This window comes from Nyctereutes procyonoides, unplaced genomic scaffold, assembly GCF_905146905.1.
Source record: "Nyctereutes procyonoides isolate TBG_1078 unplaced genomic scaffold, NYPRO_anot_genome, whole genome shotgun sequence".
NCBI classification, from domain to species: Eukaryota; Metazoa; Chordata; class Mammalia; order Carnivora; family Canidae; genus Nyctereutes; species Nyctereutes procyonoides.
In genome coordinates, this window is record NW_026575126.1 from 61,049,974 (window position 1) to 61,173,474 (window position 123,501).

At 43.0% G+C, this 123,501-nt stretch overlaps 5 protein-coding genes and 1 pseudogene across 6 annotated transcripts; 2 read left to right on the forward strand and 4 right to left on the reverse strand.

The window, feature by feature from the left end:
• Positions 1–8,156: 8,156 nt before the first annotated feature.
• LOC129519951 (apoptosis-associated speck-like protein containing a CARD) lies at positions 8,157–9,841 on the reverse strand. Its single transcript, XM_055340798.1, has 3 exons — positions 9,515–9,841; positions 9,176–9,229; positions 8,157–8,654 (listed from the first exon to the last, which is right to left on the reverse strand). The coding sequence occupies exons 1-3, from the start codon at positions 9,786–9,788 to the stop codon at positions 8,395–8,397; spliced, it is 588 nt and encodes a 195-aa protein (XP_055196773.1). The 5' UTR covers positions 9,789–9,841; the 3' UTR covers positions 8,157–8,394.
• A 1,660-nt stretch (positions 9,842–11,501) lies between these two features.
• Positions 11,502–12,091, reverse strand: LOC129520127 (ORM1-like protein 2). Its single transcript, XM_055341127.1, has one exon. It carries the CDS (start codon positions 12,031–12,033, stop codon positions 11,575–11,577), a length of 459 nt encoding a protein of 152 aa, XP_055197102.1. The 5' UTR covers positions 12,034–12,091; the 3' UTR covers positions 11,502–11,574.
• A 7,898-nt stretch (positions 12,092–19,989) lies between these two features.
• On the forward strand, positions 19,990–28,180 carry TRIM72 (tripartite motif containing 72). Of its 2 annotated transcripts, none has more exons than XM_055339314.1 (7): positions 19,990–20,040; positions 20,580–20,976; positions 23,949–24,044; positions 24,135–24,365; positions 24,840–24,862; positions 25,799–25,917; positions 26,875–28,180. In XM_055339314.1, the coding sequence occupies exons 2-7, from the start codon at positions 20,587–20,589 to the stop codon at positions 27,447–27,449; spliced, it is 1,434 nt and encodes a 477-aa protein (XP_055195289.1). In that variant the 5' UTR covers positions 19,990–20,040; positions 20,580–20,586; the 3' UTR covers positions 27,450–28,180. The 2 variants fall into 2 exon arrangements, with proteins under 2 accessions (XP_055195289.1, XP_055195288.1); XM_055339313.1 differs by having other exon boundaries at positions 19,993–20,163.
• A 32,820-nt stretch (positions 28,181–61,000) lies between these two features.
• Positions 61,001–117,884, forward strand: ITGAM (integrin subunit alpha M). Its single transcript, XM_055341314.1, has 31 exons — positions 61,001–61,011; positions 61,705–61,778; positions 63,168–63,276; positions 76,456–76,559; positions 76,871–76,941; positions 77,088–77,205; positions 82,266–82,396; positions 82,846–82,991; positions 83,714–83,867; positions 84,898–85,048; positions 85,913–85,986; positions 96,529–96,658; positions 96,944–97,086; positions 103,257–103,397; positions 103,491–103,700; positions 108,102–108,232; positions 108,327–108,490; positions 110,403–110,557; positions 110,654–110,785; positions 110,960–111,033; positions 111,260–111,401; positions 111,493–111,615; positions 113,490–113,569; positions 113,858–113,941; positions 114,269–114,344; positions 115,025–115,132; positions 115,325–115,408; positions 115,538–115,651; positions 115,738–115,839; positions 116,073–116,183; positions 116,846–117,884. The coding sequence occupies exons 2-31, from the start codon at positions 61,751–61,753 to the stop codon at positions 116,915–116,917; spliced, it is 3,462 nt and encodes a 1,153-aa protein (XP_055197289.1). The 5' UTR covers positions 61,001–61,011; positions 61,705–61,750; the 3' UTR covers positions 116,918–117,884.
• LOC129520250 (ubiquitin-fold modifier 1-like) lies at positions 75,737–76,172 on the reverse strand. The gene has a single exon (XM_055341316.1). It carries the CDS (start codon positions 76,170–76,172, stop codon positions 75,915–75,917), a length of 258 nt encoding a protein of 85 aa, XP_055197291.1. The 3' UTR covers positions 75,737–75,914.
• LOC129519282 (prefoldin subunit 4-like) lies at positions 81,704–82,150 on the reverse strand (annotated as a pseudogene).
• Positions 117,885–123,501: the final 5,617 nt, after the last annotated feature.

A 123,501-nucleotide genomic window follows, 5' to 3' on the forward strand; every position in this document is an offset into this window, starting at 1 on the left:
CTCAGGCGTCCCTGGGGCAGTATTGAGATTGGCTGGCACATACCTAGCGAAATTGGGTCTTTGGTAGGAAGGAGTGTATACCTACGTCATGGCAGATGATGGAGTTGCATGGGTTAGTTATATGGCTCTCAGAATCAGAAAATGGTAGAACCAAAATTGAGCCTTAGGAATTAATTTTCATTTCTTAGCATTTTCATTCTGAAATCAGTGTTCTCCAGGGGACAAACTCCTGTCAAAAAACCTTTGTTTGCTTAGGTCTTTCTTAAGAGGTTGCTAAATTTGAGGGAAGAGGGACAGGAATCAATTGGTGGTAAGGAGAGGGAAGGTTAGATGGTGAATGTGTCGTGTCGCCCCCCCCCCCCCCCCCCGTTTTCTTGAGGTGGAGCTTGGGTAGGTAGGTGCTGTAAGAGGACAGTGTGTCATCACTTTCATATCCTGCCTAGACTCAGGGCTGTGATCATGGTATTTTTTTTCCCTCTAAATTCTATTTGACAGCACAAGCAGGGGGAGGGGCAGGAAGAGGGAGAGGTAGCAGGAGGCTCCCTGCAGAGCAGGAAGTTTCTTGGGACCAAATCTCAGGACTCCCTGGGATGACCTGAGCCAAAGGCAGACACCTCACCATCAGAGCCACCCAGATGCCCTGATGGTATTTGGAGATTTTTAGGCTTGAGCCGTGATGGTGGATAGCTTTTCAGTGAAGGGTTTTGGAGATAAAGGGTAGGACCAATGAGTTAAAACCTTAGACATTTCCCCTAAACTTTACCATATGCCTTTCCTCACCCCCCCTCCAATTTTTGATTTTCAGTTCTCAAGTATGAATTTAAAGGACTTAACTTTACCTGCCAGTGAGTTATTGAGCATGAATATTTTAGTCAATACAGAACTGAAAATTACAGCCAGTAGCAAAATATTTTGCTGTCAGAAGCATAGCTTGTGGAGTCGCTGGGACTCTTCTTTGGGAAGTGCTTTCCTCTCTTGAAAGTTGTCAAGTATGTTGAAGGTGTTCTCTGGGGAAGGTTGCTACATCAAACTGGGTGATGAGACAGGGAAGCGATTGCTTTGTCGAAAGAAATAGTTGCTTTACTGTCTCTGAGTAGGGGTGCTCAGTAATCCAAGAGTAGTTTGTGAATGGCTAAGGTTCTCCCAGGCAGTCCTTTGGTTTGGCTGTTGAATTTGGTACATGTGAGAAGCCTTCATTTAGAGCCAAGGATGTGCCTTTACTATTTATTATTTGATCTGCTATTTCTTTGCTCTGCTTGCTTAAGTGATTGGTTTGAGTAACCTTATCCATGTTAAGTTTCTTTCTGCTGCACCTGCTAGAGTTCTGCTGTCTAGGGTTCAGTTATGGTTTCTTGATCCCTGTTGAAAGGGATGAAGGAGGTTGGAGCTCCTTGTGAACTTGATTACTGACTTGAGACTTACCATTATAGTCCTACCTTTAAAAGGGTTTAGTGATCTTTTTTATTTAAAGATTTATTTTTATTTATTTGAAAGAGGGATAACGAGCATGAGCCCCATGGGGAAGGGCAAAGGGAGGGAGACCGGCAGATTCCCCCGGAGTGAGGAGCCAGATGTAGGGCTCAATCCCAGAACCCTGAGACCGTGACCTGAGCTGAATTCAAGAGCTGGACATTCAACTGTGACTGAGCCACCCAGGTGGCCCATGAGTGGCCTTGTTTTTAAAGGAAATAGGGTCCCAGGTTTCTGGTGAGTTGGTAGATCCAGTTTGGGGGCTTTTCCAGGACAATGGATGGAGATGGAAATACCAGCAGAGGGAATTGGTTCGGTTCCGAGCAGCTTGTTCTGGTTGCAGGTGCGTTGGGTCAAAATATGAGACCCATGGGGTTTTGGAATTTGGACCCTCTTTCTTTTTTTGCATAGCCTGGCCAGCAGCAGCTAGTCTTGTTTCTCTGGTGAGGGTTAGGTTTTTTAGTCCTTTATTTTCTAAAGAATACATTAATCTTACTGAAGTATGGAAAACCATTTGCTTTTTTGTTTTTATTTTTTTAAAGATTTTATTTATGACAGGCAGAGGGAGAAGCAGGTTCTGTGCAGGGAGCCTGACATGGGACTCAATCCCGGCTCTCCAGGATCCCACCCTAGGCTGAGGGTGGTGCTAAACCGCTGGGCCACCGGGGCTGCCCACAGTTTGCTTTTTAAAATTTTATTTATTTATTCTTAAAATATTTATTTATTTATTCATGAGAGGCACAGAGAGGCAGACCGGCAGAGGGAGAAGCAGGCTCCCTCTAGGGAGCCCAAATTGGGACTTGAACCTGGAACTCCGGGATCATGCCCTGAGCCAAAGGCAGACGCTGAACCACTGAGCCACCCAGGTGTCCCTTTTTAAAATTTTGAGAAAAAGCATGAGCAGGGTTAGAGGGAGAGGGAGAAGCAGACTCCCTGCTAATAAGCAGGGAAGGCTGATACTCGAGGCCTAATCCCACGACCCTGGGATCTTGAGCTGAAGGCAGACACTTAACTGAGCCATCCAGGCGCCCCACACAGTCTGCTGTCCTGCAGCATCATCTGACAATTTTGGGATCAGGGCTGGCTGGCTAAAAAGAGGGGAGGTGAAGGTAGATGGTGGGTGAGGAGAGGTGTGTTTGCTGCCTGCTTTGATGTAGTCTTTAGTTTGGGTCCAGCCCCTACTAGTAAACACATTGCATCTTTGTTTCTGCATGTTTCTTCCCACTCCACTGCATCCTCTTGGCCCTTGATCATTTGCTTTGGGTTTTGTCACTAGATCTCACTTTGACGCTAGTCTGCAAGAGAACCTAACCTTGACTGTTAGCTAGGGTTGGGGGGGGGGGTGTCTCATCTGCAACCATTTCTATGCAGTTTTTACAGAACTCAGATTGTTTCCTTCCTTTGAGCCCTCAGTACTTAGCCTCCTTCCTCCTATCTTTATTATTTTAAAATTTTACACACAATGTGGGGCTTGAGAGTCCCCAGGCATCAAGAGTCACATGCTCTTCTGACTGAGCCAGTCAGGTGCCCCCTTCTTATCTTTAGCATTTTATTTAGGAGTAATTTTAGACATCTAAGGTATTAAAAATAATCTCTTTCATCTCTCTGTGAACTTAAAATCTTAAATGGTGCATGCCTAAGAGCTGAAGAAGTAACGTCAAGTGGATCTTGCCAGCACATTGACTTTAGGGCTTGTAGAAATAATTGGGCCCTTGATCCATAGTGTTAATAGTTAGAAAAACTTTTTTTTGGGGGGGGGGGCATGTTGGTGGCTCCGTCAGTTAAGCATCTGCCTTTAAGCTCAGATCATGATCTCTAGGTTCTGGGATTGAGCCCTGCATTGGCCTCTGCTCAGCGAGGGAACTGCTGCTCCCCTTAACTCTCCTCTGCTCCTGTGAGCACTCTTTTTCAAATAAATCCTATTAAAAAAAGCTTTTGGAGGCTGTCCAGTCTAACCCTCATTGAGGCAGGAATAGATGAGGGGAAAAGTACTTAATGAGCAGGAGTTTGGGTCTGGGAATAGTGCTCTCTCAGCTCTTTGGACAGTGGTGTATTTGGGGCTGTAGTGCCGGGGAGAAGGGCTTTTTTTTTTTTTTTTCTCAAAGATGATTCTTAGAGTGAGGGCATGTGTGCTTTTGAGTGCAAGGTGGGAGGGAGGGGCAGAGGGAGAGAATGGCATGCAGACTATGCTTATAACTCAGAGGCTTCAACCCTGAGATCATGACCGAGATGGAGTTTGATGTCCAACCGACAGCCATCAAGGGGCCCCAGAAGGAAGGTCTTTTTTTCCCTCAAAGATTTTATTCATGAGACCTAGGCAGAGACCTAGGCAGAGGGAGAAGCAGGCTCCCTGTGGAGAACCTGATGGGGGACTTGATTCCAGGACCGTAGTATCATGACCTGAACCAAAGGCAGATACTCAACCACTGAGCCACCCAGGTTCCCTCAGAAGGGCTCCTTTAACAGAACACTTCAGAGCCACTAGTGTGAGGAGAGGAGCTGGAAGTATTGGGTTAAGGATTTGGGATTCTCTGCTGCAGTGGGAACCAAAAATTAGGTGGCTTTAAGTGTAGAGCTCTGGAGGAACCTCAGTGGGATGAGTATGGGAAGAATAAACATTGAGGGGAACAGGAGCCAAGCATTCCAGGTAGCATCCTGCACACACCTCGGTGGCAGTGTTGCACAATTGTACCAGTGCCCTGTAGCTGATTCCATTGTAACTTGTTCACTTTTGTGTCCTTAGAGTTTAACTGTAGCGCCTTCAGGGAGTGAGAACTTCTGATAGAGATTGTGAGGACTTTTTAAAGGTTTTTAGTTTTTATTTGAGTTTCAGAGAAGGACAGCCTATTTACTGTCTCCCCGAGTAAAAAAGTACATGTACATCCTGATAAGGGATGGCCTCTGCAAACCTCAAACTGAGATGGAGCCACATCCTCTCTAGCAATGTGTCTAAGTTGAACACATGAATTATTTGGGGATTTTGTTAGCATGTGGATTCTAATTCACTGTGTAGGTCCAGGTGGGACATGAATTCTGTGGCAGTGTTGAAGTTGCTTGTTCAACTGCACGTTTAGTTTATAAATTTTAGAGATTCTTTTTCTATTTCCCTCTACCTTACCCCTGTGAAGGGGGGAACTTTGTAAAGCTTTCTGTATAAATAGTGCTAGCTAGGAGCTAAGCTAAATGTCACCCTATGGAAGGTTGAGTTCTGCTTAAAGATTTTGCTAAATAGCACAGGTTTTCCCTTTTTTCAGAATTCTTTGTTCTGGGCTTAGTATCAGGCATGGTACTGGGTAGGGGCATATTCAAGTTTGCAAGGAGACCAGTAATAACTTTCTTTAAAGACCATTTTTAAGTAATTTCTACACCTAGCATGGGGCTCAGACCTAAAACCCTGAGATCAAGGATGGCGTGCTCCACCAACTGAGCCAGCCAGATGCCCGTTATTTTTTCAGTCTTCTGTTGATTGGTGGTTAGTGCAAATGTTGATTAAGGTGTTTTTTATGTTAAGTCACTGGGGAGCTTAGGAACAAAAACATCTTAGAGGAGGTATTAACAGTAACGTGTACTGGCTATGGACCAGTTGTTGCTGGTGATGAGTTATATCCTATTATCTCTATAAGATGGGAATGCTGAGGGACAGACTGGCCATAGGCTCATAACTGATGTGAAGTGGAGCAGGGATTTGAGTTTATATCCTTTGGCTGTAGAACTTGTGTCTTTGACCATGATGATGTGCTGTAGTTAAAGACTTAAGCAGAAATAAGTTCTTCAGAGCATGGGTGGCATAGTAAAATGTCTGACTCTTGCTTTGGGATCAGGTTATGATCTTAGGATTGTGAGCCCCTGTGTGGGGTTTGCTTGAGGTTCTCTTTCTCTCCCTCTGCCCCACCCCCTGCTCTTGCTCTCTAAAAAATAGTCTTAAAAAAGTTTAGTTGTCCTGTGCCTCCTCCCACCCCAGTATCCCCAAGGAAAAAAGCTCCCAAGAAGTACTAAAGGAAGTTTCTTAGAACTATTTCTTTTGCTTCAGGTCTGCATTTTTTTTTTTTAAGATTTTATTTATTTGGGACGTCTGGCTCAGTGGTTTATCGTCTGCCTTCAGCCCAGGGCATGATCCCGGGGTCCTGGGATCGAGTCCCACATTGGGCTCCCTGCATGGAGCCTGCTCCCCCCTCTGCCTACGTCTCTGCCCCCTTCTCTGTCTCTCATGAATAAATACAGAGAAGGGCAGGCTCCTGGTGGTGAACCTGATGTGGGACTCCCATCTCAGGACCCTGGGACCACAGCGTTGAGCCAAAGGCAGACAGTCAACTGCTGAGCCACCCAGGTGTCCCTGTAACTGCTCTTAGGATATCTGTTGTGTAAGAAAAGTGTTAGCTTGGCCCTATCATCTGAGAAAATTTCATGTGTTTTTTTTCTTCCCCTAAGAATTTTATTGAAAGTGAGAGCCCTAGCAGGGGAGAGGGGCGGAGGGAGGAGAAGCAGACTCCTGGCTGAGCAGGGAGCCCAACTTGGGACTCAGTCCCTGGACCCCAGGATCATGACTTGAGCTGAAGGGAGACTCAGTCACCCAGGAGCATCTTCATGTGGAGTTTTTTTTTTTTTTTAATTGTTAGATGCTAGAGATACACAGTAGCTATCAATTGATTACTTTTTGCATGCAAAACACTTGTACAAATCTTGAAAAGCTTGCCTTTTTATGAGGGCTCAGTCCTGATAGACCCAACATGGTTTGCTTTACTACAACGGTCCTGGGAAGTACCACTGGAGTCCAGACAAAGATCAGCCTGTGGGCATGCTAGGACATGTATGTTTCAAGGTGTCCAGAGTTAGGGGACAGCGTGTCCTAGGAAATAGGATATGAGCAAATATTGCTGGAATCCTGGGATATGTGAAAGGAAGATAGAGGTTGGAATCCTTAAAGATCAGGCTGAAAGGACTGTTTGGATGTCCTAATGTTAGAAATGAGTGTTCTTCCGTGATCAATTTTGATCACACCAGCCTTTTAAGGTAGATTACAGATAGAAAGCTTGTTGCAGGTAAGACATTAGGGATAAGCCAGGTGGCAGCAGTGAGCTTGAGAAAAGGTGGTGAGATGTAAGTTGGATGAGCTAGCTAGCACAAACATTAGTCTTGGATATTAGTCGTTCTTTTTTTTTTTTTTTTTTTAAAGTAGGATCCATGCCCAACATGGGGCTTGAACTCAAAACCCCGAGATCAAGAATCACATGCTCCACTGACTGAGCCAGCCAGACACCTCTGGATGATAGTCTTGGAAGTTGGAAGAGCTAGTATCCGCAAGACTGATTAAATCATGGCTTTGTGGGATGTGTTAGGATTTATTATTTGTTTTCCAGTTAAGATGATACTGCCTTATGTCAAGATACAGAGATGATGAAGGGTGACCTCTTTTGGACATGGCAAAGTCTTTGCAGAATATATAAGTGAACACATTTCAGCATTTTATGGGGAGGCTGGCTAAAGAACAAGCGTACAGGAAACAGTGGTTTGACCGATTGCTCTTTTTGGAAAGCTCTGCTTTTCCAAATAGCATTAGGAGTAGTTAGTCCCATGTGATGGCAGGGTGGCCTTCATGGTGGCCACATCTTACCTTAGTAGCTTCCTCTTGTAGCAAACTCCCTGTTTTCTCATGTTGCGCTGGTGACCCAGTAGATCAGGATAGGGATGTGTTACACTGACTTAGAAGGGCGTGTATGTGGGGCATAACACTGCATTTGCTAGTTCTTGTGTCCTCTAGGTGAGAGATTCAAAGTGAAGTCTGCACAGTTCATTGTGAGCTGGTGTATCATTGTGAGTGGTGCAGAACCACTCATGGTGCACTTGTATGCCTGGATCCCCTGTATCTGATGATCTAACCCCTAAGAATAGAATACTGGTCTGGTGTACCTGCTTGTTGCTTTCCCTACCTACCTCCATCCTGCTTCAAAGCCAGAAAGAATCTGGGTGCAAAGGTACGTAGAATGGGATCCTGGGATCCTGGTTCCCCAACAGCTTTTGCAAGCCTCCTTAAGTGCTGTTTCTTGGAGAAAAATACTATTTCCCTTTAGGCAAAAATTAAATCGAGAAGAAACTGCTCCTAGACTCATTCCCAAAGTTTTAGTTTTGTGGTTGGCTTGTTTTCTGGGCAAAGTATAACCTGTAACTCCTCTAGGGGGTGGCAGGGAGCAGAAGGAACAATTAAGCCAGCTGAAGTCAGTGCCACAAGGAATCCTAGAATTATGATTGATTTCTTGTGCTCTTCTATGTTTAGAGGATACTCTGTCTCTCCTTGAAAATTTCAGTGCTCTAATTTTACTTTTTTTTTCCCTAAAGGAAAAAGTGAAAGAAGATATGTAGACTTCGTTTGTTGTCAAATGTCTCTGACATAGCTGGCCTGTTACAGTTCCAGACCCTTTGTACATACCTCTTCATTTTGGCTAACTATGGTCTCAAAGGCAGACTCTGGGGTAGCACTGGAGGAGCTTCCAAATGGTAAATGAGGGGATAATCCATGGTGACTGAGGCAGAAAGGATGAAGTGTTTGGGGGCCTGCTGCCTAGGAACAGGCAGTGAAGTACAGCTTCACTTGGCCTCGGCAGCATTTACATACATAGCTTAGCTCTGCATGTGCTTCCAGGCTAGAATTGGGAAAAATACACAAATATGAGTGGGCTTTTTTTTTTTTTTAAGATGATTTATTTACTTAGAGAGAGGAGTGCATAAGCAGGGGGGTAGGAGAGGGAGAAGCAGGCTCCCTGCTGAGACCCTGGGATCGTGACCCAAGTGGAAGGCAGTCAACCGACTGAGGCACCCAGGTGCTCCCCAAGTTGGATTTTCATGTACTGTGTATGTATAAAGACATTCGGGGTGAGTCGGCTGGAACTGCCAGGGATTGTATGCAGGGCTGCTGCTGGGGAAAACACCTCAGCTTTTCTCCAGGTCGGCCACCAGGTAGGGCTGGGTGTTCCTCAGGGCCGTAAGGAGAAGATCTTTGCAGGTTGTGTCCCAGGCTGGAGCAAAGCTGAAGAGCTTCCTCATTTTCCCTGGGTTGGTAGACTCTGCCCGCACTGCCTGGTACTGCTGCTCTGACAGGACTTTCCCATACAGGGCATCCAGCACCTCATCCACCTCTGTGACACGTGTGATGAGGGCGGCCCGGTGCAGGTCCACAAAGTGTGATGCTCCTGGTAGAATGGAAGAGGGCAGCTGAGCCAGTTCCAGGGTGGATACTGGGACCCAGTCCTGCTGAGCGCTGCTTTCTTCGGAAATTGGCTCTGTAACTCTAAAGGGTGGGGCTCAAGGTGGGCAGCCCATAGGTGCTACAGATACAGTGGGTTGAATATAACTTTCTCTTTCCCTTTCACCCCCCCCCAGGTGTGGCCCAAGTGTGTAGGTGGGTAGGAAGGGTATGCCCAACCTTGCTCTCCCAGTGTTCCTGTCTGTGTGTGTGTGTGGGTGTGTGTATGTGATGGGGTGTGGCTGGAGAGATTGGGAGTGAAGGTCTCATCTGGTTTTCCTACCATCTGTTAAGCCTGGAGCTCAGCAGGTACCCCCCCCCCCCAGGTGTGGCCCAACAGGTGTGTAGGTGGGTAGGAAGATTAGGCCCAGCTTTGCTCTTCCAGTGTTACTGGCTGTGGGACACAGCTCCAGGTAGTGCTGGGGTGTGGTGGGGTGTGGCTGGAGAGGCTGGGAGTGAAGGCCTCACCTGGCTTGGCTGCTGTCCGGTAATCCTGGATCCCAGCAGGCCCTGGAGTGTGGCCTGTAAGGAAATTAGTCAAGTGATCCCTTGCCCTTACTGCTGTGTCTCCAGTCTCTCTGGGGTCAGGGGCCCCTTGGTCCGGAAGCCAAGGTCTGGGCAGAGCAGGGGAAACTTCCCTTCCTAGCAGGAGGAGCTTTTTTAATTTTGGAGGGTAAGAGGAACAGAAAGTGAAAGAGCCCTAGGGACAAACGTTGAGGTGGGGGCATGGGGGCTAGTATAGTGAGAGGGTATAGGAGGAGGCACAGGGATCTGGGCCCCTGCAGGGTGTGGAGGGGTTGTGCTTACCTTTGCACGAGATCTCCTGCAGCCGCTCTGCTGTCTCCTGCATGCCAATGTTCCGCAGCACGACCGCAGTGAGCTCTGCACTGTACTCTTCCAGATAGAAAGAGACGAGCTTGTCTGTGAGATCCATGGCGTCCATAGGCAGCAGCGTCCCCCGAGGGATGCGCCCGTAGCCTTCACGCAGGGGCACTGAAAGTAGCTTCATCTTGAATTTCTTGAACTCCTCTGCAGTTAGGTTCTCCAGTGCATCCAGGATGGCGTCGCGAGTGCGCCCCATGGCTCTGGGGTCCCCTGCTGCTGTCGTTCACCTGGGATGTCTGTGGAGCAGGAAGTCTGCTCCGGGGCGGGACCTGGAACTCCCCGCCTTCCCCCGATTCCCGCCTTTGCCCCAGCCCATTGCCCGGTGGCAAAGGGGCCCCAACTACCCCATTGGTTTCCACCTACCAAGGTCTCCAGACTGAATAGTCCAGCCATTGGGGGGCGCCAGGATTGCATCCTCAGCTGATGTGTGAGGTGGGACCTGGGAGACTGGGCAGAGAGGGGCTTGTGGGGCAGCACCTGCATTTCCAGGCTTCTAGTAACTGGCACAGACCAGGAACCTGGTTTATTGAAGTACCAAGGTTTAGAACCTTAGAATTCTAGAATGTTAACACACATTTTCCCTGAACCTTAGCATCCTCTCTCACACATCATAGAATCTTAGAATCCTAGAATCCTAACACCTAGAACCTTGTAGCTTACCAAATTCCACATAGTGGAGAGAAAAGGTGTAAAAAAAGGATGGAGAGTAACTGCTTTTTCTCTGTTCCTCAGTTTCCTTATCTGTAAAATGGGATCATTACCAGTCACTCATTCTTCTTAGTAAATATTCCAGCATGGCATTGGCTACCTGATGGCCTCTGAAACCTTGCCAGATATTTGGCAGCACCTGGGACAGCCAGGATTGGGTCCCAGGAGCTGAATTTCTAGGGAAGTGATGATGAGACACTTGTAATGAATGGTTGAGAAACTTCTTGAGGGAAAGTCATGAGTGGAGAGCCACTCTGGGCCCAAGAGATTTGATCTAGAATAGCAAGTGAAAGGTGGCACGAGTAGGTATTGGAGCCCAAGCTGTGCCTGAAATCCTTAACTTGCCTTTGAAATGGCTGGGAAGGCCCTGTTGGTCTGGTCTTTGTGGGCCTCGCTGGGCTTGTCTGGTGCCACACCCTGTTCTCCCTCTATCTGAGGGAGTTCCAACCACACTGGTCTCTCATTTCCTCAAATGTGCCATACTCCTTTGCTTCTCTAAGCCTTTCAACATGCTGTCCCCTTGATCTGGAAATCTCTTCTCTCCCTCTTTGCCTGATACATTCTTGAGACTTTAGGTCTCCAGTTAAATGTCACTTCCGGGCATCCCCTATTAGAATGTGAGGTTGGTGAGGGCAGTGACCTTGTCTGTCTTGTTCATTGCTGAATCCCCAGCATCAAGAGAATACTTGATACCCAGGAGGTACTCAGTGAAGATTTGCTGAATGAAGGAATAAATAAGGCCGTGTTACCCGCAGCATGTTATATTGGGAAGCTTCCAGCAGGGTAGCAGGACCTAGTCCCCATCCTTGTGCATGTTGCCGCACATGGTCCGGGTGTATTACGTGCCAACATCCTCACCATGGGTGGCACCTGTGGTCCAACAGCCAGTGTTCCTTGGCTTATGGCTGTTTATTCTTTTTTTTTTTTTTGGGAGATAAAAGTATTATAAGGAAAATACACAGCAAAACAAAGCTGGAAAGTGGTATGGGTAGAAAGAAAAAAATCACAAAACAAGCTGCTCAGTTACCAAATGAGCTGTTTAAACATGGCTTCCTGCTGTGAAGGAGAGTGATTTAACCCTTATCTTTCCCACCTTTCCTGATTCAAAGAAATCTCTTAGGGCTGGGCCCCGGGAGCCCCATTTTCCAATCTGTTCTCTTCCTGGAGTTTGGGAAAGGTTATATGGTTCTCAGGCTTTCAAGATACAGAAGACAATACGGAGAAGGAAAGGATGTTCTAGCCCTTTGGTCCAGTGTTATCCCCAGCCCTATCCCTCAGTATTTGTTGATGCCAAAGAGACGAACCCCATGGAATTGGGGTAACTTAGGCAGCAGTACGCTAAGCAATGAGGCTGTGTTGATGAAGTGAGCAGCATCATACTTGGTGTAGAAGCTGGCCAGGAGGTAGAGTATAATAGGAGAGCTGCTGAGGAATTGGTGGGAAGAGGTAAATTGGAGCCCGTAGTCCATCTGTTCCCAGTGTGTCAGTAGCTGAGCCTTCCCTTGGTCAGGGGTCTCAAGGGGTGGCCCTTTCACTGTATGTAAGAAGACATACATAGCCAAGCTATGGATGACGTTGGTCAGGGTCCAGACAACAGGTATGCTGAAGAAGGGGATGCTGAGTAGAACCACATGCAGCAGTCCTACCAAGATGATGTAGGCCAGCCAGATACCCCGGCTATTCATCACGCGAGTGTTGGGGTTTACTTTGCTGTGTGACACCCCCACATTCATCGTGCGGCTTCCCCAGTTATGGCTGTTTATTCTTGTGCCTCTTCACTGGTCTTTATCCTTTTAGAATCTCCAGCTCATTTTGTACACAGTGGCCAAAAGGCTACATCTTTCTAGCCCACATATTGATCTCATCCCACCCCTGCTCAGAAACCTTTGGCTCCCCAGTGCCCTCAGAATCAAGTCCAAGCTCCTTGGTACACCTTTAAGCTCATTGGCCTCTGGACTTCTTTGCACACGTGCCACCTGTTCTCTGCTCGGTCTCTTTTCCTTTCTGGACTACTTGATGAGATACTGCTTGTCCCAACATCAGGAGTCACTTCGTTGAAGAAATAATAAAAATTTGAGCTCCCTCTTTAGACTGTGATCTTTTACATGCATTATTTTGAAGCCTGGCAACAGTCCTTTTTGTAACTAGTAACCCCATTTTACCAGTCAGAAGACAGGCTCAGAGAGATTAAAGGACTTGCCCAAGGTCATATAGCCAAGAGGGTCATATAGGTTGTTTGTCTAGCTTTTGAATTTGTCCTCTGTCTACTCCTTGTTGACTTTTCTGTCCTCTATGCAAAATGAATTATTCCTTCACATGTCTGGAGGATGCCTTTATGAGGCCTTTATCTTACAGTGTCTGTTCACTCTGTTTTCCCACCAGACTGAGAGCTTCTTGAGCACCCACTGTGGTCCATAGCGACTACCACAGGGCTTGGCATAGATCCAGCCTTTATGGAATGACAAAAGAATCCTAGCATCTAGAATCATAGAAACCTGCTCTTTTCACATTGGTAGAATATTAAATGCTTTTTAAAAAAAGATTTTATTTTTTTTTAAGATTTATTTATTTATTCATGAGAGACAGAGAGAGGCAGAGACATAGGCAGAGGGAGAAGCAGGCTCCCTGTGGAGAGCCCGATGATGTGGGACTTGATTCCCAGACTTGGGATCACATCCTGAGCGGAAGGCAGATGCTCAACCACTGAGCCACCCAGGTGCCCCTTCTTAATTTTAGAGCGAGTGTGCACCAGCAGGGGGTTGGGGGGAGGTGCAGAGGGAGAGGGAGGGGAAAGAATCTCAAGTAGACTCAAGACCATGTGGAGCTCTCTCTCCCGGCCCTGAGGTAATGACGTGAGCCGAAACCAAGACTTAGATGCTTAACTGACTGACCTGCCAGAGCACCCCAGTGCTTTGGATTTTTGAACCATGGAATTTTAAAAACGACTGCCTGACTTAATCCCCGTATCGAGCAGGCACCCCTTAGCTACATGGCCATTTTTCTGTAACTCTTGAATCCATGTTTGGATGAGATGGCTGTGGCCTTGAGGATGGGCTTCTTACAGCTGGTGTTCTGGGGGTGATGGCACTGAGAATGTGTGCCATGGTGGTGTGACACTGTATCTTCCCTCGTCCTTGCATATCATCACCCAGGACCCTTCTGGGCCTAGCTTGTCCCTGGCATCCAACTCCAGTCACATTTTTGCTCACACATTCAGACTGGGACACGGACGATCAGGCTGTGATTTTTGTCTGACATCTCAGAGCAAGAGCTATCCCTTTGGTGGGATGTCATAGGGAGCCAAGGGACAAGGGGCTGGAAGGACAGCTATTCCTTTCATGGAAACAGAAGCTTCACTAGCCAGTGGACCCCAGTGAGAACAAGTGACACTTTTTGGCAGGTGGATGTGCTCTATGAGCATATTGTAGACTCTGAACTCAGAAGGGAAGAAAGGCTTTCGAGAATCTATTCTGTTTAAAAAATAAATTACCTTTTTTTTTTTTTTTTTTTTAGAGAGAGTGTATGAGTGGGTTGGGGAGATCAGAGTGAGAGGGAGAGAGTCTGAAGCAGGCTTTGTGCCCAGCACAGAGCCCAATCTCATGACTCCCGAGATCATGATCTGAGCTGAAATCAAGAGTCAGAGGCTTAACCAACTGAGCCACCCAGGTGCCCCTATTTTGTTCTAAATAGATGTATTAAGGATCTTCTAGACACCTGTCTGCATGATAAGTGCTGGTGGGAGACAGTAATAATAGCTTTCATTCTTTAGAATTTACTGTTCTAGGCACTGTACTATAAGCACTTAACATGTATAATCTCATTTAAACCTCCCAACATTGGGATGCCTGGATGGCTCAGTAGTTGAGCGCCTCCCTTCAGCCCAGGGTATGATCCTGGAGTCTCAGGATCAAGTCTCACGTCAGGCTCCCTACATGGAGGCTGCTTCTCTCTCTGCCTGTGTCTCTGCCTCTCTCTCTTTTTCTGTCTCATGAATAAATAAATAAAATCTTAAAAAAAAAAAAAACCTCCCAACATCCCTGTGAGGTGTGTGTATTTATCCCACCTTACAAAGGAGAAAACTGAGGTTTTCAGAAATTGCTTTGGAAGCCAACAGTGGTAGTAAATGAGGAAACACAGATTGAACCATCTGACTCCTAGGCCCAAATTCCAACCACCATCTTAAATGTTCCTGCTCTCCTCAAAAATTGACAAATGGCTTGGAGAGATTATGTATATGGAAATTCATGCCTCCTCCAGACTGTCCACAAACATCTTAGAAAGGTTGATGTTACAATAATAGTAATGATAATATTGCCTCCTCTTTGCAGAAAGCTCTAGAACTTACAAAGTACATTCAGAAGATTGTGGAATAGTGGGAAAAGCAGGAAATGAGTGTGTCAGACCCAGCCAGATTTGATTCCCAGATCCTCTTGGTTGTGTGACTTAGGTCACAGCCCCTTTCTGGGGTCCACATTCTATAACATTAATTCATTCACCTCATCAGCCCAGAGAGAAGCAGGACCCCAAGAAGTGCAATGATTTGGCCAAGATCCCCTAGGGAGGTAGGGGCAGAGCCTACTTGTTCCTGGACACTGCCAGTGTGATTTCCATTTGGGGAGGTGGGGACTAGGAACTTTGGGCAGCTCTTTGGGAAACCATGATAATCCCTTCTCCATCAACACCTCCATTTCTGGGGGGAGTACTAAGAGATTTAAACTTTGATCCCTGGCAAGGAAAGAACTTTCAGGTGGTACTTTAGGCCCACCTTTGCCCCCTGGACTAGAGCCAGAGCTGTTGGTGGTGGTAAGATGCTTCCTGGGTGTAATTCTCCCCACCCAACAAAAGTAACCCTTGATAGCTGGAACCAGATTGCTTCTTCTGTGGCCAGGACCACAGACTGCCAGAGGATTGGGCAAGCCACTTAATCTCACGCCTTATGGCCTCCATGTAAAATAGGAACAATGCTGGGTTATTACATGAGGTTATAAATGAGATTATGAGGTTATAAATGGATTAAGAACGTTTAAATGCTTGGAATAGGCCTGGCATATGGTAAGTGATTTGGTCATTTTAAAGTTTTTGAGTTTCAGTTTCCCAGTCCCTAAAGTAGCGATGATGTTATTGACCTTACAGAGTTGTAGGGAAATTCCTTGGAATACTTATTAATAAAAATTGTAATAATATTAATAGCCAATATTTATTGAATTTTTCTATGGGCTTGGCATTGTTCTAAGAGCTTTATATGAATTAGCTTGTTGAATCTGCATAACAATCCAAGAGACTTTTTTTAAGATTTATTTATTTGAGGGATGCCTGGGTGGCTCAGCAGTTGGGCGTCTGTCTTTGGCTCAGGGCGTGATCCTGGAGTCCCACATCGGGCTCCTTTCATGGAGCCTGCTTCTCCCTCTGCCTGTGTTTCTGCCTCTCTGTGATTCTCATGGATGAATAAATTCAAAAGATTTATTTGAGAGAGCACACTCGCCAGTGGGCAGGGTGGGGAGGGGATGGGGGAGGTAGAAGGAGATGGAGAATCTCTAGCAGACTCCCTACTGAATGCACAGCCTGACATAGGGCTTGATTTCATGACCCTGATGAGATAAAACCTTGAGTTGGATACTCAGCTGATTGAGCCACCCAGGTACCCCAATCTAAGTCTTTTTTTTAAAAGATTTTATTTATTAGTTCATGAGAGAGAGAGAGAGAGAGAGAGAGAGAGAGAGAGAGGCAGAGGCACAGACAGAGGGAGAAGCAGGCTTCCTGCAGGGAGCCTGATGCAGAACTTGATCCCAGGACCCTGGGATCAGGATCTGAGCCAAAGGCAGATGCTCAAACACTGAACCATCCAGGTACCCTGCCTCTAAGAGTCTTTTTTTTTTTTATTTTTATTTTTTGCCTCTAAGAGTCTTAATAAAAATCCTTACATGATTCCCATTTTACAAATGAGAAAATCAGGTTAAGTGACTTGCCCAAAGTCACATGAGGAAAGAGTGGAGTCAGGATTTGAGCCTGGTGGTGGCAGTCACTGCCTTATAGGCCCTTGGGTGCCAGCACACTGTCTCTGGTATTTATTTATTTATTTATTTATTTATTTATTTATTTATTTATTTATTTATTTATTTATTTTTTTAAGGATTTAATTTATTTATTCATGAGAGACACAGGCAGAGAGAGAAACAGGCTCCGTGCAGGGAGCTCAGTGCGGGACTTGATCCCAGGTCTCCAGGATCACACCCTGGGCTGAAGGTGGCGCTTAACCGCTGAGCCACCCGGGCTGCCCTCTGGTATTTATTTAATATAATATTTAGTTTAATCCTCATAACAACCCTACAGGGATGGTATTATTATCCTATTTATCTTCATATTGTAGCTGAAGATATTGGAATTCAGAAAGGTAGGTGATCTTCCTGAGAGTAGCCAGCATGAGTTTGTGACATCAGCATTCAGGACCTGCTTTTGCTCTGGTCCTGATTGGGGGATTTCCACCTTCTTTCAGCATTTATCCAATACAAGGAGCTTTCACCTTCTATGGCATTTCTGACTTCAGTCATTGGGAAGCTCTCCCTTAGGACAAGCTGCCCCCTTTGAGCCTCTGGGCCCCAGGGACTTCATACAGTTCCATCTTACAGTTAGCAACACAAGTCTTTATTTCCCCCTCCCCCAGATATGGTTCCTCCAACTGGCTGTAGACATGCAATGTCCCTCCCATGGGTCAGAGATCAGATCTGGCCCATCTACAGTGAGAGATGTCATCTTCTGTCCTGGGCACCCACATCCTATTCACCATAACCCTCAGCCTCAGCCTGGCAGTGATGGAAACTCCAGGTGAGATCGACATTCAGGATGTTGACTTTTTGAGTGGAAGTAAAGTGGTTTGTGGTTTCAGAGATGAGCTCCAGATACACTCTAATCCCTACCCTCTCCTGTTTGGGGAAATCAAACTCCCCTGGGTTTCTCAGGGTTCTGGTAAAAAGCTCTAGTAGCTTCCTGAGACTTTCAATATCCTGAGGGTAAAATCTGTAGTCATTTGTGTTGTCAGTTGCTCTGATCCAAAAGAATAATAATACTTATCTCTTCCTCAGGGGCCTAAATGATTATAGCCTGTACAAGGTTCCTGGGTTAAGCCCAAAGGTGCCAGGAAGCCTGGGGTAGCTTCCTAAATGGGCCAACAGGCAACATGTAAGAGCCTTGTGTTTAAGAAGAAATGAGCTTCAGAACCTGGAGACAAGCCCAAAGACTTGTCATATTTAGAGTTTACTCATGCTTTTGAAATGCAATTCATTGTTTATCTAGACACTGCTTTGGGATTTAACATTATTAGAAGGAATGGGAGGTTCAGTTCATAAATACAACTTTTGTATGTAAGTACAAGAATGCTCTGCTTTTTCTCCTCAAAGTCTGCATTTTCCTAGGATTTTGATCAAGCACATGAGAGTTAATATATATTTCATCAACGAGACTTAATAAGACCATCTTTCATATTAATCAATTATAAGATCATCAAGATGATAGAGCTGTGCTGTCCTATGTTTTTTTTTTTTAAAGACTTATTTATTTATTTATTCATGAGAGATACAGACTGAGAGAGGCAGAGACACAGGCAGAGGGAGAAGCAGACTCCATGCAGGGAGCCTGATGGGGGACTTGATCCTGGATCCCAGGATCGCGACCTGAGGCAAAGGCAGGCGCCCAACCGCTGAGCCACCCAGGAGTCCCCGCTGTCCTATTTGATAGCTACTATAAATATGCAGCTCTTGAGCACGTGCAATGAGGCTAGTCTAAAATGAGATGTACTCTAAGTATAATATACATACCTGATTTCAAAGACTTAGTATGAAAGAATGTAAAATATTTCATTAATAATTTTTTAAAAGTAAGCTCTATGCCCAACATGGCGCTTGAATTTATGACTCTGAGATCCAGAGTCATATGGTTTACCCACTGAGCCAGCCAGGCACCCCACATTAATAATTTTCATATTGGTTACATGTCAAATGATAATATTTTGGATACATTGGGTTAAATGAAATATATTCTTGAAATAAAAAACAAAACAAAAGCAAAAACCCAAAGATTTGAGCTGAGGTGTGTAGGGAGCTACCTGGCTCCTGCAGAGATTTAGTTACTTGCCAAAGAGTTGGAGTGAGAAGATCTTTAAGCAGGGGAGTGGAACAGGTGCTTTCTTCTCTTGATAAGCAGGGAAAGGAAGTCTCCCTTGTTTTTTTATTTATTTATTTTTATTTTATTTTATTTATTTTATTTTTATTTTTTGGAAGTCTCCCTTGTTGCTCACCTCTAGGGTGTCTGGCTACCCTCATGGGGCAGTTAACTTGGCTCTCATCCTATCATCCTAGGGCACAGGGAGCCAGATGTTTACTATTTGCTAGGAGAGATTGAATAAGTCTGTCTTTGATCCAGAACACCTCGTGTGCACATTTGGGATAAAATTAATAAAAATGAACATTAAAACCCAAGAGAGGCAAAAAAAGAGTCCAAAGAGGGAGATTATGACTGAAACCTAAGCAGAACCTCAGAATGTGATGGAGGGAGGGAGAAATGGACAAATCCAGGGAAAGGCTAAGAAAGTGTGTCTGAGAGGCCAAAAGAGAAGAACCCAGTGAGCTTGTGTGTTTATTCATTCACTGAGTATTTTTTGAGCACCTGCAGTGTGCGCATGCTTTATTCTAAATTGGAGACAAGCAGTGTACAAAATTTATATTCTGGTAGGAGAGATCAGTAAAAAAAAAAGCAATAAGTAAAATATTGCTTGTCAGATGTTAATAAATGTTATAGGGAAAATAGAGCAGGGAAAGGAGATGTGAGAGTTAAAATCAGGTAGTTAGGAAAAGCCTCACTGAAAAGGTGACCTCGGGTAAAGATTGGAGGGAGAATAGGATGGGAACCATGTTTGAAGGAGTGTTCCAGGTGCGGGGGGCGGGTGGGGGGAGGGCAAGTCTGAAGGCCAAGGCTGGAGTTGGGCTGAGAGGAGAATGAGCTCAGCTTCAGTAGGGTCTCGTAGGCCACAGTGAGGACTTTGGTTTTCATCCTGAATACAGTTCAAACTGAGATTTGAAGGCTAAGCGTGTAAAAGCCCAAAGCTCTCAGGGCAGAATCAGCTTCTGGGCTACAGGCTATGGGTTCAGTCCCTTCATTTATTCATCTGTCCCTCTATCACTGATTTCCCAAGCACTTAGGGAGGCCCACTTTGCCCCAGGGCCTGGGCTGGGCACTGGAGAGACCTTCCCCTCAACTTTGGGAGGCAGAAAACCTTTCAGAGTGGGCTGAGGTCCTGTCCGCCTGCAGGTGGAGCTGGTACTGTCAGTGTGACCTGGGAGAGCCATAAACTTGGGGAATAAGTGGGTGACAAGCTGGGGAAGGGCCACAGGCAGGGAAGGGGGAGGCTGGGGAATGTGGAGGTGGGGGTGAGGGAGAAAGGAGAGACTCCTCCTAAACGTTTCTGTCTTTTCTGTGGTATGGGAGGCCCTGTCTTCCCGCTTGTTGTGATTTCTGGCTCCAGGCTGAGCAAGGGAGGGGACAGTGCGATGGGCCAGGACAGGTGGCCTTGACATGTGATGCTTGCCCGCTGACCACTCAGTCTTCACTTTTAGAACGGTTTCCAGAAGTGATGGCAAAGTGTGGGCAGGACAACTAAATATAGTCCTGGGGCCAGGGCTCAGTCTGGGAGGGTCTATCTATTATTCACTCTGTGCTTCCACCTGTGGCATCCACTGCTGGCTTTGCCTGTGAGTCCCCTGCCCTTGCTCTGAGCTTGCTGCTTGTCCTTTGCCTGTCTTCCCTAAGGCTAGGCTTGACCTTGAGTGGGCCTCCTGGGAGTCTCTTTTTGCCCAAGATCTCCAAACAGCTCTGTGAGTCCTGTGGGTCCTGTGGCCCTGGAGATGTGGGGGAGGGGAGGCCTGGGGATCCTGGAGAGGTAGGAGGGTAGCTGGCGGGGCTCTGGGGAATTTGAGGCAGGGGCTGTGGCCTGAGGCTGAGCCAGGGGAAAGTCAGTGGTTAAGACCACACCCTGGACTCGTGTTTAGGAACTGGGTTTGAGACAAGGTCCCCGTTAGCCGCTATTTTGGGGGCTGGGGCTGAGAAATGCAGCTGATACTTCTTTGGGGATGGAAACCGAGTCCCCCTTTCCTCTTGGCCAGAACCAGAGCCCCTTTCTGTCTGAGACGTGACGTCTTTATAGGCTGGGGATCCTCCCAATCTGGTCCGGCGGCCCGGGGCTAGTTCGTGGCTCCGCTGAGCGTCCCTGACGGGCCTCTCCTCCACCCAGGTCCATCATGTCGGCCGCGCCGGGCCTCCTGCACCAGGAGCTGTCCTGCCCGCTCTGCCTGCAGCTGTTTGACGCGCCGGTGACCGCCGAGTGCGGCCACAGTTTCTGCCGCGCCTGCCTGAGCCGCGTGGCTGGGGAGCCGGCGGCGGACGGCACCGTGCCCTGCCCGTGCTGCCAGGCACTCACGCGGCCACAGGCGCTCAGCACCAACCAGCAGCTGGCGCGCCTGGTGGAGGGGCTGGCGCAGGTGCCGCAGGGCCACTGCGAGGAGCACCTAGACCCGCTCAGCATCTACTGCGAGCAGGATCGAGCGCTCGTGTGCGGCGTGTGCGCCTCGCTCGGCTCGCACCGCGGCCACCGCCTGCTGCCCGCCGCCGAAGCCCATGCGCGCCTCAAGGTGCGGGGTTCGCGGCCTCCGGCGGAGGGGGGGCGGTGGGACGGGATTGTTGGCCGCAGCGGGGTCGGGCCGCTCTTGGGGTCGCCGCGTTGACCTGGATTCGGAGCTTCTGGGCCCGGGGCGCCTGGAGGTGCGGGGAACTCCAGGGGGCGGGGCGAGGCCGCTCGGGAATGGGGACTGGCCAGCGGAAGGCGGAGTCTGGCGGAGAGGCGAGCCTGGAACAGGGACTCAGGGGCGGGCGCTGGGGAACCCGAGCGGCCGGAGATGCGGGGGCCGCGGCCTCCCGGCAGAGCGCCCTGAACCGGGAGGAGAACACGTGCCTGCGGCCGGGGCGCGGGCGGGCAGCTGGGCGGAGGCTCCGGAGGCTGGGACTAGAGGGGCGGTTTTGGGGTCGGGCGGCCGCCAGGCTGCTTCGCTCAGGTCCACGTACTGCTCCGAGCCGCAGAACTTGCTAGTGTAGGCCCGAGGGGCACAACGTCCAACGGGGAGGGCAAGGCCGGCCTGGCGACGCACCTCCGTGAGCATGCCCAGGTTGGCACCGCGACCCAGAGCCAGGCTGCTTTTCTGGATGGGGCTTGAAGTCTGGAACGCTTCCAGAGCCCACACACAGTTGTGCGCACCCCAAGGTTCGTGGTTCCCACGGGGGCCCAGAAGAGACACCCAGGCATTAGCAAATAGAGACGCAGACACACGCCGGCTTGCCCAGGTCAGACGTGTGGCAAATCACAGGCAGTTGCTGCAGGAGAGTATGAGTCTAACACAGGCCCAGGAAGGTCCATCAGGGAGCATTTGTTGGGCTTCGGAACAATAAACGACAGGTGTGGGGGCGGGAGGAGGCGGGGGGGGGGTGTCTAAGGACTAGCCCCCGAGGTGGAGCTGCCCTCCTCTTCTCCGAATAGGTGGGTTGTGCTTCAGCGGGTTATCTTTACCCAGGAACATCAGCGTTGCCCTGCTCTTCTGCTTGCCCCCCCCCAAAAAAAGGGCATGTCACTGTCCTCAAGCTGGTATTTGAGGCCCCCGGACTCCCCCCACGGGGACCCAGCCTCAGCGACCCTCCCCCTCCTGCCTTGCCCAGTCCTGCCTAGGCCAGTTGGTGGTCTCCTAGACCCGTGTAGGAGCTTCCTCTTCCCAGGAGCTTTCCCAACCCAGGCTCACCTATGCTGGTAACCCCAGAACTCCCAATCTGGTCGAGAGAGAGAGAGAGAGAGAGAGAGAGAGAGATCTGCGAAGAGGGAATAGAGTCTATGACATGGAACAGAGCACCAGGTGACCCAGGAGCCTTGAGGGGGCAGGTGGGGCGGGATACTTTCTGCCAGGATCTGCATTAGTCCATTCCTAAACCGCAGGGAGGCGCCGGCAGGAATTCTGAAGAAGGGACCCAAGGAAGGATCTGAAGGAGGAGACAGGAAGGCTGGGGCGCGGCTGAATGCCTGGGTCCTTGGCCACGAAGAGGGGGGCTGGGTCCAGAGACTGTGCACCAGGACTCAAGCAAGAGTGGTCGAACGGGATCTGCCGGGGGGGTGGGGCGGGGGACGGACGTGACCGCCTGAAACCTGCATGCCAATGACGCGCAGCAGACTGCTTTGGGGTCGCAGCATAGTGGGTCGGGGGCTGCCGGAGCGGCCCCCGCGCAACATTCTGAGAGCCTTTGTGCAGCGGCTCCGCCCCCAGCTTCAGTTTGAACTTCTGGAGCTCATCTGTGGTCAAGTCGATCCCCGCCGCGCCCCCTTCCCCAGCCCCCGCGCAGCCAGGAAGGCGTCACGCTTCTTCCTCATGGCTTAGCCCTGTCGCCCCAGAACCTCTGACGGCTCCATGCTGAGAACCACCAGGTCTGCCTTGTTCTGCAGCAGGCCGGGCGTGGCCCCAGAGGACGTCCCAGGAAGGAGCGTGACCTGGGGGCTGGCCAGGGGGCCATGAGCCCAGTGGTGCAATCCTGGGGCTTCCGCTAAAACCGGGAATCATCCCCAGAGCCTAGAGGGTCTCTCAGTTTCCCTTAGGGGAGTGGGGGAAGGCCGCGGATTTGTCACACCACCAATGAAGTGAGGCAGACTGCTCCCATTCTGCAAAAGATGAAGCTGAGGTTGGAAGGCACAGGGTGGGACTGGAACCGTCTGATCCCTTTCCCCTGCAAAGGGATGGCTTTGTCAAGAGCTCTTAGGAGTTTCCCTACACCTGCATTTCAGGATTCACAAACTGACAGGCCCAGGGTAGGATCCAGCCCACAAGTGTGTTTGGTGACATAGCAGTCTTTTCTTTTCTTTTCTTTTCTTTTCTTTTCTTTTCTTTTCTTTTCTTTTCTTTTCTTTTCTTTTCTTTCTCTTCTCTTCTCTTTTTTTCTTTTCTTTTCTTCTTTTCTTTGTAAGCTTTACCTCCAACCTGGGCTGTAATGTAACTCACCACCCAGAGTTCAAGAATCGCGTGCTCTATGGACTTGGCCAGCCAGGTGTCCCAACACAGCAGACGTTATTAAATGGCCTGCTCCCACAGCCCTTGGGTGTGCAGGAAGGTTGACTGGGGTGTTTTGCTATGGTTCTGCTTTTAAGGATGGGGTAAAGCCCAGGGAGAGGAGGAGGTTGCATTTCTTCTTCATACATTCTACACTCACCCAGAGAGGCCTGCTGTGTGCCAGTGCTGTACCTCTCTGCTGGAGGACACCAAAGCACATTTGTGTTCGTCACTGTCACAAAGACCTGTGCCAGGGGTGCTAACTGCTGAAGGCATGGGACTGGGAAGGGAAGCCAGGGAGGACTTCCCTAAATAGACAAAGGGAGGGTAAGGCATGCTAGACATTAGGACTAGTGCGAGCAAGGGCCTGGAGATCTGCACATGAGTTTGGGGAATGCCGAGATGCTCACCTGGCTGTAGGGGGAGCTAGCATTGAGGCTGAGCCAGAGAGGGTAAGTTTGGGGTGGGAGGTGTGGGGAGGGATCAGCCCCATCACCTCTTTGTACCTTACCCCCCCTCCCCCCCAGACACAGCTGCCACAGCAGAAACTGCAGCTGCAGGAGGCATGTATGCGCAAGGAGAAGAGTGTGGCTCTGCTGGAGCATCAGCTCATGGAAGTGGAGGTGAGGGGCTCAGCACAGCAGGGCCTGGGGACTGGGCATGGGGCTGCGGGGCTCGCTCAGCCCAGTGCTTTTGCCTGTCTGCTCCCACAGGAGACGGTGCGTCAGTTCCGGGGGGCTGTGGGGGAGCAGCTGGGCAAGATGCGGGTGTTCCTGGCTGCACTGGAGGGCTCCTTGGACCGTGAGGCAGAACGTGTGCGGGGAGAGGCAGGGGTTGCCCTGCGGCGGGAGCTGGGGAGCCTGAACTCTTACCTGGAGCAGTTGCGGCAGATGGAGAAGGTGCTGGAGGAGGTGGCCGACAAGCCACAGACTGAGTTCCTCATGGTGAGCACTTGGATGACCTTCCCTCTCTGCTTCTCAGCCAGGGTTCAGGACCCCATCCCATTGTCAGACATGGACTTTGATATCCAGAGAGGGACAGGGACTAGGCCAGGTTGCACATCGAGGGAGACTGGGCCCCATGACTGCTGTTATGGTTGTTTAGGTTGTGCAGTTTAGGACAGTGCACAAGGACACTGAATCTAAGTGGCACCATTCATGTCACAGACGTTGTAGTTTTGTATGTTTATTCGGACAGTCCTTCTACCGGGTGGAATTGGTCTCTTGAGGAAAGGGGGTACGTTTATATAGTTCACACAGAGATAAAGGGCAAGGGTTGGCTTTACATTCTGGGTTTATTTTTGCTTTTCTGATTCATTCTGGCCCCACACTTAGCATCCCCTGTGGTCCACCCATCCTCAGAAGTTCTCAGTGTCTCCCCTCCCTGCCTCACCTCCATTTCTTTCTCTCTCTTTCCAGAAATACTGCCTGGTGACCAGCAGGTGAGATCAACGTGGTCTACCCCTTTTCCCAACTTGCTGTAGTCTTCAGGGACACTGGCTGGCTCACCCTCTAATCCCAGACAGCCTGTACACCCCCATTCTGTCCACCGCAATCCCCCTGCATTTGTGTTGAGCACAGAAATGAACCTGAGCTGGTCCTCCTCCTCAGGGATCTTCCAGACTGGTGCTGGGGATGGATGTGGGTGGGGACACAGGCATGAGTATGTGCTCTGTGCGAGTGCAGTCATGTGCTCTGTGCGAGGGCAGGGTGTACTGGGCAGGCTTCCTAGAGGAGTGAACATTTGTGTGGGGTGCTGGAGGAATGATGGGAATTGGTGAGGTGAAAAGTTGGGAGAAGAGGCCCTGTAGGCAGAGGAAAGAACCAATGCCAAGATTGGCAAGAGGGAGGGAAGATGAAGCCGGTGTGGTGGGTGAGGGCAGACAGAGGGCTATGGAGCTTGAATCTTATCCCCACAGAATGTTCTTCTTAAAAAAAAAAAAAGTTAGGGCACCTGGCTGGCTCAGTTGGTGGAGTGAGCGACTCTTGGTCTTGGGGTTGTGAGTTTGAGCCTCATGTTGGATGTAGAGATGACTTAATAAGTAAATACATTAAAAAAATTGTGGTAAAACGTCCATGATGTAAAATTTGCCTTTTTAACCATTTTTTAAGTGTACATGTTAAATTCGATGGTATTAAGTACATTCATGCTGGTGTGCCACCATCATTGCCATCTCCCTCCAGAACATTTTCATCTTTCTGAACTGAAACTCCAACAGAGTTGTAAGCCAGGTTGTGATGCAGGAGAGAGCCTGGAACCCTACCATGACCCCTGTCCTCCTCTCTTTGGGGTAACACCTCCTGCCCTGCCCCTACCCTATGCCTCCTCCAGGAAGTCCATCCACAGACAGCTCCCACTCTCCACCCCCTGCCTCCAGGCTACAGAAGATCCTGGCAGAATCACCACCGCCTGCCCGTTTGGACATCCAGCTGCCTGTCATCTCAGATGATTTCAAATTCCAGGTGTGGAGGAAGATGTTCCGGGCTCTGATGCCAGGTACTGGGAGAGGCCACCTCTGGGTTCATGTTTGTAACTGTGTGGTTGAGGGCAGGTCCCAGAGACGTAATGGGGCCTCTCAGTCCCAGAAGTCATCAGAGAAGGTGCCCATTGCCCCTTTACCCTTGTCATCAGAGAAGGTGCCCGTTGCCCCTTTACCCTTGTCATCTGGGCTCAGAGAAGGACCTTGGAGGGCATGGGGCTTACGGGTGGGTGACTGATGTGGTGATGACTCTGCTTCCTGAAAGGAAAGCTGCTGCTGCTGCTGGCAAGCAGGGGAGGCTGGGGTCTGGGGTTGAGCCTTGTGTGATCCTTGGTCAGTTCCTGCCCCATCTGGACAGCAGAGATGATAATGGAATCGGAGGCCGAGGATCTGCAGAGCTGGCACCTTGGGGACGGGCCGAGGCCAGGCACTGACTCTGGTGGCCCGGCTCTGGGGAGGCCCCTGAGAGCTCTGCCTCTGCTCCCTGAGAGCTAGGTCACAGTGAGGAGCCACAGGTTACAGAACTCTAGGACTCGGGCACATGGCTGGTATAGCCCTGCCTGGGGGGAGGTGTGGGGGGAGTGGGCTCTGTTTTCCAAGGCAGAACTAACCCCAGCGAGAGATGGGCTCGAGACTGCTGAAGTCATACAGCAGAGTGAGGCAGGGGCCCGCCTAGGACTGGGCTTCCTATCTCTCCTGCTTTGTGACGGGGGCCTCAGCTACGGACTTAAATGCTCATATGGCCCTAATCCTCCCGACTTGGAAGGAGGCAGTTATGGCCTCGTTTTCCAGCTGAGCCGGCTGAAGCTCGAGAGGTACAGGCTTTGGGCCAAGCCAGTAAGCAGAGAGGGATACACCTCCTAGGGCTGTGTGTGTGTGGGGTGGTTAGAGCAGACCCGCAGGCCCCTCAGTTCGTTGGGAGAAGCTTGCAAGGGTGTAGCCACGCAGGGCCTGACCACTTCCCCTCCTGGCAGTTACGAAGGAGCTGACCTTTGACCCGAGCTCTGCGCACCCGAGCCTGGTGCTGTCTCCCTCCGGCCGCCGCGTGGAGTGCTCGGACCAGAAGGCGCCGCCGGCCGGGGAGGATCCGTGCCAGTTCGACAAGGCCGTGGCGGTGGTGGCGCAGCAGGTGCTGTCCGACGGCGAGCACTACTGGGAGGTGCAGGTGGGCGAGAAGCCGCGCTGGGCCCTCGGCGTGATCGCGGCCCAGGCCAGCCGCCGCGGCCGGCTGCACGCGGTCCCCTCGCAGGGCCTCTGGCTGCTCGGGCTGCGGGACGGCAAGATCCTGGAGGCGCACGTCGAAGCCAAGGAGCCGCGCGCCCTGCGCACCCCGGAGAGGCGGCCCACGCGCATCGGGATCTACCTAAGCTTCGGCGACGGAGTCCTCTCCTTTTATGATGCCAGTGACCCCGACGCCCTCGAGCTGCTCTTTGCCTTCCACGAGCGCCTGCCCGGGCCCGTGTACCCCTTCTTCGACGTATGCTGGCACGACAAGGGCAAAAATGCTCAGCCGCTGCTGCTCGTGGGGCCTGATGGCGAGGAGGCTTGAGCCGCAGGCTGGGCTGGGGAGGGGTGCAGGGTCCTGCAGGCCTGGAAGGAGATGGGGGCAGGCATGGGTTGCCAGGGCTGAAGACAGGGCCAAGGGGTTGGGGACTGGAGACTCCCAAGAGTTCTGAGAAGTTGGGGGTGGAGTTTGTGGGGAACAGAGCTCTAAGGTCAGGTCAGTGAGATAGCCCCAGTTTGGGAACCTGGAGGCCCAAGGGTTCCAGGAAGAAATTGAAGTTGAGGGAAGGAGTGAAAAGGGTCAGGGGTCTAGGGGGGAAGAACTCTGTCGAGCAAGGAGCCCCTTCAGCCTCACATCCCCTCCTTCTTGGCGGCCTTGGAACAGGGGGTCCAGACTCAACCATATGGAAAGATCTTTCCCTTAGCGGTTCTCCAACCTGGGCGTGCATCAACACAGCTTTTTCAAAGCATGTCGTGGTGACTTGTTAAAGCACTAATTTCTGGTTCACTGGGTCTGGGGGCAGACCAAAATTTTTGCTTTCCTAGCAAGTTCCTGGGGACATGCTGTTGCTGCGGGTTACAAGTGAGATCACCTGGAGAACCATGGCCTTAAGGCACCACAGTCTGCTCTGGGGGCTCTCTGTTACATAGACTCACTTATCAGATAGCTACCAGCTCTCAGGAGTAGAAAACCCATACTATTCTTCCTCTGGAGATTCAACACCCATTTAAAAACTGCCAGAGCCCATGCTGAGTGAATAAACTGACCTCCAACTACTTCCCTTTGCCTCTGGAGTATATGTTTACTGAGTGTCTTGGACATCGAAGAAATCCCCCAAGTTGCCAACCAAGAGAAAGAGCCTGATGCTAATCCCAGGATGGGCCCTGGTGCTTGTGGAGAATAGAAGGCTCCCCCCCTGCCCAACCAGCTCCTCTTGCTCTCTGGGGATGGCCCCTCACTGCCTACTCACTGGTTCACACCTTCTTTGGTTTTAGCTCAAAGATGCATTTCTTGGGCTCTGGAGTAACCACTGAGGCCCAGAGTGAGAGTCCCTCTTCATTAGCAGGAGAGGCCTTTGGGAACTCAGGGAGGTGGGACTGGAGGCTGTTGCCCCTCCTATCCTGGGAGAAGATGATGGTGTGGGGCCATTAGCTCTCCCTTGTAGGGGATGCAGCTGCTGATGTGTGCAAGGGCCTGGAGACTCCTGGAAACAGATGCCTATATGGGAATCTTCTTGGGAGATAGAATGAAAAGAAGGCATGGGTGGGGTAGAAAGGCCTCAAGATCTGGCTGGGGGACATTCCTTGCTGTGTTTCCTGAAGAATAGCTCTGGGACACCCAAAAGAGGATTAATTTGAGAAGCTGTTTCATGCTAGAAAGTAAAGTAAAAGGGTTGATTGGATGTAAAATCCAGCAGCATTGATAGAGACAATTATATATAGAGATTATTCTATTAAATCCGTGTGAAGGGACAAATCACCTATCTGTGGGCCTCGTAACCTCCTTCTTGTCCACCTGGTTTTCAGTCTTGACTCATCCCATCTTTCCAAAAACATGAATGTGCTCATGGGATCCAGTTGCTCAAAACTTGCAACAACTCCTGGTTGCCTGCAGGAGAAAGCCCTAGATCTTTGGTTCAGCATTTGAGGTCCCTTCTCTTCCCCAGCCCCTTCCTGTGGCCCTGCCCTGCATCCATGTACACTCTGGACCCACTTAACTCTTGGGCTCCCTGCATCGCTGCCACATAAGTCTGTCACAGAGGTTTTTTTTTTTTTTTTTTTTTTTTTGCCTCCGGCTCATCCCACAGGAGTTTCCCTAAGCACCGCTGTCTCCTGTCCTCTCTAGATCCCAGGGCATCCTTACAAGGGGCATCCCAATGCACTCCTTGTAAGGGCCTGGCGGTGTCCGAGGGCCCAGCACCCCTTCCTGAGGAACTGCATACTCTGAGAAACAGTTGCCAAGGCAGTGCTATGTGTGCGAGGGTTTTGTGACAGAAGATGCCCATGTGGGAGCAAATGGGGCTGTCACATTGTGATGCCAGTCTGACCCCAAGTGAGGAGGTTGGGGGCAAGTGATCCTGACAGCGGTGGGGATATTTATTTATTTATTTATTTATTTATTTATTTATTTATTTCATTTATTTTTATTGGTGTTCAATTTGCCAACATACAGAATAACACCCAGTGCTCATCCCTTCAAATGCCCCACTCAGTGCCCATCACCCAGTCACCCCCACCCCCTGCCCACCTCCCCTTCCACCACCCCTAGTTCGTTTCCCAGAGTTAGGAGTCTCTCATGTCCTGTCTCCCTTTCTGATATTTCCCACTCATTTTTTTCTCCTTTCCACTTTATTTGTGGTGGGGACTTTTTTTTTACCAGCTGCCCCAGTGTGGGCCTACCTTTGTGTCCCCATCCACCCACGGCAGCTTGCTTGCACTGACGTGGGGGTAGATCTCACGGTTCTTCAGCTGCTGCCCTGTCTTTGCCCCCCTTTGTTGGAGTTCTATCAGGAAGATTTCTTTCCAGGGCTACCGCTGCAGTTTCTTTCAACAGAAGGTTACCTTGGCTTGAGCTGTGTGCCCTGAGGGAAACATCTCTGTGAGCTGACCTCTGGCTACAGAGTGAGAGGGGAGTCCCTGAGGCAAAGGCTGTCATGATGGGGCAACTTTTTCTAGTCAGAGTGTTCCTTGTTGGATGGTGGCCGCCTGACCCTTCCGAGGCTTATGAGGCCCACGGATAGGCCCATCTGAATCTCCCTGGTGATGTAGGAAGCTGAAATGGGAACACAGAACTGGGTCCCTCCATCACTTGTGTCTCCAAAGACCACAATCTTCTCCTTTAGTACTTTCCCCTCATGGAGACTCTGGGAACCCAGAGCAACTGGCTGCTGAGAGGTTTCCTATGCCTTCTGACTTTCTTGTATACAAGAACATACTGGCACCTGTCAGGGTTGTGCTACACTGCCAGCAAAATTCTTTGTTAAGAGCTTGTTATTTGATATCTCATTTACTAATGCCACTATGAGGCTGTGTTGCCTATTTAAAAAAATTATTTATTTCTTTATTTGAGGGAGAGAGAGAGAGAGAGAGAGAGGGAGAGGGAGAGAAAGAGAGAGAGAGGAACAGAAAGAGAGAGAGTGCTTGAGCACATGAGCAGGGTATGGGGGTGGGCAGAGGGAGAGAGAGAAGCAGACTCCCCTCTGAGCAGGGAGCCCCAAAGTGGGGTGATCCTAGGACCCTGAGATCATAACCTGAGCTGAAGGCAGACCCTTAACCAACTGAGCTACCCAGGTGTCCTGGCTCTGTTGCCTCTTTCCCTGAGGTTCAAGGAATCCCTGGGAACATGATGGTATGGCTGTGAATCACCTGAATCCACAGGTGCATGATGCATCTTGGAGTATCAGCTTTACACCAAGATTATTATTATTCTTGGTGGTGAGAAAGTTGTATAATTTAACCAATAAGTAAACATTGCAAACACTCATATTAAAACAAACATATTATGGAGTATAGAATTTGCATGGATTTTTGAGTTTAAACCAGAGATGTCCACAAACTTTTGCATTTGTGCTAGCTGTTTGGATCTAGACTTCTAGACCCTCAGAGATATGGATTCCTAAAATTATTTTAAAAAATTAAAAAAAATGCACAAATACACTTAATAATATCTTACAGATAAGGGGAAGTTCTCTGACCAGGTTTCCCTCCCCTCCCCATTCCTAATTTCTTCTCTTTCTCCTTCATCAGAAATAATGTCTGTTGTCAGTTTGGTGAGTAGTTTTCCAAAGCTTCCTATATATAAGAAATAGAAAATACCCAGAAAATATGTAGTATTATATTTTACTTCCTATATAAATGATGTCATACTCTACATGAATATGACATATTCTACAACATACCTTTTTTCATTTATTCATATAGTTAGGCGATCTATCTGTGTTACTTTGTAGTATGTACCTTCTCCTTTTATTTTTTTTTAAAGATTTTTTTAAAGTTCTTTTTTTTAAAGATTTTATTTATTTATTCATGAGAGAGAGAAGAGACAGAGACACAGGCGAGAGGGAGAAGCAGGCTCCATGCAGCTAGCCCGACGTGGGACTCAATCCTGGGTCCTCAAGATCAGGCCCTGGGCTGAAGGCGGTGCTAAACCGCTGAGCCACCAGGGCTGCCCCTACCTTCTCCTTTTAAAACTGCTGTGCTGTATTCCACTATATGAATGTGCCATTTCTTACTTAATCATTCTCTCTCTTTTTTTTTAAAGATTTTATTTATTTATTCATGTGAGACAGAGAGAGAGAGAGGCAAAGACAGGCAGAGGGAGAAGCAGGCTTCCCAAGAGGAGCCCGATGCAGGAATCAATTCTGGGACCCTGGGATCATGACCTAAGCCAAAGGCAGATGCTCAACCACTGAGCCACTCAGGTGCCCCTAAAAGTGTATTAATTAAATACTACAGGCAGTAATGTGGGTATGACAAATATAAAAAGGACATGTGGCTGTGGCAAAAACTGTGAAGGTGGTATGTGAATAAATGAAGTCTGGAAACACTTTTTAAGGTATTTGAAATATTTTGGGAGGTTCTCTTTCAAGTAGAAGTGGCAATGTGGGTGGAGGGGGTCTATGGGGATGACCAGGTGTTGGGGGAACGGGTCATCTTTCTTCTCCAGGTCTCAGTGTCATCTGTGGTGGGAAGGAGCTGGCCTAGAGTTTTCTGAGATCCAACTGTTCTTTGCTTGGGTTTCCCTGAAGCAAATCTTAAGATCCCAGGGAAAGCAGACTTACTCATGAAGTGCAAGAAACACCCACAGGCTGTGGGGAAGCAAGTCAGGGAGCCAGGGAAGGTGCCTTATGAAGTAGGTTAGTAGTGTGGGGAGCGGCACTGAGAACATCTGAAAAACAGTGGAAAGCGCTCCTGCATCCCACATGAGGTTAAAGAATCTGGGCATTCAGACCCTGACTTCTGTCTGCCCCTGGTAGAGGGTGACCCTAAGGGGGGACAATTCCCCTGCAGTTGTTGCCTGCTTTTCGCAAGGGTAGGTCACCTTCTGAGACTTGGGAGAAAGGCAATCAGGGAGAAGCCGCTATGGTGGTGATAAATCCTGGCGCACCAAAATGTGAGGCCTCTGGGACCAGCCAACATCAGTCACACCCTCCAGCTCTGACTAGCTTAAAGATTTACTTATTGACTTGAGTGGGGAGGGGCAGTTGGAGAGGGAGGGAATCTCAAGCAGACTCCCTGCTGAGCTTGATCTTACCACCCTGAGATCATGACTTGAGTTGAAATCAACAGTTGGAAGCTTAACTGACTGAGCCACCTGGTGCCCCCAACTCTGACTGGCTTAGAGTCTCTGTGGTTGGAGGTTCCTGAGAAAATGGAGGCAGTGAGAGGGCTGGATGTGGGCTTAGTTCCTGGATGTGAGCAAGACAGAAGAGGAGAGGCAGGAGGACATGTGGAGCTGGCCTGGGAGGAACACTAGCAAAGCAGGTCCCTGGGTGCTTCCCGTTGCAGCTGAGCTACCCCTGTTGTAAAAGCCAAGTTACACTCTCTGGCCCTGCCTGCCCCTGGGTGTTGGGGAGTAAACATTCTGAGCCTGGAGAAGGGAGTGTTTAGGTGACTTATTTTGTCACCAGGCTTCACGCTATTTCTTCAGGTATTGAAGGCAGAATGGTTTTCCCAAGAATAATTAGGGGCTAGGCCAGAATGTCTGAGTTTCTGGGTCAGGGGCACACATGGGGGAGGAAGAAGGGAGGTTGGAGGGGCAGATTTTGGGTTTAGGGATATCAGGAAATGGGCTCAGCACTGGTTCTATAAGAGAGAGGAACTGGAGAAGAATGAAAGCCAGACCCAGGGTCCTGGAAGCAGAAGTGGGTGGGGAATTAGGAAGTGAGGCCCTGGAGGATGTCGTGAGGGGTGAGGTTTACTCTGTTGTTGGGAAAGTCTGGAAGCCTTTTGCCTGAGATGCTTGTTGTGCTTCGCCTCTCGATCTGTATCTATTTTTTTTAATTTTTTTTTATTTATTTATGATAGAGAGAGAGAGAGAGAGAGAGAGAGGCAGAGACACAGGCAGAGGGAGAAGCAGGCTCCATGCACCGGGAGCCCGATGTGGGATTCGATCCCGGGTCTCCAGGATCGCGCCCTGGGCCAAAGGCAGGCGCCAAACCGCTGCGCCACCCAGGGATCCCTCTCGATCTGTATCTAATCATTATTCCTGTCTTTTATGTTTTTAAAAATTTTGCTTTTAAAATATTTTATTCGTTTGAGAGGCACTTGCGAGAAAGAGAATGAATAGGTGGAGAGGCACAGGGAGAGGGAGAAGAAGACTCCCCACTGAGCAGGGAGCCCCCGTTGCAGGGCTTGATCCCCAGACCCCGAGATCATGACCTAAGACCATTAACTGACGGAGCTACCCAGGTGCCCCTCATTCTTCCTGTCTTAATAGGAACTTCAGCAATGATTTGGCCAGATTGCTCATTTTACTGATGAGGAAACTGAGCTAGCCACAGGAATTAGTTTCCAAAGCAATGTGGCAAGTTAGTGGCAGAACAAAGGCCAGGAGCTCTCTTTCCCAACTCTTGGAGGTATTACTCCCATGTTGGAAGTATAAGATCCCTGGTACAGAAACCATGTACCGTACTTTGTTGTTAAACTTCAGGTGCACAGATTTAAATTACGTGCAATGCTTCATTTGTACAGTATCATCATTTAGCCTTTAAATGCCCCTCTTGTGTTCTGTTACCTATTTATTATAAAATCTGAGCAACCATGAATTCGATATCTGACCCAACAAGTAGATTATTTCAAAGAACTCACTCCTGGATAGATTCCTCCCCTCTCTCCAGAGGTGACCATTCACTGGATTTGAGTTTTTCATTTTTCCTGCTCCTTCTTTTAATTATTGCATGTTGTAGTTTCATTTTACTTGTTTTACTGTGTGAATGTGGCATGAAAATATTCCATCTTCTGGGAACTGGCTTATTTATTAAAACTTTCCTTATTGTGAAAACCTGCAAAACAGAGAGAAGAGGAATATCATGAACCTTAATATGCCCATTACCCAGCTTCAACAATTATCGATTTTGTCACTCTTTCTTCATCTAGCATGTTTTTCTTTCTGTTTTCCTGGAATACTTTATTTATTTATTTAAAAGACTTAATTAATTAGTAGATTTTCTTTATTTACTTGAGAGAGGGAGAGAGAGGCAAAGTCATATGAGTGGGGGGTGAAGGAGGGGCAGAGAGAGAGAGAGAGAGAGAAGCAGGCTCTCTGCTGAGCAGGGAGCCCGATGTGGGGCTCCATTCCAGGACCCTCAGATCATAACCTGAGCTGAAGGCAGACGCTTAACCAACTGAGCCACCCAGGTGCCCCTAAATATTTTATTTTTAAGTACACCCAATGTGGGCTATAACTCACAATCCCAAGGTCAAGAATTACATGCTCTATCAACTGAGCCAACCAGGCACCCCTCCCTGGAATACTTTAAAACAAATCTTAGACATCTTATCATTTCACCAAAGCCCTTCTTACTGGGGATGTAAGTTTGCAAAGCATGTGTTAAAGTAAACAGCAACCTTCCCATATTAAGAGATAGAAATTTGTAAAAATAATGTCAATAAAGGCTATAATTCAGTTGTCAAAAAAATGTCCTTGTTGTGGTAGGGGGATAGGTAAAATAGGTGAAGAGGATTAAGAGTACACTTATTGTTGTGATAAACACTGAGTATAGAATTTTTTTTTAAAGATTTTATTTATTAGAGACACAGAAACAAACAGAGAGAAAGGCAGAGGGAGAAGCAGGATCCATGCAGGGAGCCTGACATGGGACTTGATACCCAGTCCCCAGGATCACACCCTGGGCCGAAGGTGGCGCTAAACCGCTAAGCCACCGGGGCTACCCTAGAATTGTTGAATCATCATGTTGTACACCTGAAACTAATATAAGTGTATGTTAATTATACTTGAATTTGAAAAATAAATTAAAAGATTGTACTTGTACATGCAGTCACTTATACATACTTCAGTACTCATTTCTAACCTGTTGACTTTTTTTTTTTTTTTTTACATAATCATATTACTATCATCAAACCTAACAAAATCAACAATTAGTTTTTGGCATACAATAGCAGGGACATGCTAATTTGTCCTAACACTATGTTACTAGAATTCATCCATGGTATTCCATTTGGCTGCATGAATATTCTATTTATGCATTGTATCAGTTCCTTCTCTTATCACAGACATCATTTCCAGTTTTTAGCCATTATGGATAGTGTGAACATGAATATTTTTGTATATGTCTCCTGCTGTATATGTGCTAAATTTACCTTGACAAATACCTAAAAGTAGAATTGCTGGGCAGGTTATGCAGCGTTTGAACCTATGTTTCGAAAATAGGTCTTTCAGTTTTCACACTAACCAGCAGTGTATTAGAGATCCTATTGGTTCACAAACCCCTTAATACTTTATGTATGGACTGGGTTGTAAAGTAAAATTCAGTTTTTTTTTTAAGATTTTATTTACTTATTCATGACACACACACACACACACACACACACAGGCAGAGACTTAGGCAGAGGGAGAAGCAGGCTCCATGCAGGGAGCCCAATGTGGGACTCGATCCCGGGACCCCAGGATCACATCCCCGGCAGAAGGCGGCACTAAACCGCTGAGCCACCCGGGCTCCCCTGTTGTTGTTGTTGTTTTTTTTTTTTAACCATGGTTACATTCAGAAATGTTTGAAGAGCCTTGGTTTAAGAGCCAAATGATTATGCAAGTTTTGTTACAAAAACCTATGGTCCCCTGTCCCCTTACCCCAGGCTATCATTTTTGCTAGTTTTGGCATTTATTTTCATGAGTGTAAGCAACACACATATAATGCAACTTCTCAACTTTTAGGCATGATCTATTCGGTTTTTCTGCTATGGAAGGTGGGATTTCTCTAGTTTTACCACTCCTTTCTTCTTTCATCCTCCCAATACAGTTAACATTTTATTTTTGATTAAATTGATGTTCTGGGTTTATAGTATTATGACTATGTAAATGCTATTCATGGTCAAGCAATGTAGTATATTCTGATTTGTTTTTCTTTCTTGTATAACTTTTTGTTTTCTCTATAGTTAATAATTGTCTTTTTTTTCTTAGCTTATCTTGGTGGTTACCACGAATTCAGTTGCCATACTCTTTTCCTTGGCAACTGGAAAGGATTGTCTAAATCTCCTGGGTATGTCCAGACACATTAGGCGTTCCATACAGTGGGGTGTCTGTGCATCTTATCCATCTGTCTTCTGTGGCCATGGCCCCCAAGGCCATCACCCCTTCCTTTTCTTGGTGTGGAGACTGAACTTATTCTTCAAGCCACAGCAGTCTGGTTTCCACTAGCCCCACCCCTCTTCAATGACTTTTTTCAAGTCAGATTTATGTTGCTAAATCTGATGGACACTTTTCTCTTTCATCTTTACCTCTTCAGCTGCATTTCACATCCCAGGCACTGGACTTCCTTGAAACAGTTTCCTCTCTCTTTCTGTATCTTGTGCTGTGTCCTACCAGAAGTAGACTTTGAGACAAAGATATATGTATAAGGACTTTGTTTGAGAGGTGTAGGGATCATGGGCAGAGGGGCAGAGAGGAAAGGCAGCCAATAAAAGGTACATTTAAATTTTTTTTCTCTAGCTTTATTGAGGTATAAAATTTTTTTTTCTCTAACTTTATTGAGGTATAATTTCTCTAGCTTCACTGAGGTATATATTTATAATAAATAAAAATTGTATTTATTTATAGTATACAGATGCTTTTATATATGTATAAGTTGTGAAATGATTACCACATCAAGCTAATATACCTATCCATCATCTCAAATAGTCATTTTTTTAAGTTTATTTATTTAAGTAACCTTTACACCCAACTCAGGACTCAAACCCACGACCCTAGGGCTGCATACTATTCTGAGTGAGCCAGCCAGCACCTTCACATAGTCTTTTTTTTTTTTGTGGTGAGAACATTAAAGATTTACTCTTTGAGCAGGTTTCAAGTATACAATATAGTATTATTAACTATAGTCATTATGCTGTACATTAAATCTCCAGAATTTATTCATTCCGTATAACTGAAACTTTGCACAAAGGGTGCATTGTTAAGTCAACTATCTCAGTGGGTGACTGGACCCTAATCCTGAGGGGAAATGCTGGGAAACAGTGAAAAATATATCTCAGAATTATCCCACCTAATGTGCGAGGGATCTGGGGCATTTATTTATTTTATTTATTTTTTATTTTCATTTTTTAAAAGATTATTTATTCATGAGAGACACAGAGAGAGGCAGAGACACAGGCAGAGGGAGAAGCAGGCTCCATGCAGGGAGCCCGATGTGGGGCTCATCCCAGATCCCGTAATCACACCCTGAGCATAAGGCAGACGCTCAACTGCTAAGCCACCCAGGCGTCCCGTATCTGGGGCATTTATATACCAACTTCTGAAACTTATTGTTTGAGAGCTGCTTTGGGGCTGAGATGGGCATTAATTTCTCTGTACTTCCAGCTTTTCCTTTTCAGTTCATTTATTCATCCATGAGAGACACACAGAGAGAGGCAGAGACATAGGCAGAGGGAGAAGCAGGATCCCTGCGGGGAGCCTGATGGAGGACTCAATTCCAGGATCCTTCTACACTTCCAGCCTAATGGGTTGCAGGCCTAGCAGCTTTCTTGGAAATTGTTCAGCAGATTCTGAGGATGCTAAGATCTGGAGGATTTGAGGGCAGGGTGCTGACAGTATCTGCACATACAAAAAATATGTTATTTGACTATTTATACTGTCAGTAAGTATTCTGGTCAACAGTAGGAAAGTTTCTCAGAAATGGAAAGTTACATGGGACGCCTGGGTGGCTCAGCGGTTGAGTGTCTGCTTTCATCTCAGGGTGTGATCCTGGGGACCTGGAATTGAGTCCATCAGGCTCCCTGCATGGAGCCTGCTTCTCCTCCTGCCTGTGTCTCTGTCTCTCTTTCTTTTTGTGTCTTTCATGATAAATAAATACAATCTTAAAAAAAAAAAACAAAAAAAGAAAAGTTATATGTAGATTTTTGGGTGTGTGGCAGCCAGTGTCCCTAATCTATGTATTGTTGAAGGGTCAATTGTAAAATGTAAGGTTCAGGGCAGCCCCGGTGGTGCAGCGGTTTAGCGCCGCCTGCAGCCCAGGGCGTGATCCTGGAGACACTGGATCGAGTCCCACGTCAGGCTCTGTATGATGCCTGCTTCTCCCTCTGCCTGTGTCTCTGCCTCTCTCTCTCTCCCTCTCTGTCTCTATGAATAAATAAATAAAATCTTAAAAAAAAATAAAATGTAAGGTTCAGGAGGGCAGAGACTTTTTATGCTTTGCTTACCTCTAGATCTCCAATGCCTGGCATGTAATAGTTGCTTAATCTTAATACATAATACTGATTTTTTTTTAAATTTTTATTTATTTATGATAGTCACAGAGAGAGAGAGAGGCAGAGACACAGGCAGAGGGAGAAGCAGGCTCCATGCACCGGAAGCCCGATGTGGGATTCGATCCCGGGTCTCCAGGATCGTGCCCTGGGCCAAAGGCAGGCACCAAACCGCTGCGCCACCCAGGGATCCCCATAATACTGAATTTTAATGCACAAATGAATGAGTGAGGGATTCATAAATTCAGTTGTAAGGGTCTAGCAAGAGGCTAAATAAACTGCAGAGCTAGATATTATGGAAGCTAAACACTTTAGGCAAATGAGCCTCATTTTCATATGGAAGCGAGAAAGCAAGGAGAGCCCTTGTAAAAAGGAACTGAAGAACAATTCAGTTTAAAACAATCATGGAATTCAAATAAAATGACATGAAATCACTGGGTTCTTGTTTTTATAACTTTTTTTATAACTTAATTTTTAAATAAGGTCGAGGAATATTTTACATGTTATTATTATTTTTTAGGTAATCTCTATATCAACATGGGGCTTTAACTCATGATCCTAAGATCAAGAGTCATACGCTCTCTTGACTGAGCCAGCCAGCCAGGCACCCTGAAATCACTGAGTTTTTAATAATGCCACTGATTTGCTGAGTACCCAGCTCTGGATCCACTTTTGGTCTTGTTCTGGGATATGATACTACTGGCTCTTGTTTGAACTGGGATACATATTATTTGTAATCCAAAGCATACCAACAGATATAAACTCTACTGTAAAAACTTGGTATATAATTATATAACTTTTTTGTGCCTCAGTTTCTTCATCTGAAAATGAGAGTAATAATATCTTCTTCATAGGATTTATATGACAATTAGAATAGTTAACACACTTAGAATTGGCACAGAATAAATGCTCAATATTGGTTATAATTAGTATTTTGTTACTATTATTTTATCTTTTAAAGATTTATTTATATTGAGAAAGAGAGAGTGGGGGAAGAGGCAGAGGGAGAGGGAGAATCTTTTTAAAAAACTAAATTCAGGGATCCCTGGGTGGCACAGCAGTTTAGCTCCTGCCTTTGGCCCAGGGTGCGATCCTGGAGACCCGGGATCGAATCCCACGTCGGGCTCCCAGTGCATGGAGCCTGCTTCTCCCTCTGCCTATGTCTCTGCCTCTCTCTCTCTGTGACTACCATAAATAAATAAAAAATTAAAAAAAAACTAAATTCAATTTAGTTAACATATACTGTATTATTAGTTTCAGGAGTAGAATTTAGTGGTTCCTCAGTTGCATATAACACTCAATGCTCATTACATCAAGTGACCTCCTTAATATCCATCATGCAATTACCACTGCCCCCGCAATTTCCCCTCCAGCAACCCTCAGTTTGTTTCCTAGAGTTCAGTGTCTCTTATGCTTTGTCTCCCTCTCAGTTTTCTTCTTATTTTGCTTAGAATAATACCCTCTAGTTCCATCCATGTCATTGCAAATGGCAAGATTTCATTCTTTTTGATGGCTGAATAATATTCCATGGTATATATTTACACATACCACATCTTTATCCATTCATCTGTTGCTAGACATCTGGGATATTTCCATATTTTGGCTATTGTGGATATTGCTGGTATAAACACTGGGGTGCATGTGCCTCTTCAAATCACTGTGTTTGTATTCTTTGGATAAATACCCAGTAGAACATTTGCTGGGTTGTCGGGTAGCTCTATTTTTAACTTTTTATTTTTTTATTTTTTTAATTTATGATAGTCACAGAGAGAGAGAGAGTCAGAGACACAGGCAGAGGGAGAAGCAGGCTCCATGCACTGGGAGCCCGACGTGGGATTCGATCCCGGGTCTCCAGGATCGTGCCCTGGGCCAAAGGCAGGCGCCAAACCGCTGCACCACCCAGGGATCCCTATTTTTAACTTTTTGAGGAATCTCTACACTGTTTTCCAGAGTGGCTGGCCCAGTTTGTATTCCCACCAACAAAGTAAGAGAGTTTGAAGGAGAGAGAATCTTTTTAAAAATATTTTATTTATTTATTCATGAGAATACACAGAGAGGAGAGAGAGAGAGAGGCAGAGACACAGGCAGAGAGAGAAGCAGGCTCCATGCAGGGAGCCCGACGTGGGACTCGATCCCGGTCTCCAGGATCACGCCCTGGGCTGCAGGCGGCGCTAAACCGCTGAGTCACCGGGGCTGCCCAAGGAGAGAGAATCTTAAGTAGACTCTGCCCTGAGCATGGAGCCAGATGTGGGGCTCTGTCCCATGACCCTGAGATCACAACCTGAGCTGAAACCAAGAGGCAGCTGCTTAACCGACTGTGCCACCCAGATTCTCCTATTGTTATTATTTTAAAATATATTATCATACTATGTGTTTGGTATTTGTTCTATGTTCTTAAAATGTTCAATTTTCAAAGTTTGGCATTTTTAGTTCTATTTTTTGATATTTTCTGATTTTTACCTTAATGTATCATGATCAGAGAATATGGCATTGCTGGTCTTTTGTGGCATAAAATTGGAATGGTTCTTGTAAAATGTGCTTCAGTGCTTAAAAAACTATATTCTATTTCTGAAGGTTAATCTTCACCTATGTCTATCTTTCTAGTTGTATTGTTCAGATCAATCAGTTCATTCCCAAATCTATAACTAAATCTGAACTTGTCCTCCCTTTTCTACTTTCTAAATCTTTTCAAGATCTACTTCTCCCTTCCAGGTTCTTTTTTTTTTTTTTTTGTTAAAGATTTTATTTATTTATTCATGAGAGACACAGAGAGGGAGGCAGAGACACAGGCAGAAGGAGAAGCAGGCTCCATGCAGGGAGCCCGATATGGGACTTGATCCTGGATCCTGGGCCCACGCCCTGAGCCAAAGGCAGATGCTCAACTGCTAAACCACCCAGGCATCCCTCCCTTCCAGGTTCTAATTGGACATCATTCCAAACTCTTCTTAAATTTCAGTTTGTTTCTAGTCTCAGTGCCTTACCTCTAAGATCTTCTTGTCATCTATTCTCAAAATAATTTTCATTGTCAAGATTCTGGAAAAAGACTCCAAGCTATGGCTTTTCTAGCATCACTGGTGGATCCTTTATTTATTTGTTTGTTTATTTATTTATTTATTTAAATTTTTAAACTTAAATTCAGTTTAGGTAACATATAGTGTATCATTAGTTTCAAGGGGTAGAATTTAGTGGCTTACCATTTGCATATAGCACCCAGTGCTCATTATATCAAATGCCTCAATTGCCCCTTTCCCCCACCCACCTCCTCCAGCAACCCTACAGGTGGATCCCTTAAACCACATTTCTTTTGGGGCACCTGGGTGGCTCAGTCAGTTAAGCATTCAATTCTTGATTTCAGCTTAGGTCGTGATCTCAGGGTCATAAGATCAAGCCTCCTGTCAGGCTCCACATTTAATGTGGAGTTTCTTGAGATTATCTCTTTCCCTCTGCCTTTGCCGCTGCCCCTACTTGCTCTCTCCCTCTAAAAATAAACAAACAAACAAATAAGTAAAACTTTAAGAAATAAACTACACTTCTTGTTCTGTGAGCAGGAAGTGTCTGAAACCACATGTTCCTCCTTTCTAAATGCTGTCAAAATTTAGCCTCTTTTCCTCCTCCTACCATGTTCCGGACACTCAGTTTTTGGCCACACTATTGCTTCAGTTCTCTGTTGCAATGGTTCTTACACTTTTTAAATCTGCAGACTAGTTCTTTATAGAGCACAAGACACTATAGGACCACCTATTACAGTTTACCAAGGCTTCACTGGCATTTTTATGACCCAGGAAAGGAGTTTTCAATGTGAGCTAAAAGGCTAGGAGCTAGACCAGTCCTGCAATAATATCTTTGGTCCTTCTCACTATTTCCTTCTTTCTTACTCCTTCTTTGCTTCTCAGACTGATGGAGGATATTCTTTGTCTTGCCCTGAACTGAAGGATAAGTTATTATTTATTCAATCAACATTTGCTAAGCTTGCTTGCTTTATTTATGTATTTTAAAAAAGATTTTTAGTTATTCTTGAGAGACACACAGAGAGAGAGGCAGAGATACAGACAGAGGGAGAAGCAGGCTCCATACAGGGAGCCCAATGCAGGACCTGATCCTGGAAATCCGGGATCATGCCCTGAGTCAAAGGCAGACGCCCAACTGCTGAGCCACCCAGGCATCCTGCTAAGCTCTATTTAATGTGTCATGAATCATGCTAAGTCCTGAGGATATACATTTGGATAATTAAAAATTGTTGCCTTCAATAAGCTATAGTGGGAGAAATAATCTCGTAAACACTTAATGAGAATAGAGTTTGAGAACTGCTAATAGAGCTGTAAACAAGAGATCTTGGGTCTGAGTAGGGAAATCAGGGCAGGCTTCTCAGAAGAGGTGACAGTTTGGCCTTTGGGGAGCAAGTAGGAGTTTCTAGAGCTAACAAAAAGAAGCAGAAGGAAGGCATTCTACATGTGGTCAGTGGTAGGTTGTATTAGTTATCTAAAGCTTCCTAACAAATGACCCCAAACTGAATGGCTTAAAACAATAGTAAATTAGTGCGGTGGAAATACAAAATGGTCTGTAATACTTTGGAAGACAGTTTGGTGATTTCTTATAAAATTAAAACTACTTTAACCATAAAATGTAGCACTTATGTTCCTTGATATTTACGCAAATGAACTGAAAACGTATGTCACAAGAAACCTTGCACATGGATATTTATAGCAGCTTTATTCATAGCTGTAAAAACTTGGAAACAACCAAGATATCCTTCAGTAGGTGAATGGATAAATAAATTGGCATGCCAGGATAATGGAATATGATTCAGTGCTAAAAAGAAATGAATGTTCACATCATGAAAAGACATAGAATATTACTCAGCCGTCAGAAAGGATGAATACCCACCATTTACTTCAATGTGGATGGAACTGGAGGGTATTAGGCTGAGTAAAGTAAGTTAATCGGAGGACAGTCATCATATGGTTTCACTCATACGTGGAATATAAGAAATAGTGAAAAGGACTATAAGGGAAAGGAGGGGAGCTGAGTGGGAAAAATTGGAGAGGGAGACAAACCATGAGAAAGAGAAATGAACTCTGGGAAACAAACAAAGGATTGCAGAAGGAGAGGTGGGCGGGGGGTTGGGGTAACTGGGTGACAGGCAATGAGGAGGGCACTTGATGGGATGAGCACTGGGTGTTATACTATATGTTGGCAAATCAAACTTCAATACAAACAAAATAGTAAAGACATGAAGGATCTTAAATGCCTATTTTTATTTTATTTTTAAAATTTTTTATAATAAATTTATTTTTTATTGATGTTCAATTTGCCAACATACAGAATAACATCCAGTGCTCATCCCATCAAGTGCCTCCCTCAGTGCCCGTCACCCATTCACCCCCACCTCCCGCCCTCATCCCCTTCCACCACCCCTAGTTCATTTCCCAGAGTTATGAGTCTTTATGTTCTGCCTCCCTTTCTGACATTAAATGCCTATTTTTATTTTTATTTATTTATTCATGAGAGACAGAGAGAGAAAGAGGGCAGAGACACAGGCAGAGGGAGAAGTAGGCTCCATGCAGGGAGCCCGATGTGGGACTCGATCCTGGAACTCCAGGATCAGGCCCTGGGCTGAAGGCAGCGCTACACCACTGAGCCACCCGGGCTGTCCCTAAATGCCTATTTTTAAATGAAAGAAGCCAATCTGAAAATGTTACATGCTATCTAATTCCAGCTATATGATATTTTGGAAAAAAGAAATGTATGGAGGCATTAAATATATCACTCTGGTGGAGGATGCTGATAATAGAGGAAGCCATACTCATATGGGGACAGGAGGTGGATGGGAAATCTATCTTCCTCTCAGTTTTGTTGTAAACTTAAAACTGCTCTAAAAAAATAAAGTCTTTATTGAAAAAAAAACAACAATAATGATTTCTTCCTTGACTTATGTGGGTCAGGAAATTGGGGATGGTGTGGCTGAGGAGTTCTGATTCAGTATCTCTAATGAGCTTGTGGTCAGATGTCAGCCAGGGATGCAGTCATCTGAAGGCTTGACTGGTGTTGAAGGATTTATTTCCAAAGTAGCTCACCAACACACAGGGTGAGTTGGTATTGGCTGTTGGTGGGAGGCCTCAGTTCTTCTCCATCAGAGCCTCTTTACAGGCTTAAATGTCCTTACAGCATGATGGGTGGCTTCCTCCAGACTCCAGAGAGAGCAATTTGTAGGATCAAGGCAGAAGCTGAAATGCCTTAGAAGTCACACACTTTCACTTCTGTCATATTCTATTGGTCGCACAGGTCAGCCGTGAATCAATGTGGAAGGGGTATGAATGAATATTAAGAAAGGAAGATTGTAGGGACCTTCTTGATTGCATAGGGTCAGGGTTAGCAGCATGCGAAGTGTAACTGTTGTAATGTGCTTGGACTATAAATGATTAGTAGTGAGGCTGAAAGTTATTTAGGGACTAAATTATCAGGGGCTAAAGAGTTTGGCGTTTAATTGTTGGTTATAGGGAAGTACTGAAAGATTTTAAAGAAGGCACCTAGAGGGTTGAACTGTTTGTTCTTATCTAAATTTGGCAGCAAGCTAATACATTTAAATAAGCTCCCAACGTTCTCTGCTTTTTCTTTGGCTGTTTGAAAATTCAAGTATGTTTACATACATCCCATTGTTTCATTTGTGTTGGACTGACTTTTGGAAACCTTTAGTCTGTATCATATGTCAGCTTGGATATTCTTCCAGGGCCTAAAATTTAATATCTCTGTATCAGTTGGAATACTTTCAGTTGCAAATAAAAAATTCCACTCACAATGACTTAAGCAGTGAAAAGAATTTATTGACTCATGCAACTGTAAAGTTCAGAGGTAGAGAGGACCATTTTCAGGTGTGGTTTGATCCAGAGCTTCACATTTGCAAGAGGGATCTGGCTCTATTTTTATGCTGTGTTGGTTTATCCTCAGGTGGGCTTTCTTCACAGTAGTAAAAATGTCTGTAGTGGTTCCAGCTTTTATGTTACATTAGAAAGAGAAAAAGCATCTTTGTCCTCAGATCCACTTTGATGGGTCTGGCTTAGGTCACATGCTCACACTTAAACCAATTGCTGAAGTCAGGGGTATGGAATATATGGATTGGCTTAACTTGGTTCACTGCTCTACACTTGGCGGAGGGGTCAAATTTAAACTACATAGTTCTCCAACTGGAAATTAAGAGTTGCTGGGAAGAGGGAATTGGATGCTGGGAAGGTTAAATAGATGATGGGAATTAAGGAGTGCACTTGTGATGACACTGGGTGATGTTGGAATTGTTGGATTATTATATTGTACACCTGAAACTAATATTACACTGCTAACTAACTGGAATTTATTTTTTTTATAAATTAATTTTTATTGGTGTTCAATTTACCAACATACAGAATAACACCCAGTGCTCATCCAGTCAAGTGTCCCCCTCAGTGCCCGTCATCCATTCACCCCCACCCCCCGCCCTCCTCCCCTTCCACCACCCCTAGTTCGTTTCCCAGAATTAGGAGTCTTCATGTTCTGTCTCCCTTTCTGATATTTCCCACACATTTCTTCTCCCTTCCCTTTCACTATTATTCATATTCCCCAAATGAATGAGAACATATAATGTTTGTCCTTCTCCAATTGACTTACTTCACTCAGCATAATACCCTCCAGTTCCATCCACGTTGAAGCAAATGGTGGGTATTTGTCGTTTCTAATGGCTGAGGAATATTCCATTGTATACATAAACCACATCTTCTTTATCCATTCATCTTTCGATGGACACCGAGGCTGCTTCCACAGTTTGGCTACTGTGGACATTGCTGCTATAAACATTGGGGTGCAGGTGTCCCAGCGTTTCATTGCATCTGAATCTTTGGGGTAAATCCCTAACAGTGCAATTGCTGGGTCGTAGGGCAGGTCTATTTTTAACTCTTTGAGGAACCTCCACACAGTTTTCCAGAGTGGCTGCACCAGTTCACATTCCCACCAACAGTGCAAGAGGGTTCCCTTTTCTCCGCATCCTCTCCAACATTTGTGGTTTCCTGTCTTGTTAATTTTCCCCATTCCCACTGGTGTGAGGTGGTATCTCATTGTGGTTTTGATTTGTATTTCCCTGATGGCAAGTGATGCAGAGCATTTTCTCATGTGCATGTTGGCCATGTCTATGTCTTCCTCTGTGAGATTTCTCTTCATATCTTTTGCCCATTTCATGATTGGATTGTTTGTTTCTTTGGTGTTGAGTTTAATAAGCTCTTTATAGATTTTGGAAACTAGCCCTTTATCTGATATGTTATTTGCAAATATCTTCTCCCATTCTGTAGGTTGTCTTTTAGTTTTGTTGACTGTATCCTTTGCTGTGCAAAAGCTTCTTATCTTGATGAAGTCCCAATAGTTCATTTTTGCTTTTGTTTCTTTTGCCTTCGTGGATGTATCTTGCAAGAAGTTACTGTGGCCGAGTTCAAAAAGGGTGTTGCCTGTGTTCTCCTCTAGGATTTTGATGGAATCTTGTCTCACATTTAGATCTTTCATCCATTTTGAGTTTATCTTTGTGTATGGTGCAAGAGAGTGGTCTAGTTTCATTCTTCTGCATGTGGATGTCCAATTTTCCCAGCACCATTTATTGAAGAGACTGTGTTTCTTCCACTAACTGGAATTTAAATAAAAACTTAAAAGAGTTCCTGGAAAGATAGAAATTGGATGCTATGGAGGCAACCAAAAGTGTCCAACACAAAATCAAAATTATGATGTGGTTCATCTAAACAACATTTCCTGGGCACCTGGGTGGCTCAGTCAGTTAAGCATCTGACTCTTGGTTTAAGGTCAGGTATCATGATCTCAGGGTCCTGAGATCAAGCCCTGGTGTCAGGCTTCACGTGGAGTCTGCTTGAGATTCTCTCCCTTTCCCCCTGCTCATGTTCTCACTCTCAAATAAATAAATAAAATCTTTAAACAACATATCCTGAGCTCCAGCCAAATATAGTGTTGGGTCCTGGAATAGAGCCATGAACAAGACACAATCCTTGATCTCAAGTGAGACATAGTAAATATTTGTTAAATGAACAGTATACACACACACACACACACACACACACACACACACACATATATATACTTAAATATATATATATATAAAATTCACCATATCATGTAAGCTCTATTTCTGGCTCTTGGGACTTTGAGGTGACAGGGCATATTCCTCTTTCTTCTTTTTTTCCTCCCTCTTTCCTCTTCTTTGTAAGATTTTATTTATTTATTTATTTAACAGAGAGAGCACAAGCAGGGGGAGCGGCAGTCAGAATCAGAGGGAGAAGCAGACTCCCCATTGAGCAGAGAGCTCGACTGGGGTTTAATCCCAGAACCCTGGGATCATGACCCAAGCTGAAAGCAGATGCCTTCCAATGGACCACAGTAAGACCAAAAAGTTGTATGCAGAAAATTATTTATTACAGCACTGCTCATCAGGAAGTGTGTTTCTCCTTCTCCCTCGGACCCTCCTCCCCACTTGTGCTCTCTCTCTGTTTCAAATAAATAGATAAAATCTTAAAAAAACAGAGTCATATATCTTAGGACATATTTGATCTACTCCGCAGAAATGATCTGTCCTTTGGAACTGGGGAGAAGTTATTGCCCTTTGACGTTTGTGTCCATCCTTCGCTTCTAGAAGCAAAAATATTAGATAAAAGAGTTTGTGGTTCTTTTCCTTCCATTCTTTTCATGTGAAGAAAGCACAGCTTCGTTTCTTTCCTATTGCAGGAATTAGCAATTTTCTCCTTGGTCCTGCCCAGGTCAAGTCCTGAGCTACTTCTTCTTTCAAGGATTGGAAACAGGAAGTGTATTTCAGGGACAGTGGCAATGCATGGTTGTCTCTGCCCGGCAAGTGACTTGTGGCCAACTATATTCTTAGTGTGATCTTGGGGAGAATGCCCAAGCCTCCCACTAAGGATGTGGTATGACTATTTCTCTCATCTGCCTAAAGTTTGACTCTTTGCTTGGACAATTGAGGGAGCATGTGGAACCATCTAGAATGCTTCGGAGTGAGCAATAGGCAATTTTGAGGTCAATATAACCTTAGTGTATCATTGGGGATGTGCTAGGCATATCATTGGTCAGCCCAAGACACAGTGGATAGAAAAATTATAGCTAATGTTGACTGAATATTCACTACATGCATTTTGACATTTATTCATAACTCCAAGAGGTAAGTACTATTATTATCAACATTTTCCAGATAAGGACAAGGAGGGTCAGAGAATAACTTGCTTAATTAAGGTCAAACACATATGGAGATAGGATTTTAACTTCCTTAGTCTGGCTCCAGACCTCAAAGGTTTTACCAGATTGTTAAGAATGGTTTTCAGGGGGAACTTTTCTCAGCAATAAGTGTAATGAAAAACAATATTTTATTATTTGTACCTCCTAGAACCTTCTCAGAAGGGTAGATCCTGTGTGGCCAGTTTCTTTGAATGTGGTAGGTCAAACAGATTGGAGAGGTTAAGACAAGGTAACTTGGCTGTGTAGGCAGGGGGTGGGGGAAAGATTTGGAGAGATGGATCTGGGAGATTGTGTTGGGAAGAGAGGAGCCAGCCACAATCCTGGGTGCCATATGGGGCATAGGAGATTAAAAACATTAAAAAATATATTTATTTATTTATTCATGAGAAACAGAGAGAGAGGCAGAGACATAGGCAGAGGGAGAAGCAGCCTCCCGGCAGGGAGTCCAATGTGGGACTCCATCCCAGGACCCCAGGATCACGACCTGAGCCAAAGACAGATGCTTAACCACTGTGGCACCCAGGTGCTTTGGGGGCATGGGAGATTAAAGAGACCCTGCTACCTTCCTCATTCTCTTGAGGGCAAAGGCAGAAAATTAGGGAGAAGAAACATAGTAAAGAGGATTTCTGAAGTTGAGTATAAAGACTCATGTGATACAAACATCACTTATCTGAAGGAGGGAGGTGAGAGAATGAGTCTTGCAAATGTCTGGAGGAAGGAAAGCCCAGTTAGAGGGAACAGCCAATGTGATGGCCTTAAGATGGAAGTGTGCCTGGTATCTCTGAGGACCAGCAAGGAGGCCAGGATAGCTGGAGCGGAAGGAGTGAGGGGTCAAAGAGAAGGATGGGCTTAAAGAGGTAAGGGTGGGAGAATGGCACAATATGTCGCATGTCAACAGATCACACAGGGCACTTGCTATTGACGGAATGTGAGTGAACATCTACACTGCCCTGGCCACCTGGCACTGCCACATAGACCACACAGGCAAAGGCTTGAACCTCAGCTTGTCTGAACTTTGGCAGATTGCCTGTGATCTTCCCAGAACAGAGAATATGGGAGGCCTGTGAGGAGTTGCCCTGGGGCTATTTTCTGCTTGCTTTCCTTCTTGGCTTAGGAGGCCATCATGAGCCAATTTCTGTGGTCTCCCAGGTTCTGATATAAAATTCTCTTGTCCTCCCCCCAAGAGCTACAGACTAAAACTGTTTTGTCTATTAGTCTAGAATATTGCCTCTGCCTTTTCAATTCATCCTTTGTGATTTGCAGGACAGGAACCATGTGGAAATTTAGTTTTGCCCTCTAGCTAAGTAATAAACTGTCTGAACATGAAAGTGGCTCATTGTATCTCTACGGATCCAATCAGTCAGGCCTTGGTCTGGCCTAGCTTTGTCTATCTGCTTGAGGCTGAGCTGGGACAGGCAAGCTGAGGGAAACAAGATTCAGAGCCACCAGGCATTCTCTTTTAGACATACTTGGTTTGAGGTGCTTGTTAGACAGTGAGCAGGCAGTTGGATATCTGAGTCTGGAGCTTGAGAGAGGGTCTGGGATGGAGTTATAAACTTTGTCATTGTCAGCATATGATGGTCTTTATGGCCCTGAGGCCACCTAAGAACAGAGTAGATAAAAATAAAGAGGCCCAAAGATTGAGCTCTGGGACCCTCCTTAGGGGGAGAAAAGAAGGGATTAACAAAAGAAACTAGGGGGAGGGACTCAGAAGAAGGAGAACCAGGAGAGTGGGGAATCCCCAAGGCCAATGTACAAAACAGTTCCAGGAAGGAGTGGTCAAATGTCAAAAGCTGCTGCTGAATCACTTAAGATGAAGACTGAGAACCAAATTTTGGATTTAACCATGTATATCCTTGGTGACCTTGATGAAAACAGTTTTGGTGGAGATGGGGTGGGGATGGGGCAAATGCTTCATGGGAATGGGTTTAAGTGGTTGATCGTCCAGGGTCCTGGGATCAAGTTCTGCATGAGGCTCCCCACGGGGAGCCTGCTTCTCCCTCTGCCTATGTCTCCGCCTCTATCTCTGTGTCTCTCATGAATAAATAAATAAAATCTTAAAAAAAAAGAAGGAATGGGTTTAAGGGAGAGTGGGAGGAGCAGAATTGAGCAAAGCAAATGCAGACGACTGTTTTAGAAACTGTTTTTTTTTAAGATTTTATTTATTTATTCATGAGAGACAGAGAGAGAGACAGAGACAGAGACAGAGACACAGAGGGAGAATCAAGCTCCATGCAGGGAGCCCGATGCGGGACTTGATCCCGAGGCTCTAGGATCACACCCTGGGCCAAAGGCAGGTGCTAAACCGCTGAGCCACCCAGGGATCCCTTAGAAACTGTTATGCAAAAGGTTTCATAATTTTCTAAGCTATTTATTTCTTTTTTAAAAAATATTTTATTTATTTATTTGAGAGAGAGAGAGATAGAGATAGCAAGAGAGAGCACAAGCAGGGAGGAGAGGAAGAGACAGTCTCCTCTGCTGAGCAGGGAGCCTGATGCTGGGCTCCATCCCAGGACCCTGGGATCATGACCTGAGCTGAAGGCAGATGCTTAACTGACTGAGCCACCCAGGTACCCCTCATAGTTTTTTTTTTCCCCTCATAGTTTTCTAAGCTATTTCCATGTGTTTTGTCTTCCTGATGAATTTTAGAATCAGCTTGTCAAATTCAATAATAATTCTGTTGGGTGAGATTACACTGTACTGAGTACTCTGATGGAGAACTAATGTATTTATAGTGTTAAGCCTTGTTATCCATGAATATGGCATGTCTCTATTCTCTGATGTCCTTTTTTTTACATTTTTTAAAAATTGGAGTTCAATTTGCCAACATATAGCATAACACCCAGTGCTCATCCCATCAAGTGCCCCCCTAAGTGCCCGTCACTCAGTCACCCCCACCTTCCTTTCCACCCTCCCACCTTCTTTTCCACCACCCCTTGTTTGTTTCCCAGAGTTGGGGGTCTCTCATGTTCTGTCTTCCTTTCTGATATTTCCCACTCATTTTTTTCTCCTTTCCCCCTTATTCCCCTTCACTATTTTTTAAAAAATAAATTTATTTCTTATTGGTATTCAATTGGCCAACATACAGAATAACACCCAGTGCTCATCCCGTCAAGTGCCCACCTCAGTGCCCGCCACCCAGTCACCCCCACCCCCCTGCCCTCCTCCCCTTCCACCACCCCTAGTTCCTTTCCCAGGGTTCGGAGTCTTCCATGTTCTGTCTCCCTTTCTGATATTTCCCACTTATGTTTTCTCCTTTCCCCTTTATTCCCCCTCTCTATTTTTTATATTCCCCAAATTAATTAGACCATATAATGTTTGTCTTTCTCCGATTGACTTACTTCATTCAGCCTGATACCCTCCAGTTCCATCCACGTCGAAACAAATGGTGGGTATTTGTCGTTTCTAATGGCTGAGGAATATTCCGTTGTATACATAGACCACATCTTCTTTATCCATTCATCTTCCTTTTTTTTTTTTTAAAGATTTTATTTATTTATTCATGATAGTCACACAGAGAGAGACAGAGAGGCAGAGACACAGGCAGAGGGAGAAGCAGGCTCCATGCACCGGGAGCCCGACGTGGGATTCGATCCCGGGTCTCCAGGATCGCGCCCTGGGCCAAAGGCAGGCGCCAAACCGCTGCGCCACCCAGGGATCCCTCCATTCATCTTTCGATGGACACCGGGGCTCCTTCCACAGTTTGGCTATTGTGGACTTGATAAAAGCCTGATAGTTAAAAAAAGTTAAAAAATATAGGCTTTACATATTTCATGTTAGATTTATGCTTAAGTGAGTAACAACTTTTTGGTGTTATAGGGCATTTTCTTATTATATACTCTAGTTAGAAAATTAATTTTGGGGATCCTTGGGTGCCTGCCTTTGACCCAGAGCGCGATCCTGGAGTCCTGGGATGGAGTCCCGGGATGGAGTCCCAGGATGGAGCCCCACATCGGGCTCCCTGCATGGAGCCTGCTTCTCCCTCTGCCTGTGTCTCTGCCCTCTCTCTCTCTCTCTCTCTCTCTCTCTCTCTCTCTCAGTCTATCATGAATAAATAAATAAAATCTTAAAAAAAGAAAATTAGTCTTAAGTGAATAAGGAATAGATTAGAGTTTTATATGTTGATCTTGCCGAATAAGATTAGTTTTAACAAGGTATCAGTTAATAGCCTTGGATTTTCGTACTTTCTGCAAATGATAACTTTTTTTTGTCCATTGGATATGTCTTGTGCAGGAAAAAAAGTTTTGATTGGATGTTACTGCTGCCCATAGTTTTTGTTCTTGAGGAGGCAACAAAATGATTAGAACAGTTCTTTGAAGTGGATTCCTAGCTGTACCAGATTTATTCAGACTCAAAGAGAAAATAATTGCACTGGTCGTGACATGTAATACTAGAATCTTGATTTTATAGTGACTTGGGCAGAGAATAGATGAGGGGTTAAAAAAAGAAAGAAACCCAGACAAATATAGAGAAGTAAAATTTCCTTCTAAAACCTTATTTTAGGGACAACTGGGTAGCTCAGTGGTTGAGCGTCTGCCTTCAGCTCAGGATGTGATCCCAGGGCCCCCGGATTGAGTCCTGAGTGGGGCTCTCTGCAGGAAACCTGCTTTTCTTCTTTCTTTCTTCTTTCTTTCTTCTTTCTTTCTTTCTTCTTTCTTTCTTTCTTCTTCTTTTTCTTTCTTTCTTTCTTTCTTCTTCTTCTTCTTTCTTCTTCTTTCTTTCTTCTTCTTTCTATAGTCATAGCGAGAGAGAGAGAGAGGCAGAGACACAGGCAGAGGGAGAAGCAAGCTCCATGCACCGGGAGCCCGACGTGGGACTCGATCCCGGGTCGCCAGGATCGCGCCCTGGGTCAAAGGCAGGCGCCAAACCGCTGCGCCACCCAGGGATCCCGGAAACCTGCTTTTCCCTCTGCCTGTGTCTCTGCCTCTCAGAGTGTCTTTCATGAATAAATAAATAAATCTTAAAAAACAAAAGCTTATTTAAAAATCTTTTCAATAAATGGAACTGGAAAATTATTGTTCATATGGACAAAATGAAATTGTCCCTATTTCACACCATGTACACACAAAATAAAAAATAATTAAAACAATTTTACACAAAGTCAGCAACTAAATAATGCAGATAAAACAAATATTTGAGAACACATCAGTGAAAAAGTTTTTCTAACTTTGGAGATTTCTAAAGTCACAGGAAAGGCTAGTAATAATAATCCATATTAAACATAAAAACATCTTCCCAAGAGAAATGACAATTATAATTGATAATGGCATCTCACTTGTAGTTTGAGTATGAGTATCAGGAGGGATTATGTCTGTGGTAGGCAAATGATGGTTATTTTTACTTTTGAATTCCCTAGCAATATGCTTTATTTTTTATTAGGGTTTATTGGTGTTAAGAACACTGGTTCACTCAAATTATTTCAAGTTTTGAAGATTTCATAGTTAGGATTTTATGATAGCCATCACTACTGATCACTAGTATTTTCTTCTATTTCCAGGTATAGGAGACAATTCCACTTTCCTGCCTGGATTTCTGAGATAACACATGAAAGATAGCTTCTCAAGAGAGTTTCTCTTTCCTGTAGTGAATTTTGGATGAAAGAAATAAGCTGTTATGTTAGGCACAGAGATTTTGGTATTGTTTGTTATTGCAGCAGAACCTAGCCTATCCTTGTTGATACAGAAATCCATAGTCTGGAAGTCTGGATGGAAAATCCATCTGCATTTCTAGTTCCTTAAATTGTAAAGTTAGGTGTTGATTTGAGATTTTCCTTTTATTTTAATGTGTTTATGACTATAAATTTTCTCTTAGCACTGCTTTCACTGCATCTCATTTTGAATTTTGATATGTTGTGTTTTTTGCTTTATTCATCTCTAGTATTTTAAAATATCCCTTGTTATTTCTCTTGTCCCATTGGTTGTTTAAGAATATGTTGCTTAATTTTCACAAATTTGTGAATTTTCCAGTTTTCCTTCTATTTTTTTTAATTTTTATTTATTTATGATAGTCACACACACACACACAGAGAGAGGCAGAGACATAGACAGGAAGAAGCAGGCTCCATGCACCTGGAGCCTGACGTGGGATTCGATCCGGGGTCTCCAGGATCGCGCCCTGGGCCAAAGGCAGGCGCCAAACCGCTGTGCCACCCAGGGATCCCCTCCTTCTATTGTTGATTCTAACTGTATCCTGCTGTGGTTGGAAAAGATACTTTGTTTAATATCTATCTTTTAAAATATTTTGAGACTTGGGGCACCTGGCTGGCTCAGTCAGTAAAGCATATAACTCTTGATCTCAAGGTCATGAGTTCAAGCCCCATATTGGATGTAGAGCTTACTTTTATTTATTTATTTATTTATTTATTTATTTATTTATTTATTTATTTATTTTAGAGCCTACTTTTAAAAAAAATCTTTTGAGTCTTAATTTGTCACCTGACATAAGGTCTGTCTTAGAGAACATTCCATAGGGACTTGAGAAGAATGTGTATTGTTATTGTGAGGTAAAGTGTTCTGTACAGTTCTCTTAGATCTAGTTGGTTTACTGTGTTGTTCAATAACAATATCTTTGTGTTGTTCAATAACAATTATCTTTTGTCTGGTTATTCTATCCATTATTGAGAATAGAGTATTGAAGTCTCCAACTGTTATTATCGGATGGTCTATTCCTTCCTTAAGTTCTGTCAACTTTTGCTTCATATATTCTGATGGTCTATTAGGTGTAAATGTTTAAAATTGCTATATTTTCTTGTTGTATTGAAACCCCTATTAATATATAATGCGTTTCTTTGTCCCTTATGTAAACTTTTTGATATAAAATGTATTTTGGGGCAGCCTGGGTGGCTCAGAGGTTTAGCGCTGCCTTCAGCCCAGGGCATGATCTTGGAGACCCAGGATCGAGTCCCATGTTGGGCTCCATGCATGGAGCCTGCTTCTCCTTCTGCCTGTGTCTCTGCCTTTCTATCTCTCTTTCTCTCTCTCTGTTTCTTGTGAATGAATAAATAAAATCTTAAAAAAATAAAATAAAATGTATTTTGTCTGGGGGTGCCTAGGTGGGTCAGTTGGGGTCAGTGTCCAACTCTTGATTTCAGCTCAGGTCATGATCTTGGGGTTGTGAGATCAAGTTCTCCATTGGGTTCTGTGCTTATTGAAGAGTCTGCTTAAGATTCTCTCCCTCTCCTCCTGACCCATCCTCCCACCCCGGCTCATGCATGTGTGTGCATTCTCTCTCTCTCTCTCTCTCTCTCTCTCTCTCTCTCTCAAAAATTAAAAAAAAATTTGTATGATGGTAATATAGCTACCTGTGCTCTTTTCTGGTTACTATTTACAAGTATCTTTTTCCATCTTCTTACTTTCAATTTGTTTATGTCTTTGTATCAAAGTGAGTCTCTTATGGAGAGCACACAGCATGTAGTTGGATTATGTTTTTTAAATCCATTCTGCCAATCCTTGTCTTTTGTAAAGGGGTAATCCATTTACATTCGAAGTAATTACTGATAAAGGATTTACTTCTGTCATGTTGCTGTTTGTTTTCTTTATGTCTTGAAACTTTTATATCCTTCACTTCCTGCATTACTTTTCTTGTGTTTCGTTGATTTTTTTTGCAGTGAAACATTTTAATTCCATTCTCATTTCCATTTGTGTATATTGTATAGTTATTTTCTTTTGGTTACCATGGGGATTGCATTTAACATCCTTAAGTTATAACTTTTTAGTGCCCGTCACTGAGGGGGACACTTGATGGGATGAGCACTGGGTGTTATTCTGTATGTTGGTAAATTGAACACCAATAAAAAATTAATTTATATTAATTTATTAAAAAAAGTTATAACTTTTTAATTTGAATTTATAGCTTTACTTCAATAATATACTCTGTTCCCATACAGCTCCACCCACATGACATTTTGCTTACTTATGTCACAAAATTACATCTTTATACATTGTGTGACCCAAAACATAGACTAATAATTGTTTAAAAATATGCATTAGTTTCTTATATTATGCAGGAAACAAAATGTGGCACACATACCAAAGCTATAATGCTAGTTTAGATTAATAGTTTACCAAGTGTATTAATCCCTTAAATCATGTAGAAAAAAAATGAGTTACACATCATTCATTGTTACAATAACACCAGTGATTATAATTGCATGTATTTACATTTACTGAAATCTTTATTTCTTCATATGACTTCAGGTAGTTGTCTAGTGTCCTTTGATTTCAAACTGCAGGAGTCCCTTTAGTATTTCTTTCAGGGTAGATTTAGTGGTAATGAGCTCCTTCAGCTTTTGTTTACCTGGGAGTGTTTGATTTCTCCTTCACTTTTGAAGGACAATTTTGCAGGATAAATGGATTTATCCATTCTTGGCTTACAGTTTTTTTTCTTTCAGTCCATTGCCTTCTGCCCTCCAGAGTTTTTTTTTTTTAAGATTTTATTTATTCACGAAAGACAGAAAGAGAGGCAGAGACACAGGCAGAGGGAGAAGCAGGCTCCATACCGGGAGCCCAACGTGGGACTCGATCCCAGGACTCCCGGATAGTGCCCTGGGTAGAAGGCAGGTGCTAAACCTCTGAGCCACCCAGGGATCCCCCTCTCCAAAGTTTTTGATGAGGAATCTGATGAAATCTTATTTAAGATCCCTTCTATGTGATGATTCACTTTTCTTTTTTTTTTTTTCCAGACTCTCTTGTCTTTGGCTTTTGACAGTTTGATTATATGTTTTGTATGGATCTCTTTGAATTCATTCTATTTGGAATTTATTGAACTTTTATAATATATATATATATATATATATATATATATATATATATATACACTCATGTCCTTCAAAAAAGTTGAGAATTTTTCAGTCATTATTTCTTCAAATAATCTCTCTGACCCTCTTCTTTTGGCACTCCCACAATGTTTATATTGGTCTTCTTAATGGTATTATACAGGTCGGGCTGGCTCTTCTTACTTTCCTTTTTTAAAATCAGTCTTATTTTATTTTAAAATTTTATTTATTTATTCATGAGAGACACATAGAGAGAGGCAGAGACATAAGCAGAGGGAGAATCAGGCTCCATGCAGGGAGCCTGAAGTGGGACTTTATCCCAGGACCCTGGGATCACATCCTGAGCCAAAGGCAGACGCCCAACCACTGAGCCACCCAGGCATCCCTAGGTTATTTATTTATTTATTTATTTAGATTTTCTTTTTATTGATATTTCTTCATATATTTTTCCTTTACTTTCTTTATATTTTCCTTTAGTTATTTGAACAACTTTAAGACATTTGTTTTAAAGTCATTGTCTAGTAGGTCTACCATCTGGTCTTTCTCTGGAATAGTTTCTGGTTTTTTTTCTTTTTTAAAAATATTTTATTTATTCACAAAAGATACACACACACAGAGGAAGAGACATGGGCAGAAAGAGAAGCAGGCTCCCCTTGGGGAGCCTGATGTGGGACTCAATCTCAGGACCCTGGCATGACCCAAGTCAAAGACAGAAGAAGCTCAACCACTGAGCCACACAGGTGCCCTTGTTTTTTTCCTTTGAATGGGCCATACTTTCTAACAATATAGTAACTCTGAAATCAGATTCTCTCACTTTCCCCAGGGTTCTCTCTCTCTCTCTCTCTCTCTCTCTCTCTCTCTCTCTCTCATTGTTATAGGCTATCTCTGTGCCAGGGATCAGCTAGAGGTATTAAGGTCTTCTTAGCATATTTATAGTGACTTTCTAAACTGTTTCCTATAGCAGTTGCTTTTGGTTATCCTAGATCTTAAATGGCTGGCTCCCAAAAGGAGAAAAAGAGAAAAATGGAGGAGAAAAAGGAACTAAATCTCCTGGAAGTTGCTTCAGCTTGCAACTGATGGAGGGGTTTGCATAAATGTGGGGAGGTCCAACATGATTGCCTGCCTATGTATGAGGATCAGAAGCTGCAATCAGCAATCAGAACACTCCTGCAAGCTGCATGCAAGCTGCTCCTGGAACATAAGCACATCTTCTTGTCACCCACGGGAGGTGGGGGATCCACAGCTGCTGCAATACTAGCAACTGAAATAGACTGAAATTAGCCCTAAGTCTTCGAATAGACTCCAGAGTTCCTGTATAGTCACATCAGACAGGTTCTGCCAGTATAATCACTGTCTAGGTAGGAGAAAGGATTCCTGGCCCTCCCTACTCTGCCATCGTTCTTTCTTTCTTTCTTTCTTTCTTTCTTTCTTTCTTTCTTTCTTTCTTTCTTTCTTTTTCAGATTTTATTTATTTATTCATGAGAGACACACAGAGAGAGGCAGAGACATAGGCAGAGGGAGAAACAGGCTCCCTGTGGGGAGCTGATGTGGGACTTGATCCCAGGACCACGGGATCACGCCCTGAGCTGAAGGCAGACACTCAACTGCTGAGCAACCCAGGCGTCCCTAAAAGTCATTCTTTTTTTTGTGTAGGAGTTTTAAATACAAAAAAATATAGAAGAAAATTAAAATCATCCTGTGGCCAATTAAAATAGGCTACAATTCTTTGATACAGCTCCCACTGAGAAGTGGAATCTACATCCCCTCTTCTTGAATGTGGATGAGCTCTGTGACTGCTTGGCCAATAGAATATAGTGGAGGAGACCCTTTAGGCAGTGTCCAAATTGAAATCTTTTGAGAGTGGATACTTTTGATTATTGTTTCTTAGAACACTTAGTCCTGAAATCTAATTACTATGCTATAAGAAGCCCAAGGAATCTAGAGAGACCATATGGAGAAACTTCAGTTGACAGTCCCAACTGAGCCCCTACTTGCACCAACTGGCTGCCATCTGAGTGGCCAATTTTGAAAATCTAGCGCAACTGAGCCCTGGATGACTCTAGCCTTAGTCATGTTCTGAACGACCATGTGAGATCCTCTTAGTGAAAACTGCTGAAGCTGGACAATCCATGGGACCATGAGACAATAAGTCACTAAGATTTGGAGTGGTTTGTTATGCAGCAATAAATGACTAGAACAAACCCATAATCCAACCATCCAGAGATAATCACTATTAACATTTTGGTTTTCTTACACACACATATTTTTAAATAAGGAATTTTATTAAAAATGTATAGAATTTTATGGATTTTTTTCAGAGAACAAACATTTATTTGCTCTGGTTGTTAAGAAGGTAGGATTAGGGGCAAGAGAAAATGTGTTAGAGTGAAAAAATCTTTGGCTTGGGGAATTACATTATCAGTCACATACAAGGTATAGTTTGGTGTTCGATGTATTTCATGTGTGACTGGATAAAGGAAACCTCATTTAAAATGGAGTCAGGGGGATTCTTGGGTGGCTCAGCAGTTTGGCACCTGCCTTTGGCCCAGGGGCGATCCTGGAGTCCCCGAATGGAGTCCCGCGTCGGGCTCCCGGCATGGAGCCTGCTTCTCCCTCTGCCTGTGTCTCTGCCCCTCTCTCTGTGTCTCAAATAAATAAATAAATAAATAAATAAATAAATAAATAAATAACTTAAAAAAATAGTCAGGAGGCCAGAAACGGGAGCTTTCATACCCTATTGCTCAGGGTCAATTGCAGACCCCAACAGAAAGAGACTTGCATTCACAACAGGTAGACATCTATACTTTATATTTTTTTCCTCCAGCAGGAGGTAGATTTTCTCCTTGCCAAGATCCTGCCAATGAGAGACTGTCCCAACACAGTAATGAGAAGCCACTATGCTTTGAACTTTCAGTTTACTTCAATAGACTTCTTGTGTGTAACACCCCTCCCAACTCCCTCCTTTCCTCTGTAAAAGAGCTTTCCTGTCCCTTGTTTTTGGGATTTGCCTTTGGTTTTGTCATAGCTTGTAAGTCCCAAATTGCTATTTCTACAATTGCTGAACAAACCCAGTTTTGCTGGTAAAATAACTGACTGTTTTGTTTTGAAGGTTAATACATGCAACTATGATCCTGTGTCTTTGAAAACAGATTTAGAAGTGAGTAGTCGTGAAATGTAGAGATATATCACAGAGTGAGACACAACCATCCCCTGTTGTTTGGGTATTCAAATTGTTCTAGCTTTTCATTATAAAAACAATGCTACAGTGAACAAGCTGTACAAACATCTTGACTGTATTTCTCAACTATTTCTTAGGATAAATTTCTGAAAGTAAAAATTTCTGGACAAAGGGTTTTTGAGGCTTTTTTAAAAGAGTAAAATAATATTAAAAAAACACTGGGTTTCTCTATACTTGAATTGTCCTATGGAAGGAGGACAAAAGAACCGGCTGAAGGGTACTCCTGTTTCCTTGGGCAGAAGGGAAAGACATTTTGCAAAGTATGCTTTCAGGGAGAAACAGTGTGACCTCCCACACATGCTTGGTTTGTATTAATATTTATGCGCAAATTCCAGGAGGCAAGCCCTAAGTCTATTCAGCTTGTTTTTCATAATGCTTGGATAACCCTAGATGCAAGTGGGCAAAAAAAGAACACCTATGGACAATGATCTTGGTGTTTTGGGTGAGGAATCTAGTTAGGAAGGGAGCACAGGCTGTTTGTAGCCCCAAGAAAAAGGTCAAACAGGGCTTGTGTGCTCACTGAACCCCCGCCCTCTTCCTTTGAATGTTAAACAGACTCTGCCTCTAACTTCTTCTTTTCTGTCCTTCCTATCTTTGGTGGCTTCCTTGAAGTGGCTCAGTGGTGCGTGCAACCCCACAGTTCCTGCTCCCTCCAGCTATGACTCACAGAGTCCTTCTGTTAACAGGTACACTAGGGACTTGGGAGGGGGGCTCAGGGTGAGGAGGAGGAGATCTTTGAGTCTGAGTGGAAAGACAGGGCACAGAATGTCTAGGTGTTAGACTGGGGGAAGACCAAGGGGGATTTGGGGAAGAATAAGGGATTCAAGAAGCAGAGAATAGAATTAGACCAAGATGAAATGCCCACAGAAGCTTGGATGAATTCATAGACTATGCAATGGGATTTGGCTGGCCCTTTCACTTTATAGGAAACTGAGGCCACAAAGAGGTGGAATGATATGCCCAGGGGTGCATAATACATATTGGAGTCTGAGTGTTTCTTCTTGGATTATATCTTACTACCTTCACCTTGCCTACAGTTCTATTTTCCAAGAACCAAAGTGTAGATGTTTGTTGAATGACTGACCAAATGATTAAAAGTTATTTCCTTTCTTTTTTTTTTTTAAATTTTTTTCATTTATTTATGATAGTCACACACAGAGAGAGAGAGAGAGAGAGAGAGGCAGAGACACAGGCAGAGGGAGAAGCAGGCTCCATGCACCGGGAGCCCGACATGGGATTCAATCCCGGGTCTCCAGGATCACTCCCTGGGCCAAAGGCAGGCGCCAAACCGCTGCGCCACCCAGGGATCCCAAGTTATTTCCTTTTATGGCTGTGCTTTGTGGGGAATGAACCAAAGAAGGGAAAAAAGTACTGAGAGTTGCATAGGGAAGAAATTGCCTAATTAAGAGTCTTTAGGAATTTGATCATTAGCAGGGTAGGAGTATAGGGTGGAACTCAGAGATTGGGTGGATATGGATATACCCCATATCACATTTGTGGTCCTTAGGCCAGGAGTCAGCAAATTATGGCCTGTGGGCATTCAGGGAGGATTCCTCCCACCTGTTTTTGTACAAATGTGAGGCATAGGTCTTAGATGAGCATTTATTTATTTTTATTTTAAATTTTTAAAAAATAGGCTCCACATCAAGCATTGAGCTCAATTCAGGACTTGAACTCAAAACCCTGAGATCAAGACCTGAGTTGAGATCAAGAGTTAGTTGCTCAATGGACTTAAGCCACTTAGGCGCCCCTCAGATGAGCATTTATAATTGATTCATGATAGGGTATGTTAACTCTGAATCCCAGTAAAATGACCTTATCTTTCCCAAGGAATTCCATTTGTCTAATATACACTGTTTGCTTCTTGGACTACAAAACCTAAAATATTTACTATCTGGACCTTTATAGAAACAATGCCAATCTCTGCCTCAGGCTTGCAGAGCTAGACCTGGGAGACAGACATCTCCATGCTGGGTTGGGGTGAATTTCAGCAGGTAGATGCATGGAGCAGGAGGGCAAGCTGCTTTCTTATCTTCTTATCTCCACCTGACCCTCACTCTTTCTCCTCCCTTTAGCCTTGGTCTTATTATGTGATGGGTTCAACCTGGACACTAAAAATGCAGAGATCTTCCAAGAGAATGCAAGGGGCTTCGGGCACAGCGTGGTCCAGCTTGAGGGATCCCGGTAAGGACCACAGATGGAGGTCTCTGTTTTATACTTTTTCTCTTTAAAACATATATACCTGGAAAAAAAAATCACCATTTCCTTGGTTATTTTCTTGATTTATTTTTTGAAAGGTAATACAGAGTTCTAAATCCAAAAGATAGAATGTGATAGTTAAAAGTCTCCTCAGCACACACTCCCTTTCCCACTTCCCTCCCTACTCAGGAAGGTCCCTGGTAAATGATTTCTTGTAGGTTCTTGCAGAGAGATTCTATGCTGTGTGCCTCCATATTTCCCTAACCCCGATCCCACACACAATTTGTAGCACGTTATACTTAAACTGCAGCCTGCTGCCTATTTTTGTAAATCAATTTTATTAACACAACCCTCATCCCAACTTGCCATTCATTGTTAATGGCTGCTTTGGAGCTACAATGGTAGAGTCAAGAGGCTTCAGAAGAAAGTATATGGCCTGCAAAGCCTAAAATATTTAGCTATATGAAATAATATTTATGAAAATAATAATATCTTTCCAAAAAAAGTTTGCTGGCCTCTGCTCTATACTGAACTTTGCATTTTTTTTTTCTTAATAGGGCTTGGGGGGGATCCCTGGGTGGCGCAGCGGTTTGGCGCCTGCCTTTGGCCCAGGGTGCCATCCTGGAGACCCGGGATCGAATCCCATGTCGGGCTCCCGGTGCATGGAGCCTGCTTCTCCCTCTGCCTGTGTCTCTGCCTCTCTCTCTCTCTCTCTCTCTCTGTGACTATCATAAATAAATAAAAATTAAAAAAAATACATCTTAATAGGGCTTGGTTATTTTACCAGATAAATGCATAAAGACCTTACTCATTTTTAAAAAGATTTATTTATTTATTTGAGAGAGAGCGTGTGCACAAGTGCAGAGTAGAGGAGCAGAGGGAGAGGGAGACAGAATCTCAAACAGACACTGTGTGGAATGCAGAGCCCTACACGGGGCTTGATCTCATGACCCTGAGATTAGGGCCTGAGCTGGAACCAAGAGTCAGATGCTTAACCCACTGTGCCACCCAGGAGCCCCATTTTAAAAAAAAAGATTTATTTATCTTACTCATTCTTTTTTATACTTGGATATTCTATTATTTGGACCTATTATAATTTACATCAATATTACATTTAAATTTTATTTATTTATTTATTTATTTATTTATTTATTTATTTATTTATGAGAGTCACAGAGAGAGAGAGAGAGAGAGAGAGAGAGGCAGAGACACAGGCAGAGGGAGAAGCAGGCTCCATGCACCGGGAGCCCGACGTGGGACTCGATCCCGGGTCTCCAGGATCGTGCCCTGGGCCAAAGGCAGGCGCCAAACCGCTGCGCCACCCAGGGATCCCTAAATATTTTCTTAATAGACATTAGATTTTTTTTTTTTAGACATTAGATTGTTTCCAAACTTTTGTGATGTGAAAAATGCTGTCATTTTGCACATGTGCAAATATGTTTGGAAGTAAATTCCTAGAACTAGGATTCCTGAATCAAAGGGTACATATGCATGTATAATGCTAAGATTTTTCCAGATTACCCTCTACAGAGGTGGCAACAATTTACACTCACACCAGAAATTTATGGTAATGCCTACTTCCCCACCCATTTGCCAACCCAATATGTCATCAAACTTACTGATTTTTGCCAATTGGGTAGGTGAGATATGGTATCTCAATTTAGTTTTAAATTGTATTTATTATTATTATTATTATTTTGTATTTTTTAATTGGAGTTTGATTTGCCAACATATAGTATAACACCCAGTGCTCATCCTGTCAAGTGCCCCCCCTCAGTGCTCAGCCATTAGAAACGATGAATACCCACCATTTGCTTCAAAGTGGATGGAACTGGAGGGTATTATGCTGAGCGAAATAAGTCAATCGGAGAAGGACAAACATGATATGGTCTCATTCATTTGGGGAATATAAAAAATAGTGAAAGGGATTAAAGGGGAAAGGAGAGAAAATGAGTGGGAAATATCAGGGTGACAGCACATGAATTTATTTTTTAAAATGAGAGATGTATTTCCTTTTCTGTGAACACCTTTTTCTTATCTGTTGCCCGTTTTTCTTTAAAAAATTTTTTTTATTGGAGTTCAATTTGCCAACATATAGCATAACACCCAGTGCTCATCCCGCCAAGTGCCCCCTTCAGTGCCCATCACCCAGTCACCCGAACCCCCACCCATCTCCCCTTCCACTACCCCTTGTTCATTTCCCAGAGTTAGGTGTCTCTCATGTTTTGTCACCCTCACTGATATTTTCACTCATTTTCTCTCCTTTCTCCTTTATTCCCTTTCACTACTTTTTATATTCCCCAAATTAATGAGACCATATAATGTTTGTCCTTTTCCGATTGACTTATTTCACTCAGCATAGTACCCTCCAGGTCCCTCCACGTCGAAGCAAATGGTGGGTATTTGTCGTTTCTAATTGTTGCCCATTTTTCTTTTGTTGTTGTTTTTTTTTCTTATTGGTTTGCAGGAGCTCTGACTATATTGAGGAAAGTAGTCTGTAGCATGAGTTGCTAATCTCCCTCTACCCAGTTTATTGTTTGTCCTTGGACTTTGCTTGTGGTAGTTTATCACATATAGAATTAAAAAAATTGAATTCAATTAACCAACATATAGTACATCATTAGTTTCAGATGTAGAGTTCAATGATGCATCAGTTGCATATAACACCCAGTGCTCATCACATCACGTGCCCTCCTTAATGCCTGTCACCCAGTTACCCATCCTTTTGCCCACCTTCCCTCCAGCAATCTTCAATTTGTTTCCTATAGTTACGAGTCTCTCATGGTTTGTCTCTTTCTCTGATTTCTTCCCATTAGATTCTCCTTCCCTTCTCCTATGATCCTCTGCACCATTTCTTATATTCCACATATGAGTGAAACCATATGATAATTGTCTTTATCCGATTGACTTATTTTGCTTAGCATAATACCCTCTAGTTTATCCACATTGATGTAAATGGTAAGGTTTCATCCTTTTTGATGGATGAGTAATATTCCATTATATATATAGCATTTATTATATATAATATATATTATATAATATATATATATTATAATATATATATATATATATATATATATATATATATATATATATATATATATAAATCTCACATCTTCTTTATCCATTCATCTGTTTTTGCCGGACGTCTGGGCTTCCTCCACAGTTTGGCTATTGTGGGCATTGCTGGTATAAACATTGGGGTGCACGTCCTCTTTCGAATCACTGTTTGTATTCTTTGGGTAAATATTGGGCAGTGCACTTGCTGTGTTGTAGGGTCATTCTATTTTGAACTTTTTGAGGAATCTCCATACTGTTTTCCAGAGTGGCTGCCCCAGTTTGCATTCCCACCAACAGTGTAAGAGGGTTCCCCTTTCTCCACATCCTCACCAGCATTTGTTGTTTCCTGACTTGTTAATTTCAGCCATTCTTACTGGTGCAACCTGATATCTCATTGTGGTTTTGATCTGTATTTTCCTGATGCCAAGTGAAGTTGAGTATTTTCTCATGTCTATTGGCCATTTGCATATACAGAAAAAAATTTTTAAGTTTTTTAATAAAGATTTCAATTTATTTATTCATGATATACACAAAAAGAGAGGCAGAGACATAGGCAGAGGGAGAAGCGGGCTCACTGTGGGGAGCCTGATGCGGGACTTAATCCCAGGATTCAAGATCATGACCTGAGCCAAAGGCAAACACTCAACCACTGAGCCACCCAGGCATCCCAAATTTTCTAAAGTTTTAAACTGTAATTCCAGGTGGTTAATACACTGTGTTATATTAGTTTTAGGTGTACAATATAGTGATTCAACACTTCCATACAATACCCAGTGCTCATCACGAGTGCACTTCTTAATCCCCATCATTTATTTAATTCATCCCCTGCTCCTCTCCCTTTTGGTCACCAACAGTTTGTTCTCTGTAGTTAAGAATTTATCTCTTGGTTTGCTTCTCTCTCCTTTTTTTGTCCCTTTACTTGTTTGCTTGGTTTCTTAAATTCCACATATGAGCGAAATCATATGGTATTGTCTTTCTCTAATTGACTTATTTCGTTTAGTTTAGCATAATACTCTAGCTCTATCCACGTCATTGCAAATGGCATGATTTCATTCTTTTTTATGGTTGAGTAATATTCCATTGTGTGTGTGTATATATATATATATACCATAACTTCCTTTTTATTTTTATTTATTTATTTTTAATTTTTTAAAAAAGTATTTATTTATTTATTTATTTATTTATTTATTTATTTATTTATCTATTTATTCATGAAAGACACAGAGAAAGAGAGAGGCAGAGACACAGGCAGAGGGAGAAGCAGGCTCCATGCAGGAAGCCTGACTGTGGGACTCGATCCCGGGACTCCAGGATTACACCCTGGGCCGAAGGCAGGTGCTAAACTGCTGAGCCAGCCAGGGATCCCCCATAACTTCTTTTTTAAAAAGATTTTATTCGTAAGTAATCTCTACACACAATGTGGGGCCCAAACTCACAATCGCAAGATAAGAGTCACACACTCTACTAACTGAGCCAGCCATGCACCCCAATATACCACATCTTCTTTAGCCATTCATCTGTCAATGGACGTGTGAGCTCTTTCCATAATTTGGCTATTGTAGATAATGCTGGTATAAACATTGGGGCGCATGTATCCCTTTGAATTAGTATTTTTGTATCGTATACTGCAATACCCAGTAATGCAATTGCTGGATCATAGGATAGTTCTATTTTCAACCTTTGAGGAAACTCCATGTGTTTTCCAGAGTGGCTGCACCAGTTTGCATTCCTACCAACAGTGCAAGAGGGTGCCCCTTTCAACACCTGTTGTTTCTCGTGTTTTTTTTTTTAATTTAATTTTATTTTTATTTTAGCCATGCTGACAGGTGTAAGGTGATAGTTCATTATGGTTTTGATTTGCATTTCCCTGATATCACATACAGAAATTTATTTAAAATAACTGTGGTTGAATTCATTCACTAAAAAATTAACTTCAGTATAGTTAATATACAGTGTTATATTAATTTCAGGTATTTCATAATTTCACAATATAGGATTCAGGGGGCTCCCTGGGTGGCTCAGTGATTTGGCGCCTGCCTTTGGCCCAGGACGCGATCCTGGAGCCCTGGGATGGAGTCCTGCGTGGGGCTCCCTGCATGGAGCCTGCTTCTCCCTCCGCCTGTGTATCTGCCTCTCTCTCTCTCTCCCTCTCCCTCTCCCTCTATGTCTATCATGAATAAATAAATAAATAAATAAATCTTAAAACAAAACAAAACAAAAACCCCTATATAGGATTCAACAATTTATATATATATATATTTATTTTTTAATGAATATGCTCTTTTTTCCTGTATATTTTTTATTTGAGTTTAACCTGCCAACATATAGTATAACACCCAGTGCTCATCCCGTCAAGTGCCCCCCTAAGTGCCCGTCACCCAGTCACCCGGTCCCCCCGCCCACCTCCCTTTCCACTACCCCTTGTTTGTTTCCCAGAGTTAGGTGTCTCTCATGTTCTGTCTCCCTCTCTGATATTTCCCACTCATTTTCTCTCCTTTTCCCTTTAATCCCTTTCACTATTTTTTATATTCCTCAAATGAATGAGACCGTATAACATTTGTCCTTCTCCGATTGACTTCCTTCGTTCAGCATAATACCCTCCAGTTCCCGTCCACGTTGAGGCAAATGGCTCGTTTCTAATGGCTGAGTAATATTCCACTGTATACATAGACCACAACTTCTTTTTTTTCAAAGATTTTATTTATTTATTCATAGACACACACAGAGAGAGAGAGAGAGAGAGAGAGAGAGAGAGAGAGAGAGGGCAGAGACACAGGCAGAGGGAGATGCAGGCTCCATGCAGGGAGCCCGACGTGAGACTTGATCCTGGATCTCCAGGATCACACCTCAGGCTGCAGGCGGCGCTAAACCGCTGCCCCCACATCTTCTTTATCCACTCATCTGTCGATGGACACCGAGGCTCCTTCCACAGTTTGGCTATTGTGGACATTGCTGCTATAAACATCGGGGTGCAGGTGTCCCGACGTTTCACTGCATCTGTATCTTTGGGGTAAATCCCCAGCAGTGCAATTGCTGGGTCGTAGGGCAGGTCTATTTTTAACTCTTTGAGGAACCTCCACACAGTTTTCCAGAGTGGCTGCACCATTTCGCATTCCCACCAACAGTGCAAGAGGGTTCCCATTTCTCCACATCCTCTCCAACATTTGTTGTTTCCTGTCTTGTTAATTTTCCCCATTCTCACTGGTGTGAAGTGGTATCTCATTGTGGTTTGATTTGTATTTCCCTGATGGCCAGTGATGCGGAGCATTTTCTCATGTGCTTGTTGGCCATGTCTATGTCTTCCTCTGTGAGATTTCTCTTCATGTCTTTTGCCCATTTCATGATTGGATTGTTTGTTTCTTTGCTATTGAGTTTAATAAGTTCTTTATAGGTCTTGGATACTAGCCCTTTATCTGACACGTCATTTGCAAATATCTTCTCCCATTCTATAGGTTGTCTTTTAGTTTTGTTGACTGTTTCTTTAGCTGTGCAGAAGCTTCTTATCTTGATGAAGTCCCAATAGTTCATTTTTGCTTTTGTTTCTTTTGCCTTCGTGGTTGTATCTTGCAAGAAGTTGCTGTGGCCAAGTTCAAAAAAGATGTAGCCTGTGTTCTTCTCTAGGATTTTGATGGATTCCTGTCTCACATTTAGATCTTTCATCCATTTTGAGTTTATCTTCATGTCTGGTGTAAGGGTCTAGTTTCATTCTTCTGCATGTGGATGTCCAATTTTCCCGGCACCATTTATTAAAGAGACTGTCCTTTTCCAGTGGATAGTCTTTCCTGCTTTGTCAAATATTAGTTGACCGTAGAGCGGAGGGCCCATTTCTGGGTTCTCTATTCTGTTCCATTGATCTATGTGTCTGTTTTTGTGCCAGTACCACACTGTCTTGATGACCACAGCTTTGTAGTACAACCTGAAATCTGGCATTGTGATACTCTGGCTCTGGTTTTCTTTTTCAATATTCCCCTGGCTATTTGGGGTCTTTTCTGATTCCACACAAATCTTAAGATTATTTTTTCCAACTCTGTGAAGAAAGTCCATGGTATTTTGATAGGGATTGCATTGAATGTGTAAATTGCCCTGGGTAGCATAGACATTTTCACAATATTAATTCTGCCAATCCATGAGCATGGAATATTTTTCCATCTCTTTGTGTCTTCCTCAATTTCTTTCAGAAGTGTTCTGTAGTTTTTAGGGTATAGATCTTTTACCTCTTTGGTTAGGTTTATTCCTCGGTATCTGAAGCTTTTGGGTGCAATTGTAAATGGGATTGACTCCTTAATTTCTCTTTCTTTTTTTTTTAATTTTATTTATTTATTTACAATAGTCATACAGAGAGAGAGAGAGAGGAGAGAGGCAGAGACACAGGCAGAGGGAGAAGCAGGCTCCATGCACCGGGAGCCCGACGTGGGATTCGATCCCGGGTCTCCAGGATCGCGCCCCGGGCCAAAGGCAGGCGCCAAACCGCTGCGCCACCCAGGGATCCCTTAATTTCTCTTTCTTCAGTCTCATTGTTAGTGTATAGAAATGCCACTGATTTCTGGGCATTGATTTTGTATCCTGCCACATTGCTGAACTGCTGTATGAGTTTTAGCAATCTTGGGGTGGAGTCTTTTGGGTTTTCTATGTACAGTATTGTGTCATCTGGGAAGAGGGAGAGTTTGACTTCTTTGCCTATTAGAAAGCCTTTTATTTCTTTTTGTTGTCTGATTGCTGAGGCTAGGACTTCCAGTACTATGTTGAATACAGTGGTGAGAGTGGACATCCCTGTCTTGTTCCTGATCTTAGGGGAAAGGCTCTCAGTATTTCCCCATTGAGAATGATATCCGCTGTGGGTTCTTCGTAGATGGCTTTTAAGATGCTGAGGAATGTTCCCTCTATCCCTACACTCTGAGGAGTTTTGATCAGGAATGGATGCTGTATTTTGTCAAATCCTTTCTCTGCATCTATTGAGAGGATCATATAGTTCTTGTTTTTCTTCTCTTGTTGATGTGATCTATCATGTTGATTGTTTTACGAGTGTTGAACCAACTTTGCATCCCGGGGATAAATCCCACTTGGTCATGGTGAATAATCTTCTTAAAGTACTTTTGGATTCTATTGGCTAGTATCTTTTTGAGAATTTTTGTATCTGTTTTCATCAGGGATATTGGTCTATAATTCTCCTTTTTGGTGGGGTCTTTGGTTTTGGAATTAAGGTGATGCTGGCCTCATAGAACAAGTTTGGAAATATTCTGTCCCTTTCTATCTTTCGGGACAGCTTTAATAGAATAGGTTTTGTTTCATTTATTTATTTATTTATTTATTTATTTATTTATTTATTTATTTTTGTTTCTTCTTTAAATGTTTGATAGAATTCTGGGGATCGCTGGGTGGCTCAGCGATTTAGCGCCTGCCTTTGGCCCAGGGCGCGATCCTCGAGTCCCAGGATCGAGTCCCGCGTCGGTCTCCCAGCATGGAGCCTGCTTCTCCCTCTGCCTGTGTCTCAGCTTCTTTCTCTCTCTCTGTGTCTATCATGAATAAATAAATAAAAGAAAAAAATGTTTGATAGAATTTCCCTGGGAAGCCATTTGGATCTGGACTTTTGTGTCTTGGGAGGTTTTTGATGACTGCTTCAATTTCCTCCCTGGTTATTGGCCTGTTCAGGTTTTCTATTTCTTCCTGTTCCAGTTTTGGTAGTTTGTGGTTATCCAGAAATGGGTCCATTTCTCCTAGATTGCCTAATTTATTGGTGTATAGCTGCCATAATACATTTTAAAAATCGTTTGTATTTCCTTGGTATTGGTTGTGATCTCTCCTTTTTCAATTCGTGATTTTATTAATTTGAGTCTTTTCTCTTTTGTTTTTAATAAGGCTGGCTAATGTTTTATCTATCTTAATAATTCTTTCAAAGAACCAACTCCTGGTTTTGTTGATCTGTTCTACAGTTCTTCTAGTCTCTATTTCATTGAGTTCTGCTCAAATCTTTATTAACTCTCTTCTGCTGAGTGTCAGTTTTATCTGCTGTTCTTTCTCCAGTTCCTTTGGGTGTGAGGTTAGCTTGTGTATTTGAGATTTTTCCAATTTTTTGAGGGATGCTTGTATTGTGATGTATTTCCCTCTTAGGACTGCCTTTGCTGTATCCCAAAGATTTTGAACGGTTGTATCTTCATTTTCATTAGTTTCCATGGGATTCAACAATTTTTATTTTTTTTAAAGATTTATTTATTTATTTATTTATTTATTTATTTATTTATTTATTTAAGAGAAAGAGAGAGAGAGAGAGAGAGAGAGAGAGAGAGAGAGGCAGAGACACAGGAGGAGGGAGAAACAGGCTCCATGCCGGGAGCCCGACGTGGGACTCGATCCCGGGACTCGAGGATCGCGCCCTGGGCCAAAGGCAGGCGCCAAACTGCTGAGCCTCCCAGGGATCCCCGGTATTCAACAATTTTTAAATGACTTCTTGGTTTTGTGTAATTCTTTTTTTTTTTTTTAAAGATTTTATTTATTTGAGAGAGAGCACATGAGCAGGGGGAGGGGCAGAGAGGGGGAGACATGCTGACTCCCTGTCAAGACCTGAGCCAAAGGCAGACGCTTAGCAGACAGAGCCACACAGGTGTCCCCTAGCCACACTTTAAATACTTGGTTGTCAAGGGCCATTTCTATCACTGCAGAAAGTTCTATCAGACGGTGCTATGTGAGATCTGACAGGAGGGGGAATTCAGTACTTCACAAATCAGGACACAGCAGCAGCTCAGCTGAAACCTACTGGTATAGAGACATAGTAACAGAGAAAATCATTTCCTTGATAAGACAGGTCTATTGGCCAGGTAGGAAGGATGTTTCCATATTGATAGGATAGGAACATGTGATCTCCATGCGGCTTAAATATGTGTGCCAATTATGTTTGCTATTTCATGAAGTGCAATGCTTCCTCATAGACCCAGCTTGGTTCTTCTCCAGTGCCTCCTCTTGGAGTTGTACCTGATTTTATTACCAGTTTTCTTTTTTTTTTAAATTTTTATTTATTTATGATAGTCACACACACACACACACACACAGAGGCAGAGACATAGGCAGAGGGAGAAGCAGGCTCCATGCACCGGGAGCCCGACGTGGGATTCGATCCCGGGTCTCCAGGATCGCGCCCTGGGCCAAAGGCAGGTGCTAAACCGCTGTGCCACCCAGGGATCCCCTTATTACCAGTTTTCATCCAAATTCACTGGGGAATGGGACGATTCTGCTTTTGTTTCTTGGCCAGGAATTGCTTGATTCTGAAAGTCTTGTGAGAAGACATAGCGATCACAGTCAACCACTTGCAACCAGGATGGCAGTGAAAAGGCAGTTTTGTGTAATTCTTAGAGAAGCTCTTCTCCTTTTTTTTTTTTCACACAATGACAAAATGTATTTTATAGATATTATGTACCAATAATGTATTTAAACAAAATATATTTCAAAACATTCTGCACAAAGAACTTACAGATCACAATTACTTAATAACAAAATGTCCAGTTCTTTAGGAAATTGTTTGTAATTTAAGGGACTTAACTACAACAAAATTTTTAAAACCAAAGAAATTACTTTATGGCACAGGACATCACAACTTATGTAATGAAGCAGGCAGATTTTGTTGTAGACACAGGATGGAGGGAAATCTAATTTAAATTAAAAAATTCAGGTAATGGGTATTCCTACATTTAAGCATCAGTTTTGTTTAGAAAAATAAAAACTTCCCAAATATTAGCAGCATACCTTTCTACCTTTACAATTCAGAATTTTACTGTTCATCTGTCAAATATATGACAGTATCTGGTTAATTTCTTAAACTTAACTATCAGTGTTACCCTTGAGATGCTGACCCTGTTGCATTTCCTTTCATATTTTTTTTTCTCAATGAACCTATGGCCTTTGACAGGAAAGGTAACTGAAACATGTTTAGATAAAAACTGGTCTTAGAGGGCAGCGCGGTGGCTCAGCGGTTTAGCGCCGCCTGCAGCCCAGGGCGTGATCCTGGAGACCTGAGACCTGGGATCCAGTCCCACGTTGGGCTCCCTGCATGGGGCCTGCTTCTCCCTTTGCCTGTGTCTCTGCCTCTCTCTCTCCTCTCTGAATAAATAAATAAAAATAAATAAATAAATAAATAAATAAATAAATAAATAAATCTTTAAAAAAAACTGGTAGATACTTTATTCATGAATAATTCAGCAAGTACTATTGAAAGCCTACTACATTTCCAGGTCTAGAAAGAGCAAGAAAGACAGAGTCTGCCTCCAGGGAGCTCACCATCTAGACTATAGCAGGCCCAGCACTTGTTCAGGATTACTATGAGCCTTCCTTTCATCTTTCAAGATTTGCATAGATATCGATTTCCTCTGTAAGGGCAAATAAAATATTCCCTTACACATATCATTCTTTATATTATCATAAGGGGAATTCTGAAGTCTGTGTGTTGACAAAGTCTACACTTTGCTTTCTCCAATTGCCCTCTGGGCCTTCTGACAATGTCAGATATTTTCTTTCCCTCTTGGTTCTGCACAACACACTCTCTGTGCTTTTGCCAATCCAGTTTGCATTTTCTGTGACACTTTCTTTTCTCCTTCACTGTCTTTTGTTTCCTTCCTCCTTATTAAAAAAACTGTCACTGGGGCTTTTCCAGGATCCCTTTCCTGACTTCTTATTCATATCGGTGACTAAACTTAACACCTCCTTAAATGTTGGGTCTTTAGTAAGCATAAAAACCAGAATTTCCAATTAGCAATTTTCTAGAGCTCTGTTGTGAGTTGAGATCTTTCCAATACTCTCTTCCTGAATACTATTTAGAAATATTACCCTCAATAAGAAGGATTTCTTGAAGATTCCTGTTTTAAAAGTAGTATTAAGAGACTGATAAAGGATACATAACTCAGCAAAGAATGCTTCTACTTTATTCTCAGTTCCTACCAACTACTGTATTCTGCAAGATCATAGTTAAAACTCTTTGGTGTGGGATATCAATTTTACACACAGGGCTAGATCAAAAAATTCCATTTTGGGGTCTCTGATATGTTTGAAACTTAAACAAAACCTAAATGATAAAAAGCTGAGATAGATAACTATTCATTTCTATGTCTATGTCCTTTATCATAAACAATATACAATTAGGAATTCAACTTTTTTAAAGTCTCCAAGTCAGATGCAATCAAGCCACGTATGTCCTATGGTCCTTTTATAAATTTTTAACTCAGACACATAGAAGATTTGGTAAACTTTAATTTCCCAAATATTCTCAGAAAGAGTTATCAGAAGCATCCACAACTTACAAAACACAGCTGGATAATCCATTGACCCCAAAGTGACCCCAAATGAAATACCTGTTATGTGTTGTGAGGTAGCAATGACAGACTATGATCTTCTGTGGAGATGGTACCCTTTGTGCATAAACATTCCTTCTTCACAGGAAGAGTGTGAATAACAAGAAGGGACAGAGCCACCCTTCATTATTTCATCAGCTACTGGTGTTTTCATAGTTTTAAATGCCTGATTTCAGTTTTACAACAATACCAATATTTGGAAAGGTCATCCTATGTTCCAAGCAGCAGATATTAACAACTTCCAACACAATCTCTAGGAATAATTTGAAGTTCTGAACCATGCCTTAGGAAAACATTTCCAATAGTCTGTGCAGGATTTATTCCTATTCCATCATTGGTAATAATTGCACTTGTTGCTGTAGGAACTTTAAATTCTTCTGCTGGAAACTTTAAGACTGCTGTGAGAGGTGTACTTTCAGGAACACTAAGTACTTTGTAAGGCAGCCGCGGGTCTGACATCAGCGTGATCTTAAAGGAAACCTTCAGCATAGTGAAGCCCCTGTGGACGGAGACCCCAACTAGTTCCGCCTAGACTCCCACTTCTTCTAGGGTACCCGGTCCCGCACCCTCTTCCCTTTTCAAGACTTAAAATCCCCCCCCCTTTTTTTTTCTCTGCTGAGCCTTCCTCCTATTTCTGGGAATTGGGAAATTTGTGTGAGGGTTGGCTCTCCTCATTTTCCTCTGGGAGGCAGAACGTCCATGGTCTCCTTCTCTCCCCACATGTCAGTTTTCTCTTGTCCCTGTGGTGATTTGTTCCTACCCGGTCTCCCAGGTTTGTGGTTGGAGCCCCCCAGGAGATAAAGGCTGCCAACCAAACAGGTGGCCTCTACCAGTGTGACTACAGCACGGGCAAGTGTGAGCCCATCCAACTGCAGGGTGAGTCACTGCCCCTCCCTGGGACCCAGGGCTAGGCTTCCACCTGTGCATATACCTGAACTTGCCAGGCATTTCTTTTGTTCTGGGGGGGGTCTGTGGTTTGGGGTCCAGGTGTTCAGCTCTCTGCCTCTGTGCTGTATGCAGATTCTACCTCAGACACCCTCAGGTACCCTCTTCATATTCCTTCTTATAACTTGTGTCTCTCCTTGACCTGTTGGATCTCCATGTCTCCCAAGTCAAAGTGACCTGTGTTTGTCTTCTCAGAGCCCTTTTTGCTCCCTGAAGGTGACCATTTATACATGTCTCCTCAGTCCCTCTGGAGGCGGTGAACATATCTCTGGGCCTGTCTCTGGCATTTGCCACCAACCCTTTCCGACTGCTGGTGAGTTGTCCTGGGTCATGGGAGTGTCCTGAGGGAAGAAGTCAGGGGCCCATGGCTGCTGCGGCTTTGGTCTGTGGAGGTTGGAGGTGCTCGAGTGAAAGGACAGGAAGCATGAACAGCATTTCCCACCTACAACCTTCCCCCAGGCCTGTGGCCCCACTGTGCACCAAACTTGTAAGGAGAACACCTATGTGAATGGCTTATGCTTCCTGTTTGGATCCAATCTATGGCAGCCGCCGCAGAGTTTCCCAGAGAAGCTCCGAGGTAGGTGGCCTTTGGGAGGGAATACAGATGGGCAGTGTGAGGGTAAGGGCAGGACTGGGGTGGGGGCTGTTTACAGCCTGGGGGATGACTTAGAGGTCTAGATGCAGAAGCTGGAGGAAACTGGGCTCCAACAGAGATGATGTGGAGAGATGCAAGGGTCTTGTTATAGCCACTTATCTTTGTAAGATGATGTCCCAACCATTGTCCTTAGAGTAACTACCTGAGTCTCCTGATCATAGCCTCTGAGGGTCTCCCATCCCTTCTACCTCAGTTACTGTACTCTAGGCACTCTGGCTGCCTTTCTTCTCCAAGAATGACATCAAGCTGTCCTTGCCTCAGGGTAATTACTTTGCAATTACTGTTCCTTCAGCCTGGAATCTTCTTCCCTCAGATCTTAGCGGACAATGCATTATTGTCATTTCAGCTCAAATGTCACCTCTTCAAAGAGGCCTTTCTTGAGCGGTTCTTATAATCATTTCTACCATCATTTCCTACCATATTGTCATACTTTACCATCTCCATATACATATTTTACTTGTTTCTTTTCTGTCCTTTCTTCTGGAATGTAGCCTTCATGATAGCAGGGATACTATCTTGTTCATTGCTCTATGCTCTTTTTCATTTTTAAAAAGATTTTATTTATTTATTCATGAGAGACACACACACACAGAGAGAGGCAGAGACATAGGCAAAGGGAGAAGTAGACTCCATGCAGGGAGCCTGACGCGGGACTTGATCCCGGAACTCTAGGATCACACCCTGAGCTGAAGGCAGACGCTCAACCGCTGAGCCACCCAAGCATCCCTGCTCTGTGCTCTCTCTCTCTCTCTTTTTTTTTTTTAAAGATTTATTTATTTATTCATGATAGACATATATATATATAGAGAGAGGCAAAGACACAGGTAGAGGGAGAAGCAGGCTCCATGCCGGGAGCCCGATGCGCAACTTGATCCCGGGACTCCAGGATCACACCCTAGGCCAAAGGCAGGCGCTAAACCACTGAGCCACCCAGAGATTCCCCCCTTGCACTCTTATATCTACTTCTGCTTAACAACTTGCCCTTAAACTTAGTAGCTAAACCCAATAAACATTAATTATATCACAGTTCCTGCAAATCAGGAATCTGGGAATGGCTTAGCTGGGTGCCTCTGCCTCAGGGTTTTTCATGAAATTGAAGTCAACTTGTTAAACTGGAGCTCATCCAAAGGCTTGACTGGGGAAAGAAGATCCACTTCCAAGCTCACTTACAAGATTGTTGGACTGAGGGCCCCAGTTTTCACTGGCTGTTGGCTGGAGGTTTCTCTCAGTTGCTTTTCACATGGGGTTCCCTATAAAGCAGCTCACAACTACTCCCCATAGAGCAGCTGGCCTCCCTTACAGTGAGTACACAAGGGAGTAGGAGAGCAAGAGAGAAAGAGAGAAAACAGCCAAAAAAGAAATCATAGTCTTCATAATCTAATCTCAGAAGTAATAGTACATTATTTCTGCCATCTTATGTTCGTTTGAAGTGAGTCAAAAATTCCATCTCACTTTCAAGAGAAGGTGACCGTGCAAGGGTGTTATATCCAGGAGGTGAGAATCTTGAAGACCATCTTGGTGGCTGCCTACCACATCCTTGTTCACCAAACATTTGTCGATTGAAAGAGTGAGTGAGCGAGTGACTGAATCTTTTCTCAAGCTGCTTTCTACCATTTATTTCTTCAACTGGTTGTCCATCTTTTTTGCTTGGCTTCAAGTTGGTTCTAGAACCAAGGGCTGATATGTCTTCCATTTATAGGTTTTCTTCCCCTTCAAGCTCTGCCTCTTTGTACTTTACTCTCAATGGATAACATTCCTTCCTTCTTCATAAAGAAAATCAAGGTTGCCAGGGATGAACTTGGTCTACTTACTCCTCCTTGTTCAAATTTTTGCAACAGTACCACCCTTGGCAGTGTCTCACTGGTTTTAGAGGCAGACCTGAGTGTTCACCTTTCCATGAATCACTCTTCTATCTGGACTTTTGAGGCTTTATCACATCACCAACCTGAAGCCCACATCCTCAATCATTCATTCTCTCCAGGAGCTTAAATTTCTCCTTCCTCCTTTGCATGTAAACGTGCTTACACTTACCCATATCTTAAAAGCAGTCAACCACCAATATTGATAGCAATTAAAATAACCTTTCCTCTCCCTGGTCTCCTCTACATCTTATGCTGTTTCTCCTTTCCTTCATCATCAAACTTTTCAAAAGAGTTCTCTCTTCTTGTTTCCATTTCCCCCATATTACCATTCTTCAACCTCTGACATGTGTCTTCTCTCCAACCTCTTGCAAATGGCATTTGTGACTTCCTAAATGCCAAATCTCTGTTCTGTCCTCATGTTTACTGACTTTTCTGATGTGACTTACAGATCATCTCTTCCTTCCCCAAACACCTAGATTTCTCCCCTCCTCTCTCTTCCCCTCCCTCCCCCCTTATTTCCTTCCCCTCCCTTCCCTTCCCTTCTTCTTGCTTCTCCTGCTGTCAAGGGCTTCTGCTAAACTTCATCTCCAGGCAGTCTCCCTCTGCCTTCCTTACATGTGTAGGGGTATTAGGTTACGGCTTCTATTCTTGTCCAAGTGTTCTTCCAGGCCAATTGCATTCAGTTCTGTGGCTTCAGCTCTTAGCCCCTCTTTAGTGTTCACTCTCAGCATTCAATACTTTTCTTTTAAAAAACATTTTCCGTTCTTATATTCACAAATATATACATATTTATAGTCTTCACTTTGTGCCACAAATGATAGCGTGTTGTACACATTTGATTTTTTTCATTTAACCTATCTTTGAGATTTTCAAAGATTTCTCTGGTTAATTTTCTTTGTATATTTTCCATATAAATGTTAGAATCTGCTTACCTGTTTTTAAAAAACTAATACTTTTTTTGGGGGGGGGTAATTTTACTTTTTCAAAGATCATACAATAAAATTGGCCTTTATTCTTTTAGTGTACAATTCCATGAATTTTAAGATATGTATATAGATTTTCATTAAAAAAACCAACATGAACATGGGGTGCCTGGCTGGCTCAGTTGGAAGAGCATGTGACTCTTGATCTTCAGATTGTGAGTCCCAGCCCCACATTGGTTGTAGAGACTACTTAAAAATAAAACCTTATAAAAAATCCAACATGAACAGAATGCAATAGTTCTATTACTCCCCTAAAAAGTCCTTTATGCTATCTTTTTATAGTTAGTTGCCTTCTCCCCATCCATCCTAGTCCATGGCACTTACTAATCTGTTCTCCATCACAATATAGTTTGTCCTTTCAAGAAGCTACATAAATGGAATTACAACCCTTTGAGATTGGCTTCTTTCACTAGTATAAGGTATTTGCAATTCATCTGTGTTGTTATGTGTATCAGTAGTTCTTTCCTTTTTTATTTCTAAATAGTATTCCATTGCATAGATTTACTAGTCCCAGTCACAAGTTCATCTGATCACACATTGAAGGATGTTTGGGTTGTTTCCAATGTTTGGCAATCATGAATGGAGTGGCTAGAAACTTTTGCTACAGCAATCTTTCTAAATACAGAAAACAATCATCTCACTTCCTTTTCTAAGAAAACTTCAGTGGCTATTCACTGCCTAAGGGATAAAGTCAAACTTCTTTTTTGGGATAGAGAGGTCCTTCCCAACTCTCCTTTGCTTAATGACATAGGCTCATCTCCATTCCCATCACACAGATTTATCCTAGTAGTGCCATTTCTGTCCCTCAATTCTGTGGAAGGATTTTAGGTTCATCTCCTTTGTATCAGTCAGGGTTTTGACTGGAATAAATGCTTCACCCCAGTTAGAATAATTTGAGAAGGATTTATTAACAAAGGGACTAATTTTATTTGATAGAGTCTTAGGGAGCCACAATGGATGGTCCAGGAATCCAGGGCAAGGAGCAGCAGAGCTGTTACCATTCTTAGGCTGATTGGACAAGGAGAGGGAAGAGTAACCAGAATTCAGAAAGAGAGAGAGAGTTCTCTGGAGTGTGCTTCCTTGAGAGGAGCCGTGATCTTCCATTGAGAGACACAGCTGGCCCAAAGCAACCTTCCAGGGCAGGAGTAAGAGGAAAATACTCTGATCATACTCTTCTACCTGTCTCTAATCTTCTGTTAAGGCTCCTAATTGGGCAAACCCAAGTAGAAACCAGAGGGCAAAGGAACCCAAAATACTTGTGATCCATGTAGGCTGACTTGCTAGGCTGCAGATCAGATTGGAGGAGGGTAGAAGGTGGATTTGGGGCTGGGGACAGAAGGAAGGAGGACATCCAGCATATTGTTATATGTGCTATTCCTTTTTTTCCCGTAATTTCTTTCTCCCTTTATATTTATGGCAAATTATTTCTCATTTTCAGAGTTAACTCTGATATCTCTACTTTTCCTGATTTCCTTGGGCAGAATTAACTAAAATTTTCTATTACTTCATCCATATTTCAAATAGTATTAAATAATCAAATTTATTAAACAAATTTAAAAAAGTATTATAAAATGTTTAACTTTCATTAGACTCAAGGTTTATTTTGCTCCCAAATTTTGCATATAATTGAACTTTTAAATAAACTAACACCTGCTGAATTGATTCCACTTTGGATTCTAAGGCATCAGTTTCTTCCTGAAAATTTTTCTCTATTTCTTCTAACATTTCTTGTGTTTATTCTTGTGACTGGCTAATGAAAACATCACCAATTTGATAAGGTATCATTAAGCAGTAGTCATCTATCTGCAAGCATGATGTCCTTAAAAGCATCTCTAAATTTTGTAGTTGTCTCTTTTTTACTACTATTTCTTCCTTCAGCTCTGTGATTCTACTTGTATTCCATGAAAATTTGTTTATCTTTTGTTGATCTTCAAAAGTAAAATTGGCATTTTCTGCAAATGTCTTCTGCATGGCAGCTGACACCTTGGGACTATGTCCATATTTTTATTAAACTTGGAACATGGGTTGCATATTATTTCCCTTTTATTTTTACTGCTTAGCAAAGAGCTAACATGCAAAAAATGAACCACTGTCTCTGGTGCTTAATTAGTTCTTGTTCTTTCTTTTGTTCCCAAAGAATGTCCTCGGCAGGACAGTGATATTGCTTTCTTGATTGATGGCTCTGGTAGCATCAACCCGACTGACTTTCAGCGGATGAAGGAGTTTGTCTCAACTGTGATGGATCAATTCAAGAATTCCAAAACCTTGGTGAGGGCAAATGGATGGGTTAGGAAATAGCTCATGCAAGGCTGGCAAATACAGGGCAACCAGGCAGGCTGCCACTTTTCCCTTTTACTTTTATCACAGATGTTGCCAAATTGCCAGTTGATCATGGTTTTCTTTCATGATTCTCTTTCCTGCTCTGGAAGCAGCCTCAGCTTCTTCCAATGCTCTGTGAAGCAGGCAGCTTTAACTAATTGATAAGGGTTGGAATGGAAGATAAAATCCACATCTTACCTCTGGCTGAGTTCTAGTACTTAGAAATGGGAGCTGATGGCAGATCTCTGTCCTGGTGAGGCAGAAAGATTGGGGACAGTGTAGAATTTGGAGGGATTTGGAGACTGGAATGTTTCAATATTTATGTAGGGCCTCCTGGGAGATGGGTAAATATGAGGAGGGTCATCTTCTCCAGTGTAATACTAGATGCCTGTTCCCAGTTTTCTTTGATGCAGTTCTCTGAAGACTTCCAAATTCATTTTACCTTCAATGAGTTCAAGAAAAATCCTAAGCCATCATTTCTGGTGAAGCCAATAAATCAGCTGTTGGGGAGGACACACACTGCCACAGGAATCCAAAAAGTAGTGTAAGCTCTTTGCTTAGGATGGGGTGGAGGTGATATTTTTTTGTTGGGATTTGAAGAATGCAGAGGGAACACAGACAGGGATGGGATAAAGGACATGAATAAAGGTGTGGAGGAGGGACTCTGCATGGTGTGCTCATGAAATACAAGTTGTAAGTAAAGGTAGGAGTGAAGGGGATATGTGAGGGTAAGGCTAGAGGGAGGCTACAGAGATCATTTGAGGCCAGGTCACTTAAGGCAACTGAAAAGCTAGTGGGGATTCACTGAATGTTTTAAGCAATGAGGAGATGTCACCATATCTTCTTTTGGAACTTCAGTCTGATGTATGTGTGTGTGTGTGTGTGTGTGTGTGTGTGTAGAGGTGAGGGTGAGGGTTGGGACAAAAGTGCAGGAGCATGAGCTAGAGAGCTGTAGCATCAAACCAGGAAAGGTTTGCAAGGGCTCAATTAAGCTTAAAGATTTGTTTTAATTTAAAAGGAATAATAGTTAAGAAAAATAAATCTATGCAAAAGTATTTAAAGGCAGTGAAGATTTCCTTTCCTTCCACTCTTCTCCCTTCTTCTGTGTCTTTCTGGGTCTTGTGGTAGCCACATCTCAGTGTTCATTACAGGGGATCCCAAACCCCTCCTGGCTGCATCTATCTGTGACTCTTGACATTTCCTCCCTAGCATTAAGATGATCTCTGTCTATTCACATTTGACTTTTCTTTCCTCTTCCCTGGACAGAAGAGAACTGTTTCACAGCAGCAGTGGAGCCCGGGAGAATGCTCTTAAGATCCTAGTTGTCATTACAGATGGAGAAAAGTATGGTGATCCCTTGGATTACAAGGATGTCATCCCTGAAGCAGACAGAGAGGGGATCATTCGCTATGTCATTGGGGTAGGAAATGTGGCTCTCTGGGCTGATGCTTCTGTAGAGGGTTTCTGTTTGGATATACCCTCCCTTCACTTTGCAAATATCCCTAAAACCAGGGTGGGCAAAGGGCCACTGCCAGCCCATATGGGCCTATATCAGGCAACTGCTGTTACAATGATGCTATGTAACAGATTATTTCAGAATTCAGTCTTTAAAACAATAAATGAGTCTGTAGTACATCTGGGCAATTTTTCTGGTTTTGACTGGCTCACTCTTATATCTGTAATCATTTGAAGGTTGGTTGGCAGCTCTGGTAATCTTGGCTGAACTCTCCATTTCTGAGGGTTGCCAGTTGTGTTTGTTTGCTGGACCGGAATGGCTGGAATAACTGGGGTAACTTGGCTCTTCGGATCCCTGTGTCATCCTCCAATGGGCTAGCCTGGGCATGTCTTCATGGTGAAGGCAGAGGAACAAAAGAGCAAATGGAAATGTTGCAAGTACTTTTTAAAGCCTCTGTCTGCATCGTGTATGATAACATCCACTAATCAATGGATATTAGCAAGACACATGGCTGCACCCAGAGACATAAGCAGGGCAGATTACTCTGCCATGAGTAAGAGGATACAGCAAAATTTTGGAGGAAAGGGCTTGGATTTAGGAAGGGGTAAAGAGTTGGGATCATCAGTGTAATCCAACTCCCACAGTACCTTATATGACATAGAAAAAGATATCATGGGTGCATGACTTGGTAGGTAGGAAACCCCTTCATATAGAGGAAAAGGCTCCCTTTATGCTGGGGAGAGGTCAGACCCACATCAGGAGGCATGGCACAGCAAAGGAACCAAAGGCTGGACTTCAGCTCCTAATTACTCCCTTGACAGACTGCTCTGTGCAGTGTTTTATTATACTTGGTGGCCCTGTCCCAGAGGCTTTCTGGTGTATTCCCTCATTTGACAAATATTGTTTCAGATTCTTTTCCTGCAGAATTTTCTTTGCTGGGTGACACTGCTACCCCCTAATGGTGTCTAATTTGGCTTCTATTCTTTGGTAACAGGTGGGAGATGCTTTCAACAATCTAAAAAATCGTGAAGAGCTTAACATCATTGCATCCAAGCCTCCTCGTGATCATGTGTTCCGGGTGAATAACTTTGAAGCTCTAAAGACCATTCAAAACCAGCTTCAGGAAAAGATCTTTGCAATTGAGGGTAAGTAAGTTAAGGTTCTGCATTCCTGCAGCAGGTCCAGAGGCAGCCCTGAATATGGATTTCTCCTCTAGAGACTAGAACCTCCTAACTCTTGGTATCCTGATTCTCAGCATCAACTCAACTCTCTCTCCTCTTCTAGTTCTCAGCAAATTTGGTCTCACTTGGTCATTCCCTTTGAAATCAAAAGATCTAGACTTTATTTTTACTTTGCAAACCTTGGCTATAGGCTGGAAAATTGGAGGGTAGGGGAGTCGGGCCTCACACAGTATATTTCCAAGAATTTGAGTATGTTGCCAATGTTTGACTGTTGGATTCACTGCTGTATCTCCAGTGTCTAGAATAGTGCCTGGTACATAGTGGGTGCTCAACGAATATTTACTGATTACAATAATTTAAAAACTGAGGGAAGTTTCATATACAATCTGGATTTATGATTTCTCTTAAAAAATTGGAAGATTAGACTGCATTCCTATCTGGCAAAAAGCAGTTGGAGCCAAATAGCTACCATCTCTTTAAAAGGGGTATATGCTTTCTAATTCAACATAGCTCCCACCTGAGCCTCCTTTTGTTTGGTCATAGTAGTACTTGAGTTCCAGCTCTTCCGCTTTCTTTTTTTTTTTTTTTTAAGATTTGTTAGTTTTTTTATTTTTTTATTTTTTATTTAGGATAGTCACACACACACAGAGAGAGAGGCAGAGACATAAGCAGAGGGAGAAGCAGGCTCCATGCACCGGGAGCCCGATGTGGGATTCGATCCCGGGTCTCCAGGATCGCGCCCTGGGCCAAAGGCAGGCGCCAAACCGCTGCACCACCCAGGGATCCCTCTTCCGCTTTCTTTAATGTAGAAAGCTTTCCTCCTTACAGGTACTCAGACAGGAAGTAGCAGCTCCTTTGAACATGAGATGTCTCAGGAAGGCTTCAGTGCTGCCATCACTTCAGTAAGTGGTCCTTCATTAAATTGGGATTGGGTGAGAGGAAGTGGGAGAAGAGGTGCAAGGGTTTGGGGGCTCTTATTTGCAATGAGGACTTGTTGGGGAGCACTTTTTTGATGGGGAGCAGTGGTCCCTTTTCCCTATTAATTATGTTTTTTTCTTGATATATAATGGATATATGAATGATACTTCAGGTATACACCATAATGATTTGCTGTATGCATATATTGTGAAATGATCACCACAATAAGTCTAATCAATATTCATTACCACATATGTTACAACATTTATTTTTCGTGTGATGAAAACTTTAGGATTTCTTTTCTTTTTTTAAGTTAAAAAATATAAAAAATTATTTAAATTCAATTTAGTTAACATATATAGTATTATTAGTTTCAGGGGCAGAATTTAGTGATTCCTGGTTGCATATAACACCCAGTGCTCATGACATCAAGTGCCCTACTTAATACCCATCATCTAATTACTGCTTCGCCCCACCTACCTCCGCTTCAGCAACCCTCAGTTTGTTTCCTAGAGTTCAGTGTCTCATATGCTTTGCCTCTCTCTGTTTTCATCTTATTTTATTTTTCCTTCCCTCCTTCCCTTCCCCTGAATTCATCTGTTTTGTTTCTTAAATTCCACATATGAGTGAAATCTTATGGTATTTGTCTTTCTCTGACTGACTTATTTTGCTTAGCATAATACCCTTTACTTCCATGCATGTCATTGCAAATGGCAAGATTTCATTCTTTTTGATAGCTGAGTCATATTCCATCATATATATTTAAATACACTACCTTCTTTATTCATTCATCTGTTGGTGGACATCTGGGCTCTTTTCATAATGCCAAGTGATGTTGAGCATTTTTTTCATGTACCTGTTAGCCATCTGGGTGTCTTTTAAAAAGTGTCTATTCATGTCTTCTGCCTGTTTCTTGACTAGATTTTTTTGTTTTTGTTTTTTGGTATTGAGCTTGGTTAAGTTCTTTATATATATTGGATACTAGCCCTTTATCTGATTAGACATTTGCAAATATCTTCTCCCATTCTGTAGATTGCTTTTTAGTTTTGTTGGCTGTTTCCTTTGCTGTGTGCAAAAGCTTTTCATTTTGATGGAGCCCCAATAGTCTATCTTTGCTTTTGTTTCTCTTGCCTTTGGAAACATCTCTAGCAAGAAGTTGTGGCTGAGCTCAAAAGAGGTTGCTGTGTGTGTTTTCCTCTAGGATTTTGATGGATTTATGTTTCACATTTAGGTCTTTCATCTATTTTGAGTTTATCTTTGTGTATGGTGTAAGAAAAAGACTTAGTTTCATTCTTCTGCGTGTGGCTGTCCAGTTTTCTCAACACCATTTGTCAAGGAGACTCTTTTTTTCCATTGGATATTCTTTCCTGTTTTGTCAAAGATTAGTTGACCATAGAGTTGAGGATTCATTTCTGAGTTCTCTCTTCTGTTCCATTGATCTATGTGTCTATTTTTGTGCTAGTACCCTACTGTCTTGATGATTACGGCTTTGTAATACAGCTTGAAGTCCAGATTGTATTGTCTCCAGCTGCAGTTTCTTTTTCAACATTCCTTTTGCTATTTGGGATCTTTTTTGGTTCCATACAAATTTTAGGATCATTTGTTCCAGCTCTATGAAAAATGCTGATGGTAGTTTGATAGGGATTGTGTTGAATACGTAGATTGCTTTGGGTAGCATAGACATTTTTTTTAAAAAAATTATTTATTTATTCATGAGACACACACACACACACACACAGAGAGAGAGAGAGAGAGAGAGAGAGGCAGAGGCAGAAGCAGGCTCGATGCAGGGAGCCTGACATGGGACTGGATCCTGGGTTTCCAGGATCCCACCCTGGGTTGAAGGTGGCGCAAAACCGCTGGGCCACCGGGGCTGCCTGCATAGACATTTTAACAATATTTATTTTTCCAACGCAGGAGCATGGAATGTTTTTCCATTTCTATGTGGCTTCCTCAATTTCTTTCATAGTTTTCAGAGTACAGAGCCTTTACCTCTTAGGTTAGGTTTATTCCTAGGTATCTTACGGTTTTTGGTGGAATTGTAAAGGGGATTGATTCCTTGATTTCTCTTTCTTCTACCTCATTGTTAGTCTACAGAAATGCAAATGACTGCTGTGCTTTGATATTACATCCTGTGACTTTACTGAATTCCTGTGTCAGTTCTAGCACTTTTTGGTGGGGTCTTTTGGGTTTTCTACATAGAGTATTATGTTGTCTGTGAAGAGTGAGAGTTTGACTTCTTTGCTGATTTGGATGCCTTTTATTTCTTTATGTTGTCTGATTGCTGAGGCTAGGACTTCCAGTACTGTGTTGAACAACAGTGATGAGAGTGGACATCCCTGTCGTGTTCCTCACCTTAGGGGAAAAATTCTGTTTTTCTCTGTTGAGGAAGATACTTTCTATGGGTCTTTCACATATACTCTTATGATGCTCAGGTATATTTCCTCTATCTCTACATGGTGGAGAGTTTTTATCAGGAAATAATGCTGATAAAATACTTTTTTCAAATACTTTTCCTGTATCAGTTGAGAGGATCATACGGTTTTTATCTTTTCTTTTGTTTTTTGTTTTTTTTAATAAGCATTTTTTTTAAATTTTATTTATTTATGATAGTCACACACAGAGAGAGAGAGAGAGGCAGAGACACAGGCAGAGGGAGAAGCAGGCTCCATGCACCGGGAGCCCGACGTGGGATTCGATCCCGGGTCTCCAGGATCGCGCCCTGGGCCAAAGGCAGGCGCCAAACCGCTGCGCCACCCAGGGATCCCATAAGCATTTTTTTTTAAATTTATTTATTGAGAGAGAGAGAGAGAGAGAGAGAGAGAGAGAGAGAGAGAGAGAGAGGCTGAGAGGCAGAGACACAGGCAGAGGGAGAAGCAGGCTCCATGCACCGGGAGCCTGATGTGGGATTTGATCCCAGGTCTCCAGGATCAGACCCTGGGCTGCAGGCGGCGCTAAACCGCTGCGCCACCGGGGGTGCCCTATCTTTTCTTTTGTTAATGTGATGTATTACATTGTTTGATTTGTGGATGTTGAACCACCCTTGTAGGGTGGTTGGTCGTGGTGAATAATCCTTTTAATGTACTGTTGGGTCATATTGGCTAGTTTCCTGGTGAGAATTTTGGCATCCATGTTCATCAGAGATACTGGTCTGTAATTCTCCTTTTTTGGTGGAATCTTTGTCTGGCTTGGGGATCAATGATGGCCTCATAGAATGAGTTTGGAAGTTTTCCTTCCATTTCTACATTTTGAAATAGTTTCAGAAGAATAGGTGCTAATTCTTCTTTAAATGTTTGGTAGAATTTTACTGGGCGGTCATTCAGCCCTGGACTCTTGCTTGTTGGGAGAGTTTTGATTACTGCTTCAATTTCTTTGCTGGTTATGGATCTGTTCGGTTTTCTATTTCTTCCTGTTTCAGTTTAGGTAGTTTATATGTTTTTAGAAATGCATCCATTTCTTCCAGATTGCCTGACTTGTTGGCGTATAATTGCTCATAATATCCTCTTATGTTTGTCTTTCTGGGATGTTGGTTGTGATGTCTCCTCTTTCATTTATGATTTTATTTATTAGGGTCCTTTCTCTTTTCTTTTTGATAAACTTGGCTAGAGGTTTATCAATCTTACTAATTATTTTAAAGAACCAGTTCCTAGTTTCGTGGATCTGTTCTTTTTTTAAGATTTTATTTATTTATTCATGAGAGACACACAGAGAGAGAGAGGGAGGGAGAGAGAGGCAAAGACACAAGCAGAGGGAGAAGCAGGCTCCATGCAGGGAGCCTGATGCGGGACTCAATCCTGGGACTCCAGGATCATGCTCTGGGCTGAAGGCAGGTGTTAAACTACTGAGCCACCCAGGGATCCTCTCGTAGATCTGTTCTACTGTTTTTTCCCCCTATACCATTGATTTCTGCTCTAATTTTTATTATTTCTCTTCTACTGGATATAGGCTTTATTTGCTGTTCTTTTTTGGCTCTTTTAGGTGTAAGGTTAGGTTGTGTATTTGAGACTTTTCTTGTTTCTTGAGGAAGACCTGTATTGCTATGTACTGCATCCCAAAAATTCTGAACTGTTGTGTTTTCATTTTTATTTGCCTCCGTGTATATTTTAAGTTCCTCTTTAATTTCCTGGTTCACCCATTCATTCTTTAGTAGGATGTGCTTTAACCTCCATATATTTGTAGTCCTTTCAAAGTTTTTCTTGTTGTTGACTTCAGGTTTTAAAACACTGTCTGAATATATGAATGGTATAATCTCAGTCTTTTTGTATCAGTTGAGACCTGATTTGTGACCCAATATATGATCTATTCTGGAGAATGTTCCATGTGCACCCCAGAAGAATGTGTATTTTGCTGCTTTAGGATGAAATGCTCTGACTATATCTGTGAAGTCCATCTGATCTAGTAGGTCATTCAAAGCCCTTGTTTCCTTGTTTATCTTCTGCTCAGATTATCTGTCCATTGCTGTGAGTGAGGTGTTAAAATCTCCTACTATTATTGATTATTATCAACGTGTTTCAATTAATTTTGTTATTAATTGGTTTATATAGTTGGGTGCTCTGAAGTTCAGTTTGTAAATATTTACAATTGTTAGATCTTCTTGTTGGATAGACCCTTTTACTATGAAACAGTGTCCTTCTCCATCTCTTATTACAGTCTTTGGTTTAAAATCTAGTTTATCTGATACAAAGATTGCTACTCTAGCTTTCTTTTGACTTCCATTTGCATGATAGATGGTTCTCCACTTGTCCACTTTCAATTTGGAGGTATCTTTGGGTCTAAAATGAGTCTTTTGTAATCAATATATTGATGAATCTTTTTTTTAATTTTTATTTATTTATGATAGTCACACAGAGAGAGAAGAGGCACAGAGACATAGGCAGAGGGAGAGGCAGGCTCCATGCACTGGGAGCCCGATGTGGGACTCGATCCCGGGTCTCCAGGATCGCGCCCTGGGCCAAAGGCAGGCGCCAAACCGCTGCGCCACCCAGGGATCCCTGATGAATCTTTTTAAAAATCCAATCTGGGATGCCTGCCTGGCTCAGCGGTTGAGCATCTGCCTTCGGCTCAGGGCGTGATCCTGGGATCTGGGATTGAGTTCTGCCTCAGGCCCCCTGTGAGGAGCCTGCTTCTCCCTCTGCCTATGTCTCTTCCTCTTTTCCTCTGTGTCTCTCATGAATAAATAAATAAATCTTTAAAAAAGATCCAATCTGATACCCTGTGTCTTTTGATTGGAGCATTTAGTCCATTTACATCATATTAATTATTGAAAGATATGAATTTAGTGCCATTGTGTTACTTGTAAAGTTGCTGTTTCTGTAGATGGTTTCTGTGTCTTTCTGGTCTTTGTTACTATTGGGCTCTCTCTTTACTCAAAGGATCCCCTTTAATATTTCTAGTTTGCTGTTCACAAATTCCTTTAGTTTTTGTTTGTCCTGGGAACTCTTTATTTCTCCTTCCATTCTGAATGACAGCCTTGCTGGATAAAGTATTCTTGGCTGCATATTTTCCCCATTTAGCACATTGAATATATCATGCCAATCCTTTCTAGCCTGCCAGGTCTCTGTGGACAGGTCTGCTGCAAGTCTTCTGTTTCTATCCTTTTAGGTTAAGGGCCTCTTGTCTCTAGCTGCTTTCAGGATTTTCTCTTTATCTCTGAAATCTGCATACTTCACTATTATATGTCAAGGTGTTGACTTATTTTTATTGATTTTGAGGGAATTCTCTTTGCCTCCTGGACTTGAATGTTTCCTTCCTTAGATTAGGGAAGTTCTCAGCTATAATTTGTTCAAATAAACCTACTGCCCCTCTCTCCTGCTCCTCATCTTCTAGGACCCCTATTATCCTGGTTATCATTTCATTTTATGGAATTGCTGAGTTCTTCAAGTCTCCCTTCATTATCTACTAGTTTTCTTTCTCTCTCTTTTTCCAGTTTCCTTATTTTCCATCATTTTATCTTCTATATCACTGATTTGCTCTTCTGCCTTGTTCATTCTCATTTTTATAGCCTCCATTTGCGACTGCTTCTTGGTAATAAGATTTATTTTCTTGATAACTTTCAAATATACGTTACAGTTTTATTAACTATACTCACTATGTTGTATATTACATCCCTGAATTTTTAATTTAATAACTGGAAATTTGCACCTTTTGGCTACCATCACTCATTTTGCCTACCCTCCCAACTCATTGCCTTTGGCAACCACCAATGTGTTCTCTGCATCTATGTAATTTGGTTTGTTTTGTTTTTAGATTCCACATATAAGTGAGATCATACTATACGTATATTTCTCTGACTTATTTCACTTAGTATAATGCCCTCAGGGTCCATACATATTGTCACAAATGGCAGGATTTCCTTCTTTTTTATGGCCAAACAATATTCCATTTTATTATATACCACATTTTCTTTATCTATTCATACATTGATGGACACTTACATTATTTCCATATCTTGGCTATTGTTTTTTTTATTTTTTTAAAAAATATTTTATTTATTTATTCATGAGGGACACAGAGAGAGAGAGAGGCAGAGACACAGGCACAGGGAGAAGCAGGCTCTATGCAGGGAGCCCGATGTGGGACTCCATCCCAGGTCTCCAGGATCACACCCTGGGCTGAAGGTGGCACTAAACCTCTGAGCCACCCAGGCTGCCCAATTTTTAAAATTTTTTAAAAAAGAATTTATTTTGAAAGAGAGAGAGAGATTGAGTGAATGTGAGCTAAGAGAGGGGCAGAGGCAGAGGGAGAGAGAGAATCTCAAGCAGATTCCATGCTTAGCGTGGAGCCAGACATGAGGCTCAATCCCACAACCTCAAGACCATGACCTGAGCTAAAATCAAGAGTTGGATGCTTAATTGATTGAGCCACCCAGGTACCCCAACATCTTGGCTATTATAAATAAGGCTTCATGAACATGGTGGTGCAGATATCTTTTGAGTTAGTGTTTTCATTTCCTTTATATAAATACCTAGGAGTAGGATTTTTGGATCAATAGTAATTCTGTTTTTAAAATTTTTGAGGAACCTCCATTCTGTTTTCCATAGTGGCTGTGTCATTTTACATTCTCACCAACAGTGCACAAGTGTTCCCTTTTCTCCACATTCCCGCCAACACTTGCTATCTCTTTTTAAAAGGCTTTTATTTAGATTCCAGTTAGTTAACATAGTGTAATATTAGTTTCAGTATTAGACTTTGTTACACTTACATACAACACACAGTGCTCATCACAAGTGCCCTCCTTAATACCCATCACTCAGGGATCCCTGGGTGGCGCAGCGGTTTGGCGCCTGCCTTTGGCCCAGGGCGCGATCCTGGAGACCTGGGATCGAATCCCACGTCGGGCTCCCGGTGCATGGAGCCTGCTTCTGCCTGTGTCTCTGCCTCTCTCTCTCTCTCTCTCTCTCTCTCTCTCTCTCTGTGAGTATCATAAATAAATAAAAAAAATACCCATCACTCATTTAACCCATCCCCTGCCCACCTCCCATCCAGCAACCTTCAGTTAAGAGTCTGTTTTATGGTTTGCCTCTTTGTTTCACATATCTGTTTTGTTTCTTTATTATTTCAACTTTTTAAAAAAAGATTTTATTTATTTATTCATGAGAGACACAGAGAGAGAGAGGCAGAGACACAGGCAGAGGGAGAAGCAGGCTCCATGCAGGGAGCCCGATGTGGGACTTGATCCCAGGACTCCAGGATCACACCCTGGGCCAAAGGCAGGCTCCAAACCACTGAGCCACCTGGGAATCCCCTTATTTCATCTTTTTGCTTAAATTCTAGTTAGTTAACATATATGATAACATATTGGTTTCAGGTATAGAATTTAGTGATTCATCACTTACATATAATATCCAGTGGTCATCACAAGTGCCCTCCTTAATACTCATCATCCATTTAGCCCATTCCCTGCCCACCTCCCTTCATCAACCCTCAGGTTGTTCTCTATAGTTAAGACTATCTTATGGTTTGCTTCCCTCTCTGTTTTTTCCCCCTTCTTCTATGTTCATCTGTTTTGTTTCTTAAATTCCACATATGAGTGAAATCATATGGTATTTGTCTTTCTCTGACTGACTTATTTTGCTCAATATAATATACTCTAGCTCTATCCATGTTGCAAATGGCAAGATCTCATTATTTTTGATGGCTGGCTAAGATTCAATTATCTATCTATCTATCATCATCATCATCTATCTCACCTTATTTTTCCATTCATAGTTCATTATTTCCATAATTTGATTATTGTAGATAATGCTGCTATAAGCATTGAAGTGCATGCGCTCCTTTGCACTGTGTTTGTATCCTTTGGGTAAAGGCCTAGTAGTGCAATCGATGGGTTGTAGGGTAGTTTTTTTTTTTTTAATTTTTGAGGAATCTCCATACTGTTTTCCAAAGTGACTGCACCAGTTCACATTCCCACCTACAGTGTAAGAGGGTTCTTCTTTCTCTGCATCCTTGCCAACATGTGTTGTTTCCCATCTAATACTTGTTATTTCTTTTCTTTTTGATGAAAACCATTCTAACAGGTGTGAGGTGACATCTCATCATGATTTTGATTTGCATTTCTCTGATGACTAGTGATGCTGAGCACTGTTTTATGTATCTCTTGGCCATCTGCATGTCTTTTTGGAAAAATGTCTATTTAGATCTTCTCACTTTTTAAAAAAGATTTTATTTATTTATTCATGAGAGATAGAGAGAGAGAGAGAGAGAGAGAGAGAGAGAGAGAGAGAGAGAGTCACTCAGAGACACAGGCAGAGGGAGAAGCAGGCTCCATGCAGGGAACCTGACACGGGACTTGATCCCGAGTCTCCAGGACCACACTCCGGGCTGAAGGCAACACTAAACCACTGAGCCACCTGGGCTGCCCTTCTGCCCATTTTTATTTTATTTTATTTTATTTTATTTTATTTTATTTTATTTTATTTTACTTTACTTTATTTTATTTTATTTTTTACAGTCCTGAGGTCTTTTATTTTCTTTACACTTATCATGTCATGAATTCATAGGGAATGGGTTCCAGCAGTTCAGGCTCCTTTCTATTGGTTCTCACAAAGTGTGCTTCTCTGGGTGGGGCAGGCAGGCACTTCAGCTGGACCCAAGTACCTTTCTCTTTGGCTTCCTTCTTTTTCTGATCATTTTCTTCACATGCTTTAGGAAGCAATCTCGGCTCTTTGAGTGTTTAATATGCTCAATGTGGACATTAATTCTCTTGGCAAGAATCTTGCCCTTAACTTGTTTGTTTACAACAATGCCAACAGCATGCTGAGTAACATTGTAGACTCCTCCAGTTCTACCATGGTAACATTTGTGGGGCATTCCTTTTTGAACAGTGCCTTCCCTTGATGTCTACAATATCACCTTTCTTATAGATTCGCATGTATGTGGCCAAAGGAACACCTCCATGTTTTCTAAAAGGCCTAGAGAACATATAGCGGGTACCCCTCCTCTTTCCCTTTGCGTTGGTCATTTTAGTGAATTACTGAAAGATGGTGGTTCTGGCTGAAGGAAAGGCCTTCTGCCCATTTTAAAATCAGATTTCTTTTGTCATTGAGTTGTAGGAGTAAGGATTCCTATATATTTGCATTTATACAGATATATTTGTATATATTTTGTATATTAACCCCTTATCAGATAAATGATTTACCAATTTTTTCTCCCCTTCTGTAGGTTGCCTTTTCATTTTGTTGATGGTTTCTTTGCTGTGCAGAAGCCTTTTAGTTTGATGTAGTCCTACTTGTTTTATTTATTTATTTATTTATTTATTTATTTATTTATTTATTTATAGAGACAGAGAGAGAGAGAGAGAGAGAGAGGCAGAGAAACAGGCAGAGGGAGAAGCAGGCTCCATGCAGAGAGCCTGACGTGGGACTCCATCCAGGATCTCCAGGATCACACCCTGGGCTGCAGGCGGCGCTAAGCCGCTGCACCACCAGGGCTGCCCAGTCCTACTTGTTTATTTTTGCTTTTGTTTCCTTTGCTTTTGGTGTCAAATTTGAAAAATCATTGCTAGGATCATGTCAAATTCTTATCATCTATGTTTTATTCTTGGAGTTTTATGGTTTCTAGTCTTATATTCAAGTGTTGAATCCATTTTTGTGAGCATGTGAGACAGTGGATCAGTTTCATTCTTTTGCCTGTGGCTTTCCAGTTTTCCCAATCCTATTTATTGAGATACTGCCTTTCCCCATTCTATATTTTTGACTCCTTTGTTGAAAATTAATTGATTATGTAAGTATGGGTTTATTTCTGGGCTCTCTATATATCCTACTGTATTGATTTGTGTGTCTGCTTTTATGTCAATACCATACTGTTTTGATTACTGTAGTTTGGCAATCTACTTTGAAATCAGGAAGCATGATGCCTCTAGCTTTGTTCTTCTTTCTCGAAATTGCTTTGGCTATTTGGGATCTTTTGTGGTTCCATATAAATTTTAGGATTGTTTGTTCTATTTCTGTGAAAAATGCTATTGGAATTTTGATAAGGATTGTACTGAAGCTGCAGGTTGCTCAATCTTGTTCTACTCTGTTTCCCAGAATGGTCTCTTGCTAGGTGCTGTGGGGAGCTTTGACTGGGCTGGAGGAGCCTTTCTTCATGCATCAAAGGATAAATTCACATTCATCAACATAACCAGGGTAGATTCAGACATGAATGATGCTTACTTGGGTGAGTAGAAAGGGCAGAGTAACTCTAAGAAGGGGTCAGGGTATGGCATAACTCAACTAGCATAGATTTCATTGGCTATTTTGTGGGCCCTTGGAATAACTTTAAAGACAGAAATTTCAAATTTCAATTTAATTATGTCAACAAGGGGAAATATAGTGCAGGATCCAGATGTCCCAACCTACTAAGCATGGGGCTACTGCATTGCCCCTACTCAAGGGATAGGTCTGATAGAGGGGGCAGAGTCTGTGAAGGAAAACACTTACCTTCTCAGATCACCATCTTCAGGTTATGCTGCTGAAGTCATCCTGAGGAGCAGGGTACAAAATCTGGTTCTTGGGGCACCTCGATATCAGCACACTGGCATGGTGGCGATGTTCAAAGAGAATGCTGGTACCTGGGAGACCAACGCTATTATCAAGGGCAACCAGGTAAGTGCAGAGCATGTGGAGCATAAATGCACAAACGGAGATATTCTGGGGGCTGAGATTCCTGGATGGGCATCACCAAGTGCCATGTGAGTCAGAGTTTTGTAAAAGGAGCTTTCAGAGGGATTTGAGCTGGGAAATCACAGAATAAGCTTTGTATTTGTGTTCTCACTTTTCTTTTTTTAGAGAGAGAGAGAGAGAGTCTGTGAGAGGGTTGTGGGGGCAGGGGCAGAGGGAGAAAGAGAGAGAGGGAGAGAGAGAATCTTAATTAGGCTCCATGCTCAGCATGGAGCCCAATACAGGGCTTGATCTTATGACCCTGATATCTTGATCTGAGCTGATATCAGAGTTGGATGCTTATCCAGGTGCCCCCTCACTTTTCTAACAACAATAAATAATGATACTTGACTTGTACAGAACTCTCTATGAGTCTCCCTTTACACAGAGCTGGTATTTAACCAGTATAACCATACTAATTATTAAAATATTGAAATAATTCCATATCTGCCTGTCAATAGCAGCTTTCCCTCTTCCCTCACCCCCACATTCTGGCCCCTTCCCCACTACTCTTTGAACTTCCCCATGATCCAGCAATTATGAGGTCAGACAGGGCACCTGAGGGGAGCTTTCAGACCTACTCCAGCTAAGCCCTTGGTCAGTGCCCGAGCAGTCCCAGTAGTTCAAGTTTTTGAATATCACCCCTGCAAAAGAGGTGTGGTTTCATCTTATGTAGAGCATTTTATGTGGTATGAGAGGCAAAAATTTCTAGTTTAAATTATTCTTGCAAATTCCTGAAATAGTACTGCACCCATGATATTGTACCTGTAGTTCTGTGTGTATTCCTTTAATTTCCATCACTGGTTCACTTTGACCAGCAATTAATGCATCATCTGTGGCTGAAAACAGTTAATTATTTTTTTTTAAATAAATTTATTTTTTATTGGTGTTCAATTTACCAACATAAAGAATAACACCCAGTGCTCATCCCGTCAAGTGCCCCCCTCAGTGCCCATCACCCACTCACCCCCACCCCCCGCCCTCCTCCCCTTCCACCACCCCTAGTTCGTTTCCCAGAGTTAGGAGTCTTTATGTTCTGTCTCCCTTTCTGATATTTCCCACACATTTCTTCTCCCTTCCCTTATATTCCCTTTCACTATTATTCATATTCCCCAAATGAATGAGAACATACACTGTTGTCCTTCTCCGATTGACTTACTTCACTCAGCATAATACCCTCCAGTTCCATCCACGTTGAAGCAAATGGTGGGTATTTGTCGTTTCTACTGGCTGAGTAATATTCCATTGTATACATAAACCACATCTTCTTTATCCATTCATCTTTCGATGGACACCGAGGCTCCTTCCACAGTTTGGCTATTGTGGACATTGCTGCTATAAACATCGGGGTGCAGGTGTCCCGGCATTTCATTGCATCTGAATCTTTGGGGTAAATCCCCAACAGTGCAATTGCTGGGTCGTAGGGCACCAAAGAAACAAACAATCCAATCATGAAATGGGCAAAAGACATGAAAAGAAATCTCACAGAGGAAGACATAGACATGGCCGACATGCACATGATAAAATGTTCTGCATCACTTGCCATCAGGGAAATACAAATCAAAACCACAATGAGATACCACCTCACACCAGTGAGAATGGGGAAAATTAACAAGGCAGGAAACCACAAATGTTGGAGAGGATGCGGAGAAAAGGGAACCCTCTTGCACTGTTGGTGGGAATGTGAACTGGTGCAGCCACTCTGGAAAACCGTGTGGAGGTTCCTCAAAGAGTTGAAAACAGTTAATTCTGATATTTGAACAGCTTATCATAATTGTTTGCCATTACTCAAATTCTTCAAACAGACTTTTCACTCATAGATTTTATCAACACATATTGACTGTAGATGGCATCAGTGCCTGATACATACCAGGTATGAGGTGGGGGGAATGTGTAGGGGAATTCCAGGAAGTCAAGCGTGGACATGATGCTACTTCTCTTTTTTTTGTGTGTGGTCCAGGATCACATGGAGAAAGTTAGCTGGTGAACTCCTTTCTCACACACAGGTATTATACATACAAATCATAATCAAGAATGAAAAATACTTAAACTGGGACAGTCTGGGTATTATGAAAGCAAATGGGAAGGGCACCACACAAGGGCATTAGAGAAGATTTCCTGGAGAAAGTAACAGTTAAGGTGGAAGAACTAGAGAAGTGAAGAATGGGGGAATAAAGGGCCAAACAAGGGAGAGAGCATGAGGCAGAGTTCAGAGCGTGTGTATCGGGATGGGGGGAGTGTGGATGAGTACACTGGGAAGAAGAGTAGGAAACAGTTTCATCTCAGATCTATCCACTCCCTCCATTTCTACTGAAATCAGCCTGGTCCAGGCCATCACCATCTTTCTTGTAGCCCTCACTGTAGTCTTGCTGGTCTCCCATACTCTCATTTTGCCTCCATCTAATCCATAGAGGGAGGGTGAACTTTCTAAATGAGAAACTGTTTATATAAATCTTCAGTTTAAAATCCTTTGTTGACTACAAACCAATTTTTAATGAAAATTTAAATCTATAAAAAGGATCTTATGTATGACCAAGTATTGTTTATCCCAGGAATGCAAGTCTTGTTCAATAGTGTTGAGAAATGGATAAGCTGATTCTAAAGTTCACATGGAAATGCATGGGACAAAGAATAGCCAAAATAATCTTGAAAAAGAAGAATTTCCAATTTCAAAGTTTACTACCAATCTACAGTAATTAAGACAGTGTGGTACCAACATAAGGATAGGCCTACAGGTAAATGGAACAGAACTGAGAGTCTAGAAATAAACCTATACATCTGTAATCAATTGATTTTTGACAAGGTACCAAGTTCATTCAATGGGGAAAAATAATCTTTCAACAAATGGTGCTGGGACAACTGGATATACCCTCGCTCACAATATACAAAAATTAACTCAAAATAAATAAAAAATCCAAATGTGAGAAACAAAGCTATAAACCTCTTAGAAGGACATAGGTGAATTTTTGTAACCTTAGATTTGGCAGTGATTTTTTTTTTTACTTTTCTGGATTTAAAAAAAATTAAAGCCAATTAAAAATTCAAAAATTACTCAGCCATCAAAAAGAATGAAATCTTGCCATTTGTAATGACATGGGTAGAACTAGAGGATTTTATATTAAGTGAAATAAGTCAGTCAGAGAAAGTCAAATACCATGTGATTTCACTCATATGTGGAATTTAAGAAATGAAACAAATGAACATAGGCAAATGGAAGGAAGAATAAAATACGATAAAAACAGAGAGGGAGGCAAACCATAAGAGACTCTTAACTATAAGGAACAAACTGAGGGTTGCTGGAGGCAAGGTGGTCGGGATGATGGCGGAATTGGGTGATGGGTGTTAAGGAGGTCACTTGATGTAATGAGCCCTGGGTGTCATATGCAATTGGTGAATCACTAAATTCTATCTCTGAAACTAATAATATACTACATGTTAACTAAATTTAATTTAAATAAAAATTAAAACAGGAAGAAAGGAGAAAAAAAGAGAAAAAAGTACCCTTTACAGTAGCACCAAAGATGATGAAATACCTAGATATAAATTTAAAAAATGTGTATGATTTCTGTATGCTAAAGGCTATGAAACATCAATGAAAGAAATCAAAGCCCTAAACAAATTGAGAGGTATAGTGTGTTCATAGACTGGAAGATTATTTTTAAGATGTCAATTCTCCCCAGCTGATCTATATATTCAACACAATCCCAGTCAAAATCCCAGACATTTATTTTGTAGAATTGAAGTTGATGCTTAGATTTATATGGAAAATCAAAGAAAGTAGCATATGCAAAACAGTTTTAGAAAGAAGTTCAATAAATACTATTAAGTATTTAGTGGAGAATTCATACACTGCCTGATTTTAAGACTTACTGGAAAGTTACAATAATCAGGACAGTGTGACATTGGCAGAAGGATAGACATGAAGATCAGTGGAACAGAGTAGGTGTGGAACAGACACACACATAGTCAATTGATTTTAAATAAAGGCACAAAGACATTTTGATGGAGACTTCAATGGAACAATCAGACATCCACAGTAAAAAACAAAACAAAACAAAACCTCTACCAATATCTTATACCGTATCAAGATTAACTCAGAGTAGATCATGGAGCTAAACATAAAATCTAAAATATAATACTTGTGGAAGAAAACATAGGAGAAAATCTCTGTGACCTTGTATTAGGCAAAGAGTTCTTAGCTGTAACATTAAAAGCAGGTCCATAAAGGAAAAACTGATAAATAGGACTTCATCAAAATGAAAAGTTTCTGCTTTATGAAAGACATATTAAGAGAATGAACAGACAAGCTACAGATTGGAAAAATATTTGCAAATTTTCCTTCTTTTTTAAATTATGTGGATGACAAAGGACTTACATCCAAAATATATAAAGGATTCTCAAAAACTCAACAATAAGAAATCAAACAGTTCAATGAAGAAGCAAGCTAAATATTTTAACAGACACTTCACTTAAGAAGATACATGGATAGCAAATAAGTACATGAAAACATCCTCTATGCCATTAATCATTAAGGTAAGGCAAATTAAAACCACTATGAGATACTACTACGCAGATATTAGAATGATTAACAAGGAAATAAACTGGCAATATCAAGTACTGACAAGGATGAGCAACAACTAAAACTCTCATACCCTGCTGTCTGAGTGAAAAATGGCATGCCTACTTTGGAAACAGTTTGTCAATATGTTATACAGTTCAATATATAGTTAGCATATCAGCAATCTCGCTTCTAGGCATTTACTTCGGAGAAGTAAAAACAGATGTTCGTATGAAAACCTGTGTGTGAAAGTTTCTAGTATCTCTATTCACAATTGCCAAAAACTAAAAACAATCCAAGGATCCCTCAACTGGGGAATGAATAGACAATCTATGGTATATCCATACAATGGAATGTCAGAAATACTGGAAATAAAAAGGAATGGACTATTTATATACACAACAACCTAACCTAATCTTAAATGCATTATTCTAGGTGAAAGGAGCCAGACATGAAAGGCTACATACTATATAATTCCATTTATATGATATTCTAGAAAAGGCAAAACTGTAGAGATATAAAACAGATCAGAAGTTGCCAGGGGTCATTTGAAGAGATTGATTACAACCAGGGCATGAGGGAATATTTTGGGAGTGATGAAATTTTTATATCTTGATCATCGGTGGTGGTTACATGACTTAATGTGGTTGTTAAAACTTAAAAAACTGTACTAAAAAAGCTGAGTTTTATTGTATGTAAATTATACCCTGATCAACTTGACATAAAGACAAAAAATCCTACTGACTTTAGGTTAAAGCTTAAATGCTTTTATTGGGCAACGAGTGAGGCCTCCTTCAATGGTGTGTGGGGGCAGAAGTCAGATTGCAGTGAGTCATGTTTTGACATCTCCTGCACTTTTCCTTCCTAGATCTTGCCCCAGTTTGAAACTGCTAAATACATCTCCCTGTTTGTTACTATTTCCCTCTGCTCCACCTTGCTCCATGGAGAGCGCTGGAAGGCGCTGTGTTTCCACTACCCAGCCTTATGCTCAGCAAATAGCAAACTCTTGTTGGCTGAATGAATGAATGAATGACTAAACGGATGAGTCCTGTGGATGAATTCTACATGTGGACATTGAACATATTTTCATTTTTTGGGAACATACTTTAAAAATTATTTTAAGAGGTAGACAGTACCTCTCAATAGATGCAAAAAAAATTTCTGTAGCAACAGTTATTTTTAATATAAGCCAGTCAATTCCTTGTTGGCCAGACTGCCAACTTTGAATTTTTTACCTCCCTAAAGACTTACAATATATTGCAAACTTATTCTGTATGCTCTTCCAGGCTTTTCTGTGTAGTTTTCAAATTTAACTTCTTTGCTAAATTAAGCATCTCCCTGGAACATGAATGTGGGTAGATCCTCAGCCACTGCCCATCAACTCCATAATATTTTCCTCCAGCTGGCAGTACATCCAAATGAGAATTTGAAGCATGCAGAAGATCATATATGCTCCCAAGTGCTTTCCCCAGCTGGTATAATCTTTCCTCATAGGAAGAAAACATTTACACTTTGCTTTTGGTGGCAAGAGATGTGATCCCAGACTCATCTCTTTCAGATTGGCTCCTACTTTGGGGCCTCCCTCTGCTCAGCAGACATGGATAGAGATGGCACCTCTGACTTGGTCCTCATTGGAGCCCCCCATTACTACGAGCAGACAAGGGGAGGCCAAGTGTCTGTGTGTCCTTTGCCTCGGGGGGTGAGTGACTATTGGAGCCTGGGCTGAGTGGGGCCTGGGTATGGGGTGGGGGAGTTGGTTGGGTTGGGACCTGACACTGGTTTTGTCCTGCAGAGGGCTAAGTGGCAGTGTGAGGTCATCCTCCGTGGGGAGCAGGGCCACCCCTGGGGCCGTTTTGGGGCGGCCCTGACAGTGCTGGGGGATGTGAATGGGGACAAGCTGACAGACGTGGCCATTGGAGCACCAGGAGAGCAGGAGAACCGAGGTGCTGTCTACCTATTTCATGGAATCTCAGGACAGGGCATCAGCCCCTCCCACAGCCAGGTGAGGTTGGGTAACTGTCCCCGTCATGACAGTAGCCTTTTTGTGGTTGTCCCTTTCTAATTCAACATCCCCACAGCTGCCAAATCAGTTCTCCCAATACTACTTTTCAGAACCTTCAAAGGAAATAACACACTTAGTAGAAATTCTTACCACAACTATAGGTGATGCATAGAGCATCATAACCCCTACTTTAAAGATAAAAAGTTCAAAAAAATAAAGATGAAAAGTTTAAGGCTCAAAGGTGGTAAATGGCCAGCTGGAAGTGTCGGGAGGTAGGCATTTCTTTCTTCTGAATCTCAGTTAGTCAGGACACCTGTGTGGCTCAGCAGTTAAGCATCTGCCTTCAGCTCAGGGCCTGATCCTGGAGACCCAGGATTGAGTCCCACATAGGGTTCCTGCATGGAGACTGCTTCTCCTTCTGCCTGTGTCTCTGCCCCTCTCTCGGTGTCTCTCATGAATAGATAAATAAAACCTTTTTTTTAAAAATGAATCTCAGTCAGTCTTGGTAGAGTGACCGATAGTCCTGATTTGCTCATATCTGTCCTGGTTTTAGTGCTGAAAGTAGGACTTGCACTTGGTTTAATGCCCTGCTCTTGCTCCTTGAAATTCATAATTTTTCAACAAGTGTTCTGCATTTTTTGGGGTCTGGATCATGCAAATTATGTAGTCCATTGTGTTGGTCACTTGAAATCTTGGTCACCACAGATGGTCTCCTTTCTGAAATGCCTCCCTGTTACCTGCTAGATGGAGTCCACTGTTCAGAGGGACTCCCACAGTCGGGTTCTCTCCTACCACCGCTAGCTGAAGCCATCTGGTCTTTCCCCCTTGGGGCTCTAGCTTTTTTCCAGCCTCCCATCTTTCTTAGGTCTTTTTTTTTCAGTTTTATACCTTTATTTGACAATCAGCGATTAGTTCTCATCCACCTTAACAGTCTGTTGCTTTTTGAAAGTGATGACAGGTATGTAGGTAACCAGCATGTAGAGCTTGTTTGGTGAATCTTCATCCTCGTTACATTTTCTGGACAACCTCACATGGATACGATATGGAACATTCCTTATTCCTTTGGCCCAGACAGCTTTGTTGAGCCTGGTGTCAATGTGCACATCTGGAGTTCCCATCTCTTTGATGGCAAATTTCTGGATCTCTTTGAGTGCCCAAGGGGCACGCTTCTTGAAACCCACTCCATGGATACGTTTGTGAATGTTGATGGTGTATTCTCTGGCAGAACGGTCCTTCTCCTTTTGCCACCCTTCTTTGCAGGAGCCATTCTGTCGGGCCCAAGTTGGAAAGGCCCATTTTTCTTATGTCTTTTTTCTCTCTGCCCCCACATTGTTCCTGACAAGTGCCTCATGCCAGAGGCTCAATCCTACCAACACAATGAAATCACTTGAAGGTTTTAAAAAACACAGATGCTTAGGCTGCTAGTAAGGGTTCCAATTTAATTGGTCTGGGGTTGGTGCTCCAGCTATCAGTAGAGTTTCCAGCATTTTATTTAGAAAAATTTCAAATTTACAGTAAAGTTGAAGAAATTGTACAATGAACACCCATATACTTACAATTTAGAATCTACAATGAACATTTGACTAGATTTGTTATCACAGATCCATCCTTTTGTTCGTCCTATTTTTACCCATCCATCATGGGTAGAAATTTTTTATTTTTTAATGCATCCCAAAGTCAGTTATTATGCCCCAACTACTTCAGTGTGTATATCACTAATTGGAATTCAATATTTGCTTACCATTGTATTTAAGATAACATTTATAGACAGGAAATGCACATATCCTTTGCCATTCAATGATTTTGACAAATGCATACACCTGTGTAACCCACACTCCTATCAAACTATAGAACATAATTACCACTCCAGAAAGTTGCCTCCTGCCCCTATCCAGTCAATTTCTGACCTCACTATGGTCCAGAGGAAATCCTTGTTCTGATTATTTTCCACCATAGATTAGTTTTACCCATTCTAGAACTTCATATAAATAGTATACCATGTAGGCTCCAGTGTTTTATTGATTTATTAGACTTATTAATTTATTAAAATTTTATATTTTTATTAGTTTTTCTTAAGAATTTTTATTTTATTTTTTGGTATTTTTTTATTGGAGTTCGATTTGCCAACATACAGTATAACACTCAGTGCTCATCCCATCAAGTGCCCCCCTCAGTGCCCCTCACCCAGTCCTTTTATTTAAATTCTATTGAGTTAGCATATAATGCAATATTGGTTTCAGGAGTAGAACTCAGTGATTCATCACTTACATACAACACCCACTCTGGTATTTTGAAGACACTTGTTAGTTGCTGCCAGGGCTAAGAACCACTGTCTTATTTCTCTCTGCATCATGGAGCTTCTTTCCACTATTGTGTGAATATTATAATTAGGCCTCTTTTGGGGATCCCTGAGTGGCTCAGCGGTTTGGCGCCTGCCTTTGGCCCAGGGCGCGATCCTGGAGTCCTGGGATCGAGTCCTGTGTCAGTCTCCCGGCATGGAGCCTGCTTCTCACTCCTCCTGTGTCTCTGCCTCTCTCTCTATGTCTATCATAAATAAATAAATAAATCTTAAAAAAATAATTAGGGGGGGATCCCTGGGTGGCACAGCAGTTTGGCGCCTGCCTTTGGCCCAGGGCGCGATCCTGGAGACCCGGGATCAAATCCCACGTTGGGCTCCTGGTGCATGGAGCCTGCTTCTCCCTCTGCCTGTGTCTCTGCCTCTCTCTCTCTCTCTGTGTGACTATCATAAATAAATAAAAATTAAAAAAAATCTTTAAAAAATAATTAGGCCTCTTTCACTGAAACCTGTTGCTTCTCTGTAAATGGGATGTGAAGGCTCTGGTTTTACTTTATTTTATTACAAAAGCTTGACATGCTATATGAATTTATCAATCTAAAGTACGCAGTGAAAGCCCTAGTTTTCTGCTCTTATTTGCATCATAACTCATCCTGCAAAGGAAAACAGGGAAATGGGAGTATGCTTTTTATGTATACACACACACACAGGCCCACACACACATAGACTCCAGACCCAAAACTTAAAATAATGCAAAAAGGACATACTGTCCTTTTCTACTGTTCTACTATCCTATCCTGTTCTACTGTTTGTATTTTTTACTTGCTTTTTCTCTATGATCAGGGATGAGAGTGGTCAGTGTTTGAACAGGTAAGCATGCTGTGGATCTCCCAACTACTTAATTTTATATTATATCTAATTGCAAAACAAAAACTTCCTCCCAACAGAGTACCATAAATTTTTCTCAGAAATTTTGAGGTATAATGTACATTTGGTGAATACACAAATCTTAAGTGATGAATTTTCACATACCTGTGGAGCCAAGTAAGCACCATCTAGATTAAGGTATAGCACATTCCCAGCAGCTCATGTTTTCTCATCCTTCCTTTTAAATGACAAAGCCATTTTTTCAAAAAGATTTTATTTATTTATTCTTGAGAGACACACAGAGAGAGGCAGAGACATAGGCAGAGGGAGAAGCAGGCTCCCTGAAGGGAATCTGATATGGGACTTGATTCCAGGACCCTGAGATCATGACCTGAGCCTATGGTAGACGCTTAACCACTGAGCCACCCAGGCGCCCCAACAAAGTGATTTTTAAGAAAAAATGTGATAAAATATGCACGACATAAAATTCATTATCTTAACCACTTTTAGGTATACAATTCAGTGGCATTAAGTACATAACAAAATCACTTTTAAAATTTCATTTTAATTTATTTGTTTTTTGTTCTCACAGTGTTATACTTGCACACATATTAAAGAGTCAAAATTATTCTTGAAGTATCATTATGAAATATAACAATCACCACACTCATACTGTGACTTCTTCTTCATTATCTCTTCTCTCGAGGGAACATTCTTGCAACTTTTTCAATAATTCTCCATACTTAATTGTGTGAAAATAATTCTCCATACTCCAATGACATGATTATTTTGCTGCTTCTTGATTATTGTTTTACCATTGACTTCCCATTATGGGAGGTGAGGACTGAGCTCTCTTTCAGAGAGCTTGCCCCCTTGGACCTTTCACCCTCTTGCCCTACTCCTTATATTTATATGAGAATTTTGGTAAGATCAATATTTAGTGTTTGTATTATCTTGACCATGTAAATGATATTCACCTAGTCAAATAGCATGCTATGTCACTTCTTTCCTGTAGAACTGTTTTTTTTTTTCTGAAAACTTAGGTAATTGATGGAAACTTTGGGTGTCATCTCAAGGCTGTGGTCTAAAGCTGAATAGTTGCCCTAATTCCTTGAGAAGTTGTAGGAGAGGAGACTTGAGTGGAGCCCAGACAATCTGTCCTTGCATCATTCTGGGCAACTGAGTTACACACTTCCTATTCTTCCCCACTCCCTTTCTCTCTTCTTTTTTACCCTCAGCGAATTGAAGCCTCCCAGATCTCCCCCAAGCTCCAGTATTTTGGTCAGTCACTGAGTGGGGGCCAGGACCTCACAATGGATGGACTAGTGGACCTGGCAATAGGGGCTCAAGGCCATGCGCTGCTGGTCAGGTGAGAACTTCTTTTAGAGCACACCAAATATATTCCCTTTAAGGAGTGGCTTTGTTGTCTGAAGTCCCCTGATGGCCCTCTGGTGTCTCTACAGATCTCAGCCTGTGTTGAGACTTGAGGTGACCATGGAGTTCATACCCAAGGAAGTGGCAAGGAAGGTGTTTGTGTGTCAGGAAAAGGTGGAGAGAGGCCAGACTGCTGGAGAGGTCAGAGTTTGCCTCCGTGTCCGCAAGAACACACGGGACCGACTAAGAGAAGGTGAGTCTGGGTAGGTAAGTCTGAAGGGGTTAAATGACTAGAGACATTGATGAGTGGCCCAGCCTAGTCTTCCCAGCCTTCTGGCAGTTCAGAGCAAACTTCCATACAGGCTCTGACAGCCTTTTTCAAGCTTGACTGGAGTGAGTAGGCACTTCTTTGGCTGGATGGAGAGGCCCAATAAACCCCACTGAAAAGTGAGCATGTGGCATTCAGTTCTCCAGAGAAGCAATGGCCCCACCTGTAAACTAAATAGGATTTTTTTTTAGAACTCAAGAGATAACTCATTTAAAGGGGAGGTTGAGTTGACGAAGCTAAACACAAATTCCCAAAACATTCAGACATGCATTTTATTACAACTAACTTGACTTCTTCCTTATCTCTTTTCTGGAAGAATAGCATTGTTTTTGGTGTGGAGGAATAGTAATGATAGTGCTAGAGAGAAATGAGGAGGGAATACAATTAGGTTAATAGCAGTAACCTTACTGGGCTGAGGAGATAGGAGTCAGTTTGGGGTAGCCAGCATGGCTAGACACTGAGAGCAAAGTGTTAGAAAATAGAGAATTGCATAGAAGGTGCCCCAAAACCTACATACGCATTCCTCTCAAGTTGTTGCCTGACTTCCTAAGCCATGTATGTCTAGGTCAATACTCTAAGAAATTCAGTAGATGATAGAAACTAAAGAGTTGAGCAGAAATTCAGCTCTCCAGTGCTGGGAAAACAGAAATTTGACAGGAAAAAAAAAAAAAAGAAATTTGACAGAGACATCGGTAAGCAACTTGGTCTTTCTATTGGAATAATGTCTATTCAGACCAGCAACCAAAAGAAACAATATAAATAGACTCATAGATGATTTAGAAATTAGAGTTATTAGGAATTTATTTATTTAAAAAAATTTTTTTAATTTATTTATGATAGGCACACACACACACACACACAGAGGCAGAGACACAGGCAGAGGGAGAAGAGCAGGCTCCGTGCACCGGGAGCCCAACGTAGGATTCAATCCCGGGTCTCCAGGATCGAGCCCTGGGCCAAAGGCAGGCGCCAAACCACTGCGCCACCCAGGGATCCCCGTTATTAGGAATTTAAAAAATAACTTCAGTTAATATCTTCAAGAAAAAAGAGGAAGTGACTGAGAACTTCAGAAAAGAACTGGAATTCATAAAAAGGGTGAAATGGAAATGTAGTACTGAAAAATACACTGAAATTAAGAGTTCAATAAATACACTTAATAGTAGTTTAGAAGCAGATAGAGAATTAGTGAACTGGGACATAAATAAATTGAAAATATTTAGATTAACACACAGAAAGGAAAAAGGATGAAAAATACAGAGAAAAATCATGAGACATATGGAACATGGTGAAAAATTTAATAAACATGTAATTGGAATTCCAAAATGAAGAGAGAGAGAGAATAAGAAAGAAGCAACCAAATAGTGGTACGCAGTTTCTAAAACTGATCAAAGACATCCAGATTCTCTGCCAAATCAAAGCAGGATAAATATAAAGGAAACCAGACCACAGTATATTCTACCAATGTATAAAACATACATTGTACCATAGCAAGTCACAAACTACTGAAGATCAAAGATGAAGAGAAAAAAATAAGAGCATCTAGGAAAATATACTTAATTTTCTAGTATGTAACAGAATAGCTACCATTTATTGAGCACTTACTATGTGGCAGGCACTATATTAAGTGCTTTATGGACACTATTTCATTTAATTTTCACCGTATGAAGGAATAGTTATTATTCTCAATTTAAAAATAAGAAATGGAGACTCAAAAAGATCAGTCAGATAAGATGCCCAAAGTCATATGGCTGGAAAACAGTAGAGCTGGGCCTCAAACTCATAGCTTGTCTGACTCCAAAGCTGGGCTCCTCATCACTATGCGGCCCTGCCCCTTCAGGAGAGATTCAGAGTGTTGTCACATATGACCTGACTCTGGAACCAAGTCTCTCACATCCTCGAATTGTCTTTGATGAGACAAAGAACAGCACACGCAGACAGACAAGGATCATGAAGCTGAATCAGGAATGTGAAGCCCTAAAGCTGCTGTTAGTGGTGAGCAAGGGTTGGCCACACTCCTGGGTCCTCCAGGCATGGGTTGGGCTTGGGAAGCTGAGGAGGGCAGACCCTCAAACCCCTACTGTCTCTCAGTATTGTGTAGAGGACTCAGTGACCCCCATCATCCTGCACTTCAACTACTCTCTGGTGGGGACATCCTTGCCCTCATTCAAGAACCTCCAGCCAGTGCTGGCTGTGGATGCTCAGAGACTCTTCACAGCTTTGGTGAGTCCTCAAGCTGGGATCCTGCAGGGGCATGGAAGGGCCCAGAGGTCGAATCATTGAAGCACATTTTATTTCATTTCACATAATTTTATTTCAATATTTTATTTTATTGTTTCATTTCACATCATTTCATTCTTTCCTTTCCTTTCATCATATTCTATTTTTTTTTTGTAGTTTCCCTTTGAGCAGAATTGTGGCAATGACAGCATCTGCCATGATGACCTCAGCATCACCTTCAGTTTTATGGGGTGAGTTTCTTTTCCTCACTGCTACCTGAAAATCTGCACCACAACCTGGTACTCTGTTCTTCTCCTGACCCCTGAGGGAGCTAGGCACAGAGCAGCTCCTTCAGAGGTGTTTGTGTGGCTGCCCCATTCATTGTCTTCTCTCTCCAAGGGTAGCTCCTTCCTACCAGGACACACTTGCCACATAGAAGCCCTCAGCATCTCATAGCCTGGCTTGTTCTTTCCACAGCCTAGACGCCCTGGTGGTGGGCAGTTCTCAAGACTTCAATGTGACACTGACTGTGAGAAACGAGGGTGAGGACTCCTACAGGACTCAGGTTACCTTCTTCTACCCACCTGGCTTGTCCTATCGGAGGCTGTCAGTGGTCCAGGTAGCCAAATCCTTCTCAGACTTTGACTTTGCTTTCCATGTCCCCACAGGAGGTGGTTGACATCACTACCTCTGTTCCCCTTGTCTTCCAGAAGCAGCTCTCATGGCGACGTTGGCGCCTGACTTGTGAGTCTGACGATTCCACCAATGGGCCTGAGGGCTGGAAGTACAGCAGCTGCAGCATAAACCATCCCATCTTCCCAAATTCCTCAGAGGTTGGGCTGTCTCTCTGTTTCTCTTTTGTTTTCTTCTGAATTCTTTTTTTTTTTTTTTAAATAGAAGCTCCTTCTGGGAAACGAACTAGGGGTGGTGGAAGGGGAGGAGGGCGGGGGGTGGGGGTGACTGGGAGGTGGGCACTGAGGTAGGCACTGACGGGATGAGCACTGGGTGTTATTCTATATGTTGGCAAATTGAACACCAATAAAAAATAAATTTATTATTACAAAAAAATAAAATAGAAGCTACTTTTTTAAAAAGAATTTTTATTGAGATATAATTCATATACCATGCAATTCACCCATTTCAGATACACAATTCAATGGCTTTTGGTATGTTCACAGAGTTTTCCATTCATCACCGTGATTGATTTTATTTATTAATTTTTTTACTTTGTTCTCTCTTTATTCTTCTTTTTTTCTCTCTTTATTTTTCATTTATTTTCTTCAATTCTTTTTATTAAGTGCTTACTTTTAATTGTTATGTACATTCTTATATATTTCTTAATTTTCATTACTTTCAATGTACTTTAATTTTCTTATTTTGGGTCCAGATTCTTCTTATAAGTATTATTTTTTTATAAATTTATTTTTATTGGTGTTCAATAAACCCCCCACCACCTCCCCTTCCACCACCTGTAGTTCGTTTCCCAGAGTTAGGAGTCTTTCATGTTCTCTCTCCCTTTCTGATATTTCCCACTCATTTTTTCTCCTTTCCCCTTTATTCCCTTTCACTATTTTTTATATTCCCCAAATGAATGAGACCATATAATGTTTGTCCTTCTCTGATTGACTTACTTCACTCAGCATAATACCCTCCAGTTCCATCCACGTTGAAGCAAATGGTGGGTATTTGTCATCTTCTAATGGCTGAGTAATATTCCACTGTGTACACAGAACCACATCTTCTTTATCCATTCATCTTTCGATGGACACCGAGGCTGCTTCCACAGTTTGGCTATTGTGGACATTGCTGCTAGAAACATTGGGGTGCAGGTGTCCCGGTGTTTCATTGCATCTGTACATGATTGATTTTAGAATATTTTATTACCTCAAGAAAAAAACCTTGCTCTCTTTAGCCTTTAGCTCCAGTTCTTTCATTTCTCCAAGCTCTAAGCAACCACTAATCTATTTTTTATATCTAGATTCATCTATTCTTGACATTTCATATAAATGGGATTATATAGTATGTGATCATGTTTTTAAGGATCATCCATATTTACAGCATGTATCAATATTTAATTTCTCTTTGCTGCTGAATTTTATTTATTTATTATTATTTTTTATTTAAATTCAATTTGCCAATACTATATGTTGGCATATAGTATGACACCCAGTGCTCATCTCATCACATGCCCTCCTTAATGCCCATCACCAAGTTACTTTATGCCCCCCCCACCTATCTCCCCTTCTGCAACGCTTTGTTTCTCAGAGTTAGGAGTCTCTAATGGTTTGCCTTCCTCTCTAATTTTTCCCCTGCTCACTTTCCCCCCCTTCCCTTATATTGCCTTTCACCTTTTCTTATATTCCACATATGAGTGAAACCATATGATAATTATCTTTCTCCGATTGACTTATTTCACTCTTACTGCTGAGGTTTATCCATTCTTTAGTTGATAGATATTGGGTTGTTTCTTCTTTTTTTTTTAAAGAATTTATTTATTTATTTGAGAGAATGGGAGAGAGAGTGACTATGAGCAGGAGGGAAGGGCAGAGGGAGAAGCAGACTCCCCGTTGAGCATGGAGCCCAGTGCTGAACTCAATCCCAAGACCCTGGGATCATGCCCTGAGCTGAACGCAGACGCTTAACTATTGAGCCACTCAGGTGCCCTATTTCTTCTATTCTTTTCACTCTCTTTTTTCTCTAACTCCAGGTCACTTTTAATATCACATTTGGTGTGGAATCTGGTGCTTCCTTTGGAAACAAACTACTCCTCAAGGCCAATGTGACCAGGTATGCTGTGTCCAGCCTCCCCACTTTGAGGGCCCAACCCCCTGCCCAGTGTGGACCACTGCCCTCTAACCATGGTTCTCCTTTCAGCTTATTTATTTATTTATTTATTTATTTATTTTCATTCATTCATTCATTCATAAATACCAACTGAGCACCTACCATATGCCAGGCATTGTGCCCAGTGCTTCTGGTGGGACAGAGATAGACAGGACAGCTGTTGTTCCTGCCCTTTAAGAGATTATAATTTAGTGGAAAAGATATACAGAAAAGCTCTCTGTTTCCCTTTAGTGATAACAACACAACTAGAACCAACAAAACTGAATTCCAACTGGAGCTGCCTGTGAAATACACTGTCTTCATGGTAGTCACCAGGTACTGGCTTCTAGGGCTTTAGCTCTGTCTTTACCACTGGGCTGGACATGGCTCATTGTGTATTTGTGTGTGTGTGTCTAGCACATGTGTGCATGGGTGTGTATTTGTGGGTGTTTGTATGTGTGCGCATGATTGTACATATGTGCACAACCCAAGCTAGCATATCCTGTGTGTCTGACACACATGGCCTCTTGAACTCCATCCCGCTGGCACCCTCTCAGGTTGGCATTACCCATGTGCCTGTTTACTCCCTAACATACTTAGCCCAAGACCCCCCCCACCTCTGATGTCCTGACACCTCTTGTACTTTCTTCTTTCTTCCATCAGCCATGAGGGCTCCTCCAAATATCTCAACTTCACAGCTGCGGAGAAGACTAGCCACATTATAGAGCATTATTATGAGGTGGGTAGCTGAGAAGGAAGCCAGGGAGGGAAATCAATATGATGGGAATACAATAATGGGAGACATGCATCAGATGCCTACTATGTACTGGGCTCTGTTTCAAGCTCACTCTCACCCTATACACACACAAGCATGCACACACACACACACACAATTTTTATTTTTTATTTTTTATTGGTGTTCAATTTGCCAACATATAGAATAACACCCAGTGCTCATCCCATCAAGTGCCTGCCTCAGTGCCTGTCACCTAGTCACCCCCACCCCCCGCCCACCTCCCTTTCTACCACCCCTTGTTCGTTTTCCAGAGTTAGGAGTCTCTCAACACACATACATAATTAACTCATTTTATCATTACAATGACTCTTTGAAGGAGGAACTATCATTATCTCTAGTTCACAGATGGAGCAACTGAAGCTCAGAGAGGTTAACAGAACATGGTCATGGTCTCACCACTAGTAGTGGAAGAGCCACTCCCTAGTACCAGCCTGTCTGGCTCTCAGATGTGTGTTTAACCCCTACACTCTTCTGCTTCCCAGAAAGCATTAAGAGGCAGGCTACTTGTGTCTGTGAGGGCTTATTTAGGTGTCCTGGGCTGTCAGGAGTGGGGAGGCTGTTCTAGTTGGTGGGAACAGAAAGGCCAGAGCTCTGATATCCGCCACTCTCCTCCCACTGTGCAGATTAACAACCTGGGGCAGAGGAGCCTCCCCATAAGTGTGGTCTTCTGGATCCCTATCAAACTGAACCAGGTGACTGTGTGGGACAATCCCCAGGTCACCTTTTCCCAGGTAAGTCTAGTTGGGTTTGGAAGTGACCCAATTCCTACCACCATAGTCCTGGTCTTTCCTAAAATCTCTGTTTCCTCTGTTGGGTTTTGGAGCCATTTTGGAGCCTTCTGGACCTAGGCCATTTCAGTTTCCCTGAGGGTGGACCCACAAGCCCTCAGTTCCCTCTCTTCTCACGTGTCTCTCTTTCCTTAGAACCTCTCCATAACATGCCACACCGAGGAAAGGCCCCCCCTTCTCTCTGACTTCCTGATGGAGCTTAAGAAGACTCCAGTTGTGGTGAGAATAAACTTAGGACCATGTGCAGACCCAGCACTGTTCCCTTGGTGCTCAGTACTATCTGTCAACTGAGTGGGCTGGGTGCATGGGCATTTTCTGCATCCAGCTTAGTCATTCTCCCTTCCCCAGAACTGCTCTATCGCTGTCTGCCAGAGAATCCAGTGTGACATCCTGTCCTTTGGCACCCAGGAAAAAGTCAATATCACCCTCCAAGGCAAACTCTCATTTGACTGGTATATCAAGGTATGTGAGAGCCAAGGCTCAGTTGGGCATAGACACGATACTTCAGGGGGCCCGTGGGTCTAGCTCTCATCCTTTCTCGCTCATAGACTTCGGCAAAATACCTTGACGTTGTGAGCACCGCAGAGGTCTTGTTTGATAATTCGAAGTTTGCCCCGCTTCCAGGACAGGAGGCATTTCTGAGGGCCCAGGTATCTCTCTCTGACCTAGAGGGACTATTGGAGGGAGGAGGGGAGGCTGAGCTTGTGGAGATCTCTGGGTAAAGAGATAGAGATAGAGAAGGGAGAGGAGAGAATGAGGACATAGAGAGGGGTTAGTCATTGGGTTCAGTGAGTGCAAGGGGTATACAAGGTCTGACTGGGGAATCCCCAGAAATCTGGAGTTTGTCATCTTCCCTGATGTACCCTTCCTCCCTCTGCCACAGACAGAAACCAAAGTGGAGCCAAATGAAGTGTACAATCCTATTCCGCTTATAGTGGGTAGCACGGTGGGGGGCCTGCTGCTCCTGGCCCTCATCACTGCTGGACTGTACAAGGTATCCCCTTTTCCTCTCTGCTTCCCTCTCCCTTGCTGCTTCTTACTTAGCAGCTCATTATTGGGTTTGACTCCCACCAAGTCACAGAGTCTGTTTCTTCAGCTATAAAAGGAGAATATCAATACCATTTTTGTGAAGGTAACTGAGTATTAACCCAATAAGGCAGTGCACTTAGAATGGTCCCTGATACAGAATGACACTACAAAGGGATTTTCTTTTCCTTCTGTCTTTCTTTTCTTTTCTTTTCTTTCTTTTCTTTCCTTTCCTTTCTTTTCTTTCTTTTCTTTTCTTTTTCCTTTCTTCTTCCTCTTTCTTTTCTTTCTTTCTTTCTTCCTTTCTTCTCTTCCTTTCTTCTCTTTCTTTCTTCTTTCTTTCTTTCCTTTCCTTTCCTTTCCTTTCCTTTCTTTCCTTTCCTTTCCTTTCCTTTCCTTTCCTTTCCTTTCCTTTCCTTTCTTTCCTTTCTTTCCTTTCTTTCCTTTCTTCTTTCCTGGCTCTAACATCAATGCCATCTCTTTCCCTGCCCTGTTTTCCCCAGGGCTCTTTATGCTCTGCCACATTGTCCTCTGTGCTTCCTGGTCCCTCTGGCTCCCCTCCTTGTTGGCATGGCCTTCACCACTTCCCTGGCTTCAGTGGCTCTTACTCTTCTGTCTTTGCCTCCACAGCTCGGCTTCTTCAAGCGGCAGTACAAGGACATGATGAGTGAAGCTGGTCCCAGTGCTGCCCAGCCCCAATAACGGCTCCTTCCCCATTGAATGGCCTCTCCTGCAGCAAGTAGGACTTTGGTTAGACCAACACACAGGTCCCCAGGCTGTTGGACAGACTCATCTATTAGGAGAGTGAGGTGGTAGTGTCTCATTCAGGAAAGAACAGCTTGGACTTCCATTCATGTGTGTGTATGTTTATGCAAGTGTGTGCATAAGCATGTGCATGAGTTGTGTGCTGGCTCAGATGTCTCTTGCATGGGGATGAGTGCTTTCAGTACAACCTCTCAGGAAGAAGGGAATTGCTCGGGCCTCCTTGTCTGTGGGTGAAGGTGCCATTGAGCCTACCTCCTGACAGATGATGGCAGCTTTTGTGAGTGAACATAAAGGAAAATGCTCTTGCTGAAGGAAGAGAGACCTTTCATGAGCGAGGACACAGACCTACAGGATCCTGTGCAGCTGGATGGAGACCATATGGAGGAACTATGGTAGAGCCAGGATCTGGTCAGTTACCAGGAGCCTGTCCACCCATTCCATACTAGAGGTCCAATGGGCAATGGTGTACCTCGCTTTATCTATGCATTTACTTATTATTTTAATATTACTTTTACTTTTTGGAGAGATAAACCTGTCCATAGTACAAAAATCAAAAGATGTGCAAGCATGTGTGGTGAAGTTTCCCTTCCATTCTGGTTCCCAGCCATTCAAATCCCTCCTAAGAGGCTGTCAAGGTTATGTTTTGGGGTCTCTGCCACAAAGATTCTAGGCATATGCAAACACATACACACAAACTTTTTTGCGCAAATGGAACAGGTATTATTTATGCTGTTCTGGATCTTGCTTTATTCATTAATATAGCTCAGATATTTTATATCAAGACATAAAGTATTTTTTCATTCTGTTATTTAGAGCTGCATAATATCTCATTGTGTGGGTGGATATAAGGTATTTACCCGGTTTCCTTTGATATATTATTTCCAACCTCTAGCAATAACAAACAATGGTGAATTAATAAATTGAATATATGTCAATTTTGTGTATGTGTAAAAATAATTTATAGGATATATTCTCAGAAGTTTGAGTTCTCCCAGAAGCAAACCCAAGATACAAATTTGAATGAAAGAATTCTTGTTTATTTAAGAATGACCTCAATAAATAGGGGAGAGATGTGAGCTGGGAAGGAAAGTCATCCAGTAAAGAGTGTATTTTCAAGAGACACCACTGTGAGCCCCTGAAGCCTAAACCCATTGGGAGTTCTGGGAGATAGAATGCAAACCTCAACATCGTCCCTCTTGAAGACAAAAGGAATTGGAGTATGTATACAGTTGACCCTTGAACAATGTGGGGCTTAGGGTCACTGATTCCTCACACAGTTGAATATCCATGTGTGACTTTTGACTCCCAGAACTTAATTGTTAAGCCTTATTGATAACATAAACCGTCAATATCTAATTTGCATGTTATATGTATTATATTATGTGTTCTTATAATAAAGTAAGGTAAAGAAAATGTTATTAAGAAAATCATAAGGGAAAAAAAAATCATAAGGAAGAAAAAATAATATTTGTAGTACTGTATGTATATTTATTGAAAAAATCCATATATAAGTGGACCTGTGCAGTTCAAACCCATGTTGTTCAAGAGTCAACTATACACCAATTCCATAGTTATTGGCAGACACACTTGGTGGGGAGAGGAGTCATTAATTCCCTGGCACTTCTGGCCTCACCTGAATGAGGAGAGAATGGGTTCTGGTGGCCAAAGAGATAACAGGTTCTGCTAGTTGGAAGTCTGACAGATAAGCCTATGCTCCCTTGGCAAGGTCCACAAGGGATCTAGGCAGGGCATCAGCGGCACTTGCTACCAAGGGTGTGTAAAGATAAAATTTTGATAGCTGTTTTTAGTAGCCTTTCCTCCTCAGGGGAGCACCCTCAGGGCCCATTCTCCCATACTTTTGCCAGTGCAGTAACCACAACTCTGGCCTTGATGTGCATCCTAATTTTCACTCCAATCCTGCTAAGTAGCCACCACTTGCTATTTAATAATACCTGAATTTCTCTTATGAGAAAACTGAGGCTTAGAGAGATCATTCCAATTGCCTGAGGTCATACAGATAGACCCAGCTAGAGTGTAACTGGGATTCAAATCTGGCTCTGTCTGGTTCTAAACCTTTTCTCTTTTAATGTCCTGATGGCTTTTGAGGAATTGCCCTGCAGCAGGGCAGGCACAAGGGAGGTATAGGGAGACAGTGGCTGTTATTTAGCTGTTATAATATTAGGTGGACCATATGAAATTGTCAACATGTTTATACAAAAATGAAAATTTCATGGGGCTGATCAAAATATAGAAAATCATAGCTTAGATGGACATCTCTTCCAGTATAGAATCATATGATAGGAAGGATGTAGGGCTTATTCTGCTTGGGAAGGTGAGGGAAGTATCCCCAGGGGAGGCAACCCCTGACTCAAGTAGGGGCAGGAATGTTCCAGTCAGAGGGCAACATAGATGGGGCTGAAGAGTGGGCAGGAGCTTGTGCATATGTGCTTGGTAGGCCAGAATGAGGAGTTTCAATTTTACTCAAAGTGCAATATGATGTCATTAAAGGGTGACTAATGAGACAATGGTCCTTTGTATTCTTGGAGGTGTCAGCACATGTCATCTTTAGATGATCCTACACAATTTCCTCTTCTGACTTCAAAATCTGTTAAAAATGTTTTTCTACTTCCTTAAGTTGAAAAATAAAAGATCTTAATATGTCTGGAAGTCCTTCACTGACCCAAGAAAGGAGGGGGCCTCTGTATTTGCAGGGACCTGTCTTTGAATGAACAGTTAAGGTCCTGGGGTTCAGAGTCTGCATTTACATCATTGAATTGGAGGCTTGTGTTGAATTTAGCCAGATAGGAGCTTTATGATGGGTTGGAAAACAAATAATTTCTAGTGACAAATTACCCTAGCATGACCACAAAGTTACTAATAAACAGGGCCATAAATCTCTCACGATAAGCAGCCAAACCCAGGAAAATCTGCTCTTGTTTTTACTTTTTGGGGTCCCTTACTTCAGAATAAATAAATCCCTTCAGTCTCTATCCTCATTTTCTTACTTAGTAATAGGATTCTTATCTGGGCCATCATGGAAGATTGTTAGAATTATGACCCTCAGTGAATTGTGTCTCCTTGTGTCCCACTCATTTGCAATGGGACACTGCTGCTCTTCCCATCAAGTGAAGGTGCCTGTCTCTACCACCTGGAATCTGAACTGGTCTTGTGGCTTGCTTTGACCAATAAAATGTGGTAGCTTAAGGGATGTGTAGGAGTTCCAGAGCCTAGGCCAAGAAGCACTACAGCTTCTGCTCTTACCCTCTCAGAATCCTGGAACCACCATCCTGAGACCCATCTAGCTTATTGGAGAATGAGCTGGGCAGCCCGGGTGGCTCAGCGGTTTAGTGCCGCCTTCAGCCCAGGATGTGATCCTGGAGGCTTGGGATCGAGTCCTGCGTCGGGCTCCCTGCATGGAGCCTGCTTCTCCCTCTGCCTGTGTCTCTGCCTCTCTCTCTCTCTTTCTCTCTCTCTTCTTTCTTTCTCATGAAGAAATAAAATCTTAAAAAAAAAAGAATGAGCAGATACATGAAGATGACTAAGGCTCCCAGTTGACAGCCAACACAACTGCATGCCTGAGGCCATCGTGGCCCTTCCAGCCTAGTCCAGCCATTTGATGACTGCAGCCACAGGCAAGTCCAACAAAAGAACTTCCCAGAGCTGTAAGATATAATAAATTGTTGATATCTCAATCTACTACGCTTTGGAATGATATGTTATATCACAATGGAAAACTAATATAGCCTCCCAGTTAAAGAGCACATTTCTCAGTTTCCTATGCAGCTATGATGGCCTTGTGGCTAGGTTCTGGCTAATGAGATACGAGTAGGGTGAGTGAACAACTTTGGAGTCAGCTCCTCTGAGAGAAGTGTCCTTCCTCTCTCCTTACCATCTGAGATGTGAATGTCATGGTGCACCATTTTGGACCTTGCAGATAAGGGTAACATCTAAGAATGCTAGAATGAGACAAAACAAATCTGGATTCTAACTCTGTAGAACTACCAGGTTAGCCCTGAACTCCATAATCTCATATTATTATATATTATTATATAATAATCTCATATTATTATAAGAAAGATAAATAAACTCTAATTTTCTTTATGCTTCTTTTAAATTTTTATTTATGATAGTCACATACACACACACACACAGAGAGAGAGAGAGAGAGAGGCAGAGATACAGGCAGAGGGAGAAGCAGGCTCCATGCACTGGGAGCCCGACATGGGATTCGATCCTGGGTCTCCAGGATCACGCCCTGGGCCAAAGGCAGGCACCAAACCGCTACGCCACCCAGGGATCCCTCTAGTTTTCTTTATGAAACTGGTATTCCAAGCCTCCAATACAGCAGCTACCCCTGTATTATAAGTAACACTACTACTTTCTCAAAAGTTCTGTTTTCCTACTTGGTCCAAGAAACTAAGCTTGTGGTAAAGACTGAAGGTTTCCTGATGGTGATGCTAGTCCAATTCCTTGTATTTTAGTTCCCTCCTTCTTGTCAGGACTTATGATATGGCTGGCATCCAAAATGGGAGGCTGGGAGTGTCCCATTCTATCCATTCTCAAGATGGTCACGGATTTCAGTTATACATTCTCCATCTGTGGAAAGTTTCTGATGAACCCACTTGGTTTGGTCTCCAGGATTTATTTATTTATTTTTTTAAAGATCTTATTTATTCATGAGACAGAGAGAGGCAGAGATACAGGCAGAGGGAGAAGCAGGCTCCATGCAGGGAGCCCGACATGGGACTCAATCCCGGGTCTCCAGGATCAGCCCTGGGCTGAAGGCGGCGCTAAACCGCTAAACCACCGGGGCTGCCGGGTCTCCAGGATTTAACCTCAGCCTCTCAGAGCACAAAGTTGGGATTACCTCCATTTAGTCTTCCCCTCCCGGTGGCTAAATGACCTGATAGAGAAATTAACTAGCTTGTTTCCCCGTAGATGCACAAGAAAGGTACTTGGAAGGTATTTCTCCTTCCTCACTCTCAAGGTCACCAGAGATGTATTTTCAAATGATATGGATTTTCCTCCCCCAGGGAAAACTCACAGCCTCCCCACCCTTTTTAAAAAAATCCTTCCCACCCTACAACCCAGCAATTGCACTACTGGGTATTTACTCCAAAGATACTGATGTAGTGAAACGCTGGGACACCTGCACCCCAATGTTCATAGCAACAATGTCCACAATAGCCAAACTGTGGAAGGAGCCATGATGTTCTTCGACAAATGAGTGGATAAAGATATGATCTATGAATACAATGGAATATTACTCAGCCATCAGAAAAAACGAATACCCACCATTTGCTTCGACGTGGAGGGAACTAGAGGGTATTATGCTGAGTGAACTAAATCAATCGGAGAAGGACAATCATCATATGGTTTCACTCATACGTGGAATATAAGAAATAGTGAAAGAGATTATAAGGGAAGGGAGGGGAACTGAGTGGGAAAATTTACAGAGGGAGGCAAACCATGAAACATGTCTAATCCTGGGAAACAAAGGGTTGTGGAAGGGGAGGTGAATGGGGGAATAGGGTAGCTGGGTGACGGGCACTGAGGAGGGCACTTGATGGGATGAGCACTGGGTGTAATACAGTAAAATGTTGGCAAATTGAATTTAAATTAAAAAAAATCCTTCCCCCTTTCTCACAGTTTAGAAAAGAGATTTCTAACTGGCAACCCTTAGGCCAAATCCAGCCCTCAGATTTTACTTAGCCTGCATGGTTCTGCTTGTTTGTTTTTTATTAGTTGCTGACATTTTGAAGTGATTTCTTTTTAAAAAGTTTAAATTAACATATAGTGTATTATTAATTTCAGAGATAGAGTTCAGTAATTCATCAGTTGTATATAACACCCAATTCTCATTACATCATGTGCCCTCTTTCATGCCCATCACCCAGTTATCCCAAACCCCCAGCCTAAAGTTGAGAGATTTCTGAGAGAAATCCAGATTTTGGCTTTTCTTGAAAAATGGGAGTGAGATAATCATGAGGCTGCAGCTGGGTAGACCCACCATGAACAGCTAAGACATGCCTCTTTACTTCATTCTATATAGCTCTCCTGCTCTGACGCCAGAGACTTCTCTTTAATACAATGGTATTAAAGGTGACTATTGAAGGCCCTATGTGATCTGATTGCTGCCTACCTCTGCAGCCCACCTTCTGCTCCTACCCTTTCCTCTCAACCTCATACTTCTCAAATGTGCCATATTTAGGGTGACCAGCTAGGACCCTTTTGAAAGTGAGAAGGAGTGTGATTGATAATTACCCTGGGATGTCAGGCCTAAACATGATCTCTTGGAGACAGGTCAGGATGTATCCGTGTTTCCCCTATATACTCCCTCTCACTTCCCCGTCTCTGTCCATGCTTTATTCTCTGCCCAGAACTCACTTCTTCTCTTCCTTCACTTGACTCTTCTCAGCTTGAGTGTCACTTCCTCTAGATCCTCCAGACTGCCTAGTCAAAAGAAGCTTCACTTCTCATATGCTGTCGGTAACCTGGGTTTTTTCTCCTGGACACTAGCT

Excerpts from the sequence above, each read along its gene's own strand:
- LOC129519951 (XM_055340798.1), bottom strand. The coding sequence starts at position 9,788 with ATGGGGCGCACTCGCGACGCCATCCTGGATGCACTGGAGAACCTAACT. Across the intron at positions 9,230-9,514 it reads GCAGGAGATCTCGTGCAAAG|GCCACACTCCAGGGCCTGCT; the intron begins GTAAGCACAACC and ends ATTTCCTTACAG. Across the intron at positions 8,655-9,175 it reads CCGGACAGCAGCCAAGCCAG|GAGCATCACACTTTGTGGAC; the intron begins GTGAGGCCTTCA and ends CCATTCTACCAG.
- LOC129520127 (XM_055341127.1), bottom strand. The coding sequence starts at position 12,033 with ATGAATGTGGGGGTGTCACACAGCAAAGTAAACCCCAACACTCGCGTG.
- TRIM72 (XM_055339314.1), top strand. The coding sequence starts at position 20,587 with ATGTCGGCCGCGCCGGGCCTCCTGCACCAGGAGCTGTCCTGCCCGCTC. Across the intron at positions 20,977-23,948 it reads AAGCCCATGCGCGCCTCAAG|ACACAGCTGCCACAGCAGAA; the intron begins GTGCGGGGTTCG and ends CCTCCCCCCCAG. Across the intron at positions 24,863-25,798 it reads TACTGCCTGGTGACCAGCAG|GCTACAGAAGATCCTGGCAG; the intron begins GTGAGATCAACG and ends CCCTGCCTCCAG.
- ITGAM (XM_055341314.1), top strand. The coding sequence starts at position 61,751 with ATGACTCACAGAGTCCTTCTGTTAACAG. Across the intron at positions 82,397-82,845 it reads TCAAGAATTCCAAAACCTTG|TTTTCTTTGATGCAGTTCTC; the intron begins GTGAGGGCAAAT and ends GCCTGTTCCCAG. Across the intron at positions 103,398-103,490 it reads TGTGTCCTTTGCCTCGGGGG|AGGGCTAAGTGGCAGTGTGA; the intron begins GTGAGTGACTAT and ends TTTGTCCTGCAG.
- LOC129520250 (XM_055341316.1), bottom strand. The coding sequence starts at position 76,172 with ATGCTGAAGGTTTCCTTTAAGATCACGCTGATGTCAGACCCGCGGCTG.